This window comes from Mus caroli, unplaced genomic scaffold (genome assembly GCF_978045245.1).
Source record: "Mus caroli unplaced genomic scaffold, Mus_caroli_1 scaffold_8, whole genome shotgun sequence".
In the NCBI taxonomy this organism is placed as follows: Eukaryota; Metazoa; Chordata; class Mammalia; order Rodentia; family Muridae; genus Mus; species Mus caroli.
In genome coordinates this window covers 95,506,325-95,650,503 of record NW_028227263.1, presented here as the reverse complement: position 1 = coordinate 95,650,503, position 144,179 = coordinate 95,506,325, and the positions used below count along the sequence as shown (strand labels likewise).

At 39.9% G+C, this 144,179-nt stretch overlaps 1 protein-coding gene across 1 annotated transcript; it reads left to right on the top strand.

Annotated features, from left to right (window-relative positions):
* The first annotated feature begins 44,295 nt into the window (after positions 1-44,295).
* Ano5 (anoctamin 5) lies at positions 44,296-138,270 on the top strand. Its single transcript, XM_021168193.3, has 22 exons — positions 44,296-45,262; positions 53,073-53,116; positions 61,462-61,515; positions 70,774-70,815; positions 72,949-73,062; positions 79,629-79,697; positions 81,511-81,795; positions 88,706-88,819; positions 91,002-91,114; positions 107,381-107,515; positions 108,169-108,274; positions 108,407-108,467; positions 111,531-111,682; positions 114,131-114,205; positions 115,831-116,053; positions 117,663-117,832; positions 120,695-120,792; positions 124,856-124,986; positions 126,442-126,647; positions 128,760-128,938; positions 131,740-131,845; positions 135,069-138,270. Exons 1-22 carry the CDS (start codon positions 44,296-44,298, stop codon positions 135,288-135,290), a joined length of 3,666 nt encoding a protein of 1,221 aa, XP_021023852.3. The 3' UTR covers positions 135,291-138,270.
* The last annotated feature ends 5,909 nt before the right edge of the window (positions 138,271-144,179 follow it).

The window sequence follows — 144,179 nt, the reverse complement described above, 5'->3', positions numbered from 1 at the left end:
AGTGAGTTACAAATGCTTTCTCAGTAATTATTATGTCACTTGACAGCACAAGCTTTTGCTATACCTGTTCTGCTAGTTTTTTTAAACAATGAACCTGCTTTGTGGGGGCAAGGAGATGGGGAGATGCAAAGAGAAAGAGAAAAACAGAGAGAAAGAGAGACTCTACCACATGGGTACCAGAGCCCATAAAGGTCTTTGGATCCCCTGGAGCTGGAGTTTTTTTTGGCCACTGTTGGATTCCCAGTGTGCTGGAAAACAAACTAGAATGCTCTGGAAGACTGTAGGTGCCATTAACCATTAAGCCATCTCTACAGCACCAAACCAGTTTTCTCATTTTCTTACCTAGATGTTTGAAAGGATGAAGCCAATTTTTAAAAAAATCAGATCTTTGTCTTGATTGATATGAAATTTGTTTGGCTTTCTAAAGCCATTTCCATCTGAACACACAGGCCAGCTCTATAAATTCTAAACATCATAGGAAGAGACAGAACACAGATATGGAACCTGAGATGGGTAATCTGCTCTTACAGCCATGTATGCCCTGCCATTTTCATAGATGCCATTATCATCATCACCACCACCACCACAAAGGTCCAGAGTCATAACATGGGGTCCACAAAGACAAATGCTTACATGGTCTAAGCAGGTAGAAGAAGTGGGATGGAAAATGTTGGTCCTGTGGCAAACTCTCCAACCAGCCAGACCTGCAACATCCCTCTCCAGAGTCTAGCCCGGTGATTCTCTCTAACCATGCACCTTCATGCACTTTCACAAATCTGCCGTATCTAGCCTGGGTACCGCATCCAGCATCCAGACATAGTTTGGCCACCCCTGCCTGTATAGTAACCCATCTCAAGGATTCTGTAAGAACCCACTCTATCGCCGGGCGTGGTGGCGCACGCCTTTAATCCCAGCACTCGGGAGGCAGAGGCAGGCGGATTTCTGAGTTCGAGGCCAGCCTGGTCTACAAAGTGAGTTCCAGGACAGCCAAGGCTACACAGAGAAACCCTGCCTCGAAAAACCAAAAAAAAAAAAAAAAAGAACCCACTCTATCATCTACCTACCCTATAGATTCCCCCCACAATGCATCCAACCTATCCAGCCAGCCAAACCTACCGCCTCACACACACATACATGAGAAGGGGAAAAGAAAAAGGGAGAGAGAGGCAATTATACAAACATCTTTTTAAAAAGAAATTGCTATGAACTCAGTGGCTTATTAACAGAATAAATTAATGTTCTAAACACTGTATATATGAGACCAAAGTACCAGTGCAGTCCTTCTGAGCATCGTGGACCTTCTTCTTCCCACTGTGTGCAAAGAGCTTACACGACAGAAACAAAGATTCAGCTCTCTCTCTCCCTCCCTCCCCCCAACTAGTCAACTTATGAGGCACCCCATCTCATCGCTTCCTCCAAACCCCTCTCTCTCTTAATACTGTCACAACAATGGTTAAGATCTTGGCGGGAACTATGAGAAAAAGCAAACATTCCAGGGAGATTTTTCATAGAAAATCGAGTCTTCAGTCTGATTCCACATTTTCAAAGTTAAGAAGAAGAAGAAGAAGAAGAAGAAGAAGAAGAAGAAGAAGAAGAAGAAGAAGAAGAAGAAGAAGAAGAAGAAGAAGAAGAAAATTAAATGACCAAACAACCTAATTTATGTTTCAACAGGGCCAATGAGAAACAATGGGGGAAAAAAACAACCACCAAAAACAACCAAACAACAACAACAAAAAGAAAACAAAAAACCCAGGTCACTGGGTCACTGCCCATGTAGAGCAGACCCTGTCATCTGTGTGCCAAGAACCACTTCTGCCCTGACACAAGTGGGCTGAGCATCTTCCAAATTCTGACACCCCCCAACACACACACAGTGCTCCCCAAAGCCAGATATGACTTGTCTCAGGTACAGCTTTTAATTCCCATAGTCCCGCCACATGGGAATGAATGTGGCATCACTAGGTAAAGGTTAGAAGAAAGGACTGATCAAGAGTTCTCCACAAAATGTGAGACAGTAATGCAGCAATGTGAGTGTGTGTGTATGTGTGTGTGTGTGTGTGTGTACATGTGACTGTGAGTGTTTGTGTGCACACATATACATATAGGTTAGTTTCCACAGTTAGCCTAAACACTCCTTAAAGGCAATGAATCTGTACTTTAAAAGTTCAGCAGTAGAACATTTATCTGCACATAAAGACATTGCTTACTCAGAACAAATAAGGTCTAATTCCAACCAGACCCATCACTCACTCAGGTCTTGCTTCCAGCAATTGAGCTTCTTTCAACAGACAGATGAAAGTTCAGGAGAAGAGCTCTCCTTGAATGTCTCTGACTGTGTGAACCCTGATTAGTGAGTGGGCCATGACAAATGAAAACAGGGGCTGATAGACTGTGACGATTCAAGTTGCTGACCAGCCCACCAGAAACAGGTAACTGCTCTTTAGAATTTTGCAATTTTACTCTTAAGGATAAATCTTGGAAATCTATTTCTATAATTTTGAGTCACACAGTCTATGGTTCCCCCTGCTGGCCCTTTAACTGTTAGAAACGAGGTACTTATTCCCAAATGCTGAATATCAACTCTAGAGAGAAAAAGAAAGCTGGGCCTGAAAGCTTCTAGTATCTAAGGGAAGAGTAATGTGAAGGTAGACTAAGCTTATTTAAGATGAGAAATGGTGAGACATAGCCCACTGCTCCACATGTCACATACTTAATGTTTGAAGATTGGCTACTAAGACTTAACATTCCTAGTTTTATAGGAAAGGATGCTGAGAGTGAACAGCTATTGCCTTGTGGTACAGTGTTGTTTATCTATCCTAGGTGGAACTCACTTTCTGGAACGGACAGATTGACCAGCATATCTGAAGCTCTGACACCCACTCATGGAATCCTGATTGGTCCTGGTCAGTGGGCTGATACAGCTGACCTATTTTGTACATGATTTTAACTCTGTATTCCAACATATGTTTGAGTCTCTAGTTTCTGCTTCAAAGTACCCTCTCCAAACCCCCCTATGTCTCACACTACAGCTGGTTCTAAGTGCAGTGTTTTTGTAATTTTGATGCAAAAAAGGAAACTGCAGCAGGGGCAGGGGTGGATACTATAGAAACCTTAGTTCAGAACTTAACTGCTTATAATGGCATAATAATCTCATGTTGCTCAGAATTCAAATGTGAAAATGCATATAGAAATTGTTCACAATAAAGAAACTAACAAAAGAAAGCACTTCTCAGTGCTCCTTCACTTTTGAGTTTATTTCTACAGATGCGGCAGGAGAGAAGAGAGATTAGTATCTTAAGAATTTATCAGGCAAAGAGTAGAAAAAAGACGGTCTTGGAATGGGATGAAAGGAATAGTTGAAGTCTTTTAAGTAAAGAACTCACAATCTCATTGAGACCTGCCTACTGCAGGCTGGAGTGCAGGAAAGCCAAATCTACTTTCATACATCATTGTGGGAAAAGGCAACCCCTCACTGAGTCTGTTATGTGCTCCTGAGAAACCTGAAGCTGACATCTCGATGCTTGATAATAGAGATCACAGGCACCAGAAAGCTCACAAAGGAGTCGTTAGTTTATGCTGCTTGGATATTTGACATGAAGCTTATTTGGGGGGGGGGGATGGGGGGATGGTCTAAAAATAGTTAAATAGTGGTTTCTGAAATTTTGTTTGTGTAATTTTTCTTTTCATGTTCAGGTTTCTGAAACTTCTTTTCCTACACTTTATTGACCTGGTCTTTTTTCTGTGACAAGATTACAGACTGGCCCAGGGTAAAGACTTCTACTGGGAATGGGTTCCTGGGTCTAAACCATGACTCACATTAGGAGGTGGACACAGAAGGATCAAGAATTCAAAGCTAGTCTCTACTACATAAGGATATTCAGGTCAGGAAAACAATAATAACAACAAAAATAAGTAAATAGACAACAAAAAGCGAACTGTGACTCAGCAACTTAGCAGCTCCTGGACTAGCTGTTAATCCTGGCAAAACATTTTGAAATACATGAAAATACATTATTTTTCTTTGGTTACTACTGTATCATAATATATCAACATATGTTCATGGAAACACTTGTACACATTTTCCTGCTATCTGATTTTAAATGGCAATAAACATGAGTCACAGGAACCACAGCTGGGATAGGAGTGTTAACAACTTGAACATGAGCAAAGCATATGCTCAAAGGATTTCCCTTGGGTTAGGATCTTGCAGAAGGATTTCCTGTTTTGTGATGAAATGCCAGTGGACTGACACCTAAAAGTCAAAAACATGCAATGAATAACTAACAGTATGGAGAACTGATTGGTCTGAGCCAGTTTCACAGACCCTGGGTAGCTGGTGTCAGAAAGAAACAGCTGTTAGGTCAAAATTGCTTAAAAGATCATACAAGTCCCCAGGGCCCAATGCACCAGGTGTGTGTCCTACAGCATGAGTGAGCTCCAGGTATGGAGGGATTGCAATTATCTCTTTACATACTATATTCATATCCTAATTCTTTCAAACAAAGCAGAATTTATATAAGGATATTCTATAGGCTGTCACTTGATGCTTTAAAGATGAACAAAGGAGATGGGGGTGGGCTCCTATAGTTATTTGGGGTGTGTTGAACAAAAGTGTGGTTAAAGGGATTCTTCCAAGGCTTTTACTTTCTCAATGCAATGTACCCTGTTAATTTACAGAAGATGACAGATACATTTGTTCTCAGTGAGAATTAGTGCCATCTACTATTGGAGTACCTTTTTTGTACACTGTGTGGAAGTGTGTCTCTGTCCTTCCTCACCTGCCTAAAATTTATCTGGCCTTAATAGAGAGCTGACAACCTGTAACTAGGTAGGAAAGGGAAGACAGAACTTGGGAGCAGATAGAAGGTCTCTGGGAGAAGAATCTGAGGTGGGAAGATTCATCACTGTAAGACAAAGGAGGTCAGACTTACTGAGAGGTGACCAGTCATGTGGCAATATGTACTAAAATAGACAGGTTAATTAAGTTGGTCGAACTAGCTAGGGAGGTAGCCTTGTTATAGTACTTAAGCTTTTACAAATAATGGTAAATCTCAGAGTCATTATTCAGAGGCTAGTGAGTCTGAGAAAGTCCAGCAATAATCTACTAAAGTCATTCAGGAATGTATTAGGGGAATTTTTATTTTTCTGATAGCTGAGAACCTTCCTTTTCACTTAAAGTTTGGGCACTATGGATAACAACTTCCTGCTAGTGATTGGAGCTGCCTTACATAGCAATAATGTCTGTCACTTCTGGAAGCTTCACTTGACATTAGTGCAAACTGACATTTCCCAAATAGATATGATTAGTGTGCCTTTGATTTAGAAAGTAGGCTTAGATCTGAATGGCTCAGGATTATAAATGATGGGTAGCCTTTCAGAAGATAAGAGTTTGGCTCTCAGCATCCACATTAGGTGACTCACAACCACCTATAACTTTAGTTCCATATTATCCACTGTCCTATTCCAGCCTCCGTGAGTACCAGCACTTAAATATCAACATGTGTGCACATGCACTCTCTGAGAGAGAGAGAGAGAGAGAGAGAGAGAGAGAGAGAGAGAGAGAGAGAGAGAGATCATAAATGGAAAGCAGATTAACCCTGCATTAGCCTGCATACCTAAAAGTGTAGGTTGTAGCACTACCCGACAGCCCTCCACATACACATTTCAATTTAATTGGAGTTTAGTGATGACAAAATTACTTCAATATCAGTATTCAAGGTGGAAAGTGGAAGAAAATACATAAAAATATATAGTAACTCTGCCTCAGACTGAGTCAGAAGACTGGATTTACCTCTTTATAGCTTAGAACCCATTCCTGAATTACTAAGATAAATCTGTAATCAAAGTTCTTCTATCTCAAAGGGAAAAGGTTTTAGTGGCTTCTGTCTGCCCACTGAAGTGGGAACCAGGATTCTGACCAAGGAAGGAAGATACAGTTATATACATATTGAACAAAATCTGAGTCTTATACACAGCCATGCAAGCTAAGTGCAGCTATCCATACCTGTCATCTCAGCTCTTTGGAGGTAGAGTCAGGAGAATCAGGGGGTGACTGTCATCATTGGCTACAGGATGATTTGAAGGTCAGCCTGGCATCCAAGGGACCATTTCTCAAATAGTTTTCAATTTAAAAAAATAGTTCAAAATATTAAAACTCAAATATCCATGTGTACTGGCTAGTTTTGTGTCAACTTGACCCAGGCTGGAGTTATCACAGAGAAATGAGCTTCAGTTGGGGAAATGCTTCCACAAATTCCAGCTGTAAGACGTTTTCTCAATTAGTGATCAAGGGGGAGGTCCCCTTGTGGGTAGTGCCATTTCTGGGTTGGTAGTCTTGGTTCTATAAGAGAGCAGGCTGATCAAGCTAGGGGAAACAAGCCAGTAAAGAACATTCCTTCATGGCTCTGCATCAGCTCCTGCTTCCTGACCTGCTTGAGTTCCAGTCCTGACTTCCTTTGGTGATGAACAGCAGTATGGACATGTAAGCTAAATAAACCCTTTCCTTCCTAACTTTCTTCTTGGTCATGATGTTTGTGCAGGAATAGAAACCCTGACTAAGACAAATTGGTACCAGCATAGTGGGGTGTTCCTGTGACAATCTGACCATGTTTTGGGGGAGGATTGGGAAGGACTTTGGAACTTTGGGCTAGAAAAGCCATTCCGTTTTAAGAGCTCTGTGGGATGCTGTATAGGAGCTTGGAAGATAATGTTGAGAACAGTGCAGAAGATGGAGGCATGGCTTGTAAAATTCCAGAGGGAAGATTAAAGACTCTTTTCAGGGCCATTCCTATTTTTTGATTGTGAAGATTCTGTGGTTCTGGTTATCTGGGACTGAAGAATCAGCTGTGATTTACAAGGTACCAGAACTACTAAAGCGAAAACTTTGCATTACTGGGTCTATTGATGCTGGTTAGCTGGAGCTAAGAAATTAGCAGTGATTAGGAAGAGACCAGCATCATTGAGGTGACATCTTCTGGGAAGTGTTTTCTGAGAGCACAGAGGCTGTGTTCCAGAGATAGCCAAGGTTGTACCTTGGGATATGGCTGGACTTAGTAATGTGTAAGAGTTGCCCAGGTGGTACTGGTTCTGAAGGCATGAAGGGGTCATGCAGAGCAGCTGAGGATCAGCACTGTGAGAGGACATGGAAGGCCATTGGTGAAGGTGCAGCCTCAGTTGCAATTGATGGCCCAGTACTGAAGGGGTCATGCAAAGGAGTTGAGGCTTGGCACCATGAAGAGAACCTATGAGAGGCTATTGGTGAAGCCTAGTTACAGAGGAAGACAGCAGTGTTTGGAGATGCCAGTACCATGAGATGACCACCAAGAACAGCAGCAGCGGTGGAGTAGAGGCAGCTGGAGCCTAGAAGACAAGCTGTGTGCTACAAAAGACAGGGCTGAAGAAGTGACCCAAGCCCTTGGAGGAGCCCAGAAGATCGTGAGTTGGATCCCAGACACTGGACAGTTGAAGTTTAATTTTTGCTTTTGATTGTGACTGTGCCCTGATATATTTTCCCTCTTGAAGAAAGAAGATATTTTATTGGAGTCCACAGTTAAGAGACTTTGAATTTTTAAAAGACTTTGAATTTTAAAAGATATTGGATCTTTTAAAGGGAGTGAACTTTTAATATGTAAAGACTGTGGGACTTTTAAAGTTGTTTAGATCTTGGGGATGAATAAGAAACTAAGGGTTGAGGCATACTAGTGATGTGTTTGTGTGTCAAGTTGACAAGGGTTCAATTATACTGGCTAGTTTTGTGTCAACTTGACCCAGGCTGGAGTTATCAAAGAGAAAGGAGCTTCATTTGGGGAAATGCCTCCATGAGATCCAGCTGCAAGGCACTTTCTCAATTAGTGATCAAGTGGGGAGGTCCCCTTGTGGGTAGTGCCATTTCTGGGCTCGTAGTCTTGGTTCTATAAAAGAGTCACTGATTGTCATACAAACTCAATGATACTTAAACATGTCAAGACAAGGATATATAAATAAAAGCAAGTAGATATATTTCATCAATGAATAATATTGTTGGGGTTATTTCATTAAATAGTAATAAATTTAAAAAAAGAGAGAGAGCAGGCTGAGCAAGCCAGGGGAAACAAGCCAGTAAAGAACATCCCTTCATGGCTCTGCATCAGCTCCTGCTTCCTGACCTGCTTGAGTTCCAGTTCTGACTTCCTTTGGTGATGAACAGCAGTATGGAAATGTAAGCTGAATAAACCCTTTTCCTCACCAACTTTCTTCTTGGTCATGATGTTTGTGCAGGAATAGAAACCCTGACTATGACACCATGTAACTACTTGCCATGATGCCTAACTCTACAGTATAAATTCACTCTACATTTTCCCAGAAACTTTCTCAAACTGTTGATAACTCTAGCTTTATCCCATCTTCACTTCTGTGTACACATGTCATGATCTGACTTCATCATTAAACACAGTAAAAGAAGGGGAAAGCAAGACATGTGAAGGCCATGTTCTCTTGCCCTCTTTCCCCAATAAGAGCTGTTGAGTCCTTTACAAAGCTCACCAGCTGAGTCACCTTGGAAGACTCACTAGAACTGCTTGAGTCTCAGTTTCTTCTCTAAAATAGAAATGCTAAAAATATCTGACTCACTGGCAAGAGGTGAAATGAAATCCTCTATGGCTGGTCCTGGCATATTATTACATGCTCAGTGATGGTGGATATGTCTCTGCCCATTATTAATAGTAACATGACATAGAGTTTAAATATGAAACCAAGTCTCTAGTTGTAAAACTCCATTAAACTAGCTTAGACATGGCTTAGACTGTGTTAGGGAGCAAATGGTTCTATATCAAAAACAGGCCCACAAAATAAAGTAGAATAAAAATCAACAAACCAGATTTAAACCCATCTACTACTCTCTGAGTAGACGGTCTACAGGAAAACTTGACCAAGAAATCCCAATGCTCCCCTTCAGCTTGAGGTAAATGGTGTGGGGAGAGGAGGAGATTATCAAATTCCCGTGGGCACCTGCTCTAATCCATCATTCTCACACCTGAATCCATAGGCTTAAACATGTAAACATTGTTCCCTGATCACCTTAACACAGAGAGAACAAAAGAGATCATCTTACAGCCTTTACCCACTTAGATGCAGGGAAAAAAAGAATTCCATCTCTTCCCTGAATACACACACCAGCTTTGTCTTCTCTTGGGTGTGGTTGCTTTAATTCAGAAACCGGTGCCTAGAGGCTTATGCCACATACCTCTTGCATTTATGCTGAGGGAAGCCTGCATCTACCCCCTACTGCTCACATCCTCTCCACCTCTCTCTAGGAAATCTGCAGTCCTGATTCCTGTTTTCCTTTATGGATTTGTCTGGCTTACCACACCCAAGGCCCAAGTTACTCTCCTCTGTGTCTCCTAGAGAGGGAGAGGATTTCATCTTCAATTCTTCCCAAAATGTGGAGACACACATTAAAATCCTAGTAGAATATTAGGAAAAAACCCCAGCAAGTCAAGAAAGTGCTTGTGCCAGATCACCAAGTCTTCAGAGGTTCTTGCTCTGCCACAGCTGCAAAACTGAAAAGGGTAATCTAGGTTTTGTACACAGACAGAATTTCTCATTGTTCAATGCAATAGTCAGACTGAGGCTATCTGGAATCACCTGGGCCTCTGAGGAGGAAGATTTTATATTAATTAGGTTGACTTGGTTGGGTAGTAAGACCCACTATGGAAAGACCTTTCCCTAGGTGCCATCCTAGACTTTATAAATAGAAAAAATGTGTAAAAAACACAACACCCCTTAATATTAAAAGTATCAGAGAGATCACGGATACAAGACACCAGCCTGAACATAATCAATGCAATATACAGCTGGCAAATAGCCAACATCAAACTAAATGTAGAGAAACTTAAAGAAATCCCACTTTCATCAGGGACAAGACAAGGCTGTCCAATTTCCCCCATATCTATTAAGTGTAGTAGAAGTTCTAGCTAGAGAAATTAGACAACAAAAGGAGATCAAGGGGATACAAATTGGAAAGGAAGTAGTCAAGGTATCACTATTTTCAGATGATAACATAGTATACTTACGTGATCCCAAAAATTCTACCAGAGAACTCCTACAGCTGATAAACAGCTTCAGCAAAGTGGCTAGATACAAAATTAACTTAAATAAATCACTAGCCTTCCTCTATACACTCTTTACAATAGCCATGAATAATATAAAATATTATTAAATATTATTAAATATATTAATAAAAAATATTATTAAATAATATAAAAATAATATTAATAATATAAAAATATACTGGAGTAACTTTAATCAAGAAAGTGAAAGATCTATATAACAAGAACTTCAAGCCCTTGAAAAAAAATTGAAGTTCTTAGAAGATAGGTCTCCCATACTCATGGATAGGCATGATTAACAAAGTGAAAATGGCCATCTTACAATAAAATCTACATAATTAATGCAATACACATCAAAATTCCAATACAATACTTATAGACCTCAAGAAAGCAATTCTCAACATCCTATGGAAAAACAGAAAACCCAAGATAGCCAAAACAATCCTGAACTATAAAACAACTTCAGAAGGAATCACTGTCGCTGATCTAAAGTTGTACTACAGATCAGTAGAGATTTTAAAAAAAAGTATGGTACTGGTACAGAAACATACACACTGATCAACAGAATTAAATGGAAGACCCAGAAATAAACCCACATACCTTTGGTCACTTGACTTTTGATAAAGAAGCCAAAACCATACAATGTAAGGGGAAAAAAAGCATCTTCAAGAAATGGTTCTGGTCTAACTGGATGTCTACATATAGAAGAATAAAAATAGATCCATATTTATCACTCTGAACAAAACTCAAGTCCAAATGGGTTAAGGACCTCAACATAAAAACGGATACAGTAAATCTCATAGAAGAAAAAGCAGAAAATACCCTTGAACATTGGTATAGGAGAACTTTCCTGAAAAAACACCAATGATTCAGACTCCAAGATCAACAACCAATAAATGGGACCTTGTGAAACTGCAAAGCTGTAAGGCAAAGGACACAAAAGGCAGCCAAACGATTAGGAACCCTACATGCAACAGAAGACTAACAGCCAAAATTTATAAAGAACTCAAAAAGTTAAAAACCAACAACCCAAATAACCCAATTTTTAAAATGGGGAACATATGGGTTGTTTCCAGCTTCTGGCTATTACTAATAAGGCTGCTATGAACACAGTAGAGCAAGTGCCCCTGTGGCATGGAGGGGCATCTTTTGGGTATATGCCCAAGAGTGGTATTGCTGGATTTTCAGGTAGATCTATTTCCAATGCTCTGAGGAAACTCCAGACTGATTTCCAGAGTGCTTGTATCAGTTTGCAATCCCACCAGCGAAGGAGGAGTGTTCCTCTCTCTCCACACTCTAGGCAACATGTGCTGTTACCTGAATTTTTGATCTTAGCCATCCTGACTGGTGTTAGGTAGAATCTCAGCATTGTTTTGATTTGCAGTTCCCTGATCACTAAGGACTTTGAACATTTCTTTAAATGCTTCTTAGCCATTTGAGATTACTCTGTTGTGATTTCTCTGTTTAGTTCAATACCACATTTTTGATAGGGTTGTTTGGTATTTTGGTGGTTAGCTTCTTGAGTTTTTTATATATTTTGGAGAGGGAACAGGGAGGGGATGGGGGAAGCATGGTATTGGGTGAGGGAAACAGGACTGAAACCCTGAAGGCCAGTAGTGAGAATGGAAACAGGGAACCCCAGGAAGTAGGAGGTGGGGAGACCCTCTAGAATGCACAGGAGATGTGGGAGGTGAGAGACTCTCAGGACTCAAAGGGAGAGATCTTGGAAAAAGTGCTCTACAGTGGGAAGGGGGAACTTATAGAGCCCTTCTCCAGTGGAGGGACAAGACATCAAGTGGAGGGATGATGTTGCCATCCCACAGTCAAAAGCTCTAACCTAGAATTGTTCCTGTCTGAAGGAACTGCAGGAACAAAAATTGATAAAAGCATGAAAGAAAGAAGGTCCAGTGACTAGTTCAAATTGACATCCAGTTCAAGGGGTGGCCCCAGGGCCTGACTCTGTTACTGATGCTGTGGTATGTTTGCAGACAGGAACATAGCATGGCTACCCTCTGAGAGACCCAACAACCAGCTGAAAGACTCTGATGCAGATACTAGCACCCAACCAATGGACAGAAGCTGGGGACCGCTGTGGTTGAATTGGGGAAAATCTGGAGGAAGCTGAGGAGGAGGGCAGCCCCATGGGAAGACCAGCAGTCTTACTGACATGTCTCTCAGACACTAAGCTATCAACCAGGCAGCATATACCAGCTGATGATGGATGATGTGAGGCTTCCTACACATATATAGCAGAGGACTGCCTGGTCTGGCCACAGTGAGAGAAAATACACCTAACCACTGAGACAATTGAGGCCCTGGAAAGTGGGAAGGTATGGTGGGGTGGATGGGGGGGGTGGGGACATGCTCTTGGAGACAGATGGTGGGTGACAGTCTAGGAGAGTGATGAAGACTAGACTGTTAGATAAAGAATTAAAGAATAAAAAAAGTAAAATGAAAAATAAAAATTGGGGAACAGACCTAAACAAAAAATTCACAACAGATGAATTTCAGAATGGCTGAGAAGCACTTAAGGAAATGTTCAAAGTCCTTAGTCATCAGGGAAATGCAAATCAAAACAATTCTGGGATTCCATCTTATACAGCTCATAGTGGCTAAGATCAAAAACTAAAGTGATAATACATACTAACAAGGATGTGCAGCAAGGGGAACATTCCTCCATTGCTGGTAGGAGTGCAAACTTTTACAACCACTTTGGAAATCAATTTGGTGGTTTCTCAGAAAACTCAGAATAGTTCTACCTCAAGACTTCACTATACCTGGGAATATACCCACAATATGCTCCACCATCCCACGAAGACACTTGCTCAACTATGTTCACAACAGCTTTTGTCTTAATAGCCAGAAACTAGAAACAAACTAGATATCCCTCAAGTGAAGAATGGAAAAAGAAAATGTGGTACATCTACACAATGGAATTCTATTCAGCTATTAAAAACAAAAACATCATGAATTTTGCCAGCAAATGGATGGATCTTGAGAATATCATCCTGAATAAGATGACCCAGACCCCAAAAGACATGCATGGTAAATATTCAATTATAAGCATATATTAGCCATAAAATACAAGATATCCATGCAATACTCCACAGATCCAAAGAAGTTAAAACAGAAGGAATATGTAAATGATGATGGGCCTTGCATCTCACTTAGAAGGAAGAATAAAATAGTCATAAAAGGCAAATGGAGGGTGGGAGCTGGAAGGGAGAGGAGATGGGGAAGGGAATTCGAGGATCCAGCATCAGGTGTCAGGAGGAGAGATGGCCAGATGTCCGTGAGAATGAATGGAAATCTGTAACTGACATGGGTGGGGAGGTGGGGACATCTACAGGATGTGACAGAAACCTGGGGTAATTTAGGTGTCCAGGAACCAATGAAGGTATACTTAGCTGTGACTCATAGCCCCGGGGATAAGAACCTGCAGAAGTCACCTCCTGAAGCCAGGCAGAAACGCCAATTGAGTGATAGGTACAACAACCCACCCACAAAACTTTTCACCCCAAAGTTATTCTGTCTTCAAGAACTGCAGGCATGGGGAATGGAGAAGAGACTGAGGGAATGTCCAGCCAATAACAGGCACAACTAGAGACCCATCCCACTGTCAAGCACCAATCCCTGACACTATTAATGATACTCTGTTGTGCTTGTAGACAGGAGCCTAGCATGACTGTCCTCTGAGAGACTCTAACCAGCAGCTGACTCAGACACATAGCAAAACAGTGGGTTCAGTGTGGGGACACTGATGGCAGAATATGAGGAAGGATTACAGTCCTGGAGGGGTTAGGAACTCTACAGGAAGACTAACAGAGTGATCTAACCTGAACCTTTGGGGCTCTCAGACTCTGAGCCACCAACCAAAGAACATACACGGACTAGACCTAGGCCTTACCACATATATGTAGCAGATGTGTAGTTTGGCCTTCATGTGGGTCCTGAACAACTGGAATGGGTGCTATCCCAAAGCTGTTGCCTATACATGGGATATGTTCTTCTAGCTGGGTTGCCCCATCTGGCCTCAGTGGGAGAGGATGCCACTAGCCTTGCAGAGACTTGTCCTGCCAAGGTGGGAGGATACCCAGAGGGGCTCCACTTGCTCAGAGGAGAAGGGAGGAGAAATGGTGGAAGGACTGTGAGAGGGGGTAACCCGGAGGGGGCCAGTGAGCAGGGCATAAATGGAATATCTATAATAATAATGATGATGATGATGAATAATAATAATAATGAATAATAATGATAATAATAATAATAATAAAAACTTCCAAGGTAGACAGACCTCTTTTTAAGACAGACCTATGTCACATCTGTACAAATTTCAATAGGTAGAAGGGTAAGAGAATGGGAGGATGTATATAAATCCTAAAAGAGAATGCCTTTCTCTCCAAGAATGGAATTATGTGAGGAGACTTTTAAGTGCTTGTGAGAAAACTTGAAGAAAATAAGTCAAAAGTCTTGTGACCTCAGCTTCTTCAAAACACAGACTTGTTCTTGGACTGTATTTTTGTTTGTTTGTTTCTGTTGTTTTAATTTTTTATTAGGTATTTTCTTCATTTACATTTCAAAAGCTATCCCCTTTCCTTTCCTCTCTGAAAGTCCCCTATTACCCCCCACCCCCCGCCGCCGCCCTGCTCCCCAACCCACCCACTCCTGCTTCCTGGCCCTGGCATTCCTCTGTACTGGGGCATATAATCTGTGCAAGACCAAGTACTCCTCCTAGGTTAGCAGATAGGAATGATCTTACTTCAGATTATTCATTGCAACTGGCTATAGTTATTTGTTTATATGCCTCTATGGGAAAACATGATTTTGCCACAGACAGCTCTCCCTTGTGATTGTTCACTTCACTCTGCTTAGCCTTCTGAGTATAAAATGCCTGAGGCACTGGGGGTAAAATGTGTGTCAAACACTGGGGTTTGTCTTTCTCTGCTTCTGGGTCCTGGGTGCTGTGTAAACAGCTGCTTCACATTCTTGCCACCTCCATTTGCTGCCAGGATAGAGTGTACCCTTGAACTGTGAGCCATATGTTTCCTCTGTTGGGGGTGTTTTTACCAGAGCTACAGGGACAATCACAAGACACTCAATATCCTATACATATATAACTCCTGGCTTTTAGTTTCTGAACGCTTCGATAGAGTTTCTAGCTGGTAACAGTCTTCATTTTAGTTAATCATTAGTCTTGTTCTTGAAGCATTCTTTTTCATGGGCTACACATCCCAGATCCACTCATGATCAGAATGTATGGTGACATTTATAAAGTCCATTGGCAAAGCCCAGGATGAAACAGTCACATAGTATAATAAAGGAATAGAGATAAAATCCAGCCTCTAATGTCACTATGAACCTTAAATGACAAGCTTGATGTTAATTCTAGCATGACACCTAAGGGTTCATAGAGGTTTACTCCCATTACAATGACAAGAATCATCTCTTTATGGTAACCACACAGTTTTCCCTTCTAGCAAAGAACTTAACCCCCACAACAAAGCATCCTTCTCTCCTTGGCAGTATGCACTAGAAATCATTACTATATTAAATAATCTGCCTGCTTTATTTCCAGTTGCTGTGAATTTAAAATGAAATTAAAGTAGAGGAACTCCCTCTATGAACTTTTAAAAGCCCTATTTTCACATAACAATGGTTTTATCTTATTAATTTTGCATGTGTATCTGTGTGTGGGTATATGCACATGAGTGTATGCATCTGAAGAGACTAGGAGAGTGTGTTGGATTATCTGGAGTTGGAATTATCATTAGTTGCTGCCACCCAACATGGGTGCTAGGAACTTAACTTCCGTCTTCAGCAAGAGCACTGAGTGCTTTAACCTCTGAGCCATCTCTCTCTCTCTCTCTCTCTCTCTCTCTCTCTCTCTCTCTCTCTCTCTCTCTCTGGCTCCAGGAAGCACTGGTTAACCAAGCATTGCAATTTGTTCTTTGCCTTGTCGTACTTGACTTGTATATACACAATAGCAAAAAAGATTTCCAAAGGAAAGTGTCCTTTTTAAGCATTGCTTTCTAAGTGTCTTTTAGCTTCCACTCATTTGCCTGACTCAGGAGATAGCTGCCAAATCTAGACTTATATAGTACCTGCTTCTGAAATGACCCCATTTGAACAGAATTACACTGAGCTGTACATATAAGACATTTCTAAGAAATATGTTTTTAGTAAAAATTAGACTCAGAAGACTTTACAGTCTGGGTCAGTAAATTAAATATGAGTAGGTGACTGTTTGAGTGTCTTTAGATATACATATACCTTCATGGAGCTATATATATGTAATTGCTATAAAGCACCAAGTGAAACACTGCATAAAATTTAACTATATTATTAAATGGTTATTGCCAATACAATAACAACAAAACATACCTCCACGCTCAGCTATCACAATAAAGTTATGGCCAGAAACTCCAAAAGAACCATAAATTCAAGATGAATTTCCAAGAAATACAATTCTGACTCCATAAACATTATGAGTAAACCATAAAGGGGGCATCAGAAGAGCTCAGCTGCAGCCTCTCAGAGCATTCAAGTACATTCTGGTTTTGAAAATGAGTAGAGAGAAGTTTTTTTAAGTTTATCCTATACACACAAAGCAGGCAGAGGACTACATTTACCCTTTCTGAAACAGGGTCTCATTCTATTGTGAAGTCCCAAACTCACTATGTAGTTTAACCTGGCATAAACTCCTAAGAATTTTCTTGCCCTAGCATCCTAAATGTTTGGACTACAGGTTTGAGCCACCATACATGACTTAGAAGTTGATGATATTCTACAACTGATACAAGCAATAGAGCAGAGAGTTCCAACTAAGTCTTTACAGTAACACTCATCTGCACTGAGACAAAGATTAAATTTAGTTTAAGGAATGGGTTGGTAGCATCAAAGGCCTTAATGACTAATTCATCTTACTCAAAAGAATTACTTGTTCTGGCATCTTTTGACAAGGGCAGTTTTTATGTCTTGGAAAAAAACCAGCTACTGAAGTGAGGCACATGCCCTTCCACAAACACTAGGAGATGGAGTGGTATTTTGCACGATAATTTTCTGGCAACAACATAATTTTCTTGTCCTCAAAGAGGCATTGTTTGAGTCATAAAATTATCAGGCAATTTTTAAAGAGATGTACTTCCCAAAAGGACAGGAAAAGACTTAGGATTACAAGTTTTCTGAAATAAATAATACTAGGAAAGGACAGTAGGAATCTAGCATCAATCAAGTTGAGCAGACATTAAGACTAACTTTGTCCCAAGACATTGGTCAATCTTGATCGGGGGCCATTTTTTGTCATACACACACACACACACACACACAGAGAGAGAGAGAGAGAGAGAGAGAGAGAGAGAGAGAGAGAGAGACTTTATAGTACTAGTGTCAGAAAGTATAAATTCCAGAGAAACAGTATGTGATCATGACAGAAAGACATGTACAGAGAAAATTTCCAACAAGTCTTCATAGACATTGACTACCATCCGGCACTGAGATTGGAGAAGTGAACACACATTTTCAAGAATGGAAATTTTGACCTAATATCACCGAAGATTAAGTGCTGGAGATTTAATTGACTCAGTTTGTTCCAAACTGGAAAATTCATCTGGACATCTTAGCTGTATTTTCTTGTGGTACTTACATCTTATTGCATAGATACAAAGACTTCCTCTGAGTGCTTGTACATGTTTATAATATATAATGTACTTTTATTTAAATGTATGTTTGGGATGTACATTTTATATAAATTAATATAAAAATGCATTTTAAGTCATAATGGAAATGAGGGCAGAGGTAGAAGTTAAGACAGAGCATCCTGAAGTTGTTCCTCCACATTCCATCCAGACTGCGTCACCCCTCACTCCTTTCCCATAAAGAGAATCTTGTCCTCATAACACCTGCATTTCTAAGAATTGTGTTATGATAACAGAAGATACACTAATATCAATAATCTGCTGTTTGTCACTGCTCACAATGTATTCTGTGGTTAAGCATCTCCAAGGGTGCAGACAGATGGCTGCAGCCTCTATTAAGTACTTTCCTCAACAAGATACCTGAAAAAAACAACTAAAGAAAGAAAGAGTTTATTTGGGCTCACATGTTTGAGGTTCCAGTTAATTGTGGTGGGGAAGTCACATGGTGAAATGTGACAAAGCTGGTAACACAATGTCTAAAGTGTAGAAGAGATATCCCATGCTCCACTCCCTTCTCAATTTTTTATATTTTATTTATTCATTGACAATTTCATATACATATATATATAGTATGTGCGTGATCTTGTCCACCTGTAATTTCCCCAATTCCAACTCTCTCAACCCTCCTCCACTAGGTCCTAACTCCTTCCAAACTGCATGTTATCTTCTTGATTTTCCTTTTTGAAATAACCCATTAAATTCATAAATGCTGCCCTTACATGGGTGAGGAGACAGCCACGGATGTATGAGCAACCTACAAGTGACCACACCTCTAGAGACATATTACTCTCTCTTACTTCATCCAGTAGCTATCAATTATGAATAAATAGCTCCTTAGATAGAAGTGGAGGGTACTCATTAGTCCCTCCTGCATCTATGCTGTTGGCTGGCTTGATTTTGTGCAAGTAACCATGGCCTCGGTGAGGTCATGAGTACATAGCCATGTTCTGTCCAGAATAATATACTCCACTGCACTCCTTCCCACCCTCCAATCTTACTCCTGCCCTTTCATCCTCCAGGCCAGCTCCCTCTTCCAGGATGTTCTGAACCTTGCATTGTGATGGGTCTGATATCCTTGTCCCATTCAGAGTGACACTGACAGTCACTTACTCTCTTTTCTTTATATAAAATCAGGGATCCCCAGTAGAAAGGTGAGTCGTCCCTCAGTTAAATCTCTCTTTTCAGGACCATGCTCAGAAATGTCTCCTAGGTGATTCCAAGTCCAGTCAAGCAGACAATGAAGATTAACCATCACAATGCTATGTCAAAAACATAGGAACCTGCTCATTTCTCCATATATGTTCATTAGAGAAGGGTCTGCATCTTCAAGAGGCTTTGACTTTAACATAATATTACTTGTATTGGGGGTTTGAGCTCATCCTTTTCTGTCTTTTTGAGAAGATCATAGAAGAAATACCCTAAAAGGGAGATCTGGTCCACTATGATTTGGAAGGCAAATGGTGTCACTTTACCCTTAAATATTCCATGGACCTTATAAAAGTGTCTTGAAAGTCCACAGCATGAATCCCACCGGGATGATGATACCCTGTCCCTTTGAACTTCCCACTCCAATCTCTCTTTGGTAGACAAACTTCTCTTTAAACCACTTGTTTTGGTCCAATTTTACTTTTAAAGAGACAAGACATGAGAAAGAAAACTCATGTGACAACACAACATGAATGTTAAAGAAGTTGGCAATCTCTAGATGCTTCTACCCTAAGAGTGGGATGTGTGTTCACACTATGAATCAAAAGGGATTGTTCAAAATGAACATCTTTACTTAAATTATGTAGCTACCCAATCCTAAATTTAAAAATAAAATTTATAGTGCACAACTTGTAGATAAAATACATTTTACTGTGCAAAGGATGTGTATGGCAAGGTAAGCAAGTTGCCAGAAGCTATTAATGACCTATGAAGAGCTCTTTCCTTGCAAACTTGATCTAGCCCCTAGATTCACTCTAACCTCAAGATTTTTCTCAGCTTTCAGGAAAAAGTGCCCCTGCCCTCCAGTATCTATATCCCTCTGCTGGACATGATGTTATGTATGCAAGTTATTAACCAGCCCATGTTGGCACAGTTCTTCCTTGATAGCAGTCCCTTTTGCTTTATTCCTAGAATAAATGTACTTAGGTAAGACATCACTCAGATAAGTCTGTAGGAAGAATTTTAATTAGCTGACAGAAGAGGCAGGTTTTAGAACCAGAGAAACCATTCTGCCACTATGATCAGACATTAAATAAGTTACTGGATCCCTTCAAATCATGCCACTTTCTTCACTGTGCAAAGTTATAAAGTGAGCTGCTTGGCCTTTCTTATTCCTGGTCTCTTGTGCTCTTATTATGAAGTAAAGGTATTTCTCACACATGTAGTCAGTCGTTCTTTGTTGTTATCTCTTTAAAGGGTGAAAAATTCTAGGATGTGATTTGAATTTTTAAAATCCCTATTTCAACTAGTCAGAACATGTGAGTGATCTGCCTTCTAGCTGAACTGCTCACTCTTTAGACTTCTTTCCCAAAGACAGAGTCAACTGCTGAACCCCTCCCACTTTGCCACCTGCCCCCAATCTAGCAGACTTCCATTGCTCAGGTGCAGGCCATACTAGTCAGAAGAACAGGTGAGTGACTCACCTTCCAGCTGAACTGCCTAGACTCAGTTCCCAAAAATGCATTCTATGGCCACACACACACACACACACACACACACACACACACACACATATACACACACCCCTCACTGCCTGTTCTGAGCCCAAGGCAGCCCCTACCTCTGGCAGACTCTTATTGCTCAGGCGCAGGTCACACCAGTCAAAAGAACCTGTGCTGCATCCTAACACACTAAAGGCCAACTCTAAAAGCCAAAAGGGCCTGGACAGATACTGTGCAGACTCTGAGAGACCATACTTGCGCATTCAGATTACTCTACCCAGCAAAACTTTCCATTACCATGGATGGAGAAAACAAGATATTTCACAACAGAGTCAAATTTAAACAATTGCGATCCCACAAATTCAGCACTGTAGAAATCCAGTCCCCAACCTGGTAAAAGACTCCTTACTAGATCAGAAGGCACACTGAACCCCAATATCCAATCCACAAGGAGCAGAAGACCAAAGAGGAAAAAAAAAAAACAAGAAACACCCATACAACAAAAGAAACACAGAATTCATGACATAGACCTATAGTCATCCAAAATCCAGATAATTAAAGCCCAGTGTAAGAACATAATAATAGCCAGAACAGTATATGGCACCACAAGAGCCCAGCTGTCCTGTGACAGGAAGACTTGAATATTCCAATTCATCTGAAGCACAAGAAAAATGACCTTAAACCAACTACATGAAGATGACAGAGGTCTTTTAGAAAGAAATGAAAATGAATCCCTTAGGGAAATTGACTAAAAGGCAAACAAAAAATGGAGAAAATCAATAAATCTTGCAAAGAATGCTAAGAAAGCCAAGAAAACATACGGGTGAAGGAAACTGTTCAAGAACTGAAAATGGTAATACAACCAATAAAAAAACCATAAATTGAAGGAATTCTGAAAATGGCAAGTCTAGTTAAGCAAACATGAACTGCAGATGCAAGCATCACCAATAGAATACAAGAGATGGAAGAAAGAATCCCAGGTGCTGAAGATATGATAGAAAAAATAGTATCATGGGTCAAAGAAAATGTTAAATCTAAAAAATTCCTATCACAAAACATCCACAATCTGAGACACTTTGAAAAGACCAAAACTAAGAATAATATGAATAGAAGGAGAAGATTCCAGCACAAAGGGCCAGAAAACATATTACACAAAATCATAGAAGAAAATTTTCCTAACATAAAAATGGACCTGCCCATAGTGGTACAAGAAGATTACAGAAATAGATTACATCAAATAGATTGGGCCAGAAAAAAAGTAGTTTCCCTGTGACTTAGTAATCAAAACACTAAACCTACAGAACAAAGAATGTTAAAATAAGCAAGGGAAAAAAAGCCAAGTAACATATAAAGGAAGATCTATTAGATGTTATACCCTGATTGTCAATAGAGACTCTAAAAGCCAAAAGGGCATGGGCAGATGCCTTGCAGACTCTAAGAGATCATACATGCTCACCTGGACTACTCTACCCAGAAAAAAATTTTAATTACCATAGATGGAGAAAACAAGATATTCCATGACAAGGTTAAATTTAAACAATATCTATCCCATAAATTCAGTCCTGCATAAAGGACTAGGATGTTAATTATATCCATACACACACACAAAAAAAAACACATACAAAAAATAATCTCACACCAGCCAAGCCCAAAGACAATACACACACACACACACACACACACTTGCACACACACACACACACACACACATCACAACCAATACCAACATCAACAAAATAACAGGAATTAACAATCATTGGTCAATAATATTTCTCAACATCAATGGACTCAATACCCCAATAAAAAGACACAGGCTAACAGAAAGTATATTAAAACAGGACCCATCCTTTTTCTGCACAGAAGAAACATACATCAATATCCAAGATAGACATTACCTCAGAGTAAAGGATTGAAAAAAAGATTTACCAAGCAAATGGACCAAAGAAGCAAGCTGATATGGCTATTCTAATATCTAAAATAGACTTTAAACCAAAATTAACCAAAAGAGATGGAGAAGGATCTTTTATACTCATCAAAGGGAAAATCTACCAAGATGACATTCAATTCTTAACATTTATACCCCAAATACAAGGGCACTCCCATTTGTGAAAGAAACATTATTAAAGCTTAGATCATATATCTAAGATCATAAAATATCACACATTAATAGGAGGAGACTTTCCTACCAACGGACAGGTCATCCAGTCCAAAAACTAAATAGAAATGATGGAGCTAACATATCTTATTAATCAAATGGAACTAACAAATATCTACAAAACATTTCAACCAACTCATACACAAAAAGTAGACCTTCTTCTCAACAACTTATGGAACATTCTCAAAAATGGAACATATATTCAGTCACAAAGCGAGTTTCAACAGATACAAGAAAACTGAAATAAAACTTTCATTTGCATGATCATGTGGTTGCAAAGTCATATACTGGGTTTAACGTGGGGTCAGCTGAAACCTACCCTTGCTGACACCTCCTTACTGTGGAACTATAGGCAAGTTCCAAACTCTCAGTTAGGACAAGAAAAGAAATCTCATTATATGTATTTCACCTTTGCCTACTTGACAATTATTTTTTGTAGGTCCAAATTTCTAATTTATTACCTGTCCTATAAAAATTGATCTGGGCCTTTTAAGCATTTTAGCTTTGAAATCTAGCACAATAAGAATTATCAGTAGTGGGCACAAGAGAAACAATGTGGTGTGTGTACCCAGGTGGTTGAGTGAGTCACATTTCTGGGACCACCTCCTGCAGTAAGCAAGGTTTCCCCAGGTGTCAATTCATGCTGTGTGGAATGCCAACTACTGCCATCTGCAGGAATCCCACCATCTCTTCATGCAGGCAGATTTGTTGGAAGGTCTTACATTAGGTGAATTCCCAGAAAAACATTCCCAGCCCCTGGAGAGTAGATTTTCTGCAAGTTTCATAGGATAAACTCATAAATTTCTAACAACTGAGGCATCACCCTAAACTCTGCCATCCACTAATCCCCACCACTGTCTCCTCCAAGGACTATCCCAGCCTGATGGGGAGTTAGGCTTGTGCCTGGGTACTCTGCCTCATTTGTAGAGCTTTAAAACGCTCTGGCCTGTCAATTCTGAGCCATTCACCATCTTCTTTACCTCCTAACTATCACCTAACTCTTCTTGCCCCTGTGCCCTTGGTGGTCAACAGTCTTAAAACTATTTTCCTGTTGAACTTAGTGTGTGTTTGTGCCTTCTGGTTGAATCTTTTTTTTTTTTTTTCTCTTTTTTTTCTCTTTTTTTTTTTTTTTTTTTTTCTGGTTGAATCTTAAGTGATATATAGCTTCAAGACTTTTGAGCCATAATTCTGTGCTAACGGTGTTACTATTAGAAAAGTAGCCTTCCAATCTCACTGCTAAGCCTCCCAAAGGGCCATCATTCTTGGACTGAGTGGTCAAGAGAGGAAAGTAAGATGTCTGCCAGGCCTTTGGGTGTGGAAGACTGTACTTCAAGGACAGAAAATCCTTCCCTGTGTGTCCGGTTGAAACCCCCATAATGAAGAGTTTCAACTTTAGTTATGTCAGCAGACATAATACAGACTCTGCATTTGAACCTTGGTCACGCTGAGTGGTCTCAGGATGATTTTACCCCAGTAGCACCTCTGTATCTAATAACTTACTATAAGGATTCATGATGCTTTTTGAATGCTACTGCCAGTTGCAGGAAGAGAAACATATGGAGACACATCAGATCTCATCAGCTGAGATCCATAACAAAGCTTTCTTCTCACTATTGTGTCCTATAAACTCAGAGACAGCATCATTTTTTGGACCAGTGTATAATAGATGCATAAATATACACATACATGAGTACATATAGTGAGCGGATCTCAAATGAGATCTGTTCACTACCAGGAGAAGATCAACTGAGCTGCATTTATAGTGTACTGGATCTCCAAGAGCCTGGTCTACCTAGAAGGGGAGAATATATCATATGGGCAGAAAGACTACCATGAACCCTCTTAGTAGCATCAACTCTCAAGACAGTCAGCATTAATAACAGTTTTTTTCAAATGCTTAGGCATAGTAACCAATGAAAAAGCCAGACCCTGCTCTAGACAGACCCTATTGTGCATTCATGTATGTGCATATGTGTGTATGTATGTATTGTGTATGTATGTGCATAGGTATTCTTAGTTGACAATTTGACTATATCTGGAACTAACTAAAACCCAAATGGACAGATAATTCTTTGAAGAATTTTTCTTAATTAAATAATTTGAAATAGGAAGATCTACCTTTAATCCAGATTTTTAAGATAGGAATATCCACCTTTGGGATTCTGTCCTACACTTAAGACCAGCTGAGATATCCAACTTCATGGACTGAACAACTACTGGATTCTTGGACTTTTTGTTGAGAAATAGCCATTGTTGACCTAGTGGGACCATACCCAAAGATGTGACTTCCCCAACCAGCTGAGTACATATAGATCTACACATAGATTAATTCTATCAGTTCTATTCTTATATATTCTAATACAGTGTTTGAACATATGTGTGTGTGCATGTATGTATGTACATTTATGGATGCATGTGTGTATGAATTATGTACATATGTATTTTCCATGTGTATACATTTGTATGAAGGCTTGTATGTATGCATGAATGTATATATATATATATATTTGTATGTAATTTGTATGTAATTATGTATATATGTATGTTTGCTTGTTGAGACAGGGTGTAACTTTGTAGCACAGGTTGGCCCAAAACTCACTATGTAGTCCAAGGTGGTCCTCCCGTGTGTGCTCTCAATGCTGAGACTACGCGATCAAGTCACCACACCTGGCCCAAATTTCTTAATACTAATGCAGCAAATATGTTGAAGAGGTAAAGTAGAGGAAATTCAGTAACTTTTTTATGTTAAAGGTCTGTTTACTATACAAGGACAGAGTCATTAATAGAATAATGTCATTTATAGATTGCATATACAAAGCAGAAGCAGCAAGAAATAAAGAGGATTATCTGACCACTTTAGACATTTTCCTTTCTAAGACTGGGACCCAAGGTCTCACAGAGTAACATAAAAATGGATTGAGTCTGCCCTATGGTGTGTCTGCTTTTTCTGTTGAATAGGGAGGGGCATTTTCTTTTTTTTAAATTTTGTATGTATGTATGTATGTATGTATGTATTTTTATACTCCAGATTTTATTTTCCTCCTGGTCCACCCTCCAACTGTTCCACATCCTATATCTCCTCCCTGAACACCTCCCCATTTTGCCACGAGGATGTCCCTTCCCAGTCCCCTTCCCATCAGACCTCTAACCTCCCAGGGGTCTCCAGTCTCTTGAGGGCTACGAGCATTTTCTCTGACTTATCCCACACCTGGCAGACCTCTGCTGTATATGTGTTGGAGGCCTAATATCAGCTGGTATATGCTGCTTGTTTGGTGGTCCAGTGTTTGAGAGACCTCAGGGTCCAGGTTAATTGAGACTGCTGGTCCTCCTACAGGGTCGCCCTCCTCCTCAGGTTCTTCCAGCTTTTCCCTAATTCAGCCACAGGGTTCAGCTGCTTCTGTACATTGGTTGGGTACAAATATCTGCATTTGACTCTTTCAGCTGCTTATTGGGTCTTTAAGAAGACATTCATGATAGGTCCCTTTTTGTGAGTGCTCCATAGCCTCAATAATAGTGTCCAGCCTTGGGACTTCCCTTTGAGCTGAATTCCACTTTGGGCCTGTCGCTGGACCTTCTTTTCCTCAGGCTTCTCTCTTTTTTCATCCCTGCAGTTCTTTCAGACAGGAACAATTATGGGTCAGAGTTTTGGCTGTGGAATGGCAAACCCCTCCCTCATTTGATGGTCTGTCTTTCTGCTGGGGATAAGCCCTATAAGTTTCCTCTCCCTACTGTCTGGCATTTCATCTAAGGTCCCTCCCTTTGAGTCTTTGAGGCATCCTCACTTGGGCCCTTCAGCCTGTTGACTTTTTTGAATTCTGAGGACTGTATCTAGGGTATTCTGCACTTGTTTTTTGGCTATTATCCACTTATTAGTGATTACATCCCATGCATGTCCTTTGGGGTCTGAGTTACCTCACTCAGGATGATATTTTCTAGTTCCATCCATTTTCCTGGAAAACTCAGGATGTCCTCGTTCTCAATAGTTGAGTAGCAGTCCATTGTGTAAATGAACCACATTTTCTGTATCCATTCTTCTGTCATGAGACATCTACATTGTTTCCAGCTTCTAGCTACCACAAATAAGGCTATGAGCATAGTGGAACATGTGCCCCTTTGGCATGATGGGGCATCTTTTGGGTATATTCCCAAGAGTTGGATTGCTGGGTCTTCAGGTAGATCTATTTCTAATTTTCTGAAGTACCTTCAGGTTGATTTCCATAGTGGTTGTCCCAGTTTGCAATTCTACCAGCAATGGAGGAATGTTCCTCTTTCTCCACATGCTCACCAACATGTGTTTTGGTCCTAGCCATTCTGATTGGTTTACACCAATCTCAGTGTCATTTTGATTTGCATTTCTCTGATCACTAAGGACTTTGAACATTTCTTTAGGTGCTTCTCAGCCATTTGCGATTTCTCTGTTGTGAATTCTCTAGGTTTAATTCTATACTTGTGTGAGTTCTTAGAGATTAACCTTTAGAAGCACTCTGAGACCTTCAGCCTCTTTCGGCCCTCCTCAACTCCAGGAAGGATCAGTTGACAAAGATGTCACTGCCTCATTAGATTTTGTGGATTGTGGTCTCTTAAGTCTCCTTTCTCATTCTAAATATTTTCAAATGTTCCTATTAGATCACTGGCTACATTTGTATTACTGTGTTCAATTGTGTTAGGAACAGATCCAAGGAATTTCAAATGTAATTACTTATGGTGAATAGGTAGGAGAACAGTATACTGATTTTCTGGAATAAATGTAAAATATTATTTTCATGGTTGCTTTCTTATTGGATTTGGCTCAGCTCCATTATGCATGCTAAAAAGCAAAAATAGAATTAGGGTGAGTAAGTGAAGGAAAACAAACTGGTCACTCAATACGTTAGGTTACCCACCTCAGTACTCTCTTGGTACTGCTGACCCATCCTCTGATATCTGTCTAGTTAACCAATATTTTCATTATTTTAGTCTTCTTTTGCAAACTTAAACCTATATCCTGCTTTCCAACTGAAAGTCAGGAAGATAACAAGAATACTGACTTTGCAGAGATTGCAGAGAAAATATTCATGCATGTTCTTGCATAGAGACATATAACTTTTTCTTTACATTACCCACATCCTCACAGCTTGTCTGACCATGCTGTTCCTATTCCATCTAAAGGCATCTACTACCTACCTGTATTCAGTTCTATCGTTACTCTTCTAGAAGAATGTGTAAGTGATTAACCCTCTTTTTTTCCTTTCCATTCACACACATTAGTGTATGTCCTTGGATTATTCCATTGGTGTTTAAACACACTCACATTAATTTCCATTTAAACATAAAACCTCATCCCCTTGAGACTTCATCTATTTGTGGTTACCGCATGATTCCTTACATCTCAGGCAAAACTTAGTTGACTCCATACACACAACTCTCACCTCAAAAAATGACAAGATCTTATTCCTAAGTCTGAGTGGCCATGACCTGTAACATGGTTTCAGGCTGCCCAGAATAACATGTTTTACTATGGAAATTTTACTAAAGAACAAAATAGTCTAAATCAAGCCATTTACCCAACACATTAGTGGGAACCACAGGTAGGTGGATTGCTTCAATGCAGAAACAGCCACCCTGGGTCTCAGATGCTATACTTAGAACTGGATAGAGGTAGATAGGGGATGCTCTTAGATGGGATGGAAGCAACATAGCCAGACCAACTGTGAGTATGTGATACCTTTTGGGCCATGTGACTCTAATAAGAATACATTTCAAAAGTTTTGATAGTCACAAGGATTCTAGCCAGACACAGTGGTTGGCAATGAATGACTAGGTCAACACCAGATCATGTGGTTTTGATTAAACCATTCTTGCTAAGTTAAATCACTAAGTCATAATCACTAAGTTAAAAACAAACAAACAAACAAACAAAAAGCAAATATATATTTGGGGAGCCCATACGTAGAGGCAAGAAATGAAATACAGAAGTCAGTTCTCGCCTATGTGGAACTCAGATGCAACATGAATCATCAGACCCAGAGATGCAAAATTACTTACAGAGAGTAGATTCACTACATATGAATGTCTAATAAACAACTTACAGGAAGGAGTGTTATGTGAATTTAAATTTTACTATTGCTGCTGACAGAGCAGTGTATCTTAGGGAGTGAGGAAAACTCAAGTGGTCCGGAGATGACAGGAAGTAACACATGTCAGGGACCCAAACCACCGCAAGCTCCCTACTCTACCTTAACCACATTAACCTATAGGTTAGAAGCTCAGGGACTGTTGTTTGACATGTGTCAGTATCTCTGCTACCTCAACGAGAGTCGGAGTTCCTGAGTGAGGGGCTGAGTTCAGCATACAGATGGGAAAACTGAAGCCTGTATTGAAACAAGGGAGGTAATAAGCGTTTTGGAATTAGATGGAGAATGAAGAACCCTTAGAAGTAGGGAAGCCCCCACAGAAATAGTACAGTAGTCATATAACTAGAAAAGCTGAGCATACACTTTATCTGCTCTCCATTAGTTACCTTCATGTATATTCCCATAAATGTCTGCTACACCATCAAAAGACAAGATTTAAAGAGAAAGCAGGAAGGGGTTCATTTTCTTTTTTTTTTTTTTTTTTTTTGTGCAGAATTCTGCCAGACCTTTATTTTTTTTTTTCCAATTTATTTTTTTTAATTAGGTATTTTCTTCATTTACATTTCAAATGCTATCCCCAAAGTCCCCCAGACCCCCCTCCCACTCCCCTACCCACCCACTCCCACTTCTTGGTCCTGGCATTCCCCTGGTTCTTTTTTTTTTTTTAATATTTTTATTACATATTTTCCTCAATTACGTTTCCAATGCTATCCCAAAAGTCTCCCATAGCGCCCCCCCACTTCCCTATCCACCCATTCCCATTCTTTTGGCCCTGGCATTCCCCTATATTGGGGCATATAAAGTTTGCAAGTCCAATGGGCCTCTCTTTCCATTGATGGCTGACTAGGCCATCTTTCGATACATATGCAGCTAGAGACAAGAGCTCCGGGGTTCTAGTTAGTACATCATGTTGTTCCAACAATAGGGTTGCAGATCCCTTTAGCTCCTTGGGTACTTACTCTAGCTTCTCCATTGGGAGCCCTGTGATACATCCAATAGCTGACTGTGAACATCCACTCCTGTGTTTGCTAGGCCCCGGCATCGTCTCACAAGAGACAGCTATATTTGGGTCCTTTCAGCAAAATCTTGCTAGTGTATGCAATGGTGTCAGCGTTTAGAAGTTGATTATGGGATGGATCCCTGGATACGGCAGTCTCTAAATGGTCCATCCTTTCATCACAGCTACGAACTTTGTCTCTGTAACTCCTTCCCTGGGTGTTTTGTTCCCAATTCTACGAAGGTGCACAGTGTCCACACTTTGGTCTTCATTCTTCTTGAGTTTCATGCGTTTAGAAAATTGTATCTTATATCTTGGGTATCCTAAGTTTTGGGCTAATATCCACTTATCAGTGAATACATATTGTGTGAGTTCTTTTGTGATTGTGTTATTTCACTCAAGATGATGCCCTCCAGGTCCATCCATTTGGCTAGGAATTTCATAAATTCATTCTTTTTAATAGCTGAGTAGTACTCCATTGTGTAAATGTACCATAATTTCTGTATCCATTCCTCTGTTGAGGGACATCTGGGTTCTTTCCAGCTTCTGGCTATTATAAATAGGGCTGCTATGAACATAGTGGAGCACGTGTCCTTTTTACCGGTTGGGACATCTTCTGGATATATGCCCAGGAGAGGTATTGCTGGATCCTCCGGTAGTACTATGTCCAATTTTCTGAGGAACCGCCAGACTGATTTCCAGAGTGGTTGTACAAGCTTGCAATCCCACCAACAATGGAGGAGTGTTCCTCTTTCTCCACATCCTCGCCAGCATCTGCTGTCACCTGAATTTTTCATCTTAGCCATTCTGACTGGTGTGAGGTGGAATCTCAGGGTTGTTTTGATTTGCATTTCCCTGATGATTAAGGATGTTGAACATTTTTTCAGGTGTTTCTCTGCCATTCGGTATTCCTCAGGCGAGAATTCTTTGTTCAGTTCTGAGCCCCATTTTTTAATGGGGTTATTTGACTTTCTGGAGTCCACCTTCTTGAGTTCTTTATATATATTGGATATTAGTCCCTTATCTGATTTAGGATAGGTGAAGATCCTTTCCCAATCTAAGATCGAGAATTGACAAGTGGGACCTCATGAAACTACAAAGCTTCTGCAAGGCTAAAGACACCATCAATAAGGGGTTCATTTTCTAACTCTAAATAAAAGTCCCTTTATTATAGTGACAGACAAATAGACCAATGGAATAGAATTGAAGACCCAGAAATGAACCCACACACCTATGGTCACTTGATCTTCGACAAGGGAGCTAAAAACATCCAGTGGAAGAAAGACAGCATTTTCAACAAATGGTGCTGGCACAACTGGTTGTTAACATGTAGAAGAATGTGAATCGATCCATTCCTATCTCCTTGTACTAAGGTCAAGTCTAAGTGGATCAAGGAACTTCACATAAAACCAGAGACACTGAAACTTATAGAGGAGAAAGTGGGGAAAAGCCTTGAAGATATGGGCACAGGGGAAAAATTCCTGAATAGAACAGTAATGGCTTGTGCTGTAAGATCGAGAATTGACAAGTGGGACCTCATGAAACTACAAAGCTTCTGCAAGGCTAAAGACACCATCAATAAGACAAAAAAACCACCAACAGATTGGGAAAGGATCTTCACCTATCCTAAATCAGATAAGGGACTAATATCCAATATATATAAAGAACTCAAGAAGGTGGACTCCAGAAAGTCAAATAACCCCATTAAAAAATGGGGCTCAGAACTGAACAAAGAATTCTCACCTGAGGAATACCGAATGGCAGAGAAACACCTGAAAAAATGTTCAACATCCTTAATCATCAGGGAAATGCAAATCAAAACAACCCTGAGATTCCACCTCACACCAGTCAGAATGGCTAAGATGAAAAATTCAGGTGACAGCAGATGCTGGCGAGGATGTGGAGAAAGAGGAACACTCCTCCATTGTTGGTGGGATTGCAAGCTTGTACAACCACTCTGGAAATCAGTCTGGCGGTTCCTCAGAAAATTGGACATAGTACTACCGGAGGATCCAGCAATACCTCTCCTGGGCATATATCCAGAAGATGTCCCAACCGGTAAAAAGGACACGTGCTCCACTATGTTCATAGCAGCCCTATTTATAATAGCCAGAAGCTGGAAAGAACCCAGATGTCCCTCAACAGAGGAATGGATACAGAAATTATGGTACATTTACACAATGGAGTACTACTCAGCTATTAGAAAGAATGAATTTATGAAATTCCTAGCCAAATGGATGGACCTGGAGGGCATCATCTTGAGTGAAATAACACAATCACAAAAGAACTCACACAATATGTATTCACTGATAAGTGGATATTAGCCCAAAACTTAGGATACCCAAGATATAAGATACAATTTTCTAAACGCATGAAACTCAAGAAGAATGAAGACCAAAGTGTGGACACTGTGCACCTTCGTAGAATTGGGAACAAAACACCCAGGGAAGGAGTTACAGAGACAAAGTTCGTAGCTGTGATGAAAGGATGGACCATTTAGAGACTGCCGTATCCAGGGATCCATCCCATAATCAACTTCTAAACGCTGACACCATTGCATACACTAGCAAGATTTTGCTGAAAGGACCCAAATATAGCTGTCTCTTGTGAGACGATGCCGGGGCCTAGCAAACACAGGAGTGGATGTTCACAGTCAGCTATTGGATGTATCACAGGGCTCCCAATGGAGAAGCTAGAGAAAGTACCCAAGGAGCTAAAGGGATCTGCAACCCTATTGTTGGAACAACATGATGTACTAACCAGAACCCCGGAGCTCTTGTCTCTAGCTGCATATGTATGGAAAGATGGCCTAGTCGGCCATCAATGGAAAGAGAGGCCCATTGGACTTGCAAACTTTATATGCCCCAATATAGGGGAATGCCAGGGCCAAAAGAATGAGAATGGGTGGGTAGGGAAGTGGGGGGCGCTATGGGGGACTTTTGGGATAGCATTGGAAATGTAATTGAGGAAAATATGTAATAAAAATATTAAAAATCAAAAAAAAAGTCCCTTTATAAGTGTGTCCCAGAAATTTTTATTCCTTATTTGAAAGGAGGAATTGTGGGTAATTAAATTCCTCTCCCTAATCCAACGTTCTGCCAGTTCTTCGATTTTTGTAAGAAACTTGCAGAGATTGTTCACCCTGCACACAGGAATCTTATACTGAAAACAACCCAGAACAAAATGCATTGTTACTGCCTGTCTTAGTCAGGGTTTGTATTTCTGCACAAAACGTCATGACAAAGAAGCAAGTTTGGGAGGAAAGGATTTTTCCAGCTTATATTTCCAAGTTGCTGTTCATCACCAAAGGAAGTCAGGACTGGAACTCACATAGGGCAGGAACCTGGATGTAGGAGCTGATGCAGAGGCCATGGAGAGGTGCTGCTTACTAGATTGCTTCCCCTGGCTTGCTCAGCTTGCCTTCTTATAGAAACCAGGACCACCAGTCCAGGGATGACACCACCCACCATGGACTGGTCCCTCCCCACCCCCCTTGATCCCTAATTGAGAAAATACCTTATAGCTGGATCTCATGGGGGCATTTTCTCAATGCAGGCTCCTTTCTGATAACTCCAGCTTGTGGCAAGTTGACACGCAAAACCAGACAGTACACTGTCTCTTTGCAAACACCAGAGGGCACTAAACACTGAAGAAAAAGGCAAAGATTTAGCAGAATGTACATAAACAGATCTCACTAGAAGGATTAAGAAAAAAGTCAGAATAGGAAGGTATAGAGACCTCAAAAGAAGCCATCTATGTAAGATATCTGTGCCGCCTTAATAGCAGAGGGTGCATTTGGGTGGCATTCTAGAGAAACACACCTCCTACTCGAATATGAGGCAAATGAAACTAAGTGCTTCTCTGAAAGGGATGAAGGAATCTACATCTGGATTGTAAATTATTGTTCCACTCCATCTCTCTTTTCATGTCTACCTGCCTTTGAGCCTTTATTTCCATCTTTGGCTGGAAATAAAGTCATGACCTGACCATCACAGTAGAGAAATGAGGAACATATCAGTACCTAAACCACTAATACTCAGACTATATATTGAAAATTATTGTTATTACTAGAAGCTGTGAAATACAATATCAGAGAAATACACATTTATAGCATTGACTGTATGTAGCATTGGATCAGGTTTATAATAAAAGGGAAATTTTTTTAAAAGTGGTGAGAGTGTTGGTGTGGAAATACTTGCTTTCTTTAGAAAGCAAATTGGTCTTTGTTTCTTGTTTGTTTGGTTCGGTTTATTTTATATTTTATTTTTATTTTTTGGAAGGAATAAAAGGAAGATGATGTGAAGTTTGGGTGTACCTTGGAGGGATTAAGGGGAAAATTTGGAGTTGAATATAAACAAAGCATATTATATGGATGTCTCGGGGAATAAAACATTATATTAAAGTAGAAATATGATCATTTATGATTATATCTGCATACAAAATATAGACATAATATGATTATAAAATTTTCTTAAAACTTCATAATACTGACGAACAAAAGGCTATTTTATAATTCTATTGCATCTACTTATGCCTCGATTACATAAAGTAATAGTGGAGTTAATTTGATCTTGGAAATAAAAGGAAGCCATGTGTTCTACTTTCTCCCCTATTATTTATCATATACTTGCTAACAGCATGTAGTTAATGTTCTTGTTGCACTGGATCATAGGAGAAGTCATGGACGAAAGGCCACCAATGCTGCTTCTTACTTTCAGTCTCTATTCTCTTCCTTGGACCACAGGAGTCACTTACAGACAACTGCATTGTGCTCTCCACATGCCCTGCTACTTTTGCATCTTCTTTGGGTACTTTCTTCCATTGTAGTACCTAAAAATAATCCCTTCTTATTTTCTATGTGTCCTCCTTCTGAAACACTGTGGAAAACTTACATGTCTCCACTACAACATTCCTTAACTTCCCATTTCCTATCCGTCCACCCTGCACTAAGAGTGGAAACTCTGGTTTCTACATCGTAAGCTTCCCTCGGAATCCCAAGACCATATACTGGGCACAACACCAAGAGCTCAGGATTCTTTCATGGTCCTTTCTGTCCTTAGAACATGGTTATTAAAGAATACTGCCTAGATTTTCTCTTATTTAAGCATATATTTTTAAAATCATTTTCAAAAAGTCACCTGGTTAATTTTCCTTCAGAGTAATTATATTATTGAAAATGACTATTTGTATGAGATAGTTATATCTGATTATAAAAGTAGCTTCATGGGAACGCTAAATGAAAGGTCTTGATATGCTTATTAGTGTATTATAATGGGACTCCAAGTAGAAATGTCTTCATTTCCTGCCTTCATTTTTACAATGCTTAAAAGTTTTTAAGAGCTTTTGTAAGAGTATTTGTTTATTTATTTATTCAGTGTGTATGTCTGTGTTTGCGTGGAGAGCTGTACATACAGTGTGTGTGGTCTTTCCTTTTCCCATGTGGGTCTGAGGGCTTGAACTCAAGCCATTGGGATCGGCAGCAAGCACTTTTACTAGATCAGTTAGCTCATTAACCTTGATTTTTTTTAAGTAAAAAAAGTCTATAATCCAATGTATAAAATAAATATCCATGATTCACTGGTACAAATTAATTATGAAATGAATGAATCAGAAGCAAGAGACAATTTTCCTATGAGAAGATTTCTCAATAACTTATGTAGTTAACTAGTCTTGAGGAGGTGGATCATGGCTTCTGATCCTAGGGTTAAGCTGTGTATTATAACTTTCTTCCAAACAGTATGCAAAATATGGAATTAAAGCAGCCTTGACCCCCACAGGATTAGGCTACTAGTGTTCTCTTGCAAAGATGGAGAAGGATGAGTAGGTGATAGGTGAAGCCCTTACCCTCCCCCACAGATATTTCAGCAAAGAGAGAAGGGAGAGGCACAGGGCATATATTTGTAGACTCCTGCCCTTCTTTTATTCTAAACAACTAAGCAAAAATTATTTTCATATTTTCAAAGTCTCAGAGTTTGTAAACACCCCCCCACACACACACAATCATACCAAATATAGGCTTGGCACACAGAGGTGTCTGAACTTTTCTTGGCACCCAGCTGGCACTCATGCTGTAAGAAAAATGTATTAATCATGAAAAGTTCAAACACCTGTAGCAAGTTCTCCCTCCCTCCTCTCTCCACCTCTCCTCACCCCTCACCCACCTTCCTACCTTCATCTTTTCTCCTATGATCTGACATTCTGAGGATCTTTATATGAGCCAAAGTTACCCCCACTATAGAGTAGACTATGGTTTTCTTTTTTATAAGCATATCTCTGAGTCACTTTTAAGCCTCTTATCTGTAAAATGGGAACAACACTAATAATAATGCCTTTCTCATATTTCATACTGTCATGGAAGGGTTAAGTGATACAGCAAAAAGCTTTGAACTGTGCTTCCTAGAGATACTCATGACTGCCATCCTTCCTGATGTACAGATGTTGCCAAGGATGTATGGAGGTCCTTGATGGGATGACTGGGTTACCATCTAGGGCTGTTGATCAGGTTTGCTCTCTTTCTCTGCTGGAGGGTCTAGGGGACTTTTGGGATAGCATTTGAAATGTAAATGAAGAAAATACCTAATTATAAAAAAAAGAGAGAGAAGCCTTAAAATACATTTGACATACGATTCGGGGGGGGAAAAAAAAGAATTTTCGGGGGGGGGGAGGAGAGGGGTGAATCTTTAGCCCAACAGCTAGGGCTGGAGAAGTCGTGAACTTTGCAAACAGGAGCAGACAGAATCAGCATTTGAAGAAATGCTTCTACTGGCAATGAGGTAACACAAGCAGCAGTCTCATAGAGAAAAAGACTCTCACAGATCAAAGGAAAGATGCAAAAGGAAGCCCTGCTTCTTCCTGAGGTCTAGAGCTTGTTTTGTTGTTGTTGTTTGTTTGTTTTTAAGTCTTTGAAGGCTCTTCCCTAATTTGGGGTTGGTCAGCTTGAAAAATGATGGAATGGCTGATTAACCACAATTATCTCGTACATGGCTGATTAACCCAAAATTATTTCTCACATATCTCCTGATCAGGCCTTGAACTTGCTGGGCCAGTGAGTGCATCAGCAGCACAGGGATGCTACGGAGCAGACAAAAAGCTCAGAAGGCCTGTTTTTGGAGCTGCTAAGCTTTTGTCTCAGGTTAGGAGGGCTAGGTAGAAACCAGTCATTTTGGGTGTTCACCATCTTTATTATCTAGTCATGGTCCCTATCCCTGTCCATCTGTCTACTGGGGATTTTAAACACCACTCCCTCCACTCGAGTGGGATTACAATCACTCTGTTTGGGATATGCTGACTTTAGAGTTTTAACTTTACCTAACCCTCTTTACCTCCTCCTTAGAAAGAGTATCGTGCTCACTGTGGAAACTAAGGCATGGTGCCATTTCCATCTCAGTGAGGATTTCAAAGCTAGTCAGTGGCAAAGTCTTGAGTTAAACTCTACCCACAAAAAAGAAAAGAAAAGAAAAGAAAAGAAAAGAAAAGAAAAGAAAAGAAAAGAAAAGAAAGGAAAGGAAAGAAAAATTCTTTCCCTTTGGTTTCTCAGACCTTATATTTTCTATTAGTTAAATATAATCATATGAAATAAGCATGAAATGAATCAAAATCAGTCAAATTTGTTGGAGCAGAGACTGAAGGAAAGAACACCCAGAGGCTGTTCCACCTAGGGATTCATCCCATCTGCAGACATCAACCCCCCCCCCCCCCACACACACACACAAAAGAAAAATAAAGACAAATTTGTTAAATTTGGTAAGTATCTGTAAAGTTCAACATGTCATTAGAATTATGTTTGCAGAGGTCAACAAAATTCTTGGTTCTATGTCTGTTTGTTTGTTTGGGGGTGTGTGGGGACAGGGGGGACAATTTTATTAGAGTTTAAAAAGAAAACCCCAGGGCTGGTGAGATGGCTCAGTGGGTAAGAGCACCCGACTGCTCTTCCGAAGGTCCAGAGTTCAAATCCCAGCAACCACATGGTGGCTCACAACCATCCGTAACGAGATCTGGCACCCTCTACTGGAGTGTCTGAAGACAGCTACAGTGTACTTACATATAATAAATAAATAAATCTTAAAAAAAGAAAAAAAAACTTAAAAAAAAAAAAAAAAGGCAGCTGTCTTGGCTCCAAGAAAAAAAAAAAAAAAAAAAAAAGAAAACCCCAGGGCATGCAATTGTAAAGCCTGGCAGCTTCTGGGAGGGGGGTGTAAAAACAATTAAGTTTCTGTCTCCTAAACCTAATGTATCCTGCTAAGCATGTTTTTTAGCCTGTGTTGAACTTGTAAGCCCATGATGTATATTATGAACAGCTGTGATGACTCCCCTTCCAAGTGACTTATCCACCCCACAGGAAGCCTTGAGCCCCAGACCCCCACTTGTCTGTCCAGGGGCTAAAGGCCAATTATCTCAACAGCTGTTTTCTACCAACCCTAATCCTTGCCCCCACAGAAGTGACCTCAAAAGTCAATGAGAGACTACTCTCTGAATTTCCAACTTGGGGGTGGGGGAGGGGTATGGGGTGAGTCATGTGGCCAGGCCCTTGTACACTTCTAAATCCAGCTTGCTGTGCTCAGACAGCAATGGAGTGGTTTTTCTCACATCTAACTGAGGAAGAGGAAGAGTGAAATCTATGACATTTATAAAAGTCCTGTGGTGAATTGGGGATTAGAGATGCAGATAACTTCATAGGCAAAGACTGAGAAAGCCCATAGGGTTCAAGAACCCATGCTGAGGCTTTGGCAAGTATTCATAAGAGGGAAAAAGATAAAAATAGTTACAAGGGAAATTTAAGCTTTTCTTCATAATGTAGAAAAGCAGGTGGGTTTAACCATTAACATGACTGCAGCTCCAAACGTGAAAGGCTTCCTGGAAAAGATGGATGCATTGTTTCATTACAGGGATAATCATTCCTCCTAGCTTAAGCTTGGCTTAAGGTGAAGCAGCCTCCCTGTGAAGTGGTTTCTTCGGCAGGTGATTAGCAGGCCCAACTGGATCAACTCTTGTCCTTCTGTAGCTCAGAATGTCAGATCTCCAATCTGACCAGAGAAGCACCTTCTCTATAATGGTCTTCAAGCTACCATAACACTTTTCCCTCTGAGAAGGTGATACTGTCATTGTTTAGGAGGTAGGTTGAAACTGGGAAATAGACATTACCCATTTTCAACTTAAACTCCAGAGGTCTATCCAGTTCTAAAGCTGTTTACCTGAGGGATTTGGATCTGGACTGGAGTCAAGGTCTCACCCTCATGTCTAGCCTCCAGGTCAGGCACTCATTTGGGAGAGAATAAGAAACCAGAGCTCCTCAAAGATTTTTGTCCTTACTCTTTGTTTTCTCAAATTCATAACATTCTGCCAATATAAACACTAGTTTGGATAAATACCAACAGTCAGGATTTTTTGGAATTTTACAATCTGTTCCCTGCTCTCTAACGATACCATCTTGTTAGGGTGTTAAGCAGACCCCTTGAGGAAGGAAGAGGAGGCAAAACACCAGAGGGAGTCCACCACTGAGTGGTGACTGACTTGTCAACATGGTGTCCTATGCTTGCTGTGCTGGGAAATAGCAAATGGCTGTCTGAACTAATTGCATAGGAAGCATACTCTGGCAGGAATCATCATCTTTGTTCTTCCTGGCTAAATGCCCTCCCGACCCATGCAAGTCAGGGTATAAAGCCCCAGCTCTGAGAATGAGCTGCTAGAAGTGTCTGGCATCAGTGAAGTAGATACAGATGAGCTCATATTGAAAGCAGACTGCATTGATGTTAAAGCCTCTCTCTTCACTGTCTTTGAAGATGACTGTCTTAGGACAAGTCTGGATTAGAGCCCTGCCCTCCGTGTCAAGTGAATATATAATTAAGTCAGGTGGGCTCCTGTTCTCTGTGAAAGACTATTTTTACAAAGAAGAATTTGGTATAAGGGACTAAATAAAGAATTTGATTAGCAACAACTGTCTCATGAAATCATGAAATTTCAAGCCACAGAAGGCTCAATTACAAGTGTGCCCAACATTTGGAGAAATCAAAGAGAGAGAGAGAGAGAGAGAGAGAGAGAGAGAGAGAGAGAGAGAGAGATCTTTAAGAAAAATGAGAAAAATTATTAGTCTAGATACAATTTTTAATAAATTTTGTTTTTATAACTTTTAAAAAAAATTTTAAGTTTTTTACAAGATCAAAAGTGGCTTGTTCAAATGGTCCCAAGAAACAAACAGGAGTAGCCATTCTTATATCAGATAAAATCAACTTTCAACCAAAAGTTATCAAAAAAGATAAGGAAGAACACTTCATACCCATCAAAGGAAAAATCTACCAAGAAGAATTCTCAATTCTGAACATCTCTGCTCCAGGGGACCCAGAATTTTCAACTGAGAAATACCAAATGTCTAAGAAGCACCTAAAGAAATGTTCAACATCCTTAACCATCAGGGAAATGAAAATCAAAACAACCCTGAGATTCCACCTCACACCAGTCATAACGGCTAAAATAAAACCTCAGGTGACATCAGATGTTGGCAAGGATGTAAAGAAAGAGGAACACTCCTCCATTCCTGGTGGTACAACAACTCAGGAAATCAATCTGGCAGCTTCTCGGAAAATTGAACATAGTATTATCTGAGGACACAGCAATACCACTCCTGGGTATAAACCCAGAAGATGCTCCAACATATAATAAGGACATATGCTCCACTGTGTTCATAAGAAGCCTTACTTATGATAGCCAGAAGCTGGAAAGAATCCAGATGTCTCTCAACAGAGGAATGGATACAGAAAATGTGATACATTTATACAATGGAATATTACTCCAATATTAAAACTAATGAATTTATGAAATTCTTTTTTGTTGTTGTTTTTGTTTTTTCAAGACAGGGTTTCTCTGTGTAGCTCTGGCTGTCCTGGAACTCACTCTGTAGACCAGGCTGGCCTCGAACTCAGAAATCCGCCTGCCTCTGCCTCCCAAGTGCTAGGATTAAAGGTATGTGCCACCACTGCCCAGCTGAATTTATGAAATTCTTAAGCAAATGGACAGACCTAGAAAATATCATGTTGAGTGAGGTAACCCAATCCCAAAAATCACACAAGGTATGCACTCACTGATAAGTGGATATTAGCCCAGAAGCTAGCAATACCCAAGATACAGTTCACAGACCACATGAAGCTCAAGAAGACGGAAGACCAAAGTGTGGATACTTTGGTCCTTCTTAGTAGGGGGGACAAAATACCCATGGGAGAAGTTACAGAAACAAAGTGTGGAGCAGAGACTGAAGGAGAGGCTATCCAAAGACTGCCTCACCTGGGGATCCATCCCATATGCAGTCACCAAACCCAGACACTATTGTGCTTGTTGACAGGAGCCTGATATAGCTGTCACCTGAGGGGCTCTACCAGCGACTAACAATATAAAGAGGTGGATGCTCTCAGCCAACCATTGAACTGAGCACAGGTTCCCCAATGGAGGAACTAGAGAAAGGACCCAAGGAGCTGAAGAGGTTTGCAGCCCCATAGCAGGAACAACAATATGAACCAACCAGTACGTCCAGAGCTCCCAGGAACTAAACCACCAATCAAAGAGTACACATGGGTGAACCCATGGCTCCAGCTGCATGTGGAGCAGCGCTTGGCCTTGTAGGACATCAATGGGAACAGAGGTCCTTGGTTATGTAAAGGCTCTATGCCCCAGTGTAGGGGAATGCCAGGGCCAGTAAGCGGGAGGGAGGGAGTTGGTGAGCAGGGGAAGGGGAGAGGATAGTGGGTTTTTAGAGGGGAAACCAGGAAAGGGAATAACATTTGAAATGTAAATAAAGAAAATATCTAATAAAAAACAAACAAACAAACAAACAGAAAAGTGTCTTGTTTTTGTTAAATTGCAATCCTGAGACATAGCTGAGGTGGCTATTTAACAGGACAAAGTGGACCTAGTCTTGCGGTTTTCCCAGCATCCCTCAGCCTCTATCTATTACAGGGACTAGCTGGCATTCTGGCCCTTTACACTGAGTTCTTAGGCCCGAAGACTGGTCTGTTCTTCCCTATAAAATCCAGGCATTTTGGGTTACCAGCCCTTTTTGTATCTTTGGCCTCCTGGCTGCTGCACCTCATTCCCTTCTCTACTCTCTCCCTCCTCTTCCCCCTCCCCTTCTCCCCATATTACCCAGCTCACTCTGGTCATATCCACTCTGGACTCTCCCAGGTGCCTCTAGATGGCTAGTCTATACCTAAATAAAGTTTCTCCTTCACCTTGGGGTAGTCATATATATTGGGGTAGTCATATCTGTCTTTTCCTTCCATTTCTTTTTATTTTCCATTCAGTTTTTAACCTTAAAGAGTGACACTAAGATGATGACCTGTGTCAACAGGCTCTCCTGAACCTTGTTGCTTCCCCCCTCCCTTCCTTCATAGTATTGTAAATCTGCAGAGTTCTTTAGCCTTTCTGTGGGGCTCAGATTCTGAAATGCATTTTAAGGATGCACTGGTCACGTTAGCCTGGACCTCTCCAGTCATAGAGGCTGAGATGAGACACACTGAAAGAAGACTGCTGGCGGGCGTGGTGGCACATGCCTTTAATCCCAGTACTTGGGAGGCAGAGGCAGGCAGATATCTGAGTTCAAGGCCAGCCTGGTCTACAAAGTGAGTTCCAGGACAGCCAGGGCTACACAGAGAAACCCTGTCTCAGGAAAAAAAAAAAAAGAAAGAAAGAAAGATAGAAAGAAAGAAAGAAAGAGAGAGAGAGAGAGAGAGAGAGAGAGAGAGAGAGAGAACGAAAGAAAGAAAGAAAGAAAGAAAGAAAGAAAGAAAGAAAGAAAGAAAGAAAGAAAAAAGAAAAGAAAAGAAAAGAAAAGAAAAGAAAAGAAAAGAAAAGAAAAGAAAAGAAAAGAAAAGAAAAAGAAAAAATAAGAAGACTGCTGAGGGAAAAGAGAACTCGGAAGGATCCGGCAGAACCAGAGAGAAAGCTGATGGAAGAGTGCGCTGTGTGTGAGCTGGGGATAGTCACTGGCCGTTCTGTTCTTCCAAGTATCTCAAGACGATGTGCTGAGTGTACATGTTGGTTCACACACTCAAAGGTCAGCCTGTAACTCCTATCCCAACTACCAAGGGCTCTCAGAAGTTGTTCTTGGTTACCACCATACATTCAGCTCCTTGTCCATGAGATGGTCTGAGATCTCTTTTTAGAAATAAATGGACCTTTCTTAGAAGCTATGCTTATTCCCATTATGACGAGACATGTTACTTCAAGTTCCTGCGTTGTCTTTTCTACTATGGTGGACTAAACCTATCAGCTCATTGAAAGCCTGTCTTCTCCCAGTGGTCTTTTCTCGGGGTGGTTGATCTTAGGAAAATAAATTAGCTAGGACAAATAACAACGACATGGTGTAAAAGTTAATCCTGAGTGACAACTTGACTTCTAACAACTTATTTAGAATCTCCTTTGGTTGTTTCTGGAAGGATGTTGTCAGAAAGAGATAAATGAAGCTTGTAAAGGATGTTAGTGAAGAAGAACTAAACTGTGCTGTCGCAATTATGATCACAGGCAAGCACATCTATTGCTCACCTTATGAACATCCACTCTTCAAATACAATTTCAAAATACATCAAGAGAATTGTTCTGCAGTCTTGAATCACTTGGTCACATGGTGTTGCAAGAAATTCACTAGGGAAAAAAAAAATCCTGACAGAGTAGAAAAGCAGTGACCGCAGGCTGCTAGAATCTCTAAGAGGTGATTCTTGGTTTCAGAAAGTCCTTGAGAAACAGAGACACACACAGCAGCCATGCCACCAAGACGCGCCAAGTTTTCTTTGGTTCCTTAATTTTCAAAACACCTTAACAGAGAGTCATGACCCCCTGTACTCCCTAAGTGCTCGGCTCAGGTGTCCAAGCACCCCATCTTCAGTCTATCACCCAACAATTACCCCTTCAGGAATTCTTATCTCCTAATTACTGTGGGGTTGCCCGGCCCAATTCAGAGCAATCTGCTGGGGATTCCTGTTCTTTGTTTAGTTAAGAGGCAAAGTGAGGCTCACGGTGATGTGGGCTATTTCTAGCATTCTTCCCAGCACACTCATGGAGGGCTCCCCGCAAACCCTAGAAGGTACTATTCTCATCGAGTGTAAAAGATGTTTTCTTACTCATTCACAATTATAGAATACTTCCGTTTCCACTATCGCATGCATCATGAGTACACATGTAACTAGCCCATACCTTTCAACTTTGAAGAAATGGAGACTGACTCTTAATTTTGGCCATGGTGTCTGACCTCTCCGAGGTAGACATGCCCCTGACTCTCCATCCAGGAAGTGCCCATTAAAGAACCTCAAGACAAGCCAAGAGTCTTCTGAAACCCCGGAGAAGACACACGTCACGCTCAGGCCTTAAAGGGAGAGAGATGCTTTAAGGGAAGTGGATTTTTATTTTTACCCGACAGAAAATAACCCCCAACTGGGAAAAAGGTTTTGTCTTAGATAGCTTCACTTTGAGTGGAGGGCGAGACAATCCTGGGCAACCAGACTTATTACTAGGCTGAGGCTGCCTACCAGAGGGGATGTGAGGGAAAGGGTTGGAGATGGTATACTGTGAGTACCTGCCTTGAGTGGGTGGACCGGTTGAAACGGGAAGCTCTAAGCCTGTTAAGTATGGAGCTGTGGAGTCAAGAAGGAAGGGAGCCTGGGGACTCCCAGGAACCCCCCGAAGATGTAGCTGTGGTGAGGCCCGCTGAGGAGGCCCCAAGGAGGGTAGAGGGGCCTGAAGTCTCCCCGGATGTGCACCAATTAAGTGTCCCAGAAGGGGCAAGAAGGGTGGTGAGACCTAGACTCTCTAGGTATGTGGACATTATGGAAGTTTCTGAGGAGGAACAGGTGGAATACCCGAGGGAGAGAAGAGAAACGGAGACAACACTGCAAGTCCAGGAGTCCGAAACAGGGGAGGAATCTGGGCTGTCCGGAGAGATCAGTGAGAAGGGCAGAGTGCCAGAAAGGCCCAAGAAGAAACGGAAACTTCGCCAACACAACCTGGAGGAGCACCTGGGCTGGCAGCAGGATCAAGGAAAGGATTCAGGTCAGCTTAACCAGGACCAGGAGCATCACTTAGAGCCCGACACAGAGGGGACAGAGCAGCACTATCGCTCAAGGGTACTGAAGCACAAGAGCTTAACTGCCAATCTGCTGGACCGCTCCAAGAGTCAGGGCAAGTACCACGTGGAGAGGAAATCCAGTCAGCGGTACCGCCAGGAGTCTTCGACTCAGGGCGTCTCGTCCTTGGCTCCTCACCCGTCCAAGGCAACTCGCCAGGCCATGGCGTCTCCCGGGTCTCAGGAATTTCGCTCGTCTCTAGCTCCTCCCTCTTCTCAGACTCCTGGGGTGTCCCCAGTGTCTCCAGTGCCTCTGGGGCTCCAGGTGCCTCTGGAGTCGCCGCAATCGGACAGCTTAAAGAAAGAGAGCTCCAGCTGGATTGCGGAGGCGGAGCTGAAAAGCAGGCGGCAGACGATCCGCTTCAGCCTCCGCCCCAAGTCATCTCGCCGCCTGTCACAGAGGTCCTTCAATGCCTTCAACGAGCTGGCAAAGCTAGGTGACCCCGACCTGCTGGAGATGGTGGAGCAGGAAGGTAAGGCTGGCGCTGAGCGGGCGCGCGAACCTTCTTCGCATGGGGTTTCTGCGGGGACGTTGGCAGCTGTAGGTTTCTGTCCCGGGAACGTTCTTAGTGTAGTGAGCCCCGCGCTGCGCCATGCCTGCCAGGCAGGTAATGGGAGACATTCTGCGCCCCGCGATGTCCCGTGATGCATTTGTGCTCCAGGGACCTACAACCTGTGACTCCCTAGGATCCGGGCATCTGTCTCAGACCCCGAGTAATTGGCCTGGTGTGGATCCCTGGCTCAGGAATTCTGCTCCTGAAATCTGGCTTTTTCCAAAGATAGCCTGCACAGGTGGCGATCCTCCAGTTAGGGGCTGGCCCTGAGTTCTTCCTGTCAGCCTCTGCCTCCCAAGTGTTGGGATTCATGGATTGGACCACCATCATGCTGCACATGCATCATGTCTTCCCTTTTAAAAACAGCTTTTTATTGAGACATATTTGCATCCCATGAAAGTCAGCAGCTAAGTGCAAAATGATTGGGTTCTATGTATTTACAAAGTTTTGTGACCATCTCAACAGGGTCATTTTATGTCATCTTCCTCGGGTAGGTGATTCATCCTCTATGTAGCCATTCTCCACTTCTAGGCACAGGCACCTGCACTGCTTGCCTCTGTAGATTTCCTTAGCTCAGATACTCAAGGAAGTAGAGCCAAAAAGTTCGTTCTCTGTTGGAACTGGCTTCTGTATTGGCATGTTCTAAAATTCAGTCATGTACTGCACCATTCCTTGTATTTGACATATAGTAGTCCCTTGTGAAGGAATCCACACGCATCCATTTGCCAAACCCTGAACACATAACAGATTTCCTGCCTTATACTAATACGAACTATATAGCAATAAGCATCCATTTGAAAGTTATTGTTTAAACATTGGTTTTCATTTTTCTATCACAGTAGGTCTGTGGAACACATAGCCACTCTGCATTGAATACTTTGGAAAGTGATCACAGTGGAAAGTGATCTCACTGTGTTCTAAGGGTTGCCCAGTTTTTGATCCCACCAGTGGCTTCTATTTCTTCTTTGAAGGAAAAATATAAAACAAAAATACATATGATGTGATATTTTCTGGGAAATAAAGAATATTTCATTGCATCCACATGGCGATGAAATATTGCAGTTTTTAGGCATTTGCATCTCAATGAAATTTAGTCTCAAGGTGGGCCTACTTACTAGAAGCTATTTGGTTACTAGCCCTTTGGCATGAGGACATGTGTAGCTTCTGTCTCCCCAGGAACTGCAGAATATTCCTGAAACTAATTTCTTTTCATGGCAAATGCCATTGTGATGTATGTTTGCTCGTGTAATCACTGCTATTCCTCTGATTTGGATGTCGGTGGGAGAAATTTTTATTGATGGGAAGTCTGGTGTCTGCATCCTGTCCCTATCTCTGGACCTGAAAGCATGACACTCCAGAAAGCAGGTAGTTGGCACCAGAGATCCCTGGACAACTTTTGTTTTTCTAGGTATAAAATCAGAATGCCCCCTGATTTGCTGTATTGGTCAGACTGCCCATTTGTGATAGTCGTTTTTCTATTGTTACAAAGAGACACCACAACCAAGATAATTTATACAAAAAAAAAAAAGTTTATTGGGGCTTACAGTTCTGGGAGTTTAGAGTCTTCAGAGCAGGAAACACATTAGTAAACATGACACTGGAGCAGGACCTGAGACCTTACATTACGATCCACAGGCATAAGGCAGAGAGAGAGGGAGGAAGAAGGAGAGAACTAAATAGAAATGGTGTGGTCTTTTGAAACCTCAGAGCTCAGGCCCATTGACATACTTCTTCCAACAAGGCCACATGTCTTAATCCTTCCCAACCAGTTCTGACCAAGTATTCAAGTATATGAACCTTCAGGGGCCATTCTTATCCAAGCTAAGATACTGTTGTTTATGATTCTGTGACTGCTGTTGACAAGCTGGGACAGGAGGGTTGGGGAGAAAGTAGATTAAAAGTTTGGCAATGGAAATGAAAGTTTAAAAGTTGAGTGTAAAGTCATACTTTTACTGTTATATTAAACATTATAGCTAATCAAACCACCTGCCCCTTACTCATGAGAATATTTGAGTTCTTATGCAGTAGTTAGTTGTTCCCCACAGGAATACACTCTATGAAATCTGATAAGTGATTTCAAGAATTGGAGTGGTAGAGCTTCCTTCTGTACATGAGGACAGAATACAACGATGGTAGCATTAACCTCTCTGTGGTCTGATCTTAACCAAAACATTATTTATAGTGGCACATGTCTGTGTTTTATTTTGTGATGCTGGTAAGAGTGTAATGAGAGATGACCTCTTGGCAAACACAGGGGCTATTTTGGGCCCTAGTTTTGCAAGAGAGCATGTTCTTGGTAGGATGATTGCCATGAAAACTGGTAGCTCAGTCTGTGCTGGCTTTCCCTTGTAGCATATAAATGATGATTCTCTTTGGTGTTTAGTACCACCCTTCATATCTCTGGTTTCTCATCTACAGCAAGTCTCCAGTGGTGGAGGATCCAAGTTTGGCCTCCTCTAACCCCTTGGTTGGTTTTGGGTTTTGGGATTCTTTAGTCTTCCTTTCTTTCTTTCTTTCTTTCTTTCTTTCTTTCTTTCTTTCTTTCTTTCTTTCTGTCTGTCTGTCTGTCTGTCTGTCTTTCTTTCTTTCTTTCTTTTCTTTTTTCTTTCTTTCTTTCTTTCTTTCTTTCTTTCTCATCTTTTAAAAGATTTATTTTTGTTTATCTTTAAATGTTTGTTTTTTTTTTATTTCTTCATTTTACTTTATGTGTATGAGTGCTTTGCCTGCATGTTTGCGTACCACATGCATACATGAAGTCCTCAGTAACCAGAATATGGCATTGTGTCCTCTGGAATTCACATTAAAGATGATGGTGAACGTCCACGTGAGTGCTGGGAATGGAGTCTGATCCTCTACAAGAGCAATGTGTGCTCCCAACTGCTGACCCATCACTGTAGATCCTTATTTTTATCTTTAGTCATGTGTCTGTGTACCTGCCATGTGTGTGGAGGTGCCTGTAGAGGCCAGAAAAGGGCCTTGAATTCCTTGGAGCTAGAATAAGACGCAATGATGAGCTGCCTGATGTGGGTGCTAGGAATGGAACCCTGGTCCCCAGGAAGAGCACTGTTAACTCTGAACCTGTGAGTGCTCATTCCAGCCCCAGTGCTCTTGGTTGGAATGTAAGTTAGTTTGAGATGTGATCATTTATTTGTATGTGAGATAGATATTGAGCCGTGTGTGTGTGTGTGTGTGTGTGTGTGTGTGTGTGTGTGTGTGGTGTTTGTGTGTGTTAGATAAGCAAACCTATCCTCCTCAATATTTCTATTCACAAGAAGATTCAACACAGAGACAAGTACTCATGAGGTAGGTAGTCTGGTGCTGCAGACCCTCTTGGGTCCCTTGTCTGCATAGGACGGGTCTCCGGGTGCAGATAGGCAAGGAGTCAGCAAATGACAGACAGATGCACACAGGAGATTGTGTAGAATCTGAATGTATTGTCACAAAGTGAACACCAGTCTTATATAATACAGAAAATAAAGGGAGTAGGAAGTCACAGCAGGCAAAGTACATTGAAGTTACCTGACACAAAACAAAGGAATGACTTCAAAGGGACTTACAGGAACCAGGTAGATGCTTACAGTAAAGATAAAGCAGTCCTGCCTAGGGTCAGCTTAGTGACAGGTAAGGATTTCACACCCTAGTCACAGTTAGTGCTACTCCTTTGAGCCTTGTGAAAGCTAGCACCAGGGGGTTCTGCTCTAGCAGACCTTCTCATGAATAGTTCAATACCACAACCCCCCTATTTCCTAGGCCCTGATAAATTCTTGTATGAGTGTAACTTTTAAGTATCTGTGGAGAATCTCCATTTGTCAGAAGAATTCACCAACTTGCTTCTAATATGCAATGTAGCTTGCTGTACCTGGCTGTGGTGAAGATCCCTGTCTCAGTGGGATTCCCTAACTTTTACATGGTAAACCCACCTATTAGCTAGGCCATTGTGTATGGGTGAGACTGGCTACTGCCTCAAGTAAACACTCCCGCAGACTAGCCCTGAGCTATTCTAGCTCTGTTCTTTGTAATGCTTAATTAGTTTCACTGTCTCTTCTAAGCTCCTTGGCTTCAAGCATTTTCTAGGACATTGGAACACTGCTGAAGGCTTAGCTATGTCAGAATTCAATCTTAAAAGGCACTTATAATAAGACAATACTAAAAGAGATCACGTGGATCCATTCACCAGACTAACACAGGGATAGGATATGAGTATACGTATTTTGAGAATGCCAAAGTTCCAGGACGTGAGTTTCTGTGAAACTCTTTACTCATGAGTGCTCCCAGACCTCTCGGCCTTCGAAGCACACCTCATGGGAGTATGCATAGCAGTCTGGGGCAAGGCTAGAATAGAGAACTGAACTGTCTCAGTGTACAGGATCAGCTAGGCTGAGCAAGAGGTGACAGTTCACCCCAGGGAACGAAAGACTGAAAATTAAAGGTAAAAGTGTGACAGGGGAATAGCAGAGCTAGTGGGAGGCTAGGCAACTTCTAGTATCTATTGTCAGAACCTTCAAATCCATTGTGTTAAGTTCAGATTAGCGTTTGAATGTGTTTATTTTGCCTAGTTTTGTGTTAAAAGCAAAAAGAAAAAAAAAAAAGCTGGTGAAGGAAAGTTTCCTCTTTAGAGTACTCACCTTTCTCTCCTTAAAAATGGAACCCCAAAATGCTCTGTGGATCTTGTTTAAGAATGTGTTTTTTGACAACTGTGTGATAGAGGGCCATTGGTATATTGCATTGTTTATTGTTGTATTTATGACCATTTTTGTCTTCAGAAAAAAAAAACCTTCCTGAGTTGGTATTCCCTGGTACAGTGACTTGAGAGATAAATACATATCACTGACAGTCTTGAGTCTGACCTCTTTGTCTTAAAGTTTGTTAATTGATTTTGTGTTGCTTTAATGAAATGTCTGATACTGGCATTGTACGAGGAGTGGAGTAGTATTTAGCTCATGGGTTTGGAGCTGAAGACTGACATATGTGCAGCTTGGGAGCTTTGTGGCTATGTTACATGTGTTGGTGACGGGTATCATTACAGAAATATATGTGACAGAACATTTTATGGTAAGACACAAAGCCAGGAAGACTTGGGGGCATGAGGTTCCCTTTCTCTGACAGCTGGTTCTGCTAAGGGTGACTGAGGCCCCTCTAGATTTAAAATATCTATTTTAGAATTAAATATAAATATTTAGAATTAAAACAACTTACAGATATGATGCCTGAAATGGCCCAGTTAAGTGTGACTGGGTTCTTACCTTTCCCTCTCAAATCACCACACTAGGAGCCAGACACCCAGCATATGAAACTCTGAAAGAAACACTCAAAACATAACACAATGTCAGGTTAGAATAATCAGACTCCATTTCACTCACACATCAAATGAGAACTGCTTGGGTGACATTGTTGAATTTTGAGCTACATATTGAGGCAGTATTTACTGGGAAAACCCTTGCAGTATGAATATGTATGTTATATGCCTTTTGATTTCTGTTCTCCTCTTTTGCACAAAAAAGTCCACACTCAGGAAATCTAAATGGCACAGTCATCGTTGGTTAATTTTCATGATGTGCTTGTAACTGTAAAAGTTAAGTGTTTTTAAGATCACCTACTACAACACCAAGATATGAACATGAAAACAATTATCAAAACTTCATTCTGACATTGAAATTTAACCCAAAGATTTATAGAAATTTGGAGAAAAAGTGAATTAGGAATATAATATATCCTAGTAATAGCAACAACATCAACAAGGATCTCCTGCATGCTATGCATACACATCAGCTCGTTTAACACTCCCACACTTTAGGAGATGGAGATGGCACAGTACTATTGATGTGTCAGCTTGTAGCAGGGAATGTAAAAAACAAAACAAAACAAAACAAAAACCAACAACAACAACAAAAATACTATCTATCATGTGTAAGACACTGACCTGTTCTCATCTTGTGGAGACTCTCTGACCTGGAGTTCTGAAATCTCTCCAGCCAGCTCACTAAGTTCCCACTGGCAGGTCACTACCATGCCAGCCCCACGCTTCCAAATTCCCATTTGACATGGCCTTTTAGGTTGCACTTCTTGCAAAAACCATGCTTTGCTACCTTACCTTTCTCTCTAGAACGCAGTCGAGTTGCTGCATGAAGGCAAACACCACACAAACTTAGTTCAGAATCAACAGGTAACTCAGCCACTAGGTGCAACAACTAGCATCCTAATCTTGTAAGCCATATGAAATATAAATCCTCTGGTGCCGAATCCTGGCAGATTCCCCATCTAAACCATTGGCCACTTGTTAGCTACATACTGTCCACCGAGCTATCCCTGTCTAAAAAGCCATATCTCTCTCCTGCCTCCCCTCTTTCTCTCCCTGACCCAAAAGTTCCACCTACTCTTCACACAGTGATTGGTCCCCTGAAATGTTTATTCATAAGGAGAAGGCTCTGACACATTAGCTGAAGGCTTTGTGTTCATGCAAGGGAAGCTATAGATGATGTGTTTGTTTGCCACAATGCCTGACCTCCCTGTGTACACATAACCACCACTTACTTGTAAAGAATGCACTCGGAGGGACAAGTGGGAGCCTGAAAGTGCAGTCAAGAGTAAACCTAGTTATCTTTTTATATCATACCTATACTTACGTTTAATTTCTAAAATAGTCAACATAAGAAATGAACAACAGCCGGGCGTGGTGGCGCACGCCTTTAATCCCAGCACTCGGGAGGCAGAGGCAGGCGGATTTCTGAGTTCGAGGCCAGCCTGGTCTACAAAGTGAGTGCCAGGACAGCCAGGGCTACACAGAGAAACCCTGTCTCGAAAAACCAAAAAAAAAAAAAAAAAGAAATGAACAACTATGGCTAACAACAAAGAATGACTGCCATCACATCCTGTTAAAAGAGCTATGCGGATGTGGACTGCCTCTTTCTCTCATAATGCTTAATGCTATTGTTCTCAACCATTTAAGCATAAATATCAGTGAATCGCACAACCAGTAAAGAGGTTGGAGCTTCCTAAGTCACTATCAACTGTGGGGGTTTTGTGGGTTGTATTGGTTCTTAAATTGTGGTAGTTTTATATTTTCTATATTACTGGTGTATGTGCTAACCCTTCCTGGAGTTATGTTTGTTGGAGATGGTCTGTAAATAGAAACAACATTTTATATCATTCCTATTCGGCTATTTGTCCAAAAAAATATTGTTGTATAGGAAGCTATTGACTTGAGAGATATTTCTCAGTGTATTTTCAAGTTGAAGTCCTTAGAGATTAAGAATCAATTCCACATGTGACAGTCTTCAGTGGCTGCAACTTGCTGTGAATGTGTGTACACATGACTAAACACTTGACCATCATAAAGATATCAAAGTGCTTTGAGAGTGACTTTGTCTGCTTTAAAAGTGATAGCACTCTGGAAAATAAAGAAAATAATATGATCTCACACACAAAGAGAACAACTAAGTGAATGTCCATGGTTCCCACAAGATGATCTTTTGGAGGATTTGACTGGCTTGATGAGTACAATGATCATAGCTACATTTGTTTCCTAGTGATTGAGATTATTAATTTTTTTTATAATCGTCAATTTTTTAGAGAGAAACAGAACAGCCTTTAAAGGCTGATTTGAACAGACTAGCTCCTGGTACTTTTTTTCTTTGAATTTTGTTGGGTTGCTTAATTTCTGTTTCTTCCTTGTGTAGACTTTTGAACATGACTAGTCAGCATGATAGATTTCTTTTCTTATTTCTTCTAGGCTTAACAGCCAGAGAAATAGACTATGCATTCCAACAGAGTGAGGTAAGTCGAATGTCTGTGTATTAGCTTCACAATATACATAAAGTACAAATATTAAGTCAAGTTTAGCCCCTCAGACCTGTAGCTGCCTCAGACTCTACATATCCACTCCTATAATGCACTGTTCTCTCTGTTCTATGACTTGCTCATCTTGTAATGTGAGTCAAATTCCATGTCTCACTTACTATTGCATATAACATGAAGTGTCTATTGCAGTGGCGATTAATGCTACTCAAATTGCCCTGGTGACAGTGGCACGTGTTCCTTGCTACCTGCCCCAGTGTTCTGAGTTCCCAAATGAAACACACACACACACAAAGAGAGAGAGAGAGAGAGAGAGAGAGAGAGAGAGAGAGAAGAACGTTCTATTTTAATAGGACTTAAACAGCTCAATAACTGGGCCATTCCCAAACTTCCACATTGCTAACACACACACACACCCAATACTCATATTCCTGAGTAATTACTTACTAAAATTTGTATTCCATCTTTGCTACACTAGACCCCATTGGGGGGTGTATGCCCTGGGGCCATTCTTCTCTGGCTCTTACATGATTAGCATGCTCTCTCTCTTCTGTAGCTCTCAAGCCTGGATCTTATTCCTTTCCCAGAATGGTGATTCATATCCTTCTTCTCTTTTGGTCCCTTTGCCTGCAAATAGTAAAATCCTGCCTCTGTCTTCCTGTCCAGTCATTGGCCACCAGCAACTTTATTTACCAATCAGAACCAACTAGGGGCAGGGAACCTTCGCATATTACATGTGGATTCCCATGCAATTTTGGGAACCCAAATAACATAATGCAAGCATTAGACCAAATTCACAACATTTCCCCCCTTTTGTTCATTAAAAGGGCCTTTTCTCTCAGATATACAACTAACATAGTTATAACAGTTATTAAACTATAAGGTATTATATACATTAATAATTTCCAGTCTATCTATTTTGTCAATTTAGGTAGATTATTCTAACCCTATAATAACTTGATCAGTTTACCATTTTATACCTGAATTATGTTTTGATTTTAACTTGCATTACCATGAGAAAACCATCCTTTCAAATCTACATCATCTTCCTCAATGCTAAACAACTTAAGGTTGATTATGATATTATAACTAGCCTTTAACCCCATCAAGAATCGAGAATGAATTAAATACGACCTGAATATATAAGAAGCACAAAACCATAGTTTCCAAAACATAAACAATTTGCAAAGACAGCTGACTATCTGGACAGCTCCTATTCCTCAAAACATTGGAGCATCTGTGTTCAGCATTCTGCCCCAGAACCATCTGACAGACCTTAAGTGTAGCAGGAATTATAAAGGACTAGCTTATTCTGTATTGGCAGAGCTAAGCTGTCAACTATCCCACATTGCATGTCCTTTCAGGGACAGTATTTTCTTTTCTTTTCTTTCTTTTTTTTTTTTTTTTTTTTGGCTATGGATGAATTAGGGCAATCCTTGCCCAATGGCTACCTTGCCACAACTGGAGCAACTCTATATGGAGGTTATGATGCTCAATATCTTCTTTGAAACATGAACTGTGTATTATCAAGAGCAGACATGTGTCCTAGTCAAAATCTAATAATAATAAAATGATGTTAGATGCCATATTTTGTGGAATTCTGATGCTTGTGAAGACTATCCATATAAAGTATTTATGAATTGTCAAACCTTGACTACTCTTGCTATTTCTATTTGAATAATATTGAAAACATTTTATTATAATTAAATCAGAATCACTTGCATTACTTAATTATCCTAAATAGTTTGTAATAGCAGCTATAGAAGGACTGGGTGAAAACCTTGTATTCTTAAATGAGTTGCATAGGCACAATGCCTATCTAAGAGTAACAATATTAATTTCAAATTTTGTATCAATATATAAACATTTATACCGATGAAAACTTTAAAACTGTATCAATATATAAATTCTGTGCCAATGTAAGAAATTATAACTTCAATTTTAAATCAAATATAAAGATATTTACCAATATAAGATTATGGCTATACAATGCTTTAAGAATAATTTTAGTAGTACATCCCATATATCTAACTTCTTATAATATTACTTTATCCCCCTTTTTGCCTTCAACATCCTTCCTTTTACCTAGTAAAGAAATGATAGAGAAGGGGAAAGGAAAGACAGAAATCTCTAAGTCTGAGCTCTCTATTTAAAATGTTTCCACTGTGTTCAAAATTATGACAATTTCCAAATTATTCCTTAAAATGACAATCTATCTATAATCTATAAAATAAATATAACCAGACACTCAAACCTAAGGAATTGGCATGATGACTCATTATGGCTTCTCCCTGCTGAATTGGGGTGATGAATTATTTTTAAGGGGAGGAGAGGGATAGAAAAATTGGGGAAAATTGGTTAGACTTAAGAAAGCTAGATTTACCATCAGTCATCCATTTTCTGTATGCTTAGAAGGCTCAGGGCTTGACTGAAGTTCTGATTGGATCTGTCTGAGAGGCTGGATGAACTGAGTTCACTGGGAATCAGCAGCTACTCCTGAAGCAGTTCAAGTCTTTTGAAACAGCATCGGGAGGCAGAGAGCTGGAACAGCAGGTTATTTCAGTATCACCACGGATGAAACTTGTCAGAGCTGCACATTCTTCAATATATGTATCTTACAATCAAAATTTTAGTACTGTTAAGATATTCATATAGCTTGTACAAAGTGGAAAGATCAGTTAAGGATGGCATTTTTGCTCCTTTGAGCAGGTGAAAGACAGCTGTCTTTTTTTATGAGTTGGTTTGATCAATAACCCATTGTAATAAATCTTTATTCATGCCTTGTAAAGGATGGGACGATGAATCTTAAGGATTCCATATCCAACAAGATCTGTTGTCTAATTTTAGCTGAAGTTTTGCTAGAGACATTTTTATGTCTAAGTAAGTTACATTGCTGTTCCCATGTGGAGGAATCAGTAAATCATGTTACCTGAACTGTTTGATCTTCTCAAAGGTCGAATCTTCCTGTTTGATTTTTTTTTTTGTCTTTAGCCAAGATCTTCAGGGGGTCTTCCCCATCATGTCTCATTCATATTGCTTTGAAATGGATCCAAAGCCTTTTCCTCTTTCCTATTAACACAGATACAGAACCTCTCTCCAAAAATAGCATGTCCTTGTTCCAGCAACCAAAATCATCAAAACTGTAGATTGATCCAAATTAGAAGTCTCCTTTCTCTTTAGACATGCTCTATTTTGTCCTCTCTCTCAGAGGATTTTTAACATCATAAGCACCAAGTTTATAAACATGCATATTTTGACAATTAAAACAATTCAAAGGAATTAAAGCAATCTAAGAAATTATTATTATCCATTGAGGAAGTGCTTCTCCACTGTCCCTGCCTTGTTCTTGCATGATTAACTATTTTTTTTAAAAATGAAGCTACTTTAAAAAGATTTATTTGGGGCTGGTGAGATGGCTCAGTGGGTAAGAGCACCCGACTGCTCTTCCGAAGGTCCGGAGTTCAAATCCCAGCAACCACATGGTGGCTCAAAACCATCCATAACAAGATCTGACTCCCTCTTCTGGAGTGTCTGAAGACAGCTACAGTGTACTTTCATATAATCAATAAATAAATCTTTAAAAAAAAAAAGATTTATTTATTTTATGTATATGAGTACACTATAGCTGTCTTCACACACACCAGAAGAGGGTGGGTGTCCATTACAGATGTTTGTGAGCCACCATGTGATTGCTGGGAATTGAACTCAGGACCTCTGATCTTTCAGTCAGTGCTCTTAACCTCTAATCTTTCAGTCAGTGCTCTTTCAGTTAGTGCTCTCAACCACTGAGCCATCTCTCCAGCCCCACATGATTAAGTCTTAATAGTGAGATCAAAGCCTAAATTTCTGGAATTTGAGATAAAGTTATTCTCTCTAACCCCTGCCTTGACCTACATGAGATTAAAAGGCTTCAACTTTTCATCAATATATACTTAAATTCTGCCTTCTGTGGAGATTAATATCTCTGTGTGTATATATATATATATATATATATATATCACCTTTCTCTTTATAAGAGTTAATTGACATGAGAAAATCTAAACTATTATTATTATCCTTCACTATGCTCTGCCTTGTTCTTACATGATTAATTTTTAATAATGAGACCAAGGCCTAAGTTTATTTATTAATCTATGTATACATATGCATATACATATACATATACAGGGTATTTATCTTTCTCTTTATATAACTTGAATTAACATCCTTTCCTATGTATTTAACTTCAATTAAATTCCCTTCTACTTACAGTATAAGCCTATTATCAGGCTATTAATTTGTCATACCAGGCTTAGCAGTCCCATAATTCCTGTGGAGCTTACCTTCAAAGAACCCAGTTGCCTGCCCTGGTGTAGATTTTTTAAAATTTTCTTTAAAGCGTTTTCTACTTTCTATATTTAAAAGTAATTAAAACAATGTTCACTCATTCTCCCTTCTGTCCTTAATACAATGCAAATCCCTTTATTCCTATTTTATTCAGGCCTGTTCTCTTCAGCCTGCTTTATATCAGCAGGAGCACTCAGCATCTGTGGCTCGAGCTCTCTCCAGCAGCCCAGAACACTGAGAAAGCATCTAGCTGAATCATTAGTCCACCACCCACATCCTAGTCTCAAACCACAAATCACAGAATTATGCACATCAATTCAGCACACCTTTTGTCCTAGTTCCAAACCGGTGAGGCTTGGGCAGGAACCACACAGGGCTCTGCTCTGCTCAGCTCAGCTTGGCTGAGAAGCCAATTCACTCCACCTCCTAATATTATAGCATGTTATGTGCTTTCTGTTTGGTAATTTCCAATTAATTTTTAATAGTGAGTTCAAGCCCAGCAAATTGTTGCAGTAAGCGATTAATACTACTCAAATTGCCTCTGTAGCAGCATACATTCCGCATTACCCACCCAATATTCTGAGTTCCTGAATGAAAGACAAACACACACACACACACACACACACACACACACACACACACACACACTACACACATAGAGACTTTTATTTTAATATGCCTTGAACAGCTCAATGGCTGGGCCATTCCTAAACTTCCACATGGCTAATGCCTCCCCTTAGATACTCTTGAGTTATTACTTACTAAAATATATATTCCATCTTTGCTACCCTAGACCCAATGCCCCACCCCCCTCACCCCCTCACCCCCTCACCCCCTCACCCGGGGGCTGCTTTTCCCCAGCTCTTACATGATTGGTATGCTCTTTCTTCTGCAGCTCTCAAGCCTGGATCTTATTCCTTTCCCAGCATGGCTATATTCCTCCTTCTTCTCTCTTGGTCCCCTTGCCCTCAAATCCTAAAGTCCCTCCTCTGTCTCCCTGCCCATTCATTGGCTGCCAGCAACTTTATTTACCAGTTAGAACCAACTGGGGGCAGGGATCCTCATCATCTTACATATGGATTCTCATGCAATTTTGGGAACCTAAACAACATAATGAAAGTGTTAGACCAAATCCACAAACAAGTCTCACTCAAGAAAACCCACACTTTGAATCGGCTGGCTGTTGGATGAATGCTTGATTTGAGAGTTCCACAAGTTCTAAAATTACTTTAAATACTAAATTTTTAAACAGAGAGGAACAAGAAACTATGGTCTTATTGGAGAGCAAGCATAAGTTTGAATTGATCTTAAAATAGCTTCAGATGTGCTGGAGTTCAATCTGCAAGACAATAACTTTCAGCCAATCACAGTGGGGATGTGTAATGCTGGTTTGTGTATGACATCTGTTTATGTAATGGTTGTTCACATGAAATATGTTCTCATCAAGGGCTATCTATGTACGGTTCAATTGACTCAGGAGTGAGGAAAATTGCTGAACTAAAACACTGAAATCAAATACAGTTGGTCTCTGTATCTGTAAGTCCCAAATTTGTGCAGTCAATCAACAGCAGTTTGGAGGGGGGAAATGTGACTTTGTCCTATAACAGCTTATTATATACTTCAAACACACATGATGGAATTACACAAAGCCAAAAGAGTATTACTAGTGCTACTTACATTCAGTCTCTATGGTGACTTGTGGATTTTGTGAATGAATAAGGCTATATGTTGTTACTTGTAGAAGGTTGTGAGATCCATCCACTTAGCATTGTTGTTCCTCTTTGTATCACTTTACTTAATTGCTCAGTGGCTGGGCTCTATGAAAGGGGCACACAACATATGAAAGGAATGCCTCTGTTGAGGGAACCATAGGCTTGACCATAGTAAGAATTTTTATGCATAACAAGTCTTTGACAAGGGAAACAATGAAATACTCAGCAAAGAATTGTAAGAAAAGAAAAAAATAAATTATATCAGCTTATGTTTCAAAGAGAAGACATGATTGAAGGTTTGAGGGCCCAGTCAGAACAAATGTATCTTTTTCCTAAGGTGGTAGATAGTCAAGTTCCCAGCCAAGTTCCCTTGAGAACATTGCTGTGCGGTTCCTTCAGCCTTTCCACAGTTAACTCAACCAAGCCTTTGTGTGATGGTAGAGTGCAAGTGTAACAGGGCTCTGGGTCAAGGGAGGACAAATTAAGTTCCTTTATTGTTTGCATGATGACAACGTAGCTTCACCATTATTTATTTATTTATTTTTACAGTTTTTAAGAGGTTCCTTTTGTTTCTATTAAAGGGCATGTGTGTGTGTGTGTGTGTGTGTGTGTGTGTGTGTGTGTGTGTGTGTTCAGGTGCCCATAGAGGCCAGAAAAAAGTGTAGGAGTTACAGGTGGTGCTCAGAATGAAACTCAGGTTGTCTGAAAGAACAGCAATCACTCTTTTTTTTTTTTTTTTTGGTTGTCAATTTATTTATTTATTTATTTTTAAGTAGTATTGATTTTTATTTCCTTGATGATCTTGAACAATTCTTTTTTTTTCTACAAACTTTATTTTATTTTTTTTCCAGAGGAAAGTTTCTTTTTTTTAATTTTTAATATTTTTTTATTACGTATTTTCCTCAATTACATTTCCAATGCTATCCCAAAAGTCCCCCATACCTCCCCCCACTTCCCTACCCACCCATTCCCATTCTTTTGGCCCTGGCATTACCCTGTATTGGGGCATATAAAGTTTGCAAGTCCAATGGGCCTCTCTTTACAGTGATGGCCGACTAGGCCATCTTTCGATACATACAGCAATCACTCTTAACCTCAGATCTCTCTATCTCTTTCTCCATCTCCCTCTCTTCCCCTCCTTCCTCCCTCCCTTCCTCTCCCCCCTCCTCTCTGTCATATATTTGTGAAGACTGGCAATTTAGAGTTGTCTGATAGGTTAGTTTTATTTGATATTTTCTTATATTTTGATGAGCAACTTTGATTCATTAAGTCTAACTTAAGTTTGCTGAAGTAGTTTGAATATACCTATGCGCAGCACCACCTTTGTCATCACTAAGAAGGCAGAGAGGTTACAGTTGCTTGGCATATTCCACTGTATAAGCTCTTCAGCCTAAAAGGATATTCTGGAAAGCTCCTGAAAGCTCCTTAATTCATGATAACTGTTTCTCAAGATTGATTTGCTGAGAACCAACCAGTCATAGTGGGGTGGTGGATATGACATTCCCCAAAGGAGATAACTGAGTGTCCTGTGTGAGCTGAACCTCAGATCATTTTTTGTTAGCTGGGGCCACTCCTGATACCATCCCCAGACATTCAGAAAATGGGCAGTTAAGTCCTCAGGAGCCAGTTCTGTGGTGTGTGGATCACTAACAACTGGATTGGAAGCCCATGTTCAAGAAAGAAGAAATGCTTTAGTTGCTAGTGGCTTGTGTGTACTATATACATGCACAGCTTCTTTTCTTCAATTATGCATTTTTAAAGAATGGTATGTCATCTTCAAAGCTATAAATTTTAGTAATTTCAAGCCAATGCCAAGAAGCATGAACTATCTAATCAGTGATGAGTATTCTATATCGGTCGTGCTCAGAGTCCTTAAAATAACAGATATCCTGATCCCTTTACTGTACTGTAGAAGTTTTTAACCATTTCACCTGTTGCAGATTGTCCCATGACTTAGTAGAGCTTTCGCTACAATTCCTTATCTGTCCCTTTCCCTTTCTCTGTCTCTCCCCTCTCTTTTTTCTTCCCACCCCCCACACAGACACATGCACAGATATATTCACACATGCATACATACATACATGTGTACAGACATACAACTTCAAGTACCTTTTCAGATGGGGAAATGGAGTTCAGGTTTCTTGGCTTCATGGTGTAGAATTCTACTGAAAGAACCTTGCTGTTCTTGATTTGGAGACATACATGATATATGATTGTTCTACTTGAGCCATCCTTAACAGCACTGTCTCTCCCTCTCTCTCTCACCCTGCCTTTTGCTATTGACAGACCCTGGGCTCCAAAGAGACCAGCTTTCTCATCCCTGAAGACTTACAGTCACCGGTAAGCAGAGAGCTGTACTTCTCTTCTTCACTGAACAGACACAAGTGTCCTACTATGGTCTGAACTTGGTATACTGTCACTTAAATCTCAGGTCCTTAAGTTTGCTATCTGAGAATGTATTTCTTTTGAAAAACATTATTTATTGAAGAAAAACAGTACAGCAGACATGGTAATGAGAATGGCACTTTAAGAATTCCCAGTTTTCCAGTGGCGTCATCAAAATTTCTCTGTGCTTATGAGGGTCCTAGACCCGAAACATCAGCCTTCTTATTCCATTACAGTATGCTTCACTATGAATTCATGCTTAAGAATAATCATAATTTAAATTTTAAAGAATAAACTTTGATCCAATCCAGAACTTATTAAACTTTAAGTTTTATTAAGTTTAGGTGGTTTTTTTATTTGCTAAGTAAATAATGTTGCTGTCTGAAAAGACAGAAAATGGAGTTCTGCTGACATTATCTTTGAGGGTCCTTAGTTGTGCTCAGCAGCCATGTCTACTTGGTGTCCTTTGGTTGAGACAACAACCAATTCTGAGTATCTTTCTCGTGTCCAGTGACCTCTAAGGCTGATGCTGGCCTTTTCACCCTGTAGAAAGCACCTCAGTTGTAAAATTCCTAAGGTATGGTTTCTCATGACTCAGATTGAAGAAGTAGAAAACAGAAAGTGTCCCTTGCTTTGCATCATATCCTAGGGCAATTGTGAAGCTTTATCCTTTACTGCACTAGTGTCTGGGTCATTAGTCAGTGTGCATGAAAGGACTAGGGGTTGTATTTAATCTTAAAAGTAGATGATAGTAATTTTTGCTTTACTGTCAATAACAGTGGTGTAACAGATTGAACCCATGGGGCGTTTAGACAAATGTTCTAAGCCACCTTCCCCTCCCCTGGGATTTGTGTGTGGGAGACCTCTCCCTCTTCTCCCTCCCCTTCCCTCTGCATTAACTCCAAGAGGTTTTTATGTCTCCTGTCACAAGCTCAGCAGTACTTGATTCTACCGTATAAGAGAATGTTTTAGTGAAATCTCTATAACTTGGACACACCCCATTGTGTTCCCTTTTAGTTTAATATTTTTTTATTTCTGATACTACAGGATATTTCAAATTCATCTTGTATATTTTCTGCTTAAGCCCTAGAATGAATCATTTCTCTAAAGAAGTTTTGTTTTCCATACAACCAATAATCACATAGTTAAATCTGTATCAGTCAAGATCCTTTTAGACATATTCAAAATAGAATAATTTGAAGAGAACTTGTACAGAGTGCCATAAATGTAAGAGACTCTCACCAAAGCAAGTACACTAGCCTTGAATCCAGTACTGCCCATGGAACTAGGGAATGGGGAGAGAGGGGTACTGTTTCTGGAACTCAAAATGAGAAAATCAAATACATAAGATATCTAAAATTTAAACACAAGAAAGTGAACAGACTTAGAGAAATCCTGGGTTTTGGTTGGAGTATCATTGGGCTTATTTTATTTTTCTAAAATAATTGTAAAAATGTTTTAAAATTTCAGGTCCCCTTCATTTTTCTTTAACATACCTTTCATATTCTATTTAAGCAATAATTTTCTTGCATCAATATAAGGGACAACTTTTCTGATTTTATTCTGCAAAATAGCCTTTAGTTGTGTTTAGTCTATGACACATCTGGGGTCAACTTGCATCACCTCAGAGAGCCTGAGGCTCACCATGCAATCCCTAACTATTCTCATATCTCTTGTGGAATATGTAGTCAATCCAGGGAAAACATCTATGAATAACAGTAATCCTCAAATGTCACCAAAGATTAGGAAAATCAAAGTACAGAGAGAGAAAACTTCAGACCAGCAAAAGAATGTAGTTTAAGCAATGGCTGATATCCCCATGCACCTAAGTGTTAACAGCAGTCACTCCTTTATCTACACACATAAATGTTCAGTGCTTCTGAGAATAGCAATTTCACACAGTCTTAGTTGGGGTATCTATTGCTGGAATGAAACACTGTGACCCAAAAGGAAGTTAAAGAGGAAAAGGTTTGTTTGGCTTATACTTCCATAGTTCATCATCAGAGAAAATCAAGACAGGGACTCATACAGGACAGAGACCTGGAGTCAGGAGCTGATTGATGTAGAGACTATAGAAAGATCCTATGTACTGGCTTCCTCAGCCTGCTTCTTTATAGAATGCAGGACTATAAGCCCAAAAGTGGCACCACTCACAGTGGGCTGAGCCTTCCCCTATCAGTCACTAATTAAGAAAATACTCTATAGGCTTGCCTATAGCCCAATCTTAGGGAGGTGTTTCCTCTGTTGAGGTTCCCTCCAGATAACTCTCTAGCTGTCAACGTGACATAAGAAAACCAGCCACACACCAACCATCACTAGCTGCTTAGGCCTTCCCATCGTTGAAGCAAACTCTTCCTATGAATTACTGAGTTCCTTTAATGATAATTTATGTAATTACTTACCATTTCATTTTTATCAAATATGAGTAATGTGGGCCTTTGAATGCCATAAGTTTGATACATAGAAGTGGAAAGTTCAATCTTGTATCCCGGGTCCCTCAAAGACCAGTCTGCTCAGGAGAACACACGGGCAGAAGAAACAACATAGCTTCTGGGATAGGGTCCCTTTTGGGCTTACATCTTCAGCCAGGAGGCAAAACTAAGCTCCAGAACCCTGTGCACTTTCCCCGCCAGAGGAGAGTTGGCCTCCAGGGAGGACTCTGACAGTGGGACCAGGTGAGGATACCATCTTGTATCGTGGTCCCTCAGAGACCAGTCTGCACAGGAGAGCACTCGGGCGGCAAGAACAACATAGCTTCTGGGACAGGGTGCCTTTTGGGCCTTCATCTTCAGCCAGGAGGAAGAGCTGAGCTCCAGACCTCTGTGCACCATCCCTGCAAGAGGAGAGCTTGCCTGCAGAGTGTACTCTGACCACTGAGACTCAGGAGAAAGTTGGACTCCCAGGAGTACTAACAGAGGCTAAAAGAATAAAAGTAGGAATAAGCTCCAGCCAGAGACAGCTATAACAACTAACACCAGAGATTACAAGATGGCGAAAGGCGAACATAAGAATCTTAATAACAGAAACCAAGACCACTCAGCATCATCAGAACCCAGCACATCCGCCACAACGAGTCCTAGATACCCCAACACACCTGAAAAGCAAGTTTCAGATTTAAAATCATATCTTATGATGTTGGTAGAGGATTTTAAGGACATTAATAACTCACTTAAAGAAATACAGGAGAACACAGCTAAATAGGTAGAAGGCCTTAAATAGGAAGCACAAAAATTCCTTAAAGAATTACAGGAAAACACTGCTAAACAGGTAGAAGCCCTTAAAGAAAAAACACAAAATTCCCTTAAACAATTACACAACCAAACAGGTGATGGAATTGAACAATACCATCCAAGATCTAAAAAGGGAAGTAGAAACAATAAGGAAAACCCAAAGGGAGACAACTCTGGAGATAGAAACCCCAGGAAAGAAATCAGGAACCATAGATGTGAGCATCAGCATAGATAACATTGACACAACAATCAAAGAAAATGCAAAATCCAAAAAGATTCTAACTCAAAATATCCAGGAAATCCAGAACACAATGAGAAGACCAAACCTACGGATAATAGGAATAGATGAGAATGGAGATTTTCAAAAAAAAATTATAGAAGAAAACTTCCCTAACCTAAAGAAAGAGATACCCATGAACATACAAGAAGCCTACAGAACTCCAAATAGACTGGAACAGAAAAGTAATTCCTCAAGACATATAATAATCAGAACAACAAATGCACTAAATAAAGATAGAATATTGAAAGAAGTTAGGGAAAACGGTCAAGTAACATATAAAGGCAGACCTATTAGATTATACCAGACTTCCCAACAGAGACTATGAAAGCCAGATATTATACAGACCCTACGAGAACACCAATGCCAGCCCAGGCTACTATACCAAGCAAAACTCTCAATTACCATAGGAGGAGAAACCAAAGTATTCCATGACAAAACCAATTCACACAATATCTTTCCACGAATCCAGCCCTTCAAAGGAAAATAAAGGGAAAACACCAACACAAGGACAGAAATAACACCCTAGAAAAAGCAAAAATGAAATCCTTCAACAACCTAAAAGAAGACAGTCACAAGAAAAGAATCCCAACTCTAACAACAAATATAACAGGAAGCAACAATTACTTTTCCTTAATATCTCTTAATATCAATGGACTCAATTCCCCCAATAAAAAGACATAAACTAACAGACTGGCTACACAAACAGGATCCAATATTTTGCTGCTTAAAGGAAACCCACCTCAGGGAAAAAGACAGACACTACCTCAGAGTGAAAAGCTTGAAAACAACTTTCCAAGCAAATGGTCCAAAGAAACAAGCTGGAGTAGCCATTCTAATATTGAATAAAATAGACTTACAATCCCAAGTTATCAAAAAAGACAAGGAGGGCCACTTCACACTCATCAAAAGTAAAAGCTTCCAAGAGGAACTCTCAATTCTGAGTATCTATGTACCAAATACAAGGACAGCCACATTCATTAAAGACACTTTAGTAAAGCTCAAAGCACACATTGCACCTCACACAATAATAGTGGGAGACTTCAACACACCACTTTCACCAATGGACAGATCATGGAAACAGAAACTAAACAGGGACACAGTGAAACTAACAAGTTATGAATCAAATGGATTTTACAGATATCTACAGAACATTTTATCCTGAAATAAAAGGATATACCTTCTTCTCAGCACCTCATGGTACCTTCTCCAAAATTGACCACATAATTGGTCATAAAACAGGCTTCAACAGATACAAAAATATTGAAATAATCCCATGCATTCTATCAGATCACCATGGACTAAGGCTGATCTTCAATAACAACATAAATAATAGAAAGTCAACATTCACATGGAAGCTGAACAACACTCTACTCAATGATGACTTGGTCAAGGAAGAAATAAAGAAAGAAATTAAAGACTTTTTAGAGTTTAATGAAAATGAAGTCACAACATACCCAAACTTATGGGACACAATGAAAGCATTCCTAAGAGGAAAACTCATAGCTCTGAGTGCCTCTAAAAGAAACTAGAGAGAGCATACACTAGCAGCTTGACAGCCCACATAAAAGCTCTAGAACAAAAGGAAGCAAATTCACCCAAGAGGAGTAGACAGCAGGAAATAATCAAACACAGGGCTGAAATCAACCAAGTGGAAACAAAAAGAACTGTTCAAAGCATTAAGCAAACTAGGAGCTTGTTCTTTGAGAAAATCAACAAGATAGATAAACCCTTAGCCAGGCTAACTAGAGGGCACAGAGACAGCATCCTAATTAACAAAATGAGAAGTGAAAAGGGAGACATAACAACAGAACATGAGGAAATTCAAAGCATCATCAGATCATACTACAAAAGGCTATACTCATCAAAACTGGAAAACCTGGATGAAATGTACAAATTTCTAGACAGATACGAGGTACCAAAATTAAATCAGGATCAGATTAATGATCCAAACTGTCCCATATCCCTTAAAGAAATAGAAGCAGTCATTAATACTTTCCCAACTGAAAAAAAGCCCAGGACCAGATGGGTTTATAAGACCTTCAAAGAAGACCTAATTCCAATTCTCCTCAAACTATTTCACAAAACAGAAGCAGAAGGTACTCTATCCAATTCATTCTATGAAGCCACAATTACTCTGATACCTAAACCACATAAAGACCCAAAAAAGAAAAAGAACTTCAGACTGATTTCCCTTATGAATATTGATGCAAAAATACTCAATAAAATTCTCGCAAACCGTAACTAAGAACATATCAAAACGATCATCCATCATGATCAAGTAGGCTTCATTCCAGGGATGCAGGGATGGTTTAATATAAGGAAATCCATCAACTTAATTCACTACATAAACAAACTCAAAGACAAAAAACACATGATAATCACTTAAGATGCTGCGAAAGCATTTGACAAAATCCAACACCCATTCATGATATAAGTCTTGGAAAGATCAGAAATTCATGGCTCATACCTAACCATAATTAAAGCAATATACAGCAAACAGTAGTCAACATCAAACTTGATGGAGAGAATATGGAAGCAAACCCACTAAAATCAGGGACTAGACAAGGCTGCCCACTCTCTCCCTACCTATTCAATATAGTACTTGAAGTTCTGACCAGAGCAATTCGACAACAAAAGGAGATCAAGGGGATATAAACTGGAAAGGAAGAAATCAAAATATCACTATTTACAGATGATATGATAGTATAGATAAGGGACCCTAAAAATTCCACCAGAGAACTGATAAACCTGATAAACAGCTTCAGTGAAGTAGCTGGATATAAAATTAACTCAAACAAATCAGTGGCCTTTCTCTACAAAAGGATAAATAGGCTGAGAAAGAAATTAGGGAAACAACACCCTTCACAATAAACGCCAGGGCCAAAAATGGGAATGGGTGGGTAGGGAAGTGGTGGGGAGGATATGGGGGACTTTTGGGAGAGCATTGGAAATGTAATTGAGGAAAATATGTAATTAAAAAAAAACCATTTTATGAAATGGGAATTTCTCAAAAAAAAAACAATAGTTACAAATAATATAAAATATCTCTGTGTGACTCTAACTAAGGAAGTAAAAGGTCTGTAAGATAAAAACTTCAAGTCTCTGAAGAAAGAAATTGAGGAAGATCTCAGAAGATGGAAAGACCTCCCATGCTCATGGATTGGCAAGATTTATATAGTAAAAATGGCTATCTTGCTGAAAGCAATCTACAGATTCAATGCCATCCCCATCAAAATTCCAACTCAATTCTTCACTGAGTTAGGGTAATTTGTAATTTCATCTGAAATAACAAAAAAAACCTAGGATGGCAAAAACTCTTCTCAAGGATAAAAGAACCTCTGGTGGAATCACCATGCCGGACCTCAAGCTGTGCTACAGGCAATTGTGGTAAAAACTACATGGTACTGGTACAGCAACAGACAGGTATTTCAATGGAATAGAATTGAAAACCCAGAAATGAACCAACACACCTATGGTCACTTGATCTTCAACAAGGGAGCTAAAACCATCCAGTGGAAAAAAGACAGCATTTTCAACAATTGGTGCTGGCACAACTGGTGGTTATCATGTAGAAGAATGCGAATTAATCCATTCTTATTTCCTTGTACAAAGCTAAAGTCTAAGTGGATTAAGAAACTCCACATAGAACCAGAGACACTGAAACTTATAGAGAAGAAAGTGGGGAAAAGTCTTGAAGATATGGGCACAGGGGAAAAAATTCCTGAACAGAACAGCAATGGCTTATGTTGTAAGATCAAGAATCGACAAATGGGACCTCATAAAATTGCAAAGCTTCTGTAAGGCAAAAGACACTGTCAACAAGACTAAAAGGCCACCAACAGATCGGGAAAGGATCTTTACCAATCCTAAATCAGATAGGGGGACTAATATCTAATATATGTAAAGAACTCAAGAAAATGGACTCCAGAAAATCAAATAACCCCATTAAAAAATGGGCGACAGAGCTAAACAAGGAGTTCTCAAATGAGGAATACCGAGTGGCTAGAAGCACCTGAAAAAATGTTCAGCATCCTTAATCATCAGGGAAATGTAAATCAAAACAACCCTGAGATTCCACCTTACACCAGTCAGAATGGCTAAGATCAAAAATTCAGGTGACAGCAAATGCTGGCTAGGATGTGAAGAAAGAGGAACACTCCTCCATTGTTGGTGGGATTGTAAGCTGGTACAATCACTCTGGAAATCAGTATGGTGGTTCCTCAGAAAATTGGACATAATATTACCAGAAGATCAGCAATACCTCTCCTGGGCATATATCCAGAAGATGTTCCAGCTTGTAATAAGGACACATGCTCTACTATGTTCATAGCAGCCTTGTTTATAATAGTCAAAAGCTGGAAAGAATCCAGATATCCCTCAACAGTGGAATGGAACAGAAAATGTGGTACATTTACCCAATTGAGTACTACCCCGTAATAAAAAATAGTGAATTTATGAAATTCTTAGGCAAATGGATATATCTGGAAGATATCATCCTGAGTGAGGTAACCCAGTCACAAAATAATACACATGATGTGCACTCACTGGTAACCCAGAAACTTAGATTACCCAAGATACAATTTGCAAAACACATGAAACTCAAGAAGAAGGAAGACCAAAGTGTGGATACTTTGGTCCTTCTTAGAATGGGGAACAAAATACCCATGGAAGGAGTTACAGAGACAAAGTTCGTAGCTGACATGGAAGAAAGGACCATCCAGAGACTGCCTCACCTGGGATCCATCCCATATACAACCACCAAACCCAGACACTATTGCATATGCCAGCAAGATTTAGCTGATAGGACCCTGATATAGTTATCTCTTGCGAGGCTTTGCCAGTGCCTGGCAAACATAGAATTGGATGCTCACAGACATTTATTGGATGGAACACAGGGCCCCTAATGAAGGAGCTAGAGAAAGTACCCAAGGTGCTAAAGGGGTTTGCAACCCTATAGGAGGAACAACAATATGTACTAACCAGTACCCGCCCCCCCCCCAGCTGTCTCTAGTTGCATATGTAGCAGAGGCCATCAATGGGAGGAGAGGCCCTTGGTCTTGTGAAGATCATATGCCCCAATACAGGGGAATGCCAGGGCCAGGAAGCAGAAGTGGGTGGGTTGGGGCACAGGGCTGGGGTGGGGAGGGTATAGGCAGCTTTCGGGATAGCATTTGAAATGTAAATGAAGAAAATCTCTAATAAAAGAAAAGGACTGGAAAGCTCATCAGGTTTCCTGAAGCACAGCAGCAGTGGGTAAGACGTTAGAGAAACTCACCAGACAGGTTTTCTTAGGGCAGGCATCTACACAGGTATTCCGCCTCTTTTAATTTCACAGTGATTTGGAATAATTAATGCTGGGCTTATTGTGTTTAGCAACAGCCTGGTGTTGAGACAATTCCAGTATTGCTCTGAGTCAAAAAAAATAAAATAAAATAAAATAAAAGTCTCAGCACCACCACATTATCTAGTAGGACATCAACACCCTGAAGCCAGGGCTTGCTATGATAAAACTCCTTCCAGTAGGTGGTGGTCATACTTTAAGGAAGCAAACCCCTCCTCTGAGGGAACAACAGCCTTGCTCTGAGGCTGAATGTGTCAGCATAGCCACCCACCACAGAGCATAGCTTAATCGTTCATGGATCTTTGTATTGAAACCTTGAACCCCGAGCAGGATTTGGTGACTCTCCACTGGTTGCTTCACAGCCTGAGAAGCGATTCAATTTGTTCCTGAGGAGGCGTCTTATGGTAAAACAGCACTGGCTGCTGATGCTTATGCCTGAATGTCTGTCATAACACTTGCATGTTTTCTGTACCATGAATGCTATCCACACTGGGGGACTTGATGACTAGTTCCCAGTCCCCAGGCGGTTGACATTGCATCATGGTGATTCTTATTCTTTTCCATTTGATGAGCCTGTTCCCTACCTGAGTGCAAATGTATTTACACAAGACAATGTAAATAGACTCAGGTGCTCATGAACCACTAGGAATGTAATTCATAGTAAGCTAGATGCCACCCACGTGTTGCTTTGTAGTAACCAGGCTTCTCTAAGGACAAATATACACACAAATATAGATACATACGCACACATATTCATGTACATATACATATGCATCACTTACATTATGAACATAGACATCATATACATCTGTCTTTATATCATGTTTTCAGTAAAAACCAAAACATGGTGTATTTTAATAACATCTAGTTGTCTGTAACAAAAATGAATGAATTTTTCTGCACCATTTAGTACAAAGCAATTTTTGTTCAGAATCTGGAGACTTGGGGCTGGAAAGATGTCCCAGTATTTTAGAGAACTGGTTGCTCTTCCAGAGGACCTCGTTTGAACTCAGCAACACATGGTGGCTCACAACATCTGTCACTTCAGTCCTAAGGGAATCCTAGGGTCAGCTTTTGTAAACAATATGAACGTCCCTAGAAACATTGATGATTTCTTTTAAAGGTTCTAAGGTACAAAACCTGGTTGTCACAGGACTGGAGGAGCATGGATGGCATTTGGTTTTCTTTCTCCTTTGATTATGTGCAGGCTAATTTTGTGTCTCTAGCCAACAGGCTTCCATACATTTTGGTAGATTTTTATCAAATATGTTAATTTTGTAATAATGTACTATAATGCCAGTGATTATTTTATTTTCTCTTTATAAAAACTGGTTTCTAGTCAAAGTACAGCGCCTTGGCTTTTCTCAGGTTTTTTACAATCCTTTATGAAACGGAAAAGACTGTGGGTCGTTTCCGAGTTCTAGTCCTCTGTCAATTAGTGTGATCTCCCTGGATATTTTCATTTCTGTCTACATTTACCCACTTTTCTCCTCGCATGCCTTGAAAGCCTCTTCCTCCTCCACCGTAGTCATCAAGAACCCAAAGGTTAGAATTAGCATGACTGTGTTGCCAGTCCACAGATCAGGCACGAGGAGACGTCTCTCCTGTTTGTGGCTGAGCACGTCCTGTCCCTTTTATGGGGATGTACAGCAGGGCTGGCAAGTGCAGAGCATCACAGGGACTGCAGAAGATGCAGCTGTACCTGCTGGGAAAAACCAAGTGATCTAGCTCCCAGCCACTAGTTACAGGAAGCAGCGGGGAGGCATCCCAGTGGTATCACTAACCAACCACTGCACTCTGCTGAGCCTCACACAGGGCTCTTATAAGCACAAATATAACACCTTTCATAGCAGCGATGAGGAATACAAAATCAAATGTGAAGGCTCTTTTTCCCCTGCAATGCTCAGTAGTTTTTGCTTTTATGTTTATTTTGATTTGTTTTGCTGTCACAAAAAGTGGAAAAATTCATGAATGTCATGTAAAAGTTGAACTTGTCATTTTGGTGATTATATTGAGAAAATCCATACAACTATAAAAAGACATTGACAACAGACATTTGTAGGACCTACTCTTGGTGAGGTTAGCTGGCCAGCTACCTGCTTCTGGGTTGTTTATTTTTTGTTTTGTTTTTTGATTTGTTTTTACTAATTGATTGTGTGTTATACTAAAACCACACCTCTCTACCTGAATGTGCCTGTTTAGATTCAATGTAGAAGCATGGTCATCTTACATTTTCGGCATAACTGCAGCATTTGTAGGAAAGCATGTGGTTTAATGTGTGAACATGCTATCACTTTGTCTCTTTCAGCCCTTCCTGAGTAGGTATCGTTTAATCCTCTGTGGATTTTTACTTTATAAAGGGGCCTAATTTCTGTTATGGCTTGTGTTGACTTTCTCTGTTAAGTGTGGGAAAAAAAAAAACAAAAAAACAAAAAAAAGTGGCAGCCCAATTAGAGCTAAGTTCCTCCATGTTTCTGACCTTTGTGAATAAAAGGTGACGTGAAATCATGTCATGCATGTATGTGTGTCTTCTGCAGTTCCAGAGAAGTGAGCACAGCAAAGACTCGGTCTTCTTCAGAGATGGAATCCGGCAGATCGACTTTGTCCTGTCCTATGTGGAAGATGTGAAAAAAGATGGAGAGCTGAAGGCAGTGAGTGTTGATCTGGGAGACAGAGGGCCGTAACAAGATAAATACGGTGTAGACAGAGCTGATTGAGAGCGTACTGAGCACACAGCCTAACAGTTAACATTTGTTTTCTGACTGCTTTGGAGATGGTGACAGTGACAAGTTCTTTCTCCTCCCCTGACCTCTCCTCTTTCCCTCCCTTTATTTCCTTCTCCAACTTCTCTTCCCCCATGACTGATATCTACTTCATACCTTGCTTTAGATATCAAGTGCGACCCCACAGATAGGTTTATCTTTGAACCTGATACAGTGGCTTCCAGCCTGTATAATGCTGAGTCCCTTCGATAAAGTTCCTCGTGTCATGGCTTTCCCCCAACCATAAAAGTATTTTGTTACTACTTCCTAACTGTAGTTTTGCTACTGTTATAAGGAGTCATGTAGATCTGCAATATCCAGGATATGTGATATAGGACCCCCTTAGGGGTTACAACCTACAGGTTGAGAACTGCTGATCTAGCGCATGCTGCTGCCATCTTCAAAGTGTATGGCAAATCAATCTATTGAAAAATAGCCTTTGTATCGGGCTCTAATCCTGACTCCCCTACCCATTACTTTCTCACTTTATTCTGTTTGCGTTACTTCCTCTAAGGCCACAAGGTAGGTTCGAGTTCCATTCTCAGGGACTCGGAATCCTGATAAAGTATGAGGAGTGCTCAGTAAGTAGCCACTACTCTAAATGATGGATTAGTGAGTTCATCTACACATGTAAGGACTTATGCATGTGCACATATGTGTGCAGATATTTGTTTACATTCTGAAATGTTACACAGATAATAAACTGTCTTATATCCAAAGCTGAAGTTCCTTAGTGTGTATCATTCTACCTTGTTCAAGTAACCATCCACTAACACTTCTAAATTTATAAAGAGCAGCCATCTTTGTATCTTTTTATATCTTCTATGGATGCCCCCCCCATACACACACACCAGACCCTTCCTTGAGGATTTTCCTTTTCATGGTAATCTTCCTTCTTGGGAGGGTCAGGATAGGCGAGTACACTGTTGACCTGACTCTTCCTTTCATGTTCCTAAAATGTCAGAGTTTAGGATATCATCAAATTGGCCTTGTCCTTTATTCCACCCCAGTTCTTCTCTTTGCTTCTCCCACTGTTAGCACTGGCTCACCAGCACATCTCTCTCTCCCACTACTCCTTTCTGATGATCCGTGAACATAGCACATGCATAAGTGCTCAAATCTTTCTTACCCATACCCCCCTTTTAAAATCACACACAGACCAGAAAAGATGCATATATTACCATAATTTTTCTTTCCTTCCTTATTTTCTCCCCCCCCTTTTTTCCTCCCTCCTTCCCTCCTTCCTTTCATAAAAATTTTCATTAGCATATTTGTTTATGGTGACTGTGGCATTCTCATACACACATATAACCTGCTTCGGTCATGTTTCTTTCTCTGTCTTGCACGTCTTCAATGTTTTCCCCTTCACATTCATAGCCCTCCCCAACTCCACAGGCAATATTTGTTTTGTTAGTCTGGCTTTTTTCCCCCTTAATATGCTAATATCCAGTTATTTTCATGCACGTGACATAATTTCATTCTTCCCCATTATGTTTTTAGCACATTTTCTGCCAGAGGCCAACTTTGACAGTGAGTTCAGCCATCCAAGGAGATGTAGGATCAGTGACTCATGTAAAACAGGCACACACTCACACATACTTGGTGGATGAAGCAAGGCTCCAATAACTTTCTTTTCTCCCACAGCTCACATACCCCAGCAAAATCTTTCAAGTAGTATAAAAATCATACTGTGTCTTCATTCTCATTTTCTTTGAGTGACTGATTACATGTCCATTTTCCCCAAATTATACTTATTTGCCAAAAGGCAGTTTAATTAAAACCAATTCTTTGTGTACTACACTCAAAGGTCCATGCATTCCAACCACACTGTTCATCTACACATATAAAGCAATATCCAAATCCCAGTTCTTGTCTTGCTTGACTAACGTATTAGTCAGGATTCTCTAGAGTACCAGAACTTATAGAATGAATCTATAAGAAAACGGATTTATTAGAATCACTTATAAGCTATGGTCCAGCTAACTCTGTAAGGGTCCATGATTCGATGCAGAAGAGTCCAGCATGATGGGATCCCCCATTGCCAAGATAGAGAGACCCAAAAGTGAGCTCACAGGCCTGATGTAAAGCACATTAGGGGAATTCTGTGGTAGGTGACCTCTCTCTTAATCTGTCGAGTCCTTCTCTAGGGACATTCCAGAACCATTACTGGGGCATGAGAGCTGGAAACTGTTGCTGGCAAAGTCTGGAAACTGCTGCTGAAGAGGTCTGGAAAGTGTTCCTGACCCATTGTCCTTGCCTCAAGCCAAGTTGTGGGGCAGCTTTTGATGGCAAGGTAGTTTCTGTGCCTGAAGCCTGGGTTTGGTTTTTGTTTTTGTTTTTGTTTTTGTTTTTGTTTTTGTTTTCTAGTAACTGACTTATCTGGGCTTGCCTGGACTTGCCCAGTTCTTAGGCATACTCTCCTGAACTGCCAATTTGAAGCCCGTCATGGTATCAGCATAGCTGTCTCAACTCAACAATGACAGTCTATGAACAGAAAGTCCAAGAATTGAGAAGTTGTTCAATCCACAAATATAGATGTCCTAGTTGGTGACACTGGAATTCAGAAGAAATAGGATCTAGTGACAGTGAAAAAATGGACTTGCTAGCCAGGCCAGAGCAAACAGGCAAAAAGCAAAAGCTTCCTTCTTCTATGTCCTTATATAGGCTGTTAGCAGAAGGTGCAGCCCAGATTTAAAGGCATGTCTTTCCACCTCAAGATCCAAATTAAAGACATGCATCTTTCTGCCTCAACAGTGGTATCAAAGGTATGTGTCTTCCTACCTCAAAGGTCTGTACTAGAAGTGGATTCACTCACTTCAAACCAAGCAAAAACCAACCAACCAAACAAACAAAAAAAACAAAAACACAAAAAACAAACACACAAAAAAGAACCAGAAAACAAAATTAAAAACAAAACAAAACCTGTTTTACTGGTGTGCCCTACATTTCTGAATTGTAGTTCATTCCAGTTTAGTCAAATTAACAACCAAGAGTAGCCATCGCAGCTAGTCAACACTTAGTAAAGTTAGTTCACTTCTCTGCTGCATGTCATCTTCCCTTTGTCTCTGGGGCTCTATATCCTTGGGAATATTCTACCCCTTCACTAGTTTCTCGTTATGAATCTGTCTTTCTCTTTTGTCCCTTGAAATGACATTAACACGGGACACAGTTCTCAACCTTCTCCTCCTCTTTATTATGATTATGATTATGATTATGATTAAATTTGATGGCAATGCTTTGTCTCACAGTTTTAAATCAGCAACCTTCCTTCCTAGTCCAGCGAGCATCAACATTCCTGTATCAATGTCTAAAACATAAGAGAGACACATTAAACTGCACCCCCTAAAGCCTGACCCATCTTTAAATGTACTCCACCCATAGTTATTCATCATACATTTTAACAATTACGCAAAAGGTAGAGTTGGATCAAGTAGCTAAGAACGTATGCTGCCGGTGCCGAGAACCTGATGAGTCAGCTCACAACTGCCTGTCACTCCAGTTCCAGAGCATTGCTGCCCCCTGCAGGCCTGCACAAGCACTTCACTCACATATACAAACACAAATACACAGCATCATTTTTTTTAAAAGGTGTAACATATGTTATAAATTACCTCTTAGCATATATCTATAGAAAGTCAGCTGCATGGAAACTGGACACACACTATCACTCACTGACTATTTTAAGGATCTATGCAAAGAAAACCTCTCACAGCTAAGATTTTTTTCTCACCTAAATTTTCTATTCTATTTTTCATACACTTTCTCATGTGAATGACTACCTTTGCCCATCTCTTATTTTCAGTTTCATTTTTAAAATGTATTTATTCACTTTATATCCCAATCTCAGCCCCATTTCCCTCCTCTCCTCCCTTCCCATCCTCACATGCCCTTGCTCCAGCTACCACCCCTTCTCGTCAGAGAAGGGGTAGACCCCCATGGGTACCAACTCACCCTTGCACATCAAGTTACATCAAGACTAAACATGTCCTCTCCCACTGAGGCAAGAAAATACAGCCCAGCTAGGGAAATGGGATCCAAAGGCAGGCAACAAGTCAGAGACAGCTCTGGATCCGATTGCTAGGGGACCCACATGAAGAACAAGCTATATATCTACTATGAATGTGCAGGAGGCCTAAGTCCAGCCCATGCATGTACATCTTCTGTTTCTCATTAAATCCAGACTTTGCCAAGAGAAACCTAATAGATTAACTCAAATGCTTTGATTGTTAACCATAAGACGAGTCTTAATGTTTCTTTCAATATTGTGTTAATCTTTATAATTATGTGAATTCATAATTGCATGAGTGCATAACTGATAAAAACCTTTGATATATTTTAAAATATGACAAGAAAAACTTTAATACGAGTAGCATACATATAATAAATGTATTGATTGTTGAAATACAGGGGCTTGGTATTGCTTTCTTCATTTTTTTTCTTGACTAAGATCATTCCTAGAATTAATCATGATCAGGTTCAATCATGTTCTTTTGTTCTTGTGCACCTTGGATCAATAGGTTGGAAATACTGAATTTCAGATTTCTTGAAAGCCCCGAGTTTTATGAAAAAAATAAAGAAATAAGCAGAGAGGTGGCCCAGGTTAAGATCACTGGCTGCTCTTCCAGAGACCCTCAGTTCCCAGAGCACACATGGAGAGCAAATGAATGGCACTGAATACATATGATGGATGTACAGACATACAGGCAGGCAAGACATTCATAAACATAAAATGAAAATAACTAAAATATTTTAATAAATCTAAAACAATTTCATTAATTACAAAACCATTAATGTTTAAAATAATGCTAATGGCCTGCCATTGATTCTTAGCTCTGCCATCATTAGTACTGTAGAACTCTGAGGATTTATGACGCTTCAACGTACAAAACCTAATGTTTTGCACCTAAAGATTAATTCACTCTGTTTGTGCTGGATACAGCATTTTAAATTATTCTCCATTTCTACTTTAAAAAAAAAAAGAAATTTGCAGGATGTCTTATATTGTAGTAATGTAATTAAGTCAAGATGGCTGAGGGGAGGGTTTTCACAATCGAAGACCCTTTTATATTAACACTGGCCATGGAAAGGACTTATGTGGTTGGCCTTTGCTACTTTGTGGATTCTTTTTATTTCCTATCCTTCCCCGTCCCCGCCCCCCCCCATCACTAGATAGGAGAGAAACAATGATGGAGGAGGGAGAGAGAGAGAGAGAGTCCTTAAAATAATTTCTTTTCATTTGTTTCTTCTTTGACCATGGCTACCAACAAACCACAATCTTCCAAAACAACCAACAACCATCCACCTTGCCTCTCAGGGCTCTTGAATTTATGTACCCTCTGAAAAGTTTCCAGAATTCCAAAAGTCACACAATTACAGAAATTATCTACAGCTGGCAAAACCGTGCTTCTTCAAGAGCTCGAGGCTGCTGTCGACAGTCTGAGGCAGCCCCACACTCCTAAGCGTGGGATTAAAACAAAAGACGCATTCTTATGATATTTCTGTGCTTAAGAAAAACAAAACTCCACAATTCTCAAAAAATGTCACTACAGACATACTAAAGTGATTCATTATTAAATCTGCCAAAACCGCAAGGTAGAGGTACCTATTAATCATAAAGGACTAAGAACAGCCTAGTGAAAACATTTATAGTTCAGACCTCCTGAAAGTGTTACATTTTAATCATAATGACGGCTGGAATAAGCTTTACGCATCTCTGCTTTGTCCCAGTCCTACAGTAATTATTATTTGCAGGCTGTGACCTGTACTGAATCTTAACCTTTCTATAAGTGAAAGCCCTCTTGCTCTTCAAGAGCAAAAGCAGTGATGAGGTTCTAGCCTATGGTGACATTAGAATTCATTTGTTTTGAGGATTGCTTGTCTTTGTAATGTTGAATATTTCCAGCTAGAGTCTCTCTCTCTCTGTGTCTCTGTCTCTCTCTCTCTCTTTCTCTCTCTCTCTCTCTGTGTCTGTCTCTGTGTGTGTATGTGTGTGTGTTTGTCTGTCTGCCTGTCTGTCCACAAGGGCTTCTCATACTTTTAAATCATTCAGTAAAACTGAACTTATCTTCAAATAAAGCCTGTGTCTTAGAGACTGTTCCTATTTTGAATTTCCGTATTTTTGTCAATTATGCTATAGGTCAAAAGCTATCCATGGCCTGAAGTAGGGATATTTTGTACAGTACTTTTCTATACAGCCATAGAAGGTCCTAGAACCCTCTGAAAGCACAGCAGTATATCCTCACTTTGCCTAGTCCTTAGATAGTCATCACCAAGGTTAGCCAGGCATATCAGCTAATATAGTGTTATATTGGCACTATGCACTAACAGGTCTCCCTGGCACTACCATCAAACACAAAGGGCTGGGCCTGCATCGCCAACTAACACAGAGGATCAGGCTGGCCCTTTCCACTGACACTGATCGCCTGCATCAGCCTCTTCATTTGTTTTTGCTGCAGGAAAGAAGACGAGAGTTTGAACAAAATCTCAGAAAAACAGGTCTTGACTTGGAAACAGAAGACAAATTGGTAACTGTAGTGGATAAATTGTGCAAGGATCTTACTTTAAGTGGGATTTTCTCCTATTTGTGTATTTTTCTGGCTGGATGTTGGGTTTGGAGCATTACATTAATCTTTTGCCACAGTAAGGATACAAGAAGACCTGCATTTTCCCAGGTCAGTCGTCAGTGAGTCTTTCAAATGAGTAGGAACATGGGGAATGGGAGAAGGGCAGGTCTGTAAAGTGCTTGCCTTCAAAGCATGAAGATGCAAGTTTCACTCCCAAACCATATAGCATCTGGATGTGATAATATACACTTATAATTCTAACAATGAAAAACAAGTGGTCCCTGGGACACGGTGTCTATCAAGCCAACCCAAATTGGTGGTCCTCGACACTAGTGAAAGACCCTGTTTCAAAAAAAACAAAGAACAAGATGGATGGCTTCTATGGGACTGCACCAAGATTGCCACCGACAGCCACATAATACATATGCAACATCAGATACATGAACACACACATACACACACACACACACACACACACATGCACCACATGCTTTCTACTCAGGGTACAAAAGGAGAAGTTCTGTGATTACATAGCTGCCTTACCTTGAAGCTGCCGGTCACATTGTAGACTGAACAGCTACCTGGCTATTCTGCAGGATAGCCCACTATTTAGCCCATGGTACTGCTTTCAGAGGTAGATGACATTCTTTTATTCTTTAACCCAATTCACATTTATTTAGTGTTATTCTTTAATTATCTTTAAATGTGTGGTTAAAGCTCTACTCGAGATCACGTCCTATCTGTGATTCTTCTAATAACCTCCAGCTTTGATATTACCTTCTAATTCTTCTTTCTGATTGGTTTTTGTTGAACCAACAGGATGCAATCTGTAACTTATTTTCCTATGTAGTGGACCTTCATTTGGTCTCTATGCAGTAACTCAGAAGACTGGGAAATAGCTAGCAGCATGCATATAATAGAATATATAACATAATACATATTAGTAACCTCATATAATTATCTAAACAAAATCCCAAGCTCAAACTAACTTAAAATTAGTATAGTGTCTAGAAATATATATAATCTGTGATTCCATCGAGTGCTGAGGGGACAGTCACACTGAAGTATATTTTAGATGACATTTAGTATATTCATGATAGTACAGCCATAGACCTGAAAACAAAATCCGTTCTCAGTCTCATTGTGTATCTGTGACTCTCTCTCCCTTTGACATGAATATATATACACATGTATATAATATATTGCATATATACATATATGTGTGTGTGTTTATTTCTATGTTATTGCATGTCTTACTTGCTTTTCTTTTGCTGTGGTAAGACACCATAGCCAAAACAACTTATGGAAAGAAAATTTGGGGGGGCTTACGATTTCAAATGGTTAGAATATATGGTGGAGAAGCAAAGAATAGCTTTGAGATCACATCTTGGTCCACATGTAGAGGGCAGAAAGAGAGACACTGGTCCTAGAGTGGACTTTTGAATCTTCAAAGCTCTCACCTAGCAATCAATGCACCTCCTCCAAAAGGCCACAACTTTTAATCCTTCCCAAAGAGTTCCACCAAGGACCAAGCATTCAAACAGATGAGCCTGTAGAGGCCATTTTCCTTCAAACCACCACACTAGGCATATATTAACATCTTAGAGTTATCACATTTCCTCAAGACTTTGCTTAAAATTGAATAAATTAAAATTTCATTTTCATTTTTGAGGTTTCCTGAGATTTACTAAAATTTATTTTCATTTTTGAGATTTTTATGAGATTTGTCTTTTTTAATCATTAGTTTTGTTTTTCCGTGTCTCTTTTAATGCAGAACTCTGAAGATGGGAAAACCTATTTTGTGAAGATTCACGCCCCATGGGAAGTCCTGGTCACTTACGCTGAAGTGCTGGGAATCAAGATGCCTATTAAGTTGAGTGACATCCCAAGGCCAAAGTACCCACCCCTGTCTTACATGCTTGGGGCGGTGAAGCTTCCATCCTCTGTGAAGTATCCTAGTCCTGAGTATTTCACTGCCCAGTTCAGCAGACACCGTCAGGAACTCTTCCTCATCGAAGATGAGGCCACTTTCTTTCCATCCTCAACAAGGAACAGAATTGTAAGTAGTGAGTACCATGGACACGCCTCTCCTTGTACGGAGGATATGACTCTGCCCTTTGTGTTTTTACATGCTCAATACTAAGCATTCCGGGTCTTCCTAGGTGAAATATAATGATCTAATAATGTCTTCCTGGACAGAAAGACTGTTAGGGCCACCTTTAACTTGTTAAGCTGCCACCTGGGCAGTGGTGGTGCATGCCTTTAATCCCAAATCCCAGCACTCAGGAGGCAGAGGCAGGCAGATTTCTGAGTTCAAGGCCAGCCTGGTCTACAGAGTGAGTTCCAGGACAGCCAAGGCTACACAGAGAAACCCTGTCTCAAAAAACAAAACAAAACAAAACAAAACAAAACAAAACAAAACAAAACAAAACAAAACTTGTTAAGCTGCCTACTTCTTTATTTAAGAATAGATTGTTGATCTTAATAACAATAGTGCAAGAGGCATTATGTAATCTCAGAACAGCCTGTCACTGACAGCTCAAATGTTTGAGTTTTACATCACCATTGTAAATTGATTTCATGATCATAAAATTGGGTTTTATAAGTTTAAAGTCAGAGGATATTGATCATTTTTAATTCAGTTAGAATATCTTATTTTCTTTAAATGTAGATAGGCTTCAAGGAACCTCAGACATTGTCTCCCCTTTGAAAATCATCTTCAGCCTGGTCAGTCTATTTCTTCCCCATCTAGGATTAGTAAATTGTTGATGGAAAACTCCACAAGCTCCTGATTCCTTGTGTTAGGTTGGAAGAAAACATAGTTCTTATGTTACCCTGAGAATTCGGGTCATTAATCTGTAGAAAGCTTTGAATGGCTCTTTACACACCTTGAATGTTTTAGCTGTCATTATCATTAGTCATCTGACTTCAGAAGGAAAAACATCTGGTCCTATATTGGTCTTGCACTTTGAATCCTTCCTGTGTTTGTTTGTTTGTTTGTTTGTTTGTTTGTACTAATTTCACCATCTGGTTTCCAACCACTACAGTCATGTTGTCCACATCTATCCATTTATAAGTAGAAGAGATGACTCATCACGTGTCCTAGTTCTTAAAACAATATTTTTCATCTAAATTCAGCGAGATAGTGTAAGACTCCCAATGCTGGGCCTCTGCTCAAGTTCCAGGATGAGCTGGCCAACACCCCAATATCCTGAGAGAAAACCACACTTGATGCAAACTGCAAGAGATTTTATTATCAGCTAGCTGAGGACGAACCCCTCACGCCTCCAGGGCAGGGGAGTTCACCCGCCCCCATCAGTGACAGCAGGGGGCTCTTAACAGCTAGCTGAGGAATTGGGAGGAGTTGGGAGGAGTTGGGAAGAGTTGGGAGGAGTTGGGAGGAGAGTTCTTCTCTTCTGGATGTCCTTGGTGAAATTTACAAGGCAGGAGTGGGGAGTGAGTTCTTTCTGAATTTTTATCTCTGTGTCCTCGGGACAGGAAGGCAGGCATCTCTGGTTGTAAAGTATAAAAACAAAAAGGCTTTTTGCTGGCTATAGAGGACAAAGAGCTTTTTTCTAGCTGTATTTTTAAAGATCAGGAAAAACAAGCTTGGGGAAATGTTTTAGGGGCTCTACCTTTCAGGGAGAAATGCTTTAAGCCGGGGTCTCACATCAGCAAACAAAATGTAGCTTCTAGAATTTTGTCACAAAATACAAAAATAAATGTTTTGTGTTCCCACCAGGATTAAATGATAAATACCAATATATCAGACCAACACCTTTCAGGGAATAAGAGACACTACGGTTGTATCAGAAGGCCCATTTTCAGGCTGTGATGCTGCGGAAGCAGGGGTCTTGCTACCATCCTGTTCTGACAAGAACTGAGGATGCTGCCCATTGGCAGAGAACCAGCCTATTACAGATAACGCCCTAGATTTGGCCTTCATCAGACCCTCCAAAAAGCAATGGCCTCTAAGATGGACCAGGAGGCTAGTCTGCATGGCAAGGTCACTGCTATCCCTTCACCTCATCCTTTGCTTCCCTGCCACACTGTAAACCTTGCCTGTGTGTTTTCTAAGGTATAAAAGCACTCTCTGTTTGGAAGAGTGATGTAGAAAGAGTCCCTTCCTTCCAGTCCCATCTAGAACATTTTAGTCTGTGTATGAGTTCAATGACAAAAATATCAGAGCCTCTTACTAGGATAGGTTCTCATACTTTGAAGCATCTCCCCGAACACCACCCACACCAAACCTCACAGCATGAATTTATATATGCAAACATGGGATGCATGTATACAATGTCTGACCTAGAATTTCTGTATGACATATATGCACACACAGCATCGTAGTAGAATTAGAACAGTTTTTTTAAACATGAATGAAACTAGATTTAGCCATGTGAATGGGTGAAAAAACTTAAACCCGTTGTCCTGAGTTTTAAAATGAATGTCTGATTAATGAATCTGCATTGAGAGACAAACAGTTAAAAAAATTTTGTTTCATTTTGGTCATAAATCTTTCTACAAGGACAGAGCTGGTTCTCAGAGCACACTCAAAGGAAGGGCACCGGCTTTCTCTTCCTCTATGGTGGACACATTCCATTGCTCTCCTACAGGTGTGCCAGTTGGCTGGGATTCACAGGCACCATGTTTCCTGAATATTGATGGAATACTGTCTATAAAGGAGCTCTATAGACAGCATTTTTCCAGATGTAGATCCCTCCTTTATATCTCTAGGTATCTTTAGTGTGACTGTTGGAATCTCTTATGGACATCACAAGTAGACTTGTGTAAGACAGTAAAGCTGCTAGCACTAGTGGTTCACACTTGAGATTCTGGCCTTTCAAAGACTGCAGCAGAAAAAAAAAATATCATGAGTTCAAGACCAACCTGGACTACACAGGGAGTAGTCCCAGGCAAACCTGAGCAATCAAGTTAAGACCCTATCTTAAAAAAAAAAGAAAAAAAAAGAAAGAAAGAAAGAAAGAAAAAAGAAAAGAAAAAGAAAGAAAGAAAAGAAAAAAGAAAGAGAAAAATAAATAAATAAAACCTCAAAACATTAATCATACTCAAGAAGATGGAAAAGTAGAGAATGCTGTATTTGACCCTTAATAAGCATTTTCCCCATCTCTCTGGCATTCCCTAGGAATGTTTCTTTCCTGGGACAAAACACCATGGGAATAGGTTCAGGCATACAATGGTAACTGTAGCCTCTGTGTGATCAATCAAAGTCCCTTAAATTTGAATCAAAAGCCAGAAGTGAGAAAGCTTAATAAGAAAGGTATGTGGAATGCTGAAGGTGGCCAGAAACTAGTCCACTTGTACCAGCTGTCAAATTCTCGATGCCAGGAAATGATTCTTACAGAAAATTGAAAGTGTATTGCAGTTGACATGCATACAATAAGCCATCCTTTCAGCCTCAATGCTGAACATTTCGTGATCTGGGTAGAAACATCAAACCTTTAAGCCAAAATTCCCTTACATCAAAACCTAATACAGAGTTACACCCTGCCCTCGATCTCAGAATCCAGGGCAGTGTGAAGACGCTTCTGCAGAAAAGCTGGAACCCTGTGAAGATGCAGCCTTGAGCTTTAAGGGAAGAAGCTGTCTCCTGTACACCCATACAGAAGAATATGCAGCTACTCATGAAGGAGCTGCAGACTGATGTGTCCAGAAGGTCTGGGTGAGGGAACATGAAGGTGGTTATGCACTTAGCAGTTTCTCAGTTTAGATGGAGCAGTTTACTGTCAGAAGATGTCCTCTAGGACTTCGCTGTAGGAGTGGAGAGGACTGCTCCAGAGCACCAAAGGACTGCATGACTGTTTTGGTAGCAGCTCAGGCAGTTGTTGAGTTTAAACTGAACTGTACACTCCCATGCCATTCTGAACATCCCAGTGCACTCCATGTCTGTACCAGAGCATCTGTCTCTGTGCTCTATAAGCAGAACAACAAAGCCTGGGTGACACAGCACATCTGTCTCAGACTAGATGTTTTAGCCCATGAATGAAATGCACTTCTCAGGAAAATAATTTTTATTTATACTGCTTAATAACAAGACAGATGGTTGACCTGGAGCTCAGATGGAGAAACATATGATGACACGTTTTCATGGGGCTAGCAGGACCTCCACTCTTCAGCTACTTTCAGGTTCTTTTATTCAGCAAACACATTTTGTATGGCTACAGCTGAGAGTGTTAGTTATCACTCTGGTGAGTTGAAATCTTCTGGAGATGATTCATGATCCTAGATGTCATTAAAATATTCACAACTTATTGGAGGAGATCAAACATTAAAATTATAAAGAGCTAGCAAGAAGTTGATTCCAATATGAATGGATAACTTGGAGGGCACAAGGGCTTCACAGGGGAAAATAACTGCACTTGTAGTATAACCAGCAGGTGGGCCAGAATTAGAAGTGAAGCCTGAAGATTGGTCTGAATAACTATAGGGGCCAAAAAGGAGTTTTAGGGGACATAGCCCAGGGTGGGCTCGAGGAGTCCCAACAGACTGAGCTCGCAGACAGTCCCAGTGTGTTAAATACTGAGGAAGAGACAGAGGCTTGTGCTGTTTTCTTCTCCGAGCTGAGGATTTCCACCTGGAGTTAACTTTTGTGCATGGGAAAGGAAAGAAATCTATTCTTTCTCAAACGTATTGTCCACCAACTTATAGCAATTATGGGCAAACGTCAACTTTCTGCTCCACAGTGAAGCTGTACTCATAACTTAAGTATATTTGCCAACTTAAATAAAATTTCTCCAAAGTGTATGTGTTTACATACACATATACACATGCACATGCACCTACACACACACATAGACCCTAGGAGAGCAACATCTCTGTAGTGCACATGCCATAGTAAACTATGGGCATATTCGGAGACTAAAATAAAGAAGAGAATGAAAATCCAGATAAGTATACATTTGAAACAACGGTTATTATTCACTACAATTATTAAAGAAATTGGCAGCAGTCTGAAGCAGATGTAATTGTGGAGGTACTTTCTATGTAAAAGTGTAGTGGTCTGTCTGACAGTCTTTTGTGATAACAGCTATCTGGCACTTAAACCATAGTTGCTTATGGTCTCTTGTTGTTCTGACAGGTTTGTTTAGTTCTGTATCAATGTTCAGAGTTGAGCTGCACAAATTCTGTAATTTGCAGAACACCCTACCCCCCCCCCCCACTGTCTCCTCCTACTTCTGGGATGTGCTTTCTCTCTCAGCTGACCTAAGTTACCTGTCTTATATACCTCACCTTGACTCTCTAGCACCATCTTAAGTGATAGCTGCAGTACTACGCAGTCCTTGAGCTGCTCGGCTCAGTTTGTCCATTGCCAGCTTCCTATGCTTATCAGAGATGGATGGGGCCTAAAATATTGAACACCCCAGTGTCCAACAGTTACAAGAGACTAAGTTAGATTTTGGTTACACTTCTGTTTCTCTCAGGGGAGAAGAAATTTATAAGCGCACATTTTCTTAAAGAATGTCCTCAGAAAGGTATGGTAATGAATTTCCTTATGGCATCAGAGAAAGTTCTGGGTTTTTTTTTTGGACCTGTGAGCTCATGCTCATTTTTCTCACACTGTTGTGACTTTATAGGAAGAGGCCAGCGTGCTCCTTAGACATTCCTGGTTTCCCTCACAAATGGTGAACAGAGCTATTTCACCCACCAGAACAGAGCCCTTGGTGGTTAACTCTACCCACCTGATTGTGTTTGTCCGCCCCTCACAGGAATCTGACCATAGACTACCCTGATTCCCAGTGAGGAGAACCATAGGTGGCAGTCTCTCGTTACCATAGAAACTCCCTGGACATTTGTTTCCTCTCCCTATAAGAGAACAACCCTGTCTGTCTTCCCCAGTGGATGTAGATCTGTCTAGGTTTCCTTCCCATTGTACGGACTGCCTGCCTTCCACAATAATCTTAAAGAATAAAGTCATTCTTAGCCAAGTCCAGACAATGTTATGAATAGCTTACTATGACCATACTGCATATCTCAATATATGTTAGATTAGATTTTCCACTTTGTTGATGCCCAAGGCCGAATTCTTACCTTGGTTACTCTTTCCTAAAGTAATAATTCAAATTGTATGAAACAAGTTTTATCATTGATTCATAATCATCAAGTTATGTTAGCAAGGCTGACTATTAAATGCCCTTAAGACAGATGACCAGAACAATGATGACAATTCAATATCACCCATTAATGACAATAGACAAGATCCACTTTAGCCAATGAGTCTTGGAGAGATGAAATATGAGAGAAGATGGCTGGGCAGTATGTTTAACACAGTGACAGGAGGACCAAATTCAGCAAGCTGGGAAAGTAGACATTCTGACAAACAGCTGGAGGGCAAAGTAGAATAGATTGGTTTTAAATTACAATCATAGGGAACACAAGAGGAAGTGCATAGAGGTGACCAACTTAAGATAATAAATTTAACAAGTTAATGTAAAGCAAAGGTTGTATATATATATCGCCAGAGTGATTGGTTGAAGAAATATAGATAACAGCCTGGCCACATATCAGTTTGGTCCCCTATTTCTCTAAATGAACTGTTAATGATGGTACTTGAAATGCTGGTTCTAGTAAAGAGTCATGGCACACAGGATTCTCAAAGAAATTTGAGACAGAGACAGAAGAAGAAAAATAAATGATAATTCATCCACCTATGGCCTCCAGCAAGGCAATGGGGTATAGTCAGAATCTATGAATGAAAAACCTGCTAACTCAATATGAATCTATATCTTCTCACAATCCCAAAATACAGGCATTCTCCAGTTATCAGAACCTATATCCTTTCAGAATAGATACTGTTCTCTTTTGGTTTTCAAAATGTGGAAAAAAACAAACATGAAATTACACAAAGTATTGGGATCTGTCTGTACTTAGCTTAGAGGTTGAGTGTGCTAGGTCCCTGCATTGTTAACCTTGCATAGTTAATGCACTGAGGTTCTTGCATACTTACTTCGCAGGTTTACTATATTCTGTCACGATGCCCTTTTGGAGTGGAAGAGGGGAAGAAAAAGATTGGGATCGAGAGACTGCTGAACTCGAACACTTATTTATCTGCCTACCCGCTCCATGATGTGAGTATCAGAGACCAAATAATGCAGAGGCTGTTTCCTCACTCTCAGTCAGAGATTGCCTTCCTGGGGGACAGAGTAACCATCCAGTTTCTTTCCATTTTCTTATGAATTACTTAATTCTCCTTTGTGATGGAAAACATTCCAGATTCGCTGCCTGAGAATTGCACCAGCAGGGCTGAGGTGCAGTCAAAGACGCTTCGTGTCTACCTTTCAAACGGAGTCTTTTTAACAGTCATTTATATTTGCACATATTTTCCTTAGGGTCCATTTTGGAAATAGTTATATTTTAAAAACTGGGTGGTATATTACTCAGAAATTTCTATCATGCCTTTTCTTACAGGTTGTGATTTTTTAAAAGAGTGAATGCACTCATTTTTCTACCAATTGGAGAACTGGTTTCAATTACATGGAAAGCATTTTGCGGGGTATTACTTTCAAACAACAATAAATCCAAGCTCAGAGGTCATGGATTCCCTAGAAACGAGGCAGATGTATAGGTGTACTGGGTGCTGAGGATGTCCATCATTAGACATATTTTCACCAACAACCAAAATCCCAAAGACATTTTCTTTGGGATCAATAACTCACTACACAAAATGTTTTTCCCCTAGAAGTGACTGTTCATATGTTGAGTGCAGTTAGTCAAACCTGAAAAGAGCTGGGAAACCAGAGGCTTTCCAGAGAAATGTTTGCATTTCAGTGGCTAAGTGCAGTCAGCGTCCCTGGGGCTTACTGATAGAAACCATGCAGTTGGACATGTCTATTAACGGCATTGATACCATCTTTTGGATCTCATTGCTCATGTTTCAATAGCACTCTGTCTAACCTCTAAGAGACTTGTAAATGACATGTCTTCTACAAGAAATGCATCCCTCAGCACAGAGAAGAAACCAATATTTCCATTGGAACAAATAGGAAATCCTTTTCTCTATTTTGAGTGTTGATAGTTTGACAGTTACACTGCTAAGGTGATATTTTGTCTATTTTTTCTTTTATAGAAAATATATTTTATACACTATATTCTGATTATGGCTTTCCTTCCCCAACGTCCTCTGAGATCCATCCAACCTCTCCTCCCATCTGAGTCCCCACCATTTTCATCTCTAGAATTAGAAGTGATTTTAAAAGCCTATAGCCAAACTTCACATGACTTAAACTGCAACGAACCAATCAGTACTGTGAAATATGACTTTAAGATGGTTCCACAAGGATGACTGTGACCTGTTTCCTGTAGATTACAGTACCAATTTCATATAAGAATTTCCCCCTTTCAACTGGCATGTGACGCCTCAACAGAAGGGTGGAGAAGCTGCCTACCTTCCTCTAATATCTCCACCTCAAGATGTTCAGTCTTCATCTGTGGATGAAGAACCTTGGGAGGATTACAGATTCAAGATACTGATAAGTGGGCTGATAGCATAGAAGGGTCTGGTTAGGTTAGCGCACATTTACTAGGCATTCCTTGCCAATCTTTCATTACAAAGGGGATGATTTTTTTTTATACTTTATAGAAGTGATATATTGAAGACTGAGAATTTTTGTTCTTTTATTTACCTGTAAGACACTAATTCTCTTAACCCATTGCCCTGTTATAAGTCCTTTTCAGCACAGTCTTCATTATTCACTGGGAATGAGTGGTACTCAGTTGTCTTTAGAGGCAGCCGGACTTCACCATCTTTGACATCTGTTTTGAATGAAAATTTTAAAGTGGTGAATTTTCTTTTTGTGTTTTTTAGAGTGGTGTTTTACACCATCCCCAAATGCTTCCATAATGTTTTATTTCTCAAACAACAGTCATGTTGCTTACAGAACAACAAAAAGCTTGAATTGGTACAACATAAAATGCCATACCTTATCATAATTTTCACTTGCATTAAACTTGAAGCTGAGTACTCACTCCACACTGCCTTAGCAGCTTTCATGTGCACATAATTTTTAATAGGTTAAATAGTTACTTGTGTAAGTGGCACTTTGCTTCCTAGACCAACTTAATAAATCACCCTGATTATGGTTTTGATAACTGTAGTAAATGATTTTGCATGAGTGGAAAATGAATGCAAAATCTATCAGTAAATGATGGTATGAGCTTTGCCCATTGACCACCTGTCCAGAGAGCTCTCTTCCCTGTTAGTCATTGGTGATTCTTGCTTTCTCCTCTTACCTTCTCCTTGACTGTGAGCAGGGCCAGTATTGGAAACCATCAAAAACTGCTCGCCCCAATGAAAGGTACAACCTTTGCAAGAACTGGGCTCGATTTTCCTACTTTTACAAGGAGCAACCTTTTCATTTGATTCGGTAAGTCATTCAGCACTGTGACCCTTAAAAGCCAATCATATGGTCTTAGTTCACTGGTCTACAGCAGGCTACTATGTTCACTGCCTTGGTACTCACAATGATTCCTAGCCTCTCTCTTTTCTATTATTTGTTCATTTGGAAGCAGATACTTGTTGCCATGATCTATGAGAAGAATGTTGTAGCATAGTCATTAAGTGTCAGAACCTAGCACTTAGATAGGCTGGACCCGCCTAATTCTGTTCTCATACAAGTGACATACACTTAGTCATGGCATGGAAATGCTGTGTGGGTCATCTTGAACATGGAAATGAGGCTTTCCTTTCCTTTGAAAATTCAATGTGATTGATTTACATTTTAGTTTAAGTATCTATACTAATTCCGTTTTACTTCCAGAGCAGAAGAAGTGAGAGTACCGGAGAAACTGACCTGTGATTGTTGTGTGTTGATCTCAAGAGATCTGTAAAATTCTTGGTTCTTTAATCTCATTTTAAAAAAAGCACGCAGTCAGTCAATGTGCCGTAAATAATAGACTTAAAGGGTATATGTGGATGTTTCTAAAATTATTCTTATAACTACTTTGTGTATTTGAAATTGTTTCCAAATGAGTATTATAATAAAAAAAATTTCATAAATAGATTTGTGTATAGCAGTGCCTTGATTTTCAGCTGAGGAGCCCATGTGGACAAAGGCATTGATGTGAGTAAATGAAGCTGGCACAAGTGGATGATCATGTGCGAGATGTATATCTGGACCCTTTCTGGTGCAGATATATAAATTTAGATAGATAAGAGGAAAAAAATGTCAGAGTGGAATTCTCAGATCAGACACAACACAGACAATAAGAAGTGCACTTTATTAAAGACATAGTACACCACAACAGAAACTATGTGCAATAAACATATCAGTGAAAGACTTTCACCTAGAATATAGGAGGGACTCATGTGGCAATGGAGAAATTGACAAAAGCATGTAACAGGTACATCACCAGAGAGTTAGGTTTATGGATGACAGCAGCACATGAGGAACCTATTCATAGTTATCCACAGGGAAATAGAAACACAATGTCATTGAGGTGGCACCACATTTCTACTGGCCAACACAAAATCAAAGACCACAAGAAGCCATCTTAGAGCCAGGCAGACAGTCATTTCAAATCTCAAACACCATTTATGGGACTGCATGGCCCATTATATTGTTAGTTTCTTATGAAGTCAAATGCATTCTTTTTGAATGATCCAGCAGTTCTGCGCTGGTTAAGTGTTTAACCAGGCAAAATGAACCATCTGTCCATGGAGACATCATAATTTGAACATTCAAAGCAGCCTAGATGGTAATATAAAGACAAAGAACAATTGACATCTAAGAACTGGGATTGCACAAATAAGTCACATATTCACATAGAAACTTTGTGAGATCCTGCGTCAAAATGACATCAGAAACTTTGTCCTGCAGTTAAGAGCACCTGCTGCATTATTAAATTTTTTTTGAGGACACAAGTTTGGTTTTGAGGACACAAGTTCAGTTTCTAGCACTCACAACTGAGTGGGTACAGGAAATAACCACCTGTAACTTCAGCTGAGGGTATTCTATGCCTTCTTCTGGCCTCCATGAGCATCGCACTCTTGTGCCCATATACACAGACACATAATTAGAAACTGGGCTAATAAAAGTTTCAGGAAACAAAAAAAAAAAAAAAGAAGAAGAAGAAGAAGAAGCCATGAATATGGGAAGGAAAGTGGAGTGGGAATAAAGTTGAGATGAAGGTTAGAGAGAAGGAGGAAAATAATCAGAATGCACATATACATGTACGAAATTCTCGAAGAACAACAACAACAAAATGAAAAGCAAGGTGAGGGCCATTGTGCAATCTAGTATTAAGATATTCACTTAGTACAGAAGTTACACATACATGAAGGTTTAGTTGTTAGCCTGTAATTTTAAGTTTATTCATCAAGACCAAAGTTTAGTAAAAGTACTTTGTATGGGTAGCTATTTAAATATGTTTGCCCCCCATAGATTTATGTGTTTGAATGCATGAACATATGGAGTGGCATTATTAGGAGGAGTGGACTTATTGAAGGAGGTATTGTTGGACTTTGCCAAAAGACCCTCACTCACAAAGACCACAGAGGAAATGATATTATATATATATATATATATATATATATATATATATAATGCAGGAGGTGCTCTTAATTGCTGGACAAAGTTTCTGATGTCATTTTGACGCAGGATCTCAAAAAGTTTCTTTTTTTTTTATTAGGTAATTTCCTCAATTACATTTCCAATGCTATCCAAAAAGTCCCCAATACACTCCCCCCCCCAGTCCCCCACCCACCTACCCCCACCCCTTGGCCCTGGCATTCCCCTGTACTGGGGCATAAAAGGTGGCAAGTCCAATGGGCCTCTCTTTCCAGTGATGGCCTACTAGGCCATCTTTTGATACAAATGCAGCTAGAGACAAGAGCTCTGGGGTACTGGTTATTTCATAATAATGATCCACCTATGGCGTTGCAGTTCCCTTTAGCTCCTTGGGTACTTTCTCTAGCTCCTCCATTGGGGGCCCTGTGATCCATCCAATAGCTGACTGTGAGCATCCACTTCTGTGTTTGCTAGGCCCCGGCATTGTCTCACAAGAGACAGCTATATCTGGGTCCTTTCAGCAAAATCTTGCTAGTGTATGCAATGGTGTCAGCGTTTGGAAGCTGATTATGGGATGGATCCCTGGATATGGCAGTCTTTAGATGGTCCATCCTTTCTTCACAGCTCCAAACTTTATCTCTGTAACTCTTTCCATGGGTGTTTTGTTCCCAATTCCAAGAAAGGGTACAGTGTCCACACTTTGGTCTTCGTTCTTCTTGAGTTTCATGCGTTTAACAAATTGTATCTTATATCTTGGGTATCCTAAGTTTTTGGGCTAATATCCACTTATCAGTGAGTACATATTGTGTGAGTTCCTTTGTGAATATGTTACCTCACTCAGAATGATGCCCTCCAGATCCATCCATTTGCTAGGAATTTCATAAATTCATTCCTTTTAATAGCTGAGTAGTACTCCATTGTGTAAATGTACCACATTTTCTGTATCCATTCCTCTGTTGAGGGGCATCTGGGTTCTTTCCAGCTTCTGGCTATTATAAATAAGGCTGCTATGAACATAGTGGAGCATGTATCCTTCTTACCGGTTGGAACATCTTCTGGATATATGCCCAGAAGAGGTATTGCTGGATCCTCTGGTAGTATTATGTCCAATTTTCTGAGGAACCGCCAAACTGATTTTCAGAGTGGTTGTACCAGCTTGCAATCCCACCAACAATGAAGGAGTGTTCCTCTTTCTCCACATCCTCGCCAGCATCTGCTGTCACCTGAATTTTTGATCTTAGCCATTCTGACTGGTGTGAGGTGGAATCTCAGGGTTGTTTTGATTTGCATTTCCCTGATGATTAAGGATGTTGAACATTTTTTCAGGTGCTTCTCTGCCATTCGGTATTCTTCAGGTGAGAATTCTTTGTTCAGTTCTGAGCCCCATTTTTTAACGGGGTTATTTGATTTTCTGGAGTCCACCTTCTTGAGTTCCTTATATATATTGGATATTAGTCCCCTATCTGATTTAGGATAGGTGAAGATCCTTTCCCAATCTGTTGGTGGTCTTTTTGTCTTATTGACGATGTCTTTTGCCTTGCAGAAGCTTTGCAACTTTATGAGGTCCCATTTATCGATTCTCGATCTTACAGCGCAAGCCTTTGCTGTTCTATTCAGGAATTTTTCCCCTGTAACCATATCTTCGAGGCTTTTCCCTACTTTCTCCTCTATAAGTTTCAGTGTCTCTGGTTTTATGTGGAGTTCCTTAATCCACTTAGATTTGACCTTGGTACAAGGAGATAGGAATGGATCAATTCGCATTCTTCTACATGATAACCGCCAGTTGTGCCAGCACCATTTGTTCAAAATGCTGTCTTTTTTCCACTGGATGGTTTTTGCTCCCTTGTCAAAGATCAAGTGACCATAGGTATGTGGGTTGATCTCAGGGTCTTCAATTCTGTTCCATTGGTCTACTTGTCTGTCGTTATATTAGTACCATGCAGTTTTTATCACAATTGCTCTGTAGTACAGCTTTAGGTCAGGCATGGTGATTCCTCCAGAGGTTCTTTTATCCTTGAGAAGAGTTTTTGCTATCCTAGGTTTTTTGTTGTTCCAGATGAATTTGCAGATTGCCCTTTCCAATTCATTGAAGAATTGAGTTGGAATTTTGAGGGGGATTGCATTGAATCTGTAGATTGCTTTTGGCAAGATAGCCATTTTTACAATGTTGATCCTGCCAATCCATGAGCATGGGAGGTTTTTCCATCTTCTGAGATCTTCTTTAATTTCTTTCTTCAGGGACTTGAAGTTCTTGTCATACAGATCTTTCACTTCCTTAGTTAGAGTCACGCCAAGGTATTTTATACTGTTTGTGACTATTGAGAAGGGTGTTGCTTCCCTAATTTCCTTCTCTGCTTGTTTATCCTTTGTGTACAGAAAGGCCATTGACTTGCTTGAGTTAATTTTATATCCAGCTACTTCACTGAAGCTATTTATCAGGCTTAGGAGTTCTCTGGTGGAATTTTTAGGGTCACTTATGTATACTATCATATCATCTGCAAAAAGCGATATTTTGACTTCTTCTTTTCTGATTTGTATCCCCTTGATCTCCTTTTGTTGTTTAATTGCTCTGGCTAGGACCTCAAGTACAATGTTGAATAGGTAGGGAGAGAGTGGGCAGCCTTGTCTAGTCCCTGATTTTAGTGGGATTGCTTCCAGCTTCTCACCATTTACTTTGATGTTGGCTACTGGTTTGCTGTATATTGCTTTTATCATGGTTAGGTATGGGCCTTGAATTCCTGATCTTTCCAAGACTTTTATCATGAATGGGTGTTGGATTTTGTCAAATGCTTTTTCAGCATCTAACGAGATGATCATGTGGTTTTTGTCTTTGAGTTTGTTTATATACTGGATTACGTTGATGGATTTCCATATATTGAACCATCCCTGCATCCCTGGGATGAAACCTACTTGGTCAGGATTGATGATTGTTTTGATGTGTTCTTGAATTCGGTTAGCGAGAACTTTATTGAGGATTTTTGCATCAATATTCATAAGGGAAATTGGTCTGAAGTTCTCTATTTTTGTTGGGTCTTTAGGTGATTTAGGTATCAGAGTAATTGTGGCTTCATAGAATGAGTTGGGTAGAGTGCCTTCTGGTTGTATTTTGTGGAATAGTTTGTGAAGAACTGGAATTAGTTCTTCTTTGAAGGTTTGATAGAACTCTGCGCTAAAACCATCTGGTCCTGGGCTTTTCTTGGTTGGGAGACTATTAATGACTGCTTCTATTTCTATAGGGGATATGGGACTGTTTAGATCATTAACCTGATCTTGATTTAACTTTGGTACCTGGTATCTGTCTAGAAACTTGTCCATTTCATCCAGGATCTCCAGTTTTGTTGAGTATAGCCTTTTGTAGAATGATCTGATGGTGTTTTGGATTTCTTCAGGGTCTGTTGTTATGTCTCCCTTTTCATTTCTGATTTTGTTAATTAGAGTACTTTCCCTATGCCCTCTAGTGAGTCTGGCTAAGGGTTTATCTATCTTGTTGATTTTCTCAAAGAACCAGCTCCTCGATTGGTTGATTCTTTGAATTGTTCTTCTTGTTTCCACTTGGTTGATTTCACCCCTGAATTTGATTATTTCTTGCCGTCTACTCCTCTTGGGTGAATTTGCTTCCTTTCATTCTAGAGCTTTTAGGTGTGTTGTCAAGCTGCTAATGTGTGCTCTCTCTAGTTTCTTTTTGGAGGCACTCAGAGGTATGAGTTTTCCTCTTAGAAATGCTTTCAGTGTGTCCCATAAGTTTGGGTATGTTGTGGCTTCATTTTCATTAAACTCCAGAAAGTCCTTAATTTCTTTCTTTATTCCTTCCTTGACCAAGGTATCATTGAGAAGAGTGTTGTTTAGTTTCCACGTGTGTGTTGGCTTTCAATTATTTATTTTGTTATTGAAGATCAGTCTTAGTCCATGGTGATCTGATAGGGTGCATGAGACAATTTCAATATTTTTGTATATATTGAGGCTTGTTTTGTGACCAATTATGTGGTCAATTTTGGAGAAGGTACCGTGAGGTGCTGAGAAGAAGGTATATCCTTTCGTTTTAGGATAAAATGTTCTGTAGATATCTTTCAGATTCATTTGTTTCATAACCTCTGTTAGTTTCACTGTGTCCCTGTTTAGTTTCTATTTCCATGATCTGTCCATTGGTGAAAGTGGTGTGTTGAAGTCTCCCACTATTATTGTGTGAGGTGCAATGTGTGCTTTGAGCTTTACTAAAGTATTTTTAATGAATAAGGCTGCCCTTGTATTTGGCGCATAGATATTCAGAATTGATAGTTCCTCCTGGAGGATTTTACCTTTGATGAGAATGAAGTGCCCTTCCTTGTCTTTTTTGATGACTTTGGGTTGGAAGTCAATCTTATCAGATATTATAATGGCTACTCCAGCTTGTTTCTTTGGACCATTTGCTTGGAAAATTGTTTTCCAGCCTTTCATTCTGAGGTAGTGTCTATCTTTTTCTCTGAGATGAGTTTCCTGTAAGCAGCAATATGTTGGGTCCTGTTTCTGTAGCCAGCCTGTTAGTCTATGTCTTTTTATTGGGGAGTTGAGTCCATTGATATTAAGAGATATTAGGGAGAAGTAATTGTTGCTTCCTTTTATTTTTGTTGTTAGAGTTGGTGTTCTGTTTTTGTGGCTGTCTTCTTTTAGGTTTGTTGAAGGATTACCTTCTTGCTTTTTCTATGACGTGGTTTCCGTCCTTGTATTGGTTTTTTTCTGTTATTATTCTTTGAAGGGCTGGATTCGTGGAAAGATAATGTGTGAATTTGGTTTTATCGTGGAATACTTTGGTTTCTCCATCTATGGTAATTGAGAGTTTGGCTGGGTATAGTAGCCTGGGCTGGAAATTGTGTTCTCTTAGTTTCTGTATAACATCTGTCCAGGCCCTTCTGGCTTTCATAGTCTCTGGTGAAAAATCCGGTGTAATTCTGATAGGCTTGCCTTTTTATGCTACTTGACCTTTTTCCCTTACTGCTTTTAGTATTCTATCTTTATTTAGTGCATTTGTTGTTCTGATTATTATGTGTCAGAAGGAATTTCTTTTCTGGTCCAGTCTATTTGGAGTTCTGTAAGCTTCTTGTATGTTCATGGGCATCTCTTTCTTTAGGTTTGGGAAGTTTTCTTCTATAATTTTGTTGAATATATTTGCTGGTCCTTTGAGTTGAAAATCTTCATTCTCATCTACTCCTATTATCCATAGGTTTGGTCTTCTCATTTTGTCCTGGATTTCCTGGATATTTTAAGTTAGGATCTTTTTGGATTTTGTATTTTCTTTGATTGTCGTGCCGATGTTCTCTATGGAGTCTTCTGCACCTGAGATTCTCTCTTCCATCTCTTGTATTCTGTTGCTGATGCTCGTACCTATGGTTCCAGATTTCTTTCCTAGTGTTTCTATCTCCAGTGTTGCCTCAATTTGGGTTTTCTTCATTGTTTCTACTTCCCTTTTTAGGTCTTGGATAGTTTTATTCAATTCCATCACCTGTTTGGTCTGGTTTTCCTGCAATTCTTTAATGTATTTTTGTGCTTCCTCTTTAATGTCTTCTACCTGTTTAGCAGTGTTCTCCTGCAATTCTTTAAGGGATTTTTGTGCTTCCTCTTTAATGTCTTCTACCTGTTTACCAGTGTTCTTTTGTATTTCTTTAAGTGTGTTATTAAAGTCCTTCTTGATGTCCTCTACCATCATCGTGAGATATGCTTTTAGAACCGGGTCTAGCTTTTCCGGGTATGTTGGGTTTCCTGGACTGGGCGAAGTTGGAGTGCTGGGCTCTGATGATGGTGAGTGGTCTTGGTTTCTATTAGTAAGATTCTTACATTTACCTTTCACCATCTGGTAATCTCTGGGATTAGTTGTTATTGTTGTCACTGTTTAAAGATTGGAGCAGACTCTGTGTTCCACTCACCAGAAGTCTCAAAATCCTGTGGCGGGTGTCGTAGGTAGCTGGCAGGTGTCAGCAGACCCTGCGCTCACGCTACCCCGGTGCTGGTCTGACGGGAAGAGGCTTGTGGCCCTACTCAGGCCGGATTTCTGCTTCCCTAACTAATGCAGTCTCAGGTCCCGCGCGCAATTGGATTGGAGCAGAAGCTGTGTTCCACTCACCAGAAGTCTTAAGATCCTGTGGCAGGTTTTGTGGGTAACTGGCGAGTGTCAGCTGACCCTGCGCCCTAGCTACCCCGGTGCTGTTCAGACCGGAAGAGGCTTGTGACCCTACTCAGGCCGGATTTCTGTCTCCCCAACCAAAGCAGTCTCAGGTCCTGTGCTATTGGACTGGAGCAGAAGCTGTGTACCACTCACCAGAAGTCTCAAAATCCTGTGGCGGGTGTCGTGGGTAGCTGGCGGGTGTCAGCCGACCCTGCGCTCTAGCTACCCAGGTGCTGGTCAGACCCGAAGAGGCTTGTGGCCCTACTCAGGCCGGATTTCTGCTTCCCTAACTAATGCAGTCTCAGGTCCCGCGCGCAATTGGATTGGAGCAGAAGCTGTGTTCCACTCACCAGAAGTCTTAAGATCCTGTGGCGGGTGTCCTGGATAGCTGGCGAGTGTCAGCAGACCCTGCGCTCTAGCTACCCCGGTGCTGTTCAGACCGGAAGAGGCTTGTGGCCCTACTCAGGCCGGATTTCTGCCTCCCCAACCAAAGCAGCCTCAGGTCCCGCGTGATTGGACTGGAGCAGAACCTGTGTTCCACTCACCAGAAGTCTCAAAATCCTGTGGCAGGTGTCGTGGGTAGCTGGCGGGTGTCAGCCGACCCTGCGCTCTAGCTACCCAGGTGCTGGTCAGACCCGAAGAGCTCTCACAAAGTTTCTGTATGAATATGTGACTTATTTGTGCAATACCAGTTCTTAGATGTGGAGACAGGGTGTGGGGAGGAGCTTTGGAAAGGGTAATAGTCAGAAGGTGGACCTGGAGGGGGATAAAATCTGGAATGTAAAAAAAAAAAGGATTGAATATAAACAAACAAACAAACAAATGATGTAGAACCCTCAGTTCCTCCAGCACCATGTCTGCCTGCATACTGTCGTGCCTCCCACAATGAAAATAATAGAATAAATCACTGAAACTGTAAGGCAGCACCATTTAAATATTTTCCTTTATAAGAATTGTCTTGGTCATAGTATCTCTTCAACAGCAATAAAACCTTAAGATGTGGATTTGGGGAATTTTGATTTGGAAAGAAGTGGAATGCAGTAAGTGGGGCTCAATGAGCTATCCTAATAGGAGTATGGAAGACATTGGAGGTTTGAGCTCTGGGGCTTGACTCAAAGGGTTTCAGAGGAGAAGAGGTTTCTTACATTGTCTACAGATTGTTCTTGTGATGTTTTGAAGAATGTGGCTACTTTTTACCCTTCTCTGGACAGTCTGCCCTAACACTAAATTGAAGAGATTTACACTAATTGCATTGAGGAAGGAAGTATCAAAACAACCTAGCAGAGACTCTGTCCTGTGATTTACTCTTGTAAACCACATTTTGGTCAAATGTAGCAAAATGAGAGGGAAAGAAAATACACAATGTATGCTTCAAAGATTGAAGGGGCACCAGGAAGTAGAATGGAGCTAAATTCTGTGTTAAGGAACTAAACAGATTAAGAGAATGGTGAACTTGGGCAAGATCTTACCTAGCTACTCTTATTTTTTATGCATTTGCAGTTGAACAAGGGATAGCTATAACATACTAGGTGTTATTGTTTTCATTTGGATATAAGGAGATAAAATTGTGTGTCAAATTGATAAGGGGTGGATTGTCATGGTTATTCTCAATTGTCAATTTGACTCGATCTGAAATGAACTACAATCCAGAAATGGAGTGCACCATGTGATCAGGATCATGAGGCATTGTGGTCATGCTTGTAATGATCTTGTGAAAAAGAATTAAAGAAAAGCTTAGGTCCAAGTGTGATGGCACACACCTTTAATCTCCGGACACAGAGGCAAGCAGATCTCTGAGTTCAAGGCCAGCATGAACAAGAGCAATGTCCAGGTAAAGAAAAGTTTAGGTCCAGGTGTGATAGTATACATTTAATCCAAGCACTCAGGAGAGCAAGGCATGATGATCTCTGAGTAAGATGTAATAGAAAAGGAGGAGGACATGTTATAACTCCCACAAAAGGAGAACTCGACAGCTTTAGCCACATTGCTCTGACTTTAGAGTCGAGAGTAAAAGGGTTTATTGGGATGGTGGTTAGCTGGAGCTAAGAAATTAATGGTGACTAAGAAGCGCCTCCATCATTGAGGTGAAATCTGAGAAGTGTTTTCTGAGAACACAAAGAAGCTGTGTTCCAGAGATAGCCAAGGTGTACCTCGTGCTGTGGCTGGACTTGGTAAGATGAGAGAGTCACCCAGATGGTGCTAGTTTTGAAGGCATGAAGGGGTCATGGAGAGTAGCTGAGGCTTGGCATTGTTGAGATGTTAGGAAAGACCATTGTGAAGGTGTAGCCTCAATGGCAGTTGAAGGAAGCTAGGACTGAACAAGTCATGTAAAGTAGTTGAGGCTTGGCAACATGAAGAGAAACTATGAGAGGCTACTGTTGAAAGTGGAGTCTAGTTGCAGCAGAAGACTCCAGCATATTGGAGATGCCAGTACCATAGGATGACTACGGAGAACAGCAGCAGCAGCTGTGGACTCGAGTCAGTCAGAACTTAGAGTGCTATAGAGGGGCAGTGCTGGAGAAGTGAGCCAAAACCCTTTGGAGGATCCTGGAGGAGCCCAAAAGATCATGTGTGGATCATAGATATTGGAACAAGAAACTGTGAAGTTGAGATTGCCTTGAAGACCCCAAGATGTTAGAGATATCAGAGCAGTAAGGTACCTGCCAAGAAAAACTGCTAACAAGGAGTGGAACCCGGCAAAGAGAAAGTTTGTTACAGTCAACAAAGGTGAATGGAATTGGATATCAGACATTAAAATGCAGAGTTTGAAGTTTTCCCAGCTGGTTTCTGGTATTGCTTTAGTCCAGTATTTTCTCACCACGACATTTTGGAATAGTAATGTAAATTCAGTGATTTTGGAAGTATGTGATCTGCTTTTTAATTTTGATTTTCTAGGGGATTACAGTTAAGAAATTGCATGAATCTGAGAAGAGACTTTAAACTTTAGACTTTTAGACATTATTGAGACTGTGATAAGAGTACTTTTGAAGTTAAAATACATATATTTTACATCTATTATAGCTATAAGCCTATGGGGGCCAAGGAGTGGAATGTGGTGGCTTCAATAGATTTGGCCACCATAGATTCATATGTTTGATTGCTTGTTCATAGGGACTGGCACTATTAGAAGGTATGGCCTTATTGGAGAAGGCATAGCATTGTTGGAATAAGTGTGTCATCATGTGGGTGGGTTTTGAAGTCTCCTATGCTCAGGCACTGCCCAGTGTGGAAGAGAGCCTCCTCCTGGCTGCCTTTGAAACACAGTCTCCCCTCTGACTGTCTTCAGAAAATGGTCTTCTCTTGACTGCTTTCAGATTAAGATGAACTCTGAGTTCCTCCAGCACCGTGTTTGCCTACGTGCTCCCATGCTTCTCACCATGAAGATAATTGAACAAACCTCTGAAACTATAAGTTTTCCTGAATTAGATGTTAGCCTTTATAAGAGTTGCCTTGGTCATAATGTCTCTTCCCAGCATTAAGACCCAACTAAGACAACATGCTTCCTCGTTTTATGAACATAATAATTTCCCATTTGATCTCATTTAGGAAATGGCTCAACAATTTCCCACATTGAGACTATCTTAATAATAATTATACACTAACAGGCCTTTTAGCTTTTTAATAGCAGGCAATGTTGTACTTGAAATTTGAAAGGGAAATGAAAGTAGCCATTTAAAAACTATGTATAAATGTTGTGAAAGTAACCAACCATGATCTGATTACAACTAAGGTCCACTCCATGAGATAGAACCCATGATCAACACTGCCTATGTGGCCAAGAGCCTGAGACTAGATAGCCTATTGGAAATCTCCAGAAACAGCAGTAAAATGACTTTTAACATAGTCTGCTATATTCATACATCAGTGTCTTGCCCAGCCAACATCCAAGAAGCTTGCTCCCACAGTAGATGAGAAGAAATACAGACTCACAACCGGACAATGTGAGATGTCATTAAACATTCAGTCCCAGATGGGATATCTCCATCAAATCTGTCCCCTCAGGGCTTGGGGGACTTTAAAGAAGAGAAACAGAAAGATTTTAAGAGTCAGAGGCAATGGAGAACATCAAGGAAACAAAAATTTCAAGACACAGCAGGACAGATGCATATAAAAACTCATGGAAACTATGGCAGCGTGCTCAGGGTCTATATAGGTCTGCACTAGATGTAAATCCAAGCATTGACAGGGAAAGGAGACATAAACCCTCATCCCTAACCCAAAAGCTGTATCCAATTCATGTTCACTCACAAAGGAAAAATTAGTTTTCTCCAACAGAGTATCACTTGGTACATGTGACAATTTTTATATGCTTGACCCAGGGAATGGAACTATTTGAGAGTGTGGCCCTGTAGGCATAGGTGTGTCAGTGAAGGTGTGAATTTTTTTATTAGATATCTTCTATATTTACATTTTAAATGTCATTCCCTTTCAAGATATCCCCTCCAAATTCACCCTATCCCATCCCCCTCCCCTGCACACCTTACCCCTCAGCCCCCTCAGCCCCCACAGTGCCCCCAAACCCCCAACCTCCCACTCAATAAGCCAACTACTCCTGTTTCTCTGTTCTAGCATTCCCCTATACTGGGGCATCAAGCATTCATAGGACCAAGGGCTTTTCCTCCCATTGCTGTCCAACAAGGCCATCCTCTCCTTTATATATGGCTGAAGCCATGGGTCCCTCCATGCATACTCTTTGGTGAGTGGTTTAGTCCCTGGGAGCTCTGAGGTGACTGGTTGGTTCATATTGTTGTTCCCCCTATAAGACTGCAAAACCCTTCAGCTCCTTGGGTCCTTTCTCAAGCTACTCCATTGAGGACCCTGTGCTCAGTCCAATGGTTGGCTGAGAGCATCCACCTCTGTATTTGTCAGGCACTCACTGGCAGAACCTCTCAGGAGGCGACTATATCAGGCTCCTGTCAATAAGCACTTGTTGCCATCCACAATAGTGTCTGCTTTGGTAACTGTATATGGTGGTGGATCCCCAAGTGGGGCAGTCTCTGGATGACCTTTCCTTCAGTCTCTGCTCCACACTTTGTCTCTGTACCACCTCCCATGGTTATTTTGTTCCCCCTTCTAAGAAGGACAGAAATATCCACACTTTGGTCTTCCTTCTTCTTGAGCTTCATGTAGTCTATGAACTGTATTTTGGGTATTGCTAGCTTCTGGGATAATATCCACTTATCAATTAATGCATACCATCTGTGTTCTTTTGTGATTGGGTTACCTCAATCAGGATGATATTTTCTAGTTCCACCCATTTGCCTAAGAATTTCATAAATTCATTGTTTTTAATAGCTGACTAGTACTCCATTGTGTAAATGTACCACATTTTCTGTGTACATTCCTCTGTTGAGGGACATCTGGGTTCTTTCCAGCTTCTGCCTATTATAAATAGGGCTGCTATGAACATAGTGGAGCATGTGTCCTTATTATATGTTGAAGCATATTTTTTGTATATGCCCAGGAATGGTATAGCTGGGTCCTAAGGTAGCACTATGTCCAATTTTCTGAGGAACGACCAGACTGATTTCCAGAGGGCTTGTACTATTTTGCAATCACACTAATAATGGAGGAGTGTTCCACATCCTTGCCAGCATCTGCTGTCACTTGAGTTTTTGATCTTAGCCATTCTGACTGGTCTGAGGTGGAATCTCAGGGTTGTTTTAATTTGCATTTCCCTGATGACTAAGGCTGTTGAACATTTCTTTAGGTGCTTCTCAAGCATTCAAGTTTCCTCAGTTGAGAGTTCTTTGTTTAGCTCTGTACCCCATTTTTAATAGGGTTATTTGGTTCTCTGGTGTCTAACTTCTGGAGTTATTTGTATATATTGGATATTAGCCCTCTATCAGATATAGGGTTGGTAAAGATGTTTTCCAAATCTATTTGTTGCCATTTTGTCCTATTGACAGTGTCCTTTGCCTTACAGAAGCTTTGTAATTTTATGACGTCCCATTTGTCAATTCTTGATCTTATAGCATAAGCTATTGATGTTCTGTTCAGGAAATTTGCCCCTGTGCCCGTGTGCTCAAGGCTCTTCCCCACTTTCTTTTCTATTAGTTTCAGTGTATCTGGTTTTATGTGGAGGTCCTTGATCCACTTGGAATTTAGTTTTCTTCAAGGAGATAAGAATGAATAGATTTGCATTCTTCATGTTTTTCAATGTTATTTATTTATTTCTATTTACCTTACAGATATTTTGTAATGTAGATATATTACAGTTATATAACATCACTATATATTATAGTTTTTTATTTTGTTTTTGTGATTTTTCTGTGTGAATGTGTGGGTCTCAGCGTTCCTATGCATTCCTTGTGGTTTTTCCTTGGCTCTCTTTTCTCCTCTTTATTTTCCCCTATTCTGGTTTATCTATTTTCATTTTTCTTGTTTTATTTCAGTATTATTATTTACATGCCTGTTTTTATTCTAGAGAGAGTGTTGGTGTATTTGAATGTATAGGGCAGTCAGGAGGATCTGGGAGGAGTTGAAGGAGGGGAGCCATATTCAGAATATGTTATGAGAGAAAACCATCAATTTCCAATAAAATAAAATAGAGAAAAAGAAACAAAGGGAATTCCAAAGAAGGAAAAAAAAACCTAAGAAACAGAAAACTAAGTTTTTAAGATGTCCAGTTTGCTAATGAATTCCTGAGAATATGTGTAATTGTGGCAGTTGGGCACTTGCTATGCCTTCTAAAATGGGTACTGTAAACTTTCGAGTGACTAAATACAATATGTTTAAAAAGAAAATATTTAGTACTTAAATATAATACAGGGGAGGCTGAAACAGGAGGTTTGCTGAGAGTCCGAAGCTAGTCTAGGTTACAGAGTGAGACTATCTCAAGAAAGGAAAGACAGGAAAAAGAGAGAGGAAAAGAGTATTAGTGTCCTTTCGGTATTAGTGTCCTTTCGGTATTAGTGTCCTTTCAGTAAGGTTAGTGTTATGCAGTGTCTTAGTGAGGGTTTCTATTCCTGCACAAAACATCATGACCAAGAAGCAAGTTGGGGAGGAAAGGGTTTATTTGGCTTACACTTCCATACTGCTGTTCATCACCAAAGGAAGTCAGGACTGGAACTCAAGCAGGTCAGAAAGCAGGAGCTGATGCAGAGGCCATGGAGGGATGTTACTTACTGGCTTGCTTCCCCTGGCTTGCTCAGCCTGCTCTCTTATAGAACCAAGACTACCAGCCCAGAGATGGCACCACCCATAAGGGGACCTCCCACCTTGATCACTAATTGAGAAAATGCCTTACAGCTAGATCTCGTGGAAGCATTTCCCCAACTGAAGCTCCTTTCTCTGTGATAACTCCAGTCTGTGTCAAGTTGATACAAAACTAGCCAGTACATGTAGTATTATAGAAAGTTTTTTGTTTTTTAGTAAAGTCTCAGGGAGATGCAGGTTCATTCACAAGTACTGTGGAAAAGCTGTCCGCAGCAGATAGCTTAGGGACTCTGATGGCATTGCAGGAAAATAAAAAGCAAAACTGCATAAACATTTATCAACATTGAAAAGAAAACAGAGGACACACAGAAAGACACTGATTTAATTACAAAGGTTCCAAAAGCTGAAGAATTAGAGTGGGGCATGAGAAAGCTATTTAAAATCTGCTTAAAGTGCTCTCTGTGAGAGGTGAGCATTGTGTCCCTTTTGCTCGTTCACTGCTGTCTCCTCCCAGGGCAAACTTGAAACTATAGGTAGGGTGTCTATAGTTCTCAAAGTATTAAGTGGTAAATTTTGAGACCCTCTGAGAGGTCAAGCTGTTCATGTCAGAAGCCTTTGGAAGGTTACTTACTTGAAACACATAAAAACTTAAAATTCATAAGTTCTCAATATGATATTATTTAGCATTTAAATTCTATCTTAGTGCCTTTCTTCTTACATAGGCTATTTCTTTTAAGCCCTATTGCTGTAAACTTTGCTTGCCAGAGTGGAGACAGTGTCATGTGGCCCTTGGTTTTCTCCCAACCTCTGATTTTGACTCTCTATCACAGGAATTATTTTGGAGAAAAAATCGGTATCTATTTTGTATTTCTCGGGTATTACACAGAAATGCTGTTGTTTGCGGCTCTGGTCGGCTTAGCCTGCTTCATCTATGGCTTGTTATCAATGGAAAATAACCGAACTAGGTGAGCCCAAGAGACTGGTACTCATAGAGACTGTCTTTGTGTCAGCTTAAGCACTCTTCTTATTTTCCCCATTGCCCTCAAAATGTATCCTGTGTCAGCAGGTAGTATTATTCTTGCTGGGGACTTTATGGAAACTGTCTTTTTATTGTTTTGGTTTTAAACTCATTTATTCTTTCCTTGCTTGAAAACTTCATACATGATTTGACGAAAACCATCCCTATCTCTTCAGTTCCTCCTCGGTATTTGGCATTTCCTACCTGATAACCTCACACTCATGTGTGTAGGACCATGCACTGAAGCATGTGGCCTCTCAGGGGCCACATCCCCAAAGAAAACTGATCCTCCATTCCCCAGCACCAGTCATCAGTTGTCATTAGCTCTCCAGCTAGAAGTAGGATCTCATGGTCCCTCATCCCCCATCCAGCATGGGATGTTATCTGGCTTGATCCTGCTTAGGTCTTCCACATCAGGCTGTTTCAGAAAGCGTAGTTTACAGACTCCATTTCCTAGACTATGTCTTAAGACACTATAGAAACATTTACTGCATTCCCATTTTCGTTGTGAGTGGAAGCTTGTTAAGCAGTTTGGGTAGAGTTGTTTAGATTTTTCCCTTTAAACTAATGCTTTTTTATTTATCTGACTTCTCTGGGTAGCACTGAAATCTGTGACCCTGACATCGGAGGTCAGATGATCATGTGCCCACTTTGTGATGAAGTGTGTGATTACTGGAGACTGAACACCACGTGTTTGCATTCAAAGGTAAGTGTGCAATGTGGGAGGGATGAAGACCGAAACCTCCTTTCTGTGGAGATGTGTTTCATACTAAGTGTTCTCTTTTTTTTTGTTGTTGTTTTGTTTTGTTTTGTTTTTTTGGCGGTGCTGCTTTTACAGTTCTCCCATCTGTTTGATAACGAGTCGACTGTGTTCTTTGCGCTCTTCATGGGGATCTGGGGTGAGTACAAGGTCTCCTTCAAAAGAGTTTTCTTTGTATTATGACATTTCATGAATTTATCACATCATGTCTAGTCTGTTGTATAACTTGGTCAATTGTTGTTTGGTTTTTTTACCACTAGAAAGAGCTCTGGAATAAATTTTGCTATATATATATATATATATATATATATATATATATATATAAAACAAGATCTCATAAAGTGCAGGCTGGTCTTGAATTCCCCATGTGACCTTGAACTTCCAATCCTCCTGCCTCTGCTCCCTAAATTCTAGGATTACTGGTATCTACCACCACACCAAGATTATGTGGTTCTAGGGATAGAACCCAGGGATGTGTGCACACTAGGCCAGCACTCTATACATTGAGCTATGTCTACAGCTCCTGAAACTAATATATTTATACAACAATTTTCTAAAAATAATTCTTAGCAGAGGGAAGACCAATGGGTGGATACTTCATTCCTCCTTAGAATAGGGAACAAAATACCCATGAAAGGAGTTACAGAGACAAAGTTTGGAGCTAAGATGAAAGGATGGACTATCCAGAGACTACCCTACCCAGGGATCCATCCCATAATCAGCCACCAAACCCAGATACTATTGCATATGCCAGAAAGATTTTGCTGAAGGGACCCTGGTATAGCTGTCTCGTATGAGGTTATGCCAGTGCCTGGCAAATACAGAAGTTGATGCTCACAGTCATCTATAAGATGGAACACAGGGCCCCCAATGGAGAAGCTAGAGAAAGCACCCAAGGAGCTGAAGGGGTCTGCAACCCTATAGGTGGAACAACAATATAAACTAACCAGTACCCCCAGAACTTGTATCTCTAGCTTCATATGTAGCAGAAGATGGCCTAGTTGGCCATCACTGGGAAGAGGGGCCCTTTGGTATTGCAAACTTTATATGCCCCAGTACAGGGGAACGCCAGGGCCAAGAAGCAGGAGTGGGTGGGTAGGGGAGAAGGGCAGAGGGAGGGTATAGGGAACTTTCAAGAATAGCATTTGAAATGTATATAAAGAAAATATCTAATAAAAATAAATAAAATAAGGAAAAAAGAATAATTCTTAGCATGTGAATTTTCAGAGGAAAAAATATATGTGTACAACTTAAAAGTTTTGTTATATATTTATATGACATATTAAACTGGACTTTTATACACATTCTGGTTTTATTTCTCAGCACTAGAGATGCCAGAAGTTTGGCAGGCTGTTTGATCATATGTGACTTGATGGATAGGATGTCATCTCATTCTGGTTTTGATGTGCACATTTTTCATCTCAAGTGTTTTGATATTTACTAAGCATTGGACTTCCTTTGCCACTGGGAGCACTTTTAGCGCTGTAACTCTTTGCTAGCATTTGTGTAGCAAGCAAAGGAATCCTCTGCACCATATATTGCAGATATTTCTGAACACACCATTGACATTCGATCTTTTGTTCAGGTCAGGAGAGCCTTCATTATGGAACCAGATCATAAGCAGTTTTTCTAACTTGTCTTAAGCTGTGTGCTTCTGTAGCTCACCTAAGATGTGTAGCCACACATGGTCGGTGCCAGAAATGCAGTGGTTTCATTTCACTCAGTCTTGATTGTGATTTGTCAGCTTCTATAGTGTCCACTGTAGAGCAGACAAGTGTTCTACATGCAGAGGTTAAAATCTGTCCGAGTACAACCTTTATCCCATGACTCTGGTCACTGGTATACCTGCTACTTTAGAACAAGCAACTTCATAAGCTTAGTTTCCGGAGTTTCAGAGTTGAACATTTGTGTGCTCAGATATGTGTTGAATGCTGTCCACCTCCAGCCTCTTCTCTTCTCTTTGTCTTTATCTCTTTTTTTGCTTTCTCTTCCCTGCCCCTCCCTCTTTCTCTTTCTCCTCCTTCTCCTCTACCTCCTCTTCTTCCTCCTCCTTCTTCTCCTTCCTTTCCCCCTCCTCCCTATCCACCATGGTGCCCAACAGTTCTCTTTCTTGTACTTAAATATCATATAAGTTCAATTTAAAATGCTCAAGCAAATGGTCTCTATAAATTACAGAAATCCCTTTCCAACAATATTCAAATCTTGAGATCCTTGTGAATTTATACAATCTCAAGGAACCCATAGAAATCATGACTGTAGTTGGGTGTTAGAATGTATTTTTTCTGTTTTCATGTAATACACTTTGCCTGGCTGTTTTTCCAGGATGTGACATCTTTTGTCCCCGTCTGTGTTATCAGGTTTTCCTAATTTTTCTTTAGAATAACATCCCTGGCAATCTTGATCTGAGAGGGGTGTAACTGTTCAGTGAGCATAAGAGTCACCAATACTGTTTCTAAAATTTATACCAATTGTTAGTGCTTAGCTAATTTCAAGATGAAATATCATGACAGAATGAGGGGATAGATAGATGATCTGGATATTTAAAGATTTAACTATTAAGAAATTAACTTGGATTTTTTTTTTGTTTGTTTGATTGTTTGTTTTTCGAGACAGGGTTTCTCTGTATAGCCCTGGCTGTCCTGGAGCTCACTTTGTAAACCAGGATGGCCTCGAACTCAGAAATCTGCCTGCCTCTGCCTCCCGAGTGCTGGGATTAAAGGCGTGCGCCACCATACTTGGCTTACTTGGATTTTTTTAATGAATTATTTCTGCATTATTATTTAATGTCTCATCAGTAGTCACTGATAAGCACAGCATTAAAATCGAACACCATTTCCAACTGACAACATGTGAACTGCTTTGCAAACAAAAGAATTTACAATAGAAGTGAAAGTTCATGTTTTAAGATTTATTTTTATTATTTTCAATTCTGTGTGTATACGTGTATATGTGCATGTGTGTGCACATAACATCGGGTATCTAATGAAGTAAGACCTGGCATTGAATCTTGTGGAGCTGGAGTTAAAGGATGGTGTGAACCTCCAGATGTAGGTGTTTGAGGGATGAACTTGAATCCTCTGCTAAGGCAGCAGGCAGGCCCTCTATACTGCAAGCCATGCCTCCAGCCACTAGGGTTGCAGTGTTGCTATTTTTGTTTGTGCATATATTGATGTTTTTACCTTGATGTTTTCCTCCCCTGAAGTCACATTGTTTCTGGAGTTTTGGAAGCAGCGACAAGCCAGGCTTGAGTATGAATGGGATCTGGTGGACTTTGAAGAAGAACAGCAGCAGCTCCAGCTGCGACCTGAATTTGAAGCTATGTGTAAACACAAGAAGATGAATCCTGTGACAAAGGTATAGTAGATTTGGAGCAGGAATTTGCCCTAGCAGACCGTCTGCCAGGATGCTCTAGAATAGTGTTCTGTCAACATACAAATGAATTCATAAATTTCCCTATGGCTTTCATATATATGAAAATGTTCAAACACATTGACAAATAGAAAGCTATAGCTACTACCCAACACTGCATTTTCACCTCATAGACAGTATTTTGTCACATATGCCTACACAACATTCTGTCACTAGATTACTTTTAAAGCAAATCCAATATATTAAAACACTGAATAGGTGAGTTTACTACTAGATGAATAAAAGGGAAATAGAGGCTAATGCGAATGGAAATGAGACAACGTATTAAGCTTAAACAGTCGTTGTATAAAGATAAGGATTGAAGAGTGAAGACTTTATGTAATGAAATTTCTCTTTGCATGATGCTTTTACATTTGATTGCCATGGAAACGTCACTTCTTTGTTGCTGAGAAGGTTCTGGTTTTCACATCTTGAGCCATCAAGCTGGCTATGTATTCGTGACCGAGGCCTCACATTTGTGTAACTTCACTGTCATTGGGTGAGGGTAGAATCTTCTTTTCCTTCAGAAGGCAGATGTTAGCTACATAGATTGAACGCACAGATTGCTATGAGAAAGAGAATGTACCCCACCTCAGATTCCATGTCCTCTGTGTACTCCCCTCCTTTCTTGAGGGCACCATTGCAGTGTAATTCCCAAAATATTTTTCACACTTTAAGAATTAGCCAAATATCTCTTAATTTTATTGAAATGTCATAAAATGCCCAGTATGTGTAATACCTAGTTAATCTAGTGTTGTGTAAGTTACGATTTACTGTTGTTGATGTAATAAAATACAGTAGCCAAATACAGCCTGTAGAAAGGAGTTTAGTTTTTGCTTAGGTGACAAAAGGAAAATCCACAAGGTCACACAGTAGCTAAATCAGGAAATCTAGAGATCCTATTCATTCATATGCAGGAAGGAGACAGAGAGAGAGAGAGACAGGGAGACAGACAGAGACACAGAGAGAGACAAGAGACAGAGAGACAGAAAGAGGCAAAGAAAGAAACATAGATGCACACACAGAGAGAGAGAGAGAGAGAGAGAGAGAGAGAGAGAGAGAGAGAGAGAGAGAGAGAGAGAGAGAGAGAGAGAGAACAGGACCTGGGATTAGATTAGATGTTTAAAGACACTGGTATACTTCCTCCAGCAAGACTATACTTACTAAAGGTTCCCTACAGTGCCATCAGCTGGTCACTAAGTGTTCAAATGAACGAGTCTCTGAGGAACATTTTTATCCAATCAGATCAGGTTTTAGGAAAAGACATTGAATAGAATAATGACACAGTGTGTCTCTGTGTGTCTCTCTGTGTGTGTGTGTGTGTGTGTGTGTGTGTGTGTGTGTGTGTGTATACGTGTGCGCGTGCACGCTTGCGTATTTGTTGTTCCTATTTTTTAGTATAAAAAGAAAACAGAGTCAGGCCTCTTAGTTTCACTCAAAATTGACAAAATAAAAGATTGAACTGGGGGGTTTAAGTGTGGGCAAGAGGTGTGTATTAATTCTCCCTGATTCATTCACTTCCTTTAGCCTTAATGAAATAGAAATAAAGAAGCAGAAAATTTTCATTTCTAGCAATAGATTTTAGTGTTTAAGTACAACCAGAGCTCTCACTTGTGGGTCTGCATTGATTGTACAAGTGTGTGGGTACACACACACACACACACACACATACACCACACACACACACTGGTCCCTAGCTGGGTGCATACAGGGACAAAGTATACAGGATCTCATGTGCATACATGTATAACAGCCTTCATATCCATGGAGCTCTTAGAAGGCTTCTCATCCCAGTGAATTTCTGTAGCTCTTTGTCCAAACCGAATATCCATGAATGTAGAATCTTGTTTTTTATAGAATTTCATGGTTTGCATGCCTCCTAACAGCTTTCCTGTACTGTATTTATTTACTTCAGAAATAAAAATATATGTTTGACTGTGGCTCAGAATGTTAATTGATCCAATTATTATCTTGTGTATTAACATTCGTGATGACTGGGGTAGAAGAGCCTAACCTTTTGTTTGGGGTAATAAGACAGGGATTTCATATGCTATAAAGCAAGGAGGGAACATTCCAGATAGAATTAAATTGATGCTCATTGTGTCTCAGTGGTGAGATTCGGGCTTTGTCTCTTCAGTGTCAGGCTCTGGAGGCTGCTGCAACCCAGCACATAGGAAGCAGGTTGCCTCAATCATCTCTCTTACCTTAGGTAGAATGTCACTTGAGGTCTAATGGCCTTCTATTCAAGGGAAGGTGTCACTTTCCATGGACTATGTGACAAGAGAGCCATCTGTGTGGGCTCTACCTTAAGTGTACTCCTTGATCTTCCTCCTGTCATTTGGAGTCTCAACAGTAAGAACAAAGTGTTACTTTGTTATTTTTCTAATATTACAGGAAATGGAGCCACACATGCCTCTATGCCATCGCATCCCATGGTACTTTGTGTCAGGGACCACAGTGACCTTCGGGGTAAGCAGCATTTTGGAATCCTTTTTCATTTCCATAAACATAATCACCTATGGGCCACAGTTATCTCCATAGCTCTCAATGCATCAGTTTTCAGATCATTCCTACAACATTCCCTCCTTCCTACATTGCATATTCCTCTTTTACAAAGCATGTCATAATTTACATAGAGTTTTCCCAATATGAAAATTTGTAGAACGATATAGAGGGGAGTCCCAACTTCACAGCCCTTTCCTGTATGTCTTGTTAACTGATACCTTGAAACCAAAGGAGAGTGTCACATTCATCTTGTAGTCTGGTTTTTATTTCTCTTAAAGTATCTATACATGTGACTAAGCAGTTAAACTCTGATACTTCCTTTTCTTGTTGAAATAAGCAGAATAAAATCTGAGGAAGACAACTCCTGTGGTGAGCAAGTGAGTTTCTCTCCACATCTATAGCTAACACATTAATTTACCAACATGATTTTTTTTATTTCCTTCCCCTTCCTAATTTGTGCACGCTCTACAGTTAGCCTTTTATTTGCGGAAGAGTGGTGAGAGAACGACAAATGGCGGCGTAAACCAAAAGTGCACACTGGACTTTTAAACAGTTGTGATTAAAATATTTTTATATCTTAAAAGAGTTGGTTGGCATATATTTTTTAGCTTATATTAGAACTTTTAGAGGAAAAAAATGAAGAAAAAAGGGTACAGATAGGCACCTCAGGTTCAATTCTGAGAAATTAACTAGGAAGCATGGTCCTAGAATGGTTGTTCTGTTTTAGTTTTTCTTCCTATCAGTCAATTTGATTTGCTTCCTCAACTTTAGAATAGAGTTTCTCAATCGTTAAATTGATATGGAGCTGCCTTGCAATATACAATGGATAGTTTGATGTGAGAACTGTTGTCACTAAAGTCTAGTATTCTGGCAAATTTTCCCTGAAAGGGGAATTCATCTGTGGCCACATAGTCTCTGGTTCAGGATTATTTCTTACTTTCTTTAAAACCTTAAAAGATAATTTATATTGATAAAAGATAATCTAGATAGGTAGATAGATGAAGGGTAGATAGATGACAGACAGACAGACATAGAGATAGGCAGATAGATAGATAGATAGATAGATAGATAGATAGATAGATAGATAGATAGATAGATCGATAGGCAATAGATAGATATTTTACTTCATGGTTCCAGGACATGCACCACTACAGCAGACCATATGTGGCAATGGGAGCATGAGGCAGCTGGCCACGTTACATGCATAGTCACAAGGCAAAGAGAGATGAATTCTGAAACTCAGTTCACTTTTCCCTTATATTTCTGCTCAGATCTCAGGCCCATGAAGCAGTGTCACCCACAGTTTAAATTTGCTCTTTCCACCTCAATGAACTTAACCTAGATAAATCCACCCACAGACATGTCCAGGGGCTTGTCTACTGCCAAGCCGACAATATGATCCATCACAGTTTTCCCCTCTTTTTTGTTTAACCCATAGCCACTAAACAGGTTCCTTTTAAGCTTTCTACCTTGCTGTGGCCCATCTATTGCCTCTATGGTAAGACAAATGATGTTGCCCAAGGAGCTGCTGGGCAAATATAACAAAATGGGAAAATGGCACATCCAGTGAGTCTCTACTCTCCCCTCAGATGGCTCTCCTCCTCAGCAGCATGGTGTCCATCCTCGTATACCGCCTGTCAGTCTTTGCCACTTTTGCCAGCTTCATGGAAAGCGAAGCCACCCTGCAGAGCGTGAAGAGCTTCTTTACTCCTCAGCTGGCCACGGCTCTCTCTGGATCATGCCTGAACTGCATTGTCATTTTGATACTGAATTTTTTTTATGAGAAGATATCTGCCTGGATTACGAAAATGGGTAAGCTGGCCAAATTATGAAGAGTGATTTAGACCATGGGTTTCAGCCAACATCGCATCTCCACCTTTGATCCCTCTCCTATGTTGTTGACATCTGAAGGGATCAATTTTTAGGCTGTTTTGTGCTCTAAGTAGAGCCAGACTTGATTTTTAAGAATTCCTTAAAATCAACATTCAGTCATTTTGTAATGGAAGTAAGAAAACTCTAAAAAGTTCAGGACTCCTTAGCCATTTTTTGAGGGCTCTTATTTCAGCATTCCCTGGATGGAGCTAGCTGAACTCTGGTCAGAACCTACATTGTACTAAAACCATGACGTTGTCTCCTTTTGCTCTTGAAAGGTATTTGCTTCCGGGATTCGTTCTGAAATAAGAAAAGAAATAATAAAAACCAAACAGGTCATTAGTTCCTCTTACTTGAATCTAGAATACAGTACCTCTCTGTTTAGGCAGCATTTGTTGCAACCTAGATTATTTTGTTGTTGAAGTTTTAAATTTTCTCCCAAAATGGGAAGGTGGGGGGGGGTTGTAGGTGAAACTAAGATTTGAGCAAGGAGTACGGCAAACAGCACCAATTCTGGACAAGTTAGAGATAGACAAGGTGCCCTTATCTGTTAGCAGACAAGGGCACCCCTTTCCACAGCACTTGTTGCTACCCTACCCAGGCCATATGTTCATACCACTGTTCCACACAGAGGCAGGAAGAGCACTGGGAAAGCACTGCTTGGAAGTAGTCCTTGCATCATCTTCAAATCTTGAATACTAAGTCAAGTTTACATTCTCTGGAAAAGAGCAAGTGAGCAAATCACAGCAAATAAACTGCTCTTAAAGACACAAAGAAGTCATGGATTTCATTTGTGAAAAGTATCCCTGACCTTCTATCTGAGACATTATTTATGAATGTAAGTGAGCTTCATCAAAATGGAAGATATTGTGTCCTTCAAATTCTGTTGTCCTACTTCTGAAAGTGTCTTTGAGCATATCTGGGTCAGCTGTTCTACTGAGAAATTATCAACTCACGAAGTAAAGTGTGTTCCCTAACTCATTGGGCTTCTCACAGTGTTCTAGTGGGCTTTGGAGAGAATTTAATATTTTCTTATTTTTAGAATTTGTTAAATTATAAATATGACTACATTTTAACTAAGGAGAGTGAAACCACATGCTACCTCTGCCAGCATTTGCAGTCACAGTTTAGTCCATGAGAGGAAAGTGTAATATAGTTAGAAATATCTTAGCCCTTGCAATAAGCTTACCTGGCTTCAACCGGCTTGACCACGGACAGAGGAGAGAGAAGCATGATAAGATTTTCTGAAGTGTCTAGCAGTGATAGGGACAGGTACTTCCAATCTTAAAGGCATTCAGATTGCACCTTCAGACAGTCTTATTCCTAGAGAAACTCCCACAATTGAAATGTAGTGACTGCTTCCTAGACTTTCACAGCCGTGGGATCAACACATGACAAACAGAAAGCCAGCACAAACACACAACTCTTTAATATTGGTCAACTGAGGTCAGAGTGAAGGGCATTTTCACACATTTTTAAATGGTATGAATAGCATTCTAAGTATGGCATTCAAGGAAACGCATTTATCCTTGATGGTTATTATTGGCAGAAATACCACGAACTCACCAGGAGTATGAGAGCAGCCTCACTCTGAAGATGTTTCTCTTCCAATTTGTGAACTATTACTCATCTTGCTTCTATGTGGCCTTCTTTAAAGGGAAGTTCGTGGGATATCCTGGGAGTTACACATATATGTTCAACATATGGAGAAGCGAAGAGGTAAGAACTCTCTTCCAGGTTAGATGTGTGGCCTCAGATATTGTCAAGTTGTAGAAGTCTGACTCCATTGCTGGGAGCCTGTCTGACATCTGCTGTCTCTCTGGATGGCAGCCACTGGGGATGGAGCATTGGCAGTTTGAGGGAGTGCAAAAATTGGTTTTGTGAGAGTACAAGTAGCTTACTATGAAGAATTAATGAATTCTCTGTTATTCTGGAGCTAGACACTTCTGGCTTCAGGCAATAGACATCTGCAGTTTAGGGGGGGGGAGCAATAAGTAAAGAAGTGATTATTCTGACTCTTTGTCCTTTTCTCCATAAGTCCTCTCACTGTTCAGGTAAGAGATTTGGAGTCCCTTAACTCCTTGAGAGCCAGGAAAAGAATGTCAGGCATGCAGAAAAAAAAATCTTGTACACAGGCAATATGCACACACATACAATCATAGACACATATATTCTGATTATTCCCAAAAACCTGGCTCATCAACCCCACAACAAGTGTCCATGTATATTTACACACACACACACACACACACACACACACACACACACACACACATACACACACACACACGCACACGATCAATGAAGATGAAGCCAAAGCCCCCGTGAGCAAGTTTCATTGAGCAAGTGACAATGCAGAAAAACCGCACTCCTGATGAATTATAACAACCTTTGTGCTCAAAGAAAGAAAATGCTTCTACATTTTTATTGGTGAAAGTAAGAAAAAAAATAAGAAAGAAAAAATCTCACCCACTTTATTTCTGAAAGAAGGTTCGTCTCTCTATTAGTGAAAAAAAAAAAACCTTTTTCTTTTTATTGCTGAATAAAAGAAATCCTGTCCCTTATTGCCATTATTCTGTCTGTTTGTCATACTTTCTCAGGAGAATAGATCACATGGTTTTCTAAGTGTTTTTACATTCCAAAATAAGTTTATCACAAGTTCAAAACATTAAATCAAGTCAATAATTGAATAAGAAGTTTTATCAGGAATATTTACATATGTTTCCATTAAGTCTAGTACCTAATTAAACATTCATTATCTATCACTACTTCCACAATTTCATTAAATGTTTAAAACAGTAATTCTTATATCATAAGTTAGCATGGTTTGTCAAGAGGCGAGTCATCTGCCTTATGTCTCATTAATTTTGAAGTTTTGTATAGATAAATCCAGTCAATATTTTATCTTCTGTCCTTGCACCTACAGAAAATTTTACATTCCCAGTTTATTACCTTTAGTTATCAGATAATGGTTTCACAGATAGCCTAGAAGGATTGTTTTCCCTGATTGTAAATATGTTCCAAGTCTGCTGTCTGAGTGTAGTTAGCCTGTGACACAGGAAGTTTTTCAGAACTCTAATTACAGCTTTCATGCTATAAAGAGCTCAAAATTACTTGTATAAATTTAGGTATTCTATAGAATCATTATTTAAAAATATGAAATCATCCATTTGTATACGATAGCATTACTACAAGAGAGTACATCTCCGTTGATCTGCACAAAATCTGCCCAATAGGATAGGCTAATGCCCAAGAATTATTAGACTAACTTAATAATGACAGGAAAGACATAACAGTAACGAGAATCAATCCTGAGATGAGATCTGTGAAGGCCTTGCAATTCAAAATTTTACCCATGACAGCCATGAAAACAATGGACCATATCCACAAAGTCACTTGTGAGTTTTTAGCCTATCCTAGATGGCTCCTGACACTCCATCCATTGATTGCTTTCATCATCTCTTAGATATTTGAGTTTCCTTTGAGCAAAACTTGATATGGAGCCTATCTTGGCTTTCTTCCTGCTGCTATGATAAAATACCCTGACAAAATCAACTTAAAGCATAAAGGGTTTATTTTCTCTCACTATTCAAGAGTATAGTCTACCATGGCAAGAAATTTAAGGCACCAGAAACTTGAAGCACCTATTCAGATCTCATCCACAGTCAGAAATCAGAGAGCAATGAAGCAATGACTGCCTGCTGATGCACAGCTTTTCTTTCTCCACTTATACAGTCCAGGATTCAATCTAGGGAATGATGCTGCCCACCCTGGGCAGGTCTTCTCACTTCAGTTAATAACATAGAAATGATCCTCCACATACATGTCCAGAGGCTCTTTGCCCAGGTAATTTTGCTACATTTTTAACAGGTTCACAATTGACACTATCAAAGAGCCTATCTATGGTTTGGCAGTAAAATATAAAGCAAGTAGAATAGGACTTTTATTCCTGAAAGCTTCCAGGAAAGGTTCATGAATCAAGGAGGGGTTCTTCTATGGCTCAGTTGAAATGACCAATGTTTTCTAAATTGGTCACATGAAAATTCTGCCACCTTTTAACCCTAGCCCAGACAGATATAAGGATTCTTATTTTGTTGTTGTTGTTGTTTAAGAATAAGTCTAAGAAGTATGTATCTCCAGCAGAGTATACAAATGGATGTGATGCAGCTACACTGGTAAATGAGCTGTAGGACTGATTGGCTTCTGAATTTCATTCCTGCCTTGTCCAACCGTATAACTCCTGGCTGTAACTTCTTGAGTTTCAGATATTCCAGATGTAACAAAATTCTGTTTCTCCACCTACATCTTTGTTTTCTCCTCTCTTGCTTCTTTTAAAGGTTTTAAAAAAATATTTATTTGTTTATTTATTTATGTATTTATTTATTATATGTAAGTACACTGTAGCTGTCTTCAGACACTCCAGAAGAGGGTGTCAGATCTTGTTATGGATGGTTGTGAGGCACCTTGTGGTTGCTGGGATTTGAACTCAGGACCTTTGGAAGAGCAGAAACTTTTGGAAGTGCTCTTAACCACTAAGCCATCTCTCCTGCTCCTGCCCCCTCCTCTCTTGTTTCTGAACAGTGTGGTCCTGCAGGCTGTCTGATAGAGCTGACCACCCAGCTAACCATCATCATGATTGGAAAACAGATTTTTGGAAACATCCATGAAGCCTTTCAACCGTACGTATGACTCACATATTGTATATTTAATTTATTTTTTTAATTAGGTATTTTCTTCATTTACATTTCCAATGCTACCCCTAAGTCCCCCAAACCCTCCCCCTCCACTCCCACTTCTTGGCCCTGGCGTTCCCCTGTACTGAGGCATATAAAGTTTGCAAGACCAATGGGCCTCTCTTTCCACTGATGGCCGACTAGGTCATCATCTGATACATATGTAGCTAGAGACACGAGCTCGGGGGGGGTACTGGTTAGTTCATATTGTTGTTCCACCTATAGGGTTGCAGACCCATTTAGCTCCTTGGGTACTTTCTCTAGCTCCTCCATTGGGGGCCCTGTGATCCATCCAATAGCTGACTGTGAGCATCCACTTCTGTGTTTGCTAGGCCCTGGCATAGCCTCGAAAGAGACAGCTATATCTGGGTCCTTTCAGCAAAATCTTGCTAGTGTGTGCAATGGGGTCAGCGTTTGGGGGCTGATTATGGGATGGATCCCTGGGTCTCTAAATGTCTCTAGATGGTCCATCCTTTCATCTTATTATTGTCATGTTATCTTTGTTAGAAAAACATCCGTGCAAACAGAAATAATTCATGTTCAGTGAACAGTGCAGGATGCCACTGTAATAAATAAAGGCTCTGGTTGTATTTATTTTTTGTGTGGCCATCAAAGCTCTTTTTTTAGTTTTATTTTCAATGACAAATGACACTTGTATATACTCATTTGCATATACATATTTACTGAGTACAATGTGATGTTTCAGTATAAGCTTTTTTTTTTTCTTGGTACCCCTTTGAGACAGCATCTCACCATGTGGCTCTGGCTGGCCTTGAACTCACAATTTGCAGAGACCTGTCAGCCTGGAGTGCTAAGATTTAAGGCATGAACCTCACACTGTGTGAAACTTTTAAATGTGCATTTCTGCTGCTTGAGTAACTGGGGAAATAACATATTAGATCCTCAGTAGCTTATTCTCCATATTACATATTATACTTTTCTAATATAAAATGTCTATCATATAGAATTTGCATTGGTTCTTGGAGAATTCCACACATGCATGTAGTGTACTTTAATCCTATTCACTCTGCTCGTCCCTTAACTCCTCTGAGAGCCACTACTCTCTATCTCACCACCCAATTCTAACTTCCTTTTCTCTCACTTTTCTTTTGCTGTGCTCCATTCGTTCAGTTTATACTGACATGTACTCATGAGTGTGTGGCCCATCCACTGCAGGATGGTCAACCTAGCAAGGGCCACAGTTTTAAAGAAAGATGATTCCCACTCTCCAGAATCCATCTTCCAAGGTTGACAGCTCATGACCACACACACACACACACACACACACACACACACACACACACACACACACACACTATTTCAGGCTGGAATGCTGACTGGTTTGAGGTTGTGTGTAACAGCCACAGGGACTGTGAGAGCATGAGTACAAGAGTCTTGTCCTCTCCAGAAGACCTTGCTTCACATTCTTCCAGTCCTTCTGACCTCTGGTTTTTACATTCTTTCTGCCCCCTCTTACCAGATGGTGCCTGAGACCTGGGGTGCTGTATTTAATTGTAACTATTACTAAACATTGAACTTTTGAAGTTTTTTTGTTTGTTTGTTTATATTTTAATCTTAGGCATGGAAACACTTAGAGAACTTATGTTATTTGTAAAAGAATTGCTCCCTCCTCCAAAACCACAATAATGAACACATTATATATGTCTATATTTTATGTACATAAAAATATACATATATGTTATATAAATGTACATATAACCAAAATACCAGCTGATTGCATACATCAGAGGAATATTTCCACCAATGAAAAGAGAGAAAATAATAAAAGCCTCAATTTGGGTGGGGATTGATACTTGTTTAGAAGCAATGTGAAGCCAGGGGATGAGTTTATTTCCTATCTATTTTATGAAATTGAAAACATATTAATTGAGAGAAACGGTGTGTTTCTGCGCTGTGTATCACAACATAGTAAAACTGTCCTTTTTCCCTGTGTTGACACATGCATATATGTCATGAAAACATCAGCATTATTTTCTGCTTAGCCACGCAGATTCTAAACACTATGTGGGAGGTTAAGAAATTAGGGAACAAAGATAAAGTAATTTACTCCCCTTGATTGTAAAGCTCAGTAGAAAACTTTGTTAATGACAGGAGTATGGGGTTGCTGAAAGACTAGTTCTATTGATAACTGGGAGAAATGAAGATGTCAGAAATCTGTGATATGTACAAGCATGACTAATTTATTTTTGGCCTGGTTGCAAAAATAATAAGTAAGTAAGTAAGTAAATAAATAAATAAATAATATCAGTAAGCTTTCATTTTAGAAAATGTTGAAGAAAATCATACACAAAATATAAATTTTGATTTGGGGCAAATATCAGTTATTCAAAAGTAGCTTCAAATAGATCATAGATAATAAAAATGGTTTTAACAGAGCGGAAGTCATTAGTGTACCATTAAAGGTAATTGCCCGTGCTGTGGGAATCCAGCATTTCCTGTGGCAAGGAGCTCACAGAAGAGCATTTGGAAGTCCTAAGTGTCCCCACACTACTCTGTGTGCCCTCCTTTTTTACCCTCTTTTTGTGTTTCAGTTTGGATCTAAGCTATATGTAAACAATTATTCTTATTCTTTTCAATGCACAATTGCTGCAGCAGTCCATGTGATAATGTTTTTTATTCCTTCATGCATTTTACGCATATGAACTCTTTCTCTTTGGGGTCTTATTTTTCCTTTACCTGATTAATTAACATAAGAGGATGGCTCTCTGCCTGTGTGTGTCTCCTTTGCCAATGTGCACTTATTCGTGCTATTTGATGCCTTCCCTACATGCATGCTTATCTACTTTTTTTTAATTTGCAGTAATGCTTCAAAAGCAATAGCTACCAACTCTTGTTTTCTTCTTTTTTAAGTATATGTGTAGAAAATAGGTTTTTGTCATAAATTTTATCTTTTTTGCATTTTAGTCATCTCATGAGGCCACTCAGTCATGAGTGACCTGCGGCTTCTCCATGCTTCCATTCGCACGTGGGGATAGATAGATGCATTCTTGGAGTCACCATGAAGTGGTGCTTGGGCTTGGCCATCTCCTCCCCTTTGTGACAACTGAAAACTGTTTCCCAATGTTGCAAATCTTCCCTTACAAAATCACTCTGTTTGGGGGTTACTGCTTTAAATGCATAAATTTGCAGGCTTTGACATTCAGGTTGAGCATGCTGAGAGCATCCATTATTATTGTCTTGGACCGTTGATAGATTTTGTTCGGGTTGTTTGTTTGTTTGTTTGTTTGTTTTGTAAAACTATGAATGTGGTTTTTTTTCTTCCACTCCAAAAACGTAGTCCCTGAAGGATCTACTATCCAGCAGCAACACAGCTCAGTGTTTGTTTTATTTCAATGATTTATTTTGTCATACCATTCACTTGAATATGACCCTGCATGTTCTTGCTTTGGTTTTTATTTCAAATGCTCTTCACACCGATGAGGACATTTGCCTCTGTTTTGTTGGTCTCTTTTAATCAGGTTGAGCTAACTTGGTTCTAGGATTATTTGCTAGAAGCAAACTTCAGAAGGTATTTGCTACCAAGTGCTTTTGTGTTTAACATTAATTCTGTCATTGTATCTATTTTATTGCTTAATTGGATAGTTAGAACACAAACTTATTTCTTTGCACAATCCAACACTACCATAATCCACCTTATATGGTATAGAATTTGGTTGGTTACTCTCTTGTAATACATTGCATTTACTTAAATAAGCCTCTGCTTTTCCTTTAATTTACATTTTCTGTTATGATAAATTTCTCATTTCTGTAGTTGTTTTCTAAGCATTAAGAGACATGGAGATTGGCCATTGCCCCAAGCCCTGACCACCTCCCTTAATATGCTCTATTAACCTAAGTACCACCACTTGTGGAAAAAACTATACTAGGTTTTCATTCTGACTTTATCTCCTATTGAGTTAGCTTAAAGTCCTTAGTCTGTCTTTCTGATAGTTTCCAGACTTAACACACTGCCTCTCTGACTCATGTCAACTTTTATCCTTTCTGACAGCTTGATTTTTAATTGGTGGAGACGCCGAAGAGCCCGGACCCACTCTGAGAAACTGTACAGTCGTTGGGAGCAAGATCATGACCTTCAGATTTACGGACATCGTGGGCTGTTTTATGAGTACTTGGAAACAGGTAATTTTCAATCATGGCTCTGAGGCAGCACCGACACTGATAAGATGAATAGTTTTAATTTCTTTCAATTTTCTTATGTATGCTGGATGCTTGAGATTATTGAGTGAAAATGACGGATGGATGGATGGATGATTGGGTGGATGGATGGATATATATCTATCGATGGCAGATGAATGAATAATGGCCGATACATGACTACTGGGAGATGGAAGGATATGTGATTTTGTGTATGTGTAGATGGATGGTGAATAGACTGATGGATAGGTAGATAGAGGGATAGGTGTGCAGATGAATGAATGGCACATACACATGTGGTAGATGGGCATATGGATAGCATAAAGATGGATGAATGAATGGGTGGATGAATTAATGGCAGAGAGATGTATGGGTAGCAGATGAATGTATATACAGATGGCAGGTGTGTGTGTGTGTGTGTGTAGAACAGATTGAGGGAAGGTACTTGAATATATATATGGATGGATGGAAGGTAGATGGTTGTTGGACAGATGGATGGATGGATGGATGGATGGATGGATGGATGGATGGGTGGAGAAAAATTATTCCCTTTTTCTTTGTCTGGTGATCAAACAAAGAAGACACACTGGGGTGAGATCCTAGATGGCTGGTGCTTTGGCTGCTTGTGTGGTCTGCCAAGGGTGCTTCTGCTCACAGACATCCCCTGCCTTGCTGGACCTATAGAGGGCAGTTATGTACCTATTACCAAAATCATGGTGCAACAAAGGAGATAATCTGAAAACCATTACATGATTACTGTTTATTAGATATGCTATATATTTCATCTAAAATCTGTTATTGTGATATAAGACATTTTTACCCTTCAAGATAAATTAAAATTACCATAATATACTTTATATTGTATGGCCTTAGTTAGATAATACTATGTACATTATTGTACACGGAGATGGGAAATCTTATTTTAGGCAGCTTAGGTGTGCAATAGGTAGATACTGCTTTATAGGGTGATAAAATAGTATTTTTCCTTACTATATAAGTTCTAATGAATGCATATGCACAGGAAGGAGAGTTTGGTACTGGCATAAAGATGTGAAATATTTATAACAACATTAGCTTCTGTGCATTGAGAGCCAACCAAGACTTAATTTATACTTAATCTTAACTCTCACTTATTCCTTTAGTCATGAGATAATTGTGCAGTGGACTCATTGGCTATATTTAATTTTGGTGTTGAAGATACTGAAGTTAAATAGATTAACTAGTTTTCTAGGTAAAGATCTGAGTCTGACACCTTGAAACACACACTGCCTCTCCCTCTGATAATTTGTTTGTTCCTTTAAAAAGCAAGGAGGGGTGAATCAGTGTTATTATTCCCTTCCTAACAAACCAGCTGAAAAGTGGTGAGTGTACAGGTGGCAGGAACTGGATGAATGGACCTTCTCTCTGTGTCATAATGATGGATGACCCGTGTCTCTTCAGTTATCCAGTTTGGGTTTGCCACGCTGTTTGTGGCCTCTTTTCCTCTGGCACCCCTGTTTGCTCTCATGAACAACATCATGGGAATCCGAGTGGATGCCTGGAAGCTGACAACTCAGTACAGGAGACCTGTCGCAGCGAAAGCCCACTCCATAGGTGTCTGGCAAGACATTCTTTTTGGAATGGCCATCGTTTCTGTTGCAACTAATGTAAGTGTGCCTCTTTCCGTGGGGCGACTTTGCATTTCTTTTTTGATGTATTGGGGTGGAGAAATGTGAATGGCACCTGATTCAATCCTCTTTGGTACCAATTTCATCACAGTGATAGTTTGTAAGGACAAGCTATCCTAAATGTTATTTTCTAAGAAAGAGCAATAGGAAGACAACAGTACTTTCTCATTGGAATTTCATGATGTTGTTTTACAAATTGCACCAATCTAGGCAGAAAATCAGTGATAATGTAACGTGTTTGAACAATGCAGTCAAGGAGTGAGGATACACATATGTACATATAAATATAAATTTATTTATTTTACTTACTGTAAGATGATTTTTGAAATGACATTTTAAAAATCCTAATTTTATAGCCTTCATATTTGTCAAAATTATGTTTTTTCAATTGAAGTTTTACTGAGATAATCAAAAGGAGATTTGACAACTGAATATTTGTGATTTATTTTAGAAAGCTCTGTGTAAAGGAAATGTGGTTGAAATTGTGAAGCTTAAATACAGTGGGAACATGGAGAAATGAGCTAGAGAACCACTATAGAAAAATCCTTACCTGATAATGCTCTTTCAAAACCTAGACAGGAAAACCTACCCTAAGCATCTGACTTCAGCTGCCAAAGGGAAACTCAGAGACATAACACATGGATAGAAGCAATAAAGAAATAAAAACAAAAGTTTATTATAGACAACTTAGAAAATAAAAGAATAATGCATATAAATATGACATAAAGCAGGAGCTAATTTGTTGAAAAAAATAAACAAAAAGAAAATTCCAAACCCATGGAAACTATGAAACACTGCTCTGTACAGGCTTTTAAAAATTTGTTCTGAAATTACCGATTGTGAGAAAAGTGTGTCAGACATATTCAATAAGCAACAGAAATACAAAATATAACTCTTTTTCATAGAAGAGCAGAAAAAGGTTTTATTTTTAAATTTTTTATCCTTTTAAAAAATGGTGATTTTACTTATTTACAGTTCAAATGTTGTCCTCCTTCCCTGTCTCCCCTCCTCAAATCCTCTATCCCATCCCCACTTCCCTTTACTACTAGATGGTGCTCCCCCACCCATTCAGCCACTCCCACCTCACTGCTCTATCATCCCCCTATGCTGGGGCATCAAACCTTCACAGAACCGAGGGCCTCCCCTCCCATTGATGCCAGATAAGGCAGTCCTCTACTACATATGTAGCTGGAGCCATGAATCCCTCCATGTATACTCTTTGATTTGTGGTTTAGTTCCTGGAAACTCTGGGGGTGGGGGAGTCCAGTTAGTTTATATTGTTGTTCTTCCTATAGAGTTGCAATCCCCTTCAGCTCTAGAAAAGGGTTTTTTAATATATACCACTAAATGCACTGGCGCCAGAGTCAGATAGATAGTTCTAAGTACATTCATGTGATCTAGAATATACAAACTATTTCTGTGATTATTTTACTTTGGAAAAAATAGAACCCCATAGAATGAAGCTCTGAAATTACTTGTAGTAAACTACAATTAAGTGTCAACCCACAGTCCTTTCTTTCATTCATCAGCCTGCTATAGACACACTCAATACACAGACACAAGACATGGCTACACACAGACAAACAGAGAGACATAGTCATGAATACACACAGGTACATCTATACAGACCTATACAGACATATGCACCTATAAGCACATACACACAGATTTTAAGAATATATACAGACACACATGAATACAAACAGAAATGCACATGTAGACACAAAAACACTCAGAGATACAGACCAATGAATTCCCCTATCCCTGCATATCTCTCCTCTAGCCCTGACAGAGGGAATTCTTTTTAAGGACAGTGCATGTGTCAATCAGGAACATGAGCCATGGCAAGGCCAAGGCCAAGGACAATTAACATGCTTTGGAGCAACAAATACCCATAGGTTCAATCCTTAGCTTTTTTGTAGTTAGGAAATCATAGAAAATTGATCCCATGCTACCTATGAGCCTTTGCATGTTTTAGAGTGGTGTTTAAGTCATCTCACATTCATGTGGCTCAAAAAAGTGGGCTTGCATACATGTTAGACTTTGAGCGCTGGGCTGAGCTCATCATCTTTCTCTCCCTTTGTCCATCAGGCCTTCATTGTCTCATTCACATCTGACATCATCCCCCGGTTAGTTTACTTCTATGCCTACTCAACGAATTCCACAGAGCCCTTGAGTGGATACGTCAATAACAGCCTGTCAGTGTTCCTGATAGCTGACTTTCCCAACCACACAGTGCCCATGGAGAAAAAAGACTTCGTCACCTGCAGGTCTTCTTCTGTCTAGGTTTTAGCACTGTACTTTTAATGTCTTTCTTAAATTATCTTTTTCCTAATGTGTGTCCTACTCTCTAAAAGGTTTACTCAAGGCAACAGATTTCTTGGGTTGATATCAGTTCTGGAATTCACACATTGTACAAACTGACAAACTGCTTAAAAAGAAGGGACATTATGGATAGAGGTCATATTATTTTTTAAATAATTTCCCATTTTTGAATTATTGAAAATATTGCCCACTATCTAGCCCATGCTCCCTGGACTTTTTCCATAACACCTTTCAATCAGTCAGTATAGTTAATTACCTGAATTTCACCATTTATTCTCAGAAAATATATTAAGAAATGGAGAAATAACAATAAAATAATAATGTGTGTGTATATATACATATATGCATATAGGTAATATATACATATTAATATTAACTGGACCAGTTCACCAGCCTTCATTCCACCTTAAAGATTTTCTTCAGCATAGAATTGTGAGGTGGGACATGTGAACTGTTACTACCACACCCAGTATATCATGTTCTGTGGTGTTCTTCATACCATAGAATATAAAAATAATTGTCAATACTAGGTGGGTTAATAATAGAGATATATAGATGCAAGATGGCTGATGGAGATAGGCAAGTAGTTTGGTTGATAGATGATAGATAAATAGAAAATAGATAAATAGATACATAAATAGATACATAAATTCATAGATATATAGATAATAGACATAGATGGTATAGGTAGATAAATAATGAAGATAGATTTATAGACAGAGATGATAGATGATAGGCAGATATAGTAAAGATCAAAGAAAAATATATATGATAGATATATATAATTGATAGATGATAGAGATAAATAGGCAGATGATATAAATATATGATAAAGATAGATAAATAGATGGTAGATAGATTGATAAGCAGGGATACTGAAATAGATGATACAGATAGATAGTAGATAAATCATAAATAGATGGTCAATACATATCAGACCAATAGACATATGCACACATATGTACATGCAAAAGCCTTTAATCTTAATTTCAACCCAACTCTGAATTCTTCCTTGGGAATTCTAATAAAGCAAGAAAACCATGACAGGACAGTCAGAAAAACAAAGCCACTGATTTATAGTACACTTGGATACTAAGGGATCGTGACTCAGTGTTCAAGACTGAGATCTCTGTTGTCTGACTTCTTGGTTTCATTATTTTGTAAAAGATGGGACTGAATTTTGAAGAACATCAGTCTGATGTCTTTGTGGTAGAGAGCAATCTGCAATTCTGAGCACTGAAAAGAGTACAGAAAGAGAACATTGCCTCATGGACACATCTAAAAGAAAACGAAGGCTCAGGGAACCAGAAGTGGTCAACATAGTAAGTCAGATGGGTGAGATAGGAGGAGTATTTCAGTAAAATGACATGGAAGCTGTTCACTGATGAGAAAAGTCTGCATTAGACTATATAAGTTCCTCTAGTTTATCTCCTATTATAGGGATTACGTGGGTAACTAGCGCAGGCCTAGAGCTGAGTGAATAGGAAAAGGTTTAACATTATCTGTTATTTTCTTATGACCTGCATTGGTAACCACTCTCCTAAGAAAATAATAAAAACTTATGTCAGGTTTCTTTTTCTTTTCTTTTCTTTTCTTTTCTTTTCTTTTCTTTTCTTTTCTTTTCTTTTCTTTTTTCCTTTCTTTTCTTTTCTTTATTGGATATTTTCTTTATTTACATTTCAATAAATACATAAATTTGTTATCCCCTTTCCTGGTTTCTCCTCCAAAACGCACTCCCCCAATCTCTTCCCACCTCCCCCTACTCATCAACCAATCCACTCCTGCTTCCTGGCCCTTGTATTTACCCACATTGGGGTATAGAGCCTTCACAGGTCCAAGGGCCTCTCCTCCCATTGATGTCCAAGGTCATCCTCTGCTACATATACAGTTGAAGCCATGAATCCCACCATGTTTACTCTTTGGTTGGTGGTTTAGTCCCTGGGAGCTCTGAGGGTACTGGTTAATTCATATTGTTTTTCCTCCTATGGGGCTGCAAACCCCTTCAGCTCCTTAGGTCCTTTCTCTAGCTCCTTTATTGGGGACCCTGTGCTCAATCCAATAAATAACTGTGAGCATTCACTTCTGTATTTGTCAGTCACTGGCAGAGCCTCTCAGGAGACAGCAATATCAGGCTCCTGGCAGCAAGCACTTGTTGGAATCCACAACAGTGTCTGGGTTTGGTGATTGTATATGGGATACATCCCCAAGTGAGGCAGTCTCTGGATGGTCATTTCTTCAGTCTCGACTCCACACTTTGTCTCTGTAACTCCTTCCATGGATGTTTTGCTCCCCCTTCTAAGAAGGTTTGAAGTATCCACACTTTGGTCTTCCTTCTTGAGGTTCATGTAGTTTGTGAATTGTATCTTGGGTATTGCTAACTTCTGGGCTAATATCCACTTATCAGTGAGTGCGTATCATGTGTGTTCCTTTGTGATTGGGTTACCTCACTCAGGTTTATTAAACATTCCTGTCTGACATCCATCTGTCATTCTACCTGTCATCTATATCTATCACCTATCTACTTATTTATTTATCACAGATTATCTATCTCTCATCTACATACATGTCTATGTCTGTTTACCTACCTATCATCTATCAACTATTTATCATCTGTATCTATTGTAGATTATTAATCTCTCCATCATCTGTCTAACATCTATCATATCTATTAATCTATGGTAGATCATCTCTCGATACCTAGAAGTCCATCCACCTATGGTTCATTTTTGTTCTTTTTCCTTTTTAGGTACAGAGATTATAGGTACCCTCCTGATCATGAGGATAAGTACAGCCATAACATGCAGTTCTGGCATGTTCTTGCCGCCAAGATGACCTTCATCATAGTAATGGAAGTAAGCTGACATGGACTCTCTTCATCTCTTTTTTATCTCCCTTCTAACTTGCCCTTTTCCAAAGCAGCTGTTTCTAAACACACCTGTCATGGAGACGTTTGCTTCTTCACCTTTCTTGCAATGTCTCCATGGGAACTTGTTATTCACAGAAAATTGGTAAATGCACCTTGGCAACAGCAAAATAAAGAAAATGGCAGCAAGGTCAGGAGATGCCTGACTTTTAGAGCACATGCTCTGAAGGCTCTGTTTCATAGTACTCCTAAAGTTGTTTCCACTGATTTTTTTTAACTTTAATTTTGTTTAAAAAAACTTGAAGTAAGTATGCAAACTTTCAACTTTGAAGTGCATAATTTAGTGCTAGGCTATAATTGCTGACATCTTAGAATGGTATATCACAAACAAGAGCACACAACACTGTCTTCGTCTATACATGATCATCTTCTTCCTTAAAATAGTTCTGTATACACACACACACACACACACACACACACATACACACACACACACACACACACACACACACACACACACACACACACACATAAACACACACACTCCAATCTTCTAACCAGTAATCTCCTTTCAAACTTTGGTTTGATACCTAATTTTTTTAGATTCATTTTTCAGGAACTTATGAAGGAAAATTACAAGTGGTTTGGTTTTGAAATATTGAATATTTAAAAGTTTCCTACAAATATTACATTCTTTTTTTCTGGTATTAAAAGCCTGAAATTGTTTCCATTATTTTTTTAACCTTAAATTTAACAATCTTGAAAATTATTTAAAACATTGCTCCATTTTGTCCAGCTCCTAATGCTGTTATAAAGTACAGTGCCACCCAGTCTCCTTCATTATGTGTGACCTTAAAATGAACAAACTCTTAGAATTCCCTCACCTGCCAATCTGAAAGATCACAAACAAGTTATTCTCTATTGGACAACATGGTTGTTGTAGATGCTAACTTAGTCCCCTAGATATGAACACACACTCTTCAAGTTCAAGAGTGCAAACATACAAACAAAAAAGTCCTTTCAAATTCTTCCTTCCTCTTTTTTCTCTCTGCTACAATGCCTGTCTTGCCTCAAATGTCAGTGGTCATGTTTTTTCACCTGTAAGAAATGGGACTGTGCCTTGGCTGTCTTCATTAGCTTTTTTTCCTCTTGGCTCCTCTTTGTTTTGTTCTTTTACTTTCTTTTTTTTTTTTAAAGTCAAGCTGTCCAGCCTCAAGGAGCTAGCTGGGTTTTATTTTTCTATTTTTTTAAATATTTTTTATTACATATTTTCCTCAATTACATTTCCAATGCTATCCCAAAAGTCCCCCAGTTCTTTTACTTTCTTATCAGACATTTTACTGTACTGTGGATAGTATTGTCCATTCAAGAGTCAGAGGATTAAAAGGAGAAGGTAACAAGCTTAGTGTGTGGAGGTAGTAAACCCACCTTTCATGAGAAACCCACTGTCTTAGGGTTTCCATTGCTATGAAGAGACACCATGACCATGACAACTCTTATAAAGGCAAACATTTAATTAGCTTACAGATTCAGAGGTTTAGTCCATTATCAGAAAAAGAAGCATGGCAGCATGCAGGCAGACACGGTGCTAGAGAAGGAGCTGAGGGTTCTCCATCTTGATTTGAAGGCAGCCAGGAAGAGACTGTCTTCCAGGCAGCTAGGAGGAGGGTCTCAAGGCCCACCCCCACAGCGACACACTTCCTCTAACAAGGACACACCTCCTAATAGTGCTACTTCCTGGGCCAACCATATTCAAACTATCATGCCTACAAAAGTTCAGTCTGTAGTTCTGCTATTCCAGATGCAGAAAAGATGGTCAAGCCTAACCAGTATAAAGCAGTATTGGGTTGATGTTCACTTATTTAATAGAAAGAGGGGGGCTAGCAAAATGTCTCAGAAGGGGAGTGCTTGTCCCATCTTGACAATTCAAGTTGCATTTTTGAACCCACATGAAAGAATGAGAGAACTAGCTTCTGTATGTTGTCTTATGACCTCCACATGGCACCAAAATGTTCACAGATACATACAATAACTAAATAAGTAATTTTAAAACTATAAGGGGAACAGTCAGAAAATATATCCAAGGGTACCCAAGAGCCTGGTGTTGACTTCTCCTGAGGTGTCCACAGTTTATCAAGGCATTCTTCTTATATGTATTTCACTTTATTTTAATTTCATTTTATGTGTACAGGTTTTTTGCTGCATGTAATGTCTGTTTATTACTTGCACGAAGTGCCCACATAGTCCAGAAGATGGTGTCAGATCCCCAGAAGCCAGATTTACATTTGTTAGCTACCATGTGGAGCTGGGACTTGAACCCAGGTCCTTTGGAAGAGCAGCTGATGCTCTTAGCCATTGAATCATCACCCAGTCCCATATTAAGACATTTTTTATACATTTTTAAGCATATGAGTAGAGAGAAAGAAAAATACTCAGAATTAAAGGAAAAGATTCAAACCAAGTGGATATGGGCTCCACACTATGCCACAGCCTGTGGCCCTGTGTTCATGGCTTTCTGGTATGAACATAAAACCTCCTCACATACTTCCAGAACATTCAACTGCTCCTCACAGAAATATCAAACTGATGATCTTGTTTTATTCTTCCCTACACTAATGTCTTCAGAAGGCCTGGCCCCTTCATTCCTGTTGGGGATTTAGCTCAGTGGTAGAGCACTTGCCTAGCAAGCACAAGGCCCTGGGTTCGGTCCTCAGCTCTGGGGAAAAAAAAAAGACAGAATAACAAAAAATGTTCTAATAATCTAAAATAAAATGACTGGTATGCCTTAGGTTTCCACTTCACAATAAGTCACTAATTACATGGTTGAGTGTGAGCTTTCCTTTCTAAAGGAAGTTAGACAATTTTTTATTAGGTTCTTAGGACAAGACACAGATAAAGTAGAGGGTATATATTTTTTTAAATAGTCATGATCCATTTCTCCAATTGGTTATTTAAATATAAAATAAATATACATTTATTTAATTCCATTGTTTGTGTGAAAATTACAGGATAAACACATGTATGTATTTGCATATGTGGGTACACATATGCATGCACACATATATACAAATATGATAAACTTTGTGCTTCCTATGTCCAAGAGAATTTATCAGAATCTAACGGTACCTGTAAGAACTCCTTGGTAAAATTCTCGGTGATCCTAACAGTATATCTGACTGATCTTCCTTTATTTCTCTCTCTCTCTCTCCTAGCACGTCGTGTTTCTGTTTAAATTTTTATTAGCCTGGCTGATACCAGATGTTCCTAAAGATGTTGTGGAGAAAATCAAACGAGAAAAGTTAATGACTATCAAAATTATTCATGACTTTGAGCTCAACAAGTTGAAAGAAAACTTGGATGTTGAATATGGTAACATCATGAAGAATGTTTTAGTAGATGAAGACAATTCCCTGAAAGCTAAAACTATAGTCTAATCCACAGACAAGTGGAGAAGCTTTTAGCCCCTTCTCTATCCACCGTTGCCTCTGGGTTTCAGGCTGGATGCTGGAAGACATGTAGCCATTTGTTTTTCTTTCCTTCTTTTATTTTTAACTCAGAGTGTTTATGCACTTTAATAGAGGTTGGCAGTGTGCTATCAGAAGAGAATATAGGCTGGCATCATCTCCTGGGTGATCCCAGGATTCTCAGGGGTCCTGTAAACAGTTACAGGTGGAGCCTGTGAATTCAGAAATCTAGGAAATCATGGATTGTTGCTTCTTAAAGTGAAACCATGGCCTTGGGGGGGAGGAGGTACTCTGCTACCACCCAGGGCAACTGTACATCTCTACTGTCTCCTACTGAGTGTTTTCTGTCTCCCTCCCAACAAGAAAAAGGTTGTTTCAAAGAGAAATATAGAAAAGAGACCCACCATGTCCTAAAACATCCGCTGTTGTAAAACACACAAATGAAAGCCAAAATCAGAAATCTTGAGAAATCTCATCTACTAACAAACACTGGATAAAAATCATAGCAGCAGTGCATCTTTAACAGTGTCCGGTGAAAGTTAGCTTCAGTCAGAATCCCAGATAGCCTTTCCTGGGAAATGTAGAATTCTTTTTCCATGAGACTAAGTGAATTTTTATAAAAGATAGTCAGACAGCTTTTAAAGGTAGTGTCTCTGCTCTGTTGACTGTTTTCAATACCATGGTGGCTGCAGGTCTCTAAGTTCAGGTATTATATGAAGCCAGCGTGTTTTCTTAAGAGTTAAAGAATGCAAGACAATACATAGAGATTAATTCATTTGATTATAAAGTGAAACTTATAATTTCTCTAAATGCTGATTTTGCATCATGAAGCCTTTTTGAGCTCTATCCATTTGTATAAGTTGGGCACAAACTGTTTACAAAATGTGACTCTTTTGCTATAAGGAAACTCCAAACCTTGTATGTTTACAGTATTTTCAAGGGCTACATCGCCCTTCAATGTCCAGTGCCTTCTTTCTGTGCCCTTGACACATGAGCAATTGTCTAGATGACATTGATTTGACATGATACAATATTTCAGATCTCAACTTGTCACCTCTGTCAGTATTGTGAGCACAGAGTTTATCACCAAAACATAATCAACAAAGTGAGAAAGTGATGGTGAGGTATCAAAATGACTATTTGTTAAATGATCCCATCCAGACTCAGGGCTTTGTGGATACCTCAATTCTTGTCATTGGTTCGGTTAATACGATATCACATATGTGTCTGTATGTAACTTACCGTCAGAGTGGGAGACATAGTCCAACTATAGTGTACTCTAATCTTTAGATTTAAATTAGAATTCAGCTATAAAGGAGTATTTTTTTAATCACATACATACAAAAAGCTTGGTCACATGATTTTTAAAAGAAGTGTTCACTTACCAATAACAGTATTTTACAACATAGCTGATATCACAGTATTAACTAACTACTGATAGACATTAAGTATCTAAAACTGGGGATTATGGATTTTATAAACATGATAAAAGAGTTAGCACATCACATTATTGACAATATTGATTTGTCATATACTAGGTAGATTTTGTGAGCATGTTTGGGTCACTTGAAATGATTTCATAATTCAAAGATAATTTTGTTCTATGGAGATGGTCAACTTAAGACAACCATTTGTCTTGAGGATGATTCAAGCCACAGGTGTGGCTCTTACAGCCTGTCAAATCACATGGTTACCACCATGCCTGTCACACACAGTATGCATTACCTTCTTCATGGTGCTAATTTTTTAAAAGGAAGATTATAGGGTTTGTTTTTTTTTGTTTTTTAGAAATATGCTTTAATTTTGTGGCTTGAAAATATTATGAGGCTAGACTGCAAGATAAGGACAAAGCTGACTTGCAAAGCTGCCCACACACAGCAGGTTCAAAACCAAGACAAACACTGTATATCCAAAGTAATCGTAGAAATAAACAAAGCTGGAGTTTATTCTCCAGCAAGCACATCTTAAGCTTAATCTGTGACTTCACTATCGAATGCATCGGTAGATGCATCACATTTGCCCTGTACTCTCCCACTGAGCACTTTCTTCTGGTTTCATGACTCTGAGATGCTAGAGTCACTTTCGGGAAAGTCTGCTAGCCGAAACCGGGTGTAGTTTGTCACAGCAGATTTGCTTCCCTTCACCCACCACATTGGTTGATGTAGGAATGCTAAGCTAGGTGCTCCTGACTCCACATGAACTCTAGGCTGGGATCCTTTAATCCTTCAAAGAAGCAGTTAGTCTTCAAGTGCTGAAGCCCCAAGCCACACAACTCTTTTCAAAGTCATCATCATCTCCATTGTTTCTTTTCACACAAAACCCCAAATCCTTCACATCACTTACTTCAGGCGTCAAGAGGAGGGGGCTATCATTAAATGAAATGATCTGAATTTGGCAGTGTTTCTGGACTCCTGGATTTCAACCCCTCCCTTTTTTTTTTTTCAAGAGGGAAGAGAGGTGTTGCCTCTGAATCTCATGTGGAATTCTTTGGGATACAGCTGTGGATAGGAATATACAAATCTCTTCTCACTGATATGCCAGTTAGTAAGAGGGAGAGAACATCTGGAGAAATTCCAGGTGGACAATTACTGTGTGTCAAAAGAAAGCGTTTACTTGCAAAGTGTGTTTGTAGGGTCAGGTACTGCGAACAGCCATTGATTCTGCTCTCCAGAAACAACAGTATTGGTCATTCAAAAAAAAGACAATCCATTGCTTTGGACGAACCTCTCATTGTTATTATGTAATTGAATGATGCCGTGAAGGGAGGCATTGCACTGCCAGACTTTGAACTCTGCCACAAGGAATCAATAGAACTATCGTGTCACTGTTTTTGCAATTTGAATGTACTTTTTTGTGTAGTAATTAAAGTATGTCAGTTATTTTAGCATTATGTGAAAATTAATGACAATGTTTAAAACACAATGTATAGTATGGCCTAAACTGTGTGAGATACAAGTGCCCATTCCTCTAAATATGTCATTGGATGCAGGCTGCAGCTCTCCTGATATGAGATGCTGTGTCCTGAGATTAACTCAGGGTATACAAGCTTGGTCTTTCCTCCGGCCTTCCCCCCCCCCCCCCGCCCATCCATCCCATTCTCCCTTCCTTCCTCCTCCTTTGCTTCCTTCCTCTCTTTCTCTTTCCTTCCTTCCCTTTTCCTTCATATATTTCGGTTCTCTGCTAAAGGGAGGATGTGGGTATTCAGAAAAAGTTGTCTTCAGTTATTGACCTCAAAAGCCAAACCACTCAGTGATTAAAGTAACAAATTACTTCAAATATGTTGACACAAATATCCTTTTCATTTCTCTCCATTTCATTATTTGTTAACTCTATTCCCTATGCTACAGCTTTTTTTTCTCTCCCATCTATTTTTCCTTCCCAACTTGGGGGGCATTGTTTTTTAAACCATCTTAGTTCATTTAGCGCTATCTGAATCAGCTTGGATTTAGAGCTGATTTCTTAAATGAAGAACTTTAAAGAAGGCTTGTCATGAAATATGATGTTTTGCAGAGACTTCTAAACACACCCACTTACAGGGTTAGCTCAGAATGTCACTCCCAAACAGTCAGCCTGGCCTACCACCAGTTGCAAAGTTACTTAGGATCAGGGCAGCCAAACCTCTTTAGCTGCTCTAGTCCTGTCCTTTCTGATCACATCTGAAGATTGTCAGTTGAGTAGCTTTACACCTTTAGTTCCCACTTCTTAAAAATATTATATTCACTACATGCAACCAATATATATTTAAGGCCAGAATGCTCAGATGCCAAATGAGCGTATCACATTCTAAGTACTTTATAGATTGATCATAGGATCATATAGGATGTAAATAATGAAGCAAAATTATAAATATTATGGGGGAAGGCATTTCTTTTGAAATTATAGTCTGGGATAAAATGTACCATTCTGTGATCCTGAAACCTGGCTGTGGACAAACAGGAATCTGCAGGACCATCAGGCATGGGCATGAACTCCCCTGAACTTCTGCACAGGGGCCTTGGGTCTTCTACTGCTTATGTCAATCTGCAGCCAAGTTCCATTCATGGGAGCCCAGGGCTCATCTGGAGTAGACATATAGGAGAAAAGAGAACAAACTGGCTAGGTGGATTGTATGTTCATCATACCGTGCTGATCTTCAAGAAGAGTCACATAAAGAAACCTTAGCTGCTTTACTGCTGTCTGTCATTTTGGCATGTAAAATCTGGTTACATTTTTCATCTCTGTGACAAAATACCCAACCAATACATATTAATGAAGGTGAGATTTATTTGGGCTCACTGCCTCCTGAGGACTTGGCTTCTCATCTTGGGGAAATCATGATAGCAGAGCATGAGGCAGCTGGTTTCGTTGCATCAGTAATCAGGAGGTATGAATATTGGTTAACAGCCCACTACCTTTCATTAAGTTGGGGACCCCAGTCTATATATGACGCCAACCATATCCAATGAAGGTGTCTTCCCTCCAATGTAAACTTATCTAGAAACACCCAGATGTGTGTTTCTAGTAGTGATCCTAAGACCAGTCAAATTGACAGGATTAGCCATCTCAGATCTTATAGGAAAAGATTTCTTGGACAAACAGGTACAGACCACTATACAGACCAAAGATATCCCTACGCTTAAGCTTAGTAAGGCTATAAAGCATTCAAAAAGCATGTTCAACAAAGTAGATGAAGTTTATCCCCATAAAATGTTCTCAGTAAATTTAAAACAAGTTCTTATAACTCACATTCAAAACATTTTAAATGTCAGATCATGTACAATCTCAAAACCAAACACAACTAGTAAACTTCATAGAACTGAAACCTAATCATTTACTTTTTTGTCTACAACATCAACCAAAGGAATAATAAAACATAGCCAGGAAATATGCAACAATTCTTGGAATACACCATGAGTCAGAAAGCAATGGAATTAAAATGTATGTGATATTACCAATTACATCTTTTCAAAAGTACCTCATAATGTAATATTTGCGTGATGAATTCATATCTTCTGGTGGATTGTTTTTATTGTAAACATGCAGCTACTTTTAAAACCCAGAAAACCATGATAGCATCCTAAGAAGTGGGAATAAAACAGTACAAAAAAGACAAGGAAAACCATGACAAAAAAAAAATACCTAGAAGTCACTCTCCATCCTGGCAGCTTATTGGAGTTCTGCCCTTACTAATCAGCAGTCCAGGTCCAACAATAATAGACTGGGTTTATCCAGGCAGTTGTAACCATGAGAAAAGGTGGGCAGGAAGTGGGCAAAATGGTTAAAAACAGAATTAATGTATTTGTTGTACTAGGTTACATACAGGCATCTGCATGCAGATGTATGTTATATCTGAACACATTCTTGCCTGCCCCAAAAATTTGTAAATAATTTGCTTCATTTGTTTACATCTCATGAAATAATAAAAATATGCAGTTTGTGAAGAAAAAATAATCAGCCCTAAATACTTGATTAAAAAACATCAGAAAATTATAAAAACAGAGGACCCAAGTGCAAGCATTCACTGGGAGGAGAAGGGCAAGCAGGGAGGTAAGTCCACTGTGTGGTGGATTTTCCATGTGATAAAAAAAAAAATGGAGCTTCCCAAAAGGAGACACAGTGAGTGAAAGAAAGCAAAGCTTAGCTGAGCTTCCAATACACTTAGCGTGTATTTGGAAAAAAGATTTAAGTATAGGGTCCAGCAAGGACCACACGTCCTCACGAAATCCCTGAGAAGTCTATGAGGACATGAAGTGTAAGGACACAGAAAGGTCAAAAATAAGAGGACAGAAAAGATTTGGGAAATAGTAAAATCAACTCATGTTCACATTATGCAAAGACAGTTACAAGGCAAGGTGTAGTACTGTAAAATGAGATTTTGTTAATAGAATGGTGATTGTAAGAATGTACAACTATTTTAAATATGTACCCAGCTAATAACAGGCAGGAATCATATAAGAGAAATGCTTACTGAAGGAGCCAAACTGTGGGGTGAGTGAACCCACAGTTATGATGGGAGCTGTTAATGTTTTCTCAATGAGTGATTGGCTACACGGAAAGCTGGAGGCAGTGAAGACGATGGAAAATTCAAGCAATCCACTTGACAGCTGACATGGCATCTAACAGTTGCAGAACAGACATTCCTTTCAAGTGTTTGTAGAATATTGTTCAAAAGCATCTTGGACCACATGGCAGACAAAATTAACCTCACAGGACTGAGCTCGCCAGGGTACTTGCATCACTGTAGTGAGTTAAACTTATTGAGAGGGAGCAGCAGTGACTCGGAAATGTTTGGAAATGAAACAGGGAAAACATTTCTTACTGACATATGGATGAGAAGAACCCACACACTAAAGACTACCCCAGAACAGATGGGGAGTCCCATTTACATGTGGGTGGAAAACAGCTCAACACAGTTTTAACAGAAATACATAATGACTTTAGTCCTCACATTATTGGAAAAGGAAGCTATCAAAACAAAGTTTGTTGTTTGGGAACATAGATAGGTGTGAATTGGCTAAATAAACCCAAAGAATTGGGGAGGGGGGATTATGAGAATTCAGTGAACTAAAAATCAAAGTCTGAAAAGGTAATAACACAAACACTGACTGAAATGAGTAAAATTGTGGGGCGGGGGGAGAGCAATAACAAACTTCCCCATTCAGGAAAAAGTGGGGCTGGATAAACTGGAAAAAGAACAGGGGTAATAGATACATTTGATGTTTAAAAAAAACTAGAAAATTATGTTCAAGAAGTAACTCCCTGAGAACATGGAAATCTATACCACAGATAAAGACAGTATTTGCTAAAGAGAAGATTCCTCCAGATTAAGTAAGGAAGTCCGATACGTCAAACTTTAAAAGATAGTTTTACTGTACCAGTAGGCGAAGCACATAACTAGGCATTTCACAAAACACATTATGAAGATAGCTGATAAAACATGAAAAGGCTACCAACATCATTATAAATAAGAAGATGTGACCAGGCCAGCACAGAAACTTAGAATGAAAGGCATTGAGAGACAGTCCAGGTTCATCCTTGTTGCTGTGATCAAATATTCAGAACAGAAACAAATTTGGCTGTAATGAATTTATTTTGACTACAGTTATCGAGACAAAGTCCACAACAAGAAGGCATGGCATACGCTGTATAAGATGGGAAAATGTGTTTCTTTATAGTTTTGGGAAACACTGAAGTGAGCCATTCTCAGCCTGTCTCTGTCTCCTCCATTGTATCATTATTACTACAAGAGTAGAAGAAAAGTCAGGAAACCTGCAGCAAAAATTAAGTGGGGGCTCAGACAGTAGGGTTGGGAGTGTTTGGGGGGCAGTAAGATGGAGGGTGGGGATTGTCTCTGTGCTCAGCAGATTTCCAGTGGGAGCTAGAACTAAAGTAGGCAAGCAATCCTGATTTTGAAGGAATTCCATTACAGGTAGCTGTGACCAATGCTTTGCTGGGTGAGTTAGAAACCAAGAGTAGGAAAGAGCATTCTACTCAGGGGGGTAAGAGATCAAATAAATCAAATAGTGGATGTAAAACAGGAGCACTGTGGACTCAGACCAATCACTGTTACATTGGTGAGATTGTGGAGTGGTCTCGTTTGAAGACTGAGTCTAGGAGCAGGAATAAATGAAAGCCCTCAGAGGTGACAGAAGTAGTTGTGAACCAAATGCTGGAACCTACAGAGGATGAAGAGAACATCCATGATGGTCAAAGCACAACATGGAGAATCACTGCCCAGGAAAGTAATTGCTGGATCCCTACAAAGGGGAGCTTGGAGCAAGTAGCAGGGTGAGCATGGAGGAAGGAGATGGGGTGTACATAAACGTTAGCCTGGAAGCTGAGTAACATGAAGAGGGTGCCTATTCAGAGACAGTACAAGGGTGAGGGTAGTTTAGGAAGCCTGGGGAATGGAGTTAGGGAGCTCACACTGATACAAACATTGAAACCTCAAAAGCCAAATGTGGGAAGCCAACTTTACATCTGTGTTGGTTTTGCTAATTTTGAGTCTGGGGGGGTGGTCCCAAGAGAAAGATGACTTGGAAAGGATGAGTGCATGTGTAGGGTTGGTTAGATATGTAAAGACACTGGAAGCAATTGTTCGAGAAGGGAGTAGCTACTGAAACAGAAGAGATAAAACTAGAGCAAGCAGTGTCACCCTCGAATGAAAGTAGTGATAATACAATTCACAGTGTCTCATAAGTGCAGATTTAACTGTGTATACACACAGGTAGTCTTGTGTGTACATGAACTCATAGGCAACAAGACTGAAGCATGCGGTATCTACATTGACTCTGGGCTATCTTGCTATGCTCCACTGCAGGAAAATTCTCAAAGGGTAAAAGGTAAAACCACGGGAGTCAAATTGAAAATAGGTACTCAATAGAATGGTGGGTGTAGCTGAGCAGTGGTGGCATATGCCTTTAATCTCAGTACTCAGGTGGCAGAGGCAGGTTAGTCTTTGAGTTCAAGGCCATGATGGTCTACAGAGTGAGTTCCAGAACTGCCAGGGCTACCCAGAGAAACCCTGTCTTGAAAAAAAACAAATTGTGGGTAAGCATGAAGGACATCTGAAGAACAACCCAAAAAGTAACTGATTCTTAAAGTGCCCTTAAAGAGGGGTCCTAGACCAAACTACACTAAAGAAAGACAAGTACATCTGTGATTATGATCTGATGCTTTGGATGCTATAATAGCTAGGGGTCAAATTCAGTCTTGGGGTTGAATAGAAACCATGTGCCATGTCAACTATCTGACAATGAAGGCTGTAATTTGTGTGAAACCATGTCCTTTTTCGTTGGAAGCACACACTGAATTTTCAAAGGAGCAATAAGTAGTAGTTGGTCAGAGTGAGCCTGCCTGAACCTTCCTGATCAAGTGGAC

Coding starts and splice junctions, on each gene's coding strand:
- Ano5 (XM_021168193.3), top strand. CDS start 44,296: ATGGAGCTGTGGAGTCAAGAAGGAAGGGAGCCTGGGGACTCCCAGGAA. Junction 73,063..79,628: donor AAGATGGAGAGCTGAAGGCA/GTGAGTGTTGAT, acceptor TTTTTGCTGCAG/GAAAGAAGACGAGAGTTTGA. Junction 124,987..126,441: donor TTATGAGTACTTGGAAACAG/GTAATTTTCAAT, acceptor GTGTCTCTTCAG/TTATCCAGTTTGGGTTTGCC.